The sequence below is a fragment of the Struthio camelus genome, chromosome 2 (genome assembly GCF_040807025.1).
Source record: "Struthio camelus isolate bStrCam1 chromosome 2, bStrCam1.hap1, whole genome shotgun sequence".
NCBI lineage: Eukaryota > Metazoa > Chordata > Aves > Struthioniformes > Struthionidae > Struthio > Struthio camelus.
The window spans coordinates 429,636-555,155 of record NC_090943.1 but is presented as its reverse complement, the minus strand read 5'-3'; the positions used below and the strand labels follow the sequence as shown (position 1 = coordinate 555,155).

Below are 125,520 nucleotides of genomic sequence, written 5' to 3'. Positions count from 1 at the left end.
GAGCCGAAATGAGCTGAGCTGAGCTGTGCCAAGCCGGGCCGAGTCAAGCTGAGCAGAGCCGAGCCGAGCTGCGCTGCGCTGACCTGAGTCGAACTGAGCTGAGCAGATCCAAGTTGAGCCGGGCCAAGCTGAGATGAGTCAAACTGAGCTGAGCCGAGCAGAGCCGGGTCAAGCTGAGCAGAGCCGGACCGAGCCGAGCTGGGCCAAGCCGAGTGGAGCCGAGTCAATCCAGGGCCTGGGTAATGCCAGGACAAGCTGGGCCGTGCTGGCACAGGTTGCTCCCCATGCTGCCCAGTGGGAAGTGGCTGCAGGAGTTGCCAGGAGAAGTCTGTGACGGCGCCGTGGGGTGCACAGGCATGGACAGCGGGTTGGCCAGGCCATGGGGACAGGCAGACTGTGGGGCAGGGAGCTGAGCTGTGGGGCAGGGGGAGGCTTTGGGACCGGGTGGGACAGGCAGGCCCCCTACCCCACATCAACTCCAGGGCCTGGCCAGTCATCTGCCCCCCACCACCCCTGCACTCTGCCCCCCCCCAAACCTGCCCCACACCCCCGGGAAAGGCAGCCAATCAGATGAGCACTCTGCAGTGATGGACAGGCCTGCCCCACCTCGGTGAGCATGAGGGGCAGCTGTGGGGCAAGAAGCAGGCTGTGGCACAGGGGAAACAACCTGAGAGCTGGGGCACTGGACTATTGCATGGGGCAGGGGGGGTACAAGCTATGCCATGGGGCAGGCTGGGCCAAGCGGCATGCAGCACGCCGTGGGACGGGATGTGGGGCTGGGTGGGGAACACGCGCCATGCTGTGGGGCATGGTGGGGGGTGAGGTGGGCGGTGGGATGCGACCTGGGAGCAGGGGAGAGGGGCTACGTGTGGAGAAGCTGAGGGGAGGTGCAGGCCACACCGTGGGGCAGGCCCTGTGCTGTGGGGCAGGCTGTGGGGCAGGGTGACCTCCTTCAGTTCCCTACCTGGCTGGTGGGGCTCTGCAGGGGGTGAAGAAGGCTCTAAGTTCAGAGGGGATGATGTACCCCATAGGGGTCTGGGAGCCCCCAGACCCACCCGCATGGGGCAGACTGCCAAACGCTGCCTGGGGGGAGCCCCCACAACAGGGGGGTGGTGAGGATGCCTGCCCCATGGGTCCAGGCATGCTGGGGAGCCCCCTCAGACACCCAGCCCCCCCAAACCCAGACCCTGGTGCCTCCCAGCTCCCCACTGCATGCCCAGCCCTCGTCTCCAGCCCCAGGACTGCCAGCCCTAGACCCCAGCACCCCCAGTGCTGGCCCCACGGCATCCCACTCCGAAGTGCCAAGTGGGATGGTTTGTGGGGTGCTCCCCAAGGAGCCAGAGCTGAGCCCCACTGCACCTTGCCCCACACCATGCTGCAGCCAGGGGGTGCCAGCAGCCTGGCTGTCACCCCAGCCATCAGGGCTGGTGACACGTCCCCCTGCAGGCAGTCACTACCCCAAACCCACCTGCCCCCACCACAGGGATGCCTGCCCCACACCCAGCCCCACACACCCTCCCTCAGCCACCCCCAGGCCCTGGGACAGGTCGAGGGCTCAGACCAGCCATGGAATCAGGAGTCCTGGTGAGGTAACCGCAGCCCAGGCTGCCTCTCGACACCAGACATCGCCGCCCTGCCAGCAGCGGGGCCACGTGGGACCACCGGGGTGGGCCAAAGCCATGAGGGGCAGCCCAGGGGCCCCACGGCACAACAGAGGGAGGGATCCCAAGACCCGTGCCCCAAGGGATGGGGTGGTCCCGGACCCTATCCGCTGAGGGATGGGGTGACCTGGGGACCTCCTGTGTCAAGGGACAGGGCCATCTCCAGTCCCCACATCCCGAGGGACACAGTGATCCTGGGGCCCCAAGGGAGAGGGCAACCTGGGAACTGCAGACCCGGGGGGAGAGGGCAATCCCTGGACCCCACACTGCAAGGGACAGGGGGACGTGGGGTCCCTATACCCTGAGGGATGGAGAGATACCGGGACCGTGTGGACCAAGGGACAAGGCAACCCGGGGGCCCCATGCCTGAGAGATAGGGCAATCCTGAGTCCCCATGCCCAAGGCGTGGGGCAACCCCAGCACCCCACACTCCTAGAGACAGGGTGATCTGGGGGTCCCATGCCCCAAGGGATGGAGCAATCCCCGGATCCCACACCCCAAGGGAGGGGGGTGATACTGGCACCCCACACCTGGAGGGACAGGACGATCCTGAGGACCCCTTGCCCCAATGGACAAGGTGGTTTGGGGCCCCATACCTGGAGGGACAGAGCAATTCCCAGATCCCACACCCCAAGGGACAGGACAATCCTGGGGACTCCAACCCACAAGGGACAAGGTGATCTGGGGGCCCACACCTGGAGGGACGAAGCAATCCTCAGATCCCACACCCCAAGGGACAGGACGATCTGGGGGACCCAGGCCCAAAGGGATGGGCAATGCTGGGCCCCCCACACCCTGAGGGGTGGGCTGACCCACAGACCCCACACCGCAAGGGATGGGGCAGTCAGGAACTCCACCCCACAAGGGACAGGGCCATCTGGAGCCCTTCCCATGGGCTGGAAAGGGCCGGCAGGCTGGAAAAAATCCCTCATTTCCAGGCTCTCCCTTGTTTGCAGAGCCTCACGTCAGGATGATGGAGTGGGGGGGCTCCTTGAGGGCCCTCCCGGCTGCTCTGCCCCCCCACTGCTCCCGGCCCCGGCCCCGGCCCCTTCGTCTTGCAGGGCTCCCACCCTACCCCAGCCACGGCACCCCCTCGCTGGCCTCCGCTGGGTGCCAGTCACCCCGGCCCCCCCAGATCCTGCTTTCCTCCAAGGCGCAGGAAGGAAACATCTGGGACTGAGCCAGGCGCGGCTTCCCGTCCTCAGCGGGCAGGGGAATAACACTGCCGGGCTGGCCGGCCCCACAGCTGGAGCCGGACCCACAGCCAGAGCCAGACCCACAGCAGGGCCCCACAGCTGGACCTGGACCCAGAGCCAGATGCGGCCCCACAGCTGGACCCGGCCCCACAGCTGGAGCCAGCCCCACAGCAGGACCTGGCCCCACAGCCGGAGCCAGCCCCATAGTAGGACCTGACCCCACAGCAGGACCCAGCCCTAGAGCAGGGCAGAGCCGGACCCAGCCCCACAGCCGGACCCAGCCCCACAGCCGAACTCAGCCCCACCATAGGACCTGGTCCCACAGCCAGACCTGGCCCCACAGCAGGGCGGAGCAGGACTCGACCCTAGAGCAGGACTCGGCCCCAGAGCTGGACCCCCATCCCTGGGGAGAAGCAGTGCAGTCCACTCCCCTGTAACCCCTGGGGCAGGCACCCACCCGCCTGCCCCCAAGCAGGCCCCCACCCCCCTCAGCCCCCCAGGGTCCTTGTCACCGCTTGCACCACCCCCAACCCGCATCGGGGTCTCCGTCTGCCTCCTGGACTCTCCCTTTGTCCCCCCGGGCGTCACCGTGGTGCTCCCAGCCAACATCGCCTGCGACACCCCCACCCTGCCCGCCCCCCACCCACTATGCACCCTGCCGTACCCCATCAACCCTGCCTGTGCAATGGGGCGCAGGACCTCTCCAGGGCCCCAGCTCTGCACCCACGAGTGGGGCAGGGGTGGCTCGCCCCAGCCCCAGGGGAGCAGCCGGACAGGGGGATGTCCAACGCACCCCCGGCGGGGGGGGGGCCCTGGGGACCAGCCAGGCAGTCTCAATGGCAGGAACTGGGTGGGGGCCGAGCCACAGGAGGGCGGCAGGGCCAGCGCCGGGGGGGCCGCGGGGAAGCCGGGTGCTCGGCTCCGGATATGCGCCCCACACCCCACAGCCGGGTGGGGGCAGGAAGGGCCGGAGCGGGGAGTGCAGAGGGCACTGTGGCTGCAGCCCCACGGCCACTCATCGCCTCCTTTCCGCCGCCCTGGTGGAAAAGTGGGACCCACCCCCACCCCCCCGTGCCCACGCCCGGGGTGTAGCCAGGCCCCGGCATCCGGCGAGGCCCAGTGCCGCCAGACGGACAAGGGCGCACAGGGCCCAGGCCGGGGGGGGGGTGCTGGCGGCTGTCCCCCTCCTCTTGCAAAGCCCCCCGGTGCCGCGCGCACCCCGCTGCGCCCTCGCAGTCCCACCCCACGTGCGCGGCCGCGGCCAGGGCGGCGCCCACGCGCGACGGGGCCGGCCGGCCCCCCCCCACCCCCACCCCGCCGGCGGGGGCCCAGGCGTCCTGCGGCTCGCCGCCCATTGTGTGCGAGGCGGAGGTCGTGGGAGTCGCCCGGCGGTGACCGTTTCCCTTGCGTCTGTGCCCCGGCCGGAGGAAGCGGCCGTTCCCGGCTCAGAGGCGGCGCGATGGGGAACCTGCCGGCTGCGCTGCCCGGCGCCTCCCGCGCCTGCGGCCTCGGGCTCTGCTCGCGGCAGCTCAGCGCCGCGCCCGACGACGCCGCCGGCCCCGACAAGGGCAGGTAGGAGCCGCCGCCGCCGCCGCCCAGGACCGGGCGGCCCCCCCCCCCCCCCGCCGCCGGCAGGCGCGTCCCAGCCGGGGCCCGTCCACGCCACGCGTGTCCCCGAGCCCTCGGGGCGCCGCGCCGCCGGTCTCGGACGACGGCGCGCCCGGCAGCCCCGCCGCGGCTTCCTGCCTGCGGGACGGGACGGGACGGGGAGACATGGGATGGGTCGGGAAGGGACGGGACGGGGCGACACGGGACGGGGCTGGACGGGACGGGACGGGACCGGGCGACATGGGACGGGACGGGACGGGACGGAGCCGGCGACATGGGACGGGACAGGACGGGATGGGACCGGGCGACATGGGACGGGACGGGACGGGGAGACATGGGATGGGTCGGGAAGGGACGGGACGGGGCGACACGGGACGGGGCTGGACGGGACGGGACCGGGCGACATGGGACGGGACGGGACGGGATGGGACGGGACGGGGCGACATGGGATGGGTCGGGAAGGGACGAGACGGGGCCGGGCGACATGGGACGGGACGGGATGGGACGGGACGGGGCCACATGGGATGGGACAGGGTGATACGGGGTGGGAGGAGCGACACGGGACGGGACGGGACGGGGCGACATGGGATGGGAGGGGCGACATGGGACAGGGCAGGACGGGACGGGATTGAACGGGACGGGGTGACACGGGACAGGACTGGACGGGATGGGGCGACATGGGATGGGACAGGACAGGAAGTGCCAGGCCTGGCTGGGAGACGAAGGTGTGGGGACACTCAGCCGCAGCGGAGCCGGAGCAGACCCCTTTGGCCGCAGAGCAGGCGTGCACTCAGGGCTGCGTTCACACACACACGCACTCGCGCACACACACTCACTAACTCACACACACACACACTCACACAAACTTGCACACACACTTGCACACACCCACTCAAAAACAGTCACATGCGTACACACACACAAACCCACTCACAAACACACTCATGCACACACAGGCACACACACACGCGCACACACACTCACATGTGCACACACACACGCGTGCATGCACACGCGCACACACACACAGGTGCACGCGCGCGCACACACACGCACACACAGGCGTGCACACATACACTCACACACAGGAGGCCGAGGAGAACCCCAAGCTCGGCAAAGCACTGGCCTCACTTGCCCCATGGGCGTTCAGACCCACGCAGAGGAGGAGGAAGCGCAGGACCACGACTCCAGGACCCTGAGTGCAGGGGCCATGAATGGTCCTCTGCCCCCCCATTCCCCATAGCATAGCCCCTCTGCACCCCATTCCCCATAGCACAGCCACTCTGTCCCCCCATTCCCCATAGCACAGCCCCTCTCCACCCCAATCCCCATAGCACAGACCCTCTCCACCCCACTTCCCATAGCACAGACCCTCTGCCACCTGTTCCCCATAGCACAGCCCCACTGCCCCCCATTCCCTATAGCACAGACCCTCTGCCTCCCCATTCCCCATAGCACAGCCCCTCTCCACCCCATTCCCTGTAGCACAGACCCTCTCCACCCCATTCCTCATAGCACAGACCCTCTGCCTCCCCATTCCCTATAGCACAGCCCCTCTCCACCCCATTCCCCACAGCACAGCTCCACTGCCATCTGTTCCCCATAGCACAGCCACTCTGCCACCCATTCCCCATAGCACAGACCCTCTGCCCTCATTCCCCATAGCACAGCCCTTCTGACCCCCATTTCTCATAGCACAGCCCCTCTGACCCCATTCCCCATAGCATAGCCCCTCTGACCCCCATTCCCCCAGCATAGCACCTCTGACCCCATTCCCCACAGCACAGCCCCACTGCCATCTGTTCCCCATAGCACAGCACCTCTGACCTCCATTCCCCATAGCACAGCCCTTCTGACCCCCCATTCCCCATAACAGAGCACCTCTGACCTCCATTCCCCATAGCACAGACCCTCTGCCTTCATTCCCCATAGCACAGACCCTCTGACCCCATTCCCCACAGCACAGCCCCTCTGCCCCCCGTTCCCCATAGCACAGCCCTCCTGGTCCCCAGTCTGCACTAATGCCCCTGGCTCCCGTCCCAGCACCCCGGCAGCAGGAAGGCATCTGCATCCCTGTCGGAGCCGCTGGAGCGAGCACTCATTGGGGTCCCCCTGGGATGCCCAGCCTGTGCCCCGCTACAGGGAACGCCCTGGGTGCTGCATGAGGCCTCGGGCAGGGCAGGAGCTAGCGCCAGCTGGCAGGACTCAGCGCCTGTGTCTCCGCAGCTCGGCACCCATCCGTCCCGCAGAGCCCACAAGATATGCCCGGCTCAAGAACTGGGAGACGGGGAGCATCGTCTACGACACGCTCTGCGCCCAGGCCGCGCAGGTGGGACTGGGGCAGGGGGCCCGGCAGGGCTGAGCAATGACGGCCGTGGGTCTGGGCTGGGGACGGGGGCCCTGGCTGGGCACGCTGGGTGCGATTCCCCCGGCCCGTCTGCTCCAGGACCTGCCCTGCACGGCGAAGCGGTGCCTCGGCTCCATCATGTTCCCCAAGCAGCTCATTTCCCACGCCGCTGAGGGGTCCCGGCCCCCTGAGGAGCTCCTGGTCCTGGCCCGGGAATTCATCACCCAGTACTACGTGTCCATCCGGCGGTGAGTGCCGGGCTCCCCCTCGTCTCCCTTTGCCCCGAGCCAGGGTAACCTGAGCCCATGTGTGCTGGGGCCCCACAAATCCGCTCGGCCCAGCTGCCCCGGGGACCCCAGCGCTGGCCCGGGGCTGCCGCAGCCCCGCTGCTGGGGCTGGGGCCAGCTGGCATGGGGCCACCCCCGGCCCGGCCAGCGGCGCTGAGGCGCAGGGCGCCCGCAGGGACAACTCGCCGGCGCACGCGCAGCGGCTGCGGGACGTGGAGGCTGCCATCGAGGCCACCGGCACCTACCAGCTCCTGGAGCCGGAGCTGATCTTCGGGGCCAAGCAAGCCTGGCGCAACGCCGCCCGCTGCGTGGGCCGCATCCAGTGGAACAAGCTGCAGGTGGGGGGGCTGCAATCGGGGACAGGGTGGTGCATGGGGTGGCCCCGAAGCCCCCCGGCTGCAGGCGAGGCGGACCAGAGCCGAGCAGCGGCCGCGGTGCCGCAGAGGGGCCCGTGGGGCGCTGACCGCCGTCTGGCAGGTGTTCGACGCCCGGGACTGCGCCAGCGTCGGGGAGATGTTCAGCTTCCTCTGCACCCACATCCAGTACGCCACCAACCGCGGCAACATACGGTGAGAGCCGTGCCCCGGGGACGTGTCCCCGCCGGTGTCCTGGGCAGGACATGCCACGAGAGCAGGGTCTGGAGGCACGCCGTGGCCGCCTCCGGGCGTCAGCGAGACCCGGGGCGGCCGAGCAGCGTCCTCGTGTCCCTCCGCGGGCAGCAGCCCGCCCGCGTGTGACGTCCTCCCTGGCGTGCTCTCCCAGGTCGGCTATCACCATCTTCCCGCAGCGGGTGCCGGGCCGGGGCGACTTCCGCATCTGGAACACGCAGCTGATCCGCTACGCCGGGTACCGCCAGCCCGACGGCTCCGTGGTGGGGGACCCGGCCAACGTGGACATCACCGAGGTGGGCAGCCCGGCCGGGAGCCCTGGGGTGCCTCGAGGCGGCACCGGGGCGCTTCATCCCGGCCCCGGGGGCAGCTGCCCCCTGCCCGTCCCCGTCGCCGTGCCCTGCCCTGACGCTGTCTCGCCCCCAGCTCTGCATCCAGCACGGCTGGACCCCGGGCAACGGCCGCTTCGACGTGCTGCCCCTGCTGCTGCAGGTGCCCGACGAGGCCCCCGAGCTCTTTCCCCTGCCGCCGGAGCTGGTCCTGGAGGTGCCCCTCCAGCACCCCACGTGAGTAGGGCCCCCCGGTTCGGGTCCTGGCGTCGGGCTGCACCCCGGCCCCCGCGGTAGGGCCTGGCCCCGAGACGAGGTGGGAGAGGCTCGTCCCGGGTGCAGCTCCCCGGTGCAACGGGACGGGGCTGGCGGCTGGGGCATGCACAGGGGGGCGCGATGCACCTTGGGGGGCCTGGGGCAGGGGGAGGCCGCGGGCTGGAGCGCTCGTCCCCGCAGGCTGGAGTGGTTCGGCGAGCTGGGGCTGCGCTGGTACGCGCTGCCAGCCGTCTCCAACATGCTGCTGGAGATCGGCGGGCTGGAGTTCCCGGCGGCCCCCTTCAACGGCTGGTACATGAGCAGCGAGATCGGCACGAGGAACCTGTGCGACAGCCAGCGCTACAACCTGCTCCAGGTGAGCGCGGCCCCACTGCGACGGCTCGCCCAGGAGGAGTTTGTGGGGCTGCGCCGGGAAGCGGCTCAGCCGGGAGGTGATGGACGGCGCTGGCGAAGCTCCGGCACGGGGACTGGCCGGCCCCGGCACGGCCCCGCGTCCCCACCGCGACCGTCCGCCCGGCTGCTCTCCCGCCGGCTGGGCGACGCCAGCCCGCGCCTGGCCCTTCGATGCTCCGCGGCGGGGACGGTGCCGCCCGGCCCACGCGCGCCCTCCCGGTCCCCAGCGTTGCTCTCGGGGTGGGAGCAGGGCCAGGGTTGGTCAAGCTGAGCCTGCCCTCCTGCAGGAGGTGGCCCTGCGCATGGGGCTGGACACGCGCAAGACCTCCTCCCTCTGGAAGGACAAGGCCGCCGTGGAGATCAACATCGCCGTGCTGCACAGCTACCAGGTGGGCTGGCACGGCCGGGGACACCCCAGGGCAGGGACCTCCTGCTGGGGTGGCACCTGGGGTGGCAGCCCGGGGGTGACACCGTGGGGTCGCAGCCGGGGAGCTCCTGGCCCGGGCACGCCCCTTGGGGCTGCGTGCTCGGCCATGTGCCAGCCTGCCCCCAGGGCAGGGTGCGGGACAGGCCGTTGCCCGGCTCCGAGCCCCGGCGTGCCGGCAGGTTGCCAAAGTGACGATCGTGGACCACCACGCTGCCACCGAGTCCTTCGTGAAGCACATGGAGAACGAGATGCGGACGCGGGGCGGGTGCCCGGCCGACTGGGTCTGGATCGTGCCCCCCATCTCGGGCAGCCTCACCCCCGTCTTCCACCAGGAGATGGTCAACTACCAGCTCTGCCCCACCTTCCGCTACCAGGTGTGCCCCGCGCCCCGGCCCCGGCCCCGGCGCCCGGCACCGCCTGACCGGCCCCCTGCCTTGCAGCCCGACGCCTGGAAGGTCTACGTCTCCAAGGGCACCACCGTCACCAGGAGGAAAACCTTCAAGGAGGTGGCGAAGTAGGTGCCCATCTCACTGGGGCGGGAGCCGGTGTCCCAGCTGCCCTCGGGGACGGTCCCGGCCGGCCCCCGGACTGCCGGGCAGACGGGCACTGAGACGCTCGGCTCCCCAGCGCCGTGAAGATCTCGGCCAAGCTGATGGGACACATGATGGCCCGGCGCGTGAAGGCCACCATCCTCTACGCCACCGAGACGGGCAAGTCCCGCACCTACGCCTGGAGCCTCTGCCAGCTCTTCCGCCGCGCCTTCGACCCCAAGGTGGGCAGCCAGGGGGGCCGCTCGCCCGACCCAAACCCCCCCGGGGGCTGGGGCAGGGCAGGCGGAGCAGCCCGGTCCCACACCGCCGTGTCGCGCAGGTGCTCTGCATGGACGAGTACGACGTCGTCTCCCTGGAGCACGAGACCCTCGTGCTGGTGGTGACCAGCACCTTCGGCAACGGGGACCCGCCGGAGTGCGGCGAGGTGAGGGGCCGGCGGGGTGCCTGCCCCTCGGCCCCCGTGGCTCTGCCCGCTCCCGCGGGCGCACGGCGGCGGTGCCGCATCCCGGCGGCCCCGGCAGTGCAGGCAGGCGCCGCGGCCGCCCTGACGCGCTGCCCCCCCCCGCAGAGCTTCTCCAAGGCGCTGATGGAGATGTCCTCGCCCTACGCCGGCGCCGCGCAGGCCGAGCCGCCCAAGTGAGTGCTCCGGGGCGGCGGGGAGCCGCCGGCCGCCCGCCCCGGCTGGGCACGGCCACGGGCCCCGCGCCGCCCTCACACCTCTCGCCTCCCTCTCCCAGGAGCTACAAGCTGCGGTTCAACAGCGTCTCGCAGTCGGACCAGCTCGTGGCCTCCTGGAAGAAGAAGCGGCGGCAGCTGAGCAACACGGACAGCGCGGGCACGCTGGGGGCGCTGCGGTGGGCACGGTGCCTGGGACCCCCCCCCGGCGCTGTCTGCCCCACGGCAGCTGGGGGCTGCCCACGGCACCCCCAACCCCCAGCTGCCAGTGTGGCAGCTGCTGCAACCTGCTGCTCTTACACCCCAACCCCAGAGCACCCCCGACCCACAGCCCTGGGCATCCCCCAACCCCAGAGCACCCCCGACCCACAGCCCTGGGCATCCCCCAACCCCAGAGCATCCCCGACCCACAGCCCTGGGCATCCCCCAACCCCAGAGCATCCCCGACCCACAGCCCTGGGCACCCCCTGACCCCAGAGCATCCCCAACCCACTGCTTGGGCATCCCCTGACCCCAGAGCACCCCCGACCCACAGCCCTGGGCATTCTCCAACCCCAGAGCATCCCTGACCCACAGCCTGGTCATCCTCCAACACCAGAGCATCCCCGACCCACAGCCCTGGGCATCTCCTGACCCCAGAGTGTTCCCGACCCACAGCCCCTGGTACCCCAACCCCAGAGCATCCGTGACCCACAGCCTGGGCCCCCCCCCCCACAGCCCCAGCACCCCAGACCTGCAGCCCTGGGCACACTGATCCGCAACTCTGGATGGCCTCCGCCCCATAGCCCTGGGAATCCCCGACCCACATCCTTGGGCATCCCCAGCCCACAGCCCTGGGCACCCCGCTCCCGCAGTTGGGGGGCAGGCACCCGCGAACCCACAGCCCTTCGGTGCCGGGGGGGCCGGGCGGCCGGCTCAGCGCACCTCTCCGGCGCCGCCAGGTTCTCGGTCTTCGGGCTGGGCTCCCGGGCGTACCCCCACTTCTGCGCCTTCGCCCACGCGGTGGACACGCGGCTGGAGGAGCTGGGCGGCGAGCGCATCCTGCCCATGGGTGAGGGGGACGAGCTCTGCGCGCAGGAGGACTCCTTCCGCACCTGGGCCAAGCTGGTCTTCCAGGTGAGCGGGGCCCCGGTGCGGCCGCGGGTGGCGGACCGAGGGGACGAGCCCGCCCACGGCCCCCTCTGCTGCCCTAGGCCGCCTGCGAGACCTTCTGCGTGGGGGACGACGCGGAGGCGGCGGCGGAGGAGATCTTCGCCACCCCGCAGGGCTGGAAGCGCCAGAAGCACCGGCTGGTGGTGCAGGCGGAGGCCAGCGAGACCCTCGCGGGTACCGCAGCGCTGAGCCAGCCCCCGGGTTCCCTGATGCCCCCCGGGACCCTGTCCCAGCCTCTGACACCTGAGACCCCCATATCGACCCCGTCGCAGCCTTGCTGACACCTCCCGGAACCCCATCCCAGCCCCTGACACCCACCGGGACCCCTATCCCAGCCTCGTCCCAGCCCCCCTGACGCCCCCCGGGACCCTGTCCCAACCCCCTTGTCAGCTGAGACCCCCATACCAACCCCATACCAGCCCCCCTGACAGTCCCCAGAACCCCTGTCCCAGCCCCGCTGACATCACCCCCAGGACCCCCAGCCCAGCCCCAGCCCAGCCCCACTGACACCCTCTCCAGACCCCCAGCCCAGCCCCAGCCCAGGCTCATCCCAGCCCCCCTGACAACCCTCAGGACCCCCAGCCCAGCCCCAGCCCAGCCCCCCTGACAACCCCCAGGACCCCCAGCCCAGCCCCAGCCCAGCCCCCCTGACAACCCTCAGGACCCCCAGCCCAGCCCCATCCCAGGCTCATCCCAGCCCCCCTGACAACCCTCAGGACCCCCAGCTCAGCCCCAGCCCAGCCCCCCTGACAACCCCCAGGACCCCCAGCCCAGCCCCAGCCCAGCCCCCCTGACAACCCTCAGGACCCCCAGCCCAGCCCCAGCCCAGCCCCCCTGACAACCCTCAGGACCCCCAGCCCAGCCCCAGCCCAGCCCCCCTGACAACCCTCAGGACCCCCAGCCCAGCCCCAGCCCAGCCCCCCTGACAACCCCCAGGACCCCCAGCCCAGCCCCAGCCCAACCCCCCTGACAACCCCCAGGACCCCCAGCCCAGCCCCAGCCCAGGCTCATCCCAGCCCCCCGACAACCCCCAGGACCCCCAGCCCAGCCCCAGCCGAGCCCCCCTGACAACCCCCAGGACCCCCAGCCCAGCCCTATCCCAGCCCTGCTGACACTCCCTGAGACCCCCATCCCAGCCCTATACCAGTCCTTCTGACACCTCCTGGAACCCCATCCCAGCCCCTCAACATCCCCTGGGACACCATCCCAACCCCCCTGACACTCCCTGACATCCCCATCCCAGCCCCATCCCAGCCCCCCTCATATTGCCCCCAGGACCCCCATCCCAGCTTCATCCCAGCCTCCCTGACACCCACCGGGACCCTATCCCAGTCCCCTTGACATCACTCCTGGGACCCCATCCCAGCCCCACTCCAGCCCTGCTGACAACCCCCCCCAGGACATCTGTCCCAGCCCCCGACACCCCCGGGACCCTATCGCAGCCCCCACGACACCCCCCTGGGACCCCCAGCCCAGCCCGCTGACGCTGCTCCCCATGCAGGACTGGCCCATGTGCACAAGCGCAAGGTGTTCCCGTGCGCGGCGCTCTCCGTGCACAACCTGCAGAGCGAGGCGTCCAGGTGAGCCGGGGCGCGGGGGCTCCCACCGAGCCAAGCTGAGCCGAGCTGAGCTGAGCCGAGCCAAGCCAAGCCGAGCCGAGCCGTGCTGAGCCGGGGCAGTCTGGGTGCGGGGGCTCCCGCTGAGCCGAGCCGAGCCAGGGCAGCCTGGGTGCGGGGGCTGCCGCTGAGCTGAGCGGAGCGGAGCGGAGCTGGGGCTGCCCAGGTGCCGCGGGCTGCACGCTGACCCCTGCCCGCACAGCCGCTCCACCGTGCTGGTGCGCCTCGACGCCGCGGGCCAGCCCGAACTGCAGTACCTGCCCGGCGACCACGTGGGCATCTTCCCCGCCAACCGCCCCGAGCTGGTGCAGCAGCTCCTGGAGCGCGTGGAGGACCCGCCGCCCGCCGACGAGCCCGTGCTGGTGGAGAGCCTGGAGAAGGACTCCAGTGGTAGGGCTGCCCCGCAGCGGGACCCCTCGCCAGCAGTTATGCCCAGGCGGCCTGGGAAGGGGTGATGCCCGACGTCTGAGCCACACTCTGCCCGCAGGCAAGTTCCCGGGCCACAAGGCGAGCTGGGTGCCGCAGAGCCGCCTGCCGCCCTGTACCCTGCGCCAGGCGCTCACCTTCTTCCTGGACATCACGGCCCCGCCGAGCCCCCAGTTGCTGCAGCTCCTGGCCACGCTGGCACAGGAGGCGGCCGACCGCGAGCGGCTGCAGCAGCTCAGCCAGGTGAGGCCGGGGTGCAGCAGCTGGGATGCTGGGTGCTGCTTCTCTGCCAGGATGGGATGCAGGGTGCTGCATCTTTGTCCAGATGGGATGCAGGGTGCTGGTTTGCTGCTGCACTGGAATGCTGCACGGTGGGGTTTCTGCCCTGCTAGGATGCTGGGTGCTGGGTCCCTGCCCAGATGGGATACTGGGTGCTGAGTCCCTGAATGGCTGGGATGCAGGGTGCTGTGTCCTTGCCCAGATGGGATGCTGGGTGCCGAGTCCCTGCCCAGATGGGATGCTGGGTGCTGTGTCCTTGCCCAGATGGGATGCTGGGTGCCGGGTCCCTGCATGGCTGGCATGCTAGGTGCTGTGTCCCTGCCCAGATGGGATACTGGGTGCTGGGTCCCTGCATGGCTAGCATGCAGGGTGCTGTGTCCCTGCCTGGCTGGGATGCTGGGTGCTGGGTCCCTGCCCAGATGGGATGCTGGGTGCTTGGTCCCTGCCCAGCTAGGATGCTGGGTGCTGGGTCCCTGCATGGCTGGCATGCTATGTGCTGGGTCCCTGCCCAGGTGGGACACTGGGTGCTGGGTCCCTGCATGGCTAGCATGCTGGGTGCTGTGTCCCTGCCTGGCTGGGATGCTGGGTGCTGGGTCCCTGCCCAGATGGGGTGCAGGGTGCTGTGTCCCTCCCCAGCTGGCATGCTGGGTGCTGAGTCCCTGCCTGGCTGGGATGCTGGGTCCCTGGCCAGATGGGACATTGGGTGCCGGGTCGCTGCCCGGCTGAGATGCTGGGTGCTGGGGCACTGCTGGCAGCAGCGCTGTGCTCTGTGATCACATCCCAGTTCCCTGACTTGCAGGACGCCCGGCTCTATGAGGATTGGAAGTGGTTTCGGTGCCCCACTCTGCTGGAGGTGCTGGAGGAGTTCCCCTCGGTGGGGCTGCCGGCCTCCCTGCTGCTCACCCAGCTGCCCCTGCTGCAGCCGCGCTACTACTCCATCAGCTCCGCGCCCGGGCGCAGCCCCGGCGAGATCCACCTCACCGTGGCCGTCGTCACCTACCACAGCGAGAGTGAGCTGGGGCCTGCGGCGCGCCGGCCGGGGAGCGGGACCAGGGACCGGCGCTGCGGGTCCCCAGCGCCCCTGCCCTGCGCACCCCGTGCTGCGTGGGCGCTCCCCGCCCCCATCACGGTCCCTCTCCTCGAGTGCTGCCTAGGGGGGCGCAGGCACCGGCCCTCCATGCCCGCTCTCGTCCCCACAGATGGCCAGGGCCCCCTGCACTACGGCGTCTGCTCCACCTGGCTGGCCCGGCTGCAGCCCGGGGACATGGTGCCAGCCTTCATCCGGGGGTAAGGAGGGGCGCCTGCCGTCCCGCACTGCGCTCCCCAGCGCCCCTGCGGTGCACATCCTTCCCAGCACGTGCTGCTGCAGGAGAGCCTCGCGCCCAGGACTGCACCTCCCAGCATGCACCTGCACCCTGCCCCGCCCCCAGGACTGCACCTCCCAGCATGCACCTGCACCCTGCCCCGCCCCCAGGACTGCATCTCCCAACATGCACCTGCACCCTGCCCCGCCCCCAGGACTGCACCTCCCAGCATGCACCTGCACCCTGCCCCGCCCCCAGGACTGCATCTCCCAACATGCACCTGCACCCTGCCCCGCCCCCAGGACTGCACCTCCCAGCATGCACCTGCACCCTGCCCCGCCCCCAGGACTGCATCTCCCAACATGCACCTGCACCCTGCCCCGCCCCGAGGATTGCATCTCCCAGCATGCACCTGCCCCCAGGACTGCATCTCCCAGCATGCACCTGCACCCAGGACTGCATCTCCCAGCATGCACCTGCACCCTGCCCCGCCCTCAGGACTGCATCTCCCAGCATGCGTTTGCTCCCCATCTTCCCCCGCCTACATTTCCCAGCGCACCTAGGTCGGGACCTATTTCCTCACCCTTCCCTGAACTACATTTCCCAGCATGCCTCGGTGCCCCATAGCCCCCCCACTACATCTCCCCCCGTACCCCATCCCCCTCATTGCATCTCCCCCCCATACCCCATCCCCCCACTACATCTCCCCCCGTGCCCCATCTCCCCCACTACATCTCCCCCCCCGTGCCCCATACCCCCCCCCCCGGCGCGGTGCCCGGCACTGCCACCGCCACGAGGCCCCGGTGACGGTCGCTGCCCAGGGCCCCCTCGTTCCGGCTGCCACCCGCCCCCGAGACGCCCTGCATCCTGGTCGGCCCCGGCACCGGCGTCGCCCCCTTCCGCAGCTTCTGGCAGCAGCGTCTGCACCACCTCGACAGCGGAGGTGCCGCTTGAGGGCACCGGGGCACGGGGGGACACGTGGATTTGGGGGGGTGCAACAGGCACAGGGGGACGGGGGGGCACGGGGACATGGGATGCAGGGGGACATGGGGGCACAGGGATGCGGGATGCAGGGAGATGCGGGAGCACGGGGACGTGGGATGCAGGAGGATGGGGAGCACGGGGATGTGGGATGCAGGGGGACAAGGGGGCACAGGGGTGTGGGACTCAAGAGACACGCAGGTATGGGGACAGGGGGATATGAGATGTGGGGACATAGGACACAGGGATGCAGGAGGAAGGGGACATGAGGACACAGAGGGACGTGGGGACATGGGACACAGGGACTTGGGATGTGGGGATGCAGGGGGACAGGGGGCACAGGAATATGGGGCGCAGGGACACAGGGAGGCGAGGGGGCACACGCGGCACCACTGGCTGACCCCTGCCCACAGGCGGCCCCCTGGGCAGCATGGTGCTGGTGTTCGGGTGCCGCTCGTCCGCGCTGGACCACATCTACCGGCAGGAGATGGAGGAGGCGCAGGAGCGCGGGGCCCTCAGCCAGGTGCTCACCGCCTTCTCCCGCGAGCCGGACACCCCCAAGGTGCGACCGCCCCCGCGGTGGGACGGGGTGGGGACGGGCACAGGGATGGGGGCGGGACGGGATGGGATGGGGACAGGGTGGGGATAGGGGTGGGGACAGGGTGGGATGGGATGAGAACAGGGATGGTACAGGATGGGGATAGAGATGGGGACTAGGATGGGGATAGGGATGGGCATAGGATGGGATGAAGACAGGGATGGGGACAGGATGGGGACATGGCAAGGCGACAGGGATGGGGACAGAGTGGGATGAGGACAGGGATGGGGACAGGATGGGGATAGGGATGGGCACAGGGTGGGATGAGGACAGGGATGGGGACAGGATGGGGACAGGATGTGATGAGGACAGGGATGGGGACAGGATGGGGACAGGGATGGGGATAGATGGGCACACAGACAAGGCCAGAGGCTGGTATGGGGAAAGAGAGGAGGAGAGGACAGGGATAGGACGGGGACTGGACCACAGACAAGGATGGGCACAAGAGTAGAGAGGAGGATGGGGATGGGGACATGGCAAGGGGACAGGGTGGAGATGGGGACAGGGACAGAGCTGGGGAGAGGACGGGGACGAGGCTGGGGACGGGGCCCGTGCAGCGTGGCCGCCCGCGACGCCCAGCCGCCCTCCGCAGACCTACGTGCAGGACGTGCTGCGGACGCAGCTGGCGGCGGAGGTGCACCGGGTGCTGTGCCAGTGCGCGGGACACATGTACGTGTGCGGGGACGTCACCATGGCCACCGGCGTGCTGCAGACGGTGCAGCACATCCTGGTGCAGCAGGCCGACATGACGCTGGGGGAGGCGGGGGACTTCATCAGCGAGCTGCGGGTAAGGGGGCAGCGGGGCCGGGGGCCCGGGGGGGGCGCGCAGGGCCCATCCCGCTGACGCCTCTCTGCCCAGGACAAGAACCGGTACCACGAGGACATCTTCGGCCTCACCTTCCGGACGCAGGAGGTGGCCTTCCGCATCCGCAGCCAGTCCTTCTCCATGCAGGAGCGCCGGCAGCTGGGCCCGGGCCCCTGAGGCCGCGGGGGCCAACCCGGCCCCGGCGCCCTGGGGCGGGAGGGGGCCCCTCCGCCCCGCGCTGCTGCTCCCCGGCCCCGCTGCAGGCAGCTCCCGCCGCCCCCAGTAAAGGTTTAGTTTTGATAACCCCCGGCCTCCCGTCTCACGCCACTGGTGGGCATCGCCCCGCGCCACCCTGGCGTCACCCGCACCGCTGCACCGCTGCCTGCGGCATCGCCCCTGCCCCGCGGTGGGCATCACCCCACGCCACCCCAGCATCACCCGCACCGCTGCCCGTGGCATTGCCCCTGCCCCGCGGTGGGCATCGCCCCACGCCGCCCCGGCATCACCCGCACCTCCGCACCGCTGCACCGCTGCCCACGGCATTGCCCCACGCCACCCCAGCATCACCCATGCCGCTGTGCTACTGCCCGCAGCATCGCCCCTGCCCCGCGGTGGGCATCGCCCCGCGCCGCCCCAGCGTCACCCGCGCCGCTGCCCGCAGCATCGCCCCTGCCCCGCGGTGGGCATCGCCCCGCGCCGCCCCAGCGTCACCCGCGCCGCTGCCCGCAGCATCGCCCCTGCCCCGCGGTGGGCATCGCCCCGCGCCGCCCCAGCGTCACCCGCGCCGCTGCCCGCAGCATCGCCCCTGCCCCGCGGTGGGCATCGCCCCGCGCCGCCCCAGCGTCACCCGCGCCGCTGCCCGCAGCATCGCCCCTGCCCCGCGGTGGGCATCGCCCCGCGCCGCCCCAGCGTCACCCGCGCCGCTGCCCGCAGCATCGCCCCTGCCCCGCGGTGGGCATCGCCCCGCGCCGCCCCGGCGTCACCCGCGCCGCTGCACCGCTGCCCGCGGCATCGCCCCGCGCCGCCCTGGCGTCACCCGCACCGCTGCACCGCTGCACTGCTGCACCGCTGCCTGCGGCATCGCCCCTGCCCCGCGGTGGGCATCGCCCCGTGCCACCCCAGCGTCACCCGCACTGCTGCACCGCTGCCCGCGGCATCACCCCACGCCACCCCAGCATCACCCGCACCGCTGCCCGTGGCATTGCCCCTGCCCCGCGGTGGGCATCGCCCTGTGCCGCCCTGGCGTCACCCGCACCGCTGCCTGCGGCATCGCCCCTGCCCTGCGGTGGGCATCACCCCACGCCACCCCGGCATCACCCGTGCCGCTGCCCGTGGCATCGCCCCTGCCCCACGGTGGGCATCGCCCCACGCCGCCCCGGCATCACCCGCACCTCTGCACCGCTGCACCGCTGCCCACGGCATTGCCCCACGCCACCCCGGCATCACCCATGCCGCTGTGCTACTGCCCGCAGCATCGCCCCTGCCCCGCGGTGGGCATCGCCCCGCGCCGCCCCGGCGTCACCCGCGCCGCTGCACCGCTGCCCGCGGCATCACCCCACGCCGCCCTGGTGTCACCCGCACCGCTGCCCACAGCATCACTCCTGCCCCACGGCAGGCATCGCCCCCTGCGCTGCCCCAGCATCGCCGCCCCAGCACGTTTCGCGGTGCGGGAGCTCGTGCACCGGGCGCTGGGGAAGCCGGCTCGCGTCGGCCGCCCATCCGGAGCGGAGGAGGCCGCCCCGCGCCCGGAGCAGGGCTGCCCCCGCGCGAGCTGCCCGCGGACGGCTGCGGCACCGCGCTGCGCAGGGACGGCCAGTCTGTAAACCTTTATTACCCCGCGGTCCGGGGCGGCCCGGCGTCGGGGCAGGGCCCCGCGTCGGCCCCCGCTCCGGCCCCGGCGGCGGGGGGACGCCGGGCGATGGCACCAGCCCCCCGCGTGGGGCTGGGAGCGCCGAGCCCCCAGTATAAATATAGCACCTGGCGGGGCCGAGCCGCCCCCCCGGCCGGGCCCTGGGCCCCCCCGGGACCCGCGGGGCTCCGCCGCCTCCCCGCAGCGGCTCTCCGCCGCGGCGGCACCGCGCTTTCGGCACGCCTGGGACCCTGCGGGGGAGAGGGGAGACGTCAGCGGGGCCCCCGGCACGACGCCCCCCGGCAGCGCCGCGGCCCCCACCGCGGGGGCTCCGCTGTCCCCGAGCCCGGCAGGACCGCCTTGGGAGGGGGCCGCCGCGCTCACCCGCACCGAGGCCGCCTAGCCCGTCTTCTCCTCCTCTTCCTCGTCTTCCTCGTCCTCCTCGGCCCAGCCGCCCAGCGGCAGCTCCCGGTGCTGAGCCTGCGAGGCCCTGGCTGCCGAGCCTGGGGGGGAGAGGGCTCAGAGCCCCGTGCCCCCCGGCTCAGCCCCCCGGCACCGGGGCTGTCCCACGTGCCGCCCGCCCCCCCGCCCCGACACTCACCCGCCGTCACCGTGGGCAGCTTGGGGGCCCCCGTGGCCATGCACACCCCCACGGTGTGGGGCCCGGGACCCTGCTGCTGCTGCTGGTGGAGCTGGGGGGGGGGAGAGGTGGTCAGACCCCCATCGCGGCCCCGGGTTGGTTGGTTTCCACCCACTTCCAGCTCCAGCGCTCCGTGCACGGGGCGAGGAGCGGGATGCGGGGATGCGCGCGGCTGGTGGGGACGGGGCGCAGCGACGGGGCATGGGGACAGCGCGTGGGGACGGGGCGCTGGCAAGAGGCAGAGAGCCAGCCGGCTGCGGGGCACACGTGGCTGGTGGGGACGGGGCGCGGGAACGGGGCAGAGGGATGGGGTGCAGGACCAGGGCGCAGGGGGAGGCAGAGAGCCAGCCGGCTGCGGGGCGCACACGGCTGGTGGGGACGGGGCGCGGGAACGGGGCGCGGGAACAGGATGTGGGACGGGGCGCTGGCGGGGGGCAGGCAGAGAGGCAGCCGGCTGCGGGCGGGCGGGGGGCCCCGGGGCGCCGGGCAAAGGCTTGCCTCGTGCATGTAGATGGCGTGCAGGCTCATCTCCGCCGAGGCCACCTCGGAGAGCAGCGCCGAGCGGCTCAGGCTGAGCAGGCGCGACTCGCTCAGGAGCAGGCTGCGGGCACGGGGGGCACAGTGAGCGCGCAGGGGGCGCGGGGGCCGCCCCCCCCGGGCACCGCGGCCACCTGCCCCCTACGCTGCAGCCCGGTGCAACGCCGGGGTCGGGAGGGCACGCGGCCCCGCGGACGCCCCAGCTCCCCCGCGCCGCCGAGGCAGCACCTCTCCTCCGGGAGCCGGCGGTCGCTGCGGCCGCCGGGGCTGTCGGTGGCGGGGACGCGCGTCCGCCCGGGCGGCGGGGACGCCAGGGACGCCAGGAGGCTGGCCGCGGCGCTGGCCGCGCTGCAGGGCTGCACGAAGCGGCGGTCGCGGGCCACCAGGCCGCTGGCGGAGAGGAGGGGCCGGGCCAGCAGGCTGGCCAGCAGGCCGTCGGGCTGCGGGGAGACGGGCGTCAGGGGCGCCCGGCCCCCCGGCCGCCCCCGCCGCCGCCCCCGGCGCCCCGCTCACCGCCGCGGCCGACTCGTCCGAGAGCAGCGAGGCGCCCAGCGGCCCCTCGGCCAGGATGCGCTGGGCGGGCGGCGCGGCGGCCGCGTCCTGCTGCACCTTCTCCTTGAGGTGGCTGAGGAAGAGCTCGCTCTGCGGCGGCGGCTGCCAGCGCGGGTTGGTGATGGCGAAGTGCATGAGCGACAGCTCCGTCTTCCCGTTCTCGGCCTGCTGGTACAGCGAGGCCTCCGTCTGCCCCGCCGAGAGCCACTGCGGATTGCCGTGGTTGCGGACGTCCAGCTGGGCGAAGGAGCAGATGTCGCCCACCCCCACCACCTCCACCGTGAAGTTGCGGAAGAAGTCGACGATGTCCAGGGCGCGGGCGGGCAGGGCGAAGATGAGGATGAGGGGCGTCAGGATGGGGCTCAGCAGCTCCTCCAGGATGAACACCTGCGGGCGGGCGGGCGTGAGCGGCCCCGGGGCGCAGCGCGGGACCCCGCCGCCCCCGCGCGCCGTCCCGGCCGGGCTCACCGCCTTGTACTGGAAGAGCTGGGCCATCTCGTTGCGCGTCTCCGACTTGCTGGCGTTGCCCTGCCAGTGGTCGGGCATGTAGTGTATGTGCGCGAGGACGCGCTGCAGCAGCTGCTCGGGGCACCACGCCATGTGCTCGTCCGGGATGAAGGACCTGCGGGCCGCGGCCACACGCGTCGTCCCTCCGGCTGCCCCGGCGCCGCGCGCTTCCCCCCGCGCCCGGCCCGGCCCCGCGCGCGGCCCGGCCCGGCCCGCGTCCTGCCCACCTGGCCAGCGTGACGACCAGCCCCAGCAGGGTGATGGCGGTGAGGATGTGCTGCACGGTCAGCACGTCCTCGTCGTAGACGGTGAGGACGATGAGCACGGCCAGGATGGAGCCGGCGAAGAAGCCCACGTTCTTGGCCAGCACGGTGAGCAGCGGGCTGGTGAAGGAGTTCATGTACTTGGTGGCCGGCTTGTAGCCGCGGCTCAGGCGCGCCTGCAGCTCGTGGTTGAGCTCGTTGAAGTGGCGCAGGTAGTGGCGGCCGTAGAGCGACCAGCGCCGGGCGCCCAGGCTGCCCGGCTCCCGCTTGATGATCTCGGTGTAGCTGAAGAAGGCGTAGAGCACCTGCCACACCAGCACGAAGGGGCAGAGCAGCAGGTTGGCCAGCCCCAGCAGCACCATGGTGCGCGCCAGGCGCTGCGCCAGCTCCAGCCGCGAGCCGGCCCGCTTGTACTGCGGCTGCAGGTTCCACTTGTTCTGGAAGAGGGAGCCGGGGCCCCAGAAGAAGAGCAGCTCCAGGTTGTACTTGAGGCCCTGGGTGAGGAAGACGACGTGGCCCAGCAGGGGCAGGCGGAAGCGGACGGGCAGCAGCGACTTGTTGACCATGGCCACCGTGTAGTTCTTGAAGCGCAGGATGCGGTGGTAGATGTCCAGCTCCGTCAGCTCCTTCTTGTGCACGCACATCTGCTGCTCGCGCTGCAGCGAGATCAGCCGCGCCTGCACCTCCTGCCAGCTGTAGTTGCACAGCCCGTCCTGCGCCGACGACAAGCAGCTCGCCACGGGCACGCCGGCACGCCGCCGCCCCAGCAGCCCTCCCCGTCACCGCCACCAGCAGCCTGCCGGGGCCGGCCCCGCTCACCGAGGGGATGTTCAGCGCCTTGATGTAGAAGGTGCGGATCTCCCAGTAGCTCAGCAGGCTGCAGAGCACCTTGACGAGCCGGTACAGCCAAAACACGGCGGCCATCACCAGCAAGAAGATGATCCAGCCGTTGGCCCGGATCCTGGGGGGAAGGAGGTGGTGGGGGGGGGGACATGTGAGTCGGGTGGGATGGCGGCAGGGTGGTGCACCGCCGGGTCGCCCCACTCCTCACCTCTGGGCGCAGCGCGGCGCGGGCAGGATGGCGTCGGGCAGCGTCACCTTGCTCCTGTCCGGGGCCAGCCCGCCGGCGTGGCTGTGGTTGAGGGGCCGGTTGGCGAAGAGCACGTCGTACTCCACGCAGCACAGCAGGAAGGTGGTGAAGGTGACGACGAACAGGAACTGCCTGGGGGACGGCGCGGGGCTCAGCCGGACCCCGCGTCCCCCCCCCCCGCACGCCGCCGCCCCCCGGCACGTGGCGGTCCGCCCGGCGCGCGGACCCTTACACCAGCTCGAAGAGGTCGGAGAGCATCATGCAGGCGAAGCCGTTCTTCTGGTGGAAGTGGTAGATGTTCGGGCACGTTAAGGACAACATCCGCGGCGCCGGCCCAGCCCCCCCCCCCCACCCGCACCCCCCGGCCCGGCTCGCCCCGGCGCCCCACGGCGCCCCACGCGGGGCCGGCCCCGGGGCGGCGCGCGGCCCTGCAAGGATATCTTGGTGAAGAAATTATCCAGGTTCTTGACGTGGTGCCAGGAGTCTGGCGAGGAGAGAGAAAAACAGCCCGGGTGAGCTGGGGCCGCGCGGGCCACCTCCTGCCCCACAGCTGTGCCCCCACCCTGTGCGCGGGGCAGGCCGGGCCCCCAAACCCCCAGCTGTGCCCCAACCCAAGAGCTATGGGGCAGGCTGGGCCCCCAGACCCCCAGATGGGCCCCAATCCAAGAACTACGGGGCAGGCTGGGGCCCCAGCTCCCCTGATGTGCCCCAACCCAACAGCTATGGGGCAGGCTGGGCCCCCAGACCCCCAGATGTGCTCCCACCCAAGAGCTATGGGGCAGGGCAGGCCCTACAACCCCCGAGATATGCCCCAACCCGACAGCTATGGGGCAGGTCACACCCCCAGCCCCCACAGATGTGCCCCAACCCAAGAGTTATGGGTCAGGCCGGGCCCCCAGCCCCTGCAGATATGCCCAACCCGACAGCTATAGGGCAGGCTGGGCCCCCAAATCCCCAGATGTGCCCCCAAACCCGACAGCTATGGGGCAGGGCAGGCCCTACAACCCCCCAGCTGTGCTCCCACCCACGAGCTATGGGGCAGGATGGGCCCCCAGACCCCCAGATGTGCCCCCACCCGAGAGCTATGGGGCAGGGCAGGCCCTACAGCCCCCGAGATATGCCCCAACCCGACAGCTATGGGGCAGGTCACACCCCCAGCCCCCACAGATGTGCCCCAACCCAAGAGCTATGGGGCAGGCTGGGGCCCCCAAACCCCCCCAGATGTGCCCCAACCCGACAGCTATGGGGCAGGCTGGGCCCCCATACCCCTGGATGTGCCCCCACCCGAGAGCTATGGGGCAGGCGGGGCCCCAGCTCCCCCAATGTGCCCCAACCCAAGAGCTATGGGGCAGGCTGGGGCCCACAACGCCCCAGATGTGCACCAACCCAAGAGTTATGGGGCAGGCTGGGCCCCCAGACCCCCAGATGGGCCCCAATCCAAGAACTACGGGGCAGGCTGGGGCCCCAGACCCCCAGATGGGCCCCAACCCAAGAGCTATGGGGCAGGCTGGGCCCCCAAACCCCCCCAGATGTGCCCCAACCCAAGAGCTATGGGACAGGCTGGGCCCCCAAACCCCCCCAGATGTGCCCCAACCCAAGAGCTATGGGGCAGGCCGGGCCACCAGCCCGCACACCATAGGGAAGGGCAGGGTCGTGTCCCCAGCCCCAGGCCACGGGGCAGGCCGGACCCCAAGCGCACGCCGTGACCCCGGGTGCCGCCCCCCCCCCGCGCCCCCCATCACCTCGCAGCCCCTCGGAGACGTGCACCAGGAGCTCCTCCTCGCCGGGCGGCGAGTCCTCCTCGTCCTCCAGCCGCCGGTACTCGCCCTGCGCTGCCATCGCTCCGGCCCGCGCTGCCACCTGCGCCCCACACCGTCACCGCCACCGCCACCCGGGCGCCGCCGCCCGCGAGCCCCGGAGCCACCGGAGCCCCGGGAGCCACCGGGACGGCGGCGGCAGGACCCGCCCGCGCCGCGCTCCGGGGCGGCCCCGGCCCCGGCCCCGGCCCCGGCCGCTCCCCGCCTTCACCCCCGCAGCCCCGGCCCCCCCTCACCGCCGCCGCCGCCGCCGCCGCCGCCGCTCCGCCCGGCCGCGGCGCTGCCTGCGCCCTGACTCACGGCGATGGGCGGCAGCGCCGAGCGGGCCCGCGGCGAGCAGCCGTGATTCAGCGCGCGGCTGCCGGGGCGCGTCGCGTCCGGTCCGGTCCGGCCGGGTCGGGTCGGGTCGGGTCGGGTCGGGTCGGGTCGGGTCGGGTCGGGTCCGGCCGGGTCCGGTCCGGTCCGGTCGGGCCGGGTGTCGCCGCGCGGCCCCGCCGCGGGGCCGATAAAAATACCCGCGGGGCGGCCGGACGGGCCTATAAATAGCACCGGGAGCGTAAACAGCCGGCGGGGCCGCGGGCCACCCCGCCGCAGCCCGACCCGGGGCCGCGGGGACACGGCCGCCCCGGCGGGGACACGGCCGCCCCGACGTCCCTACGGGGACGCGAGCCCTCCAAGGGGACGCACGCACCCCCAAGGGGACACGCGTGCCCCCACGTCCCCACGGGGCATCCGGCAAGGGTGCAGGCATCCCTGTCCCCCCATGGGGGCACGCGCATCTCCATGGCCCTATGGGGACACACGTACCCTCACGGGGACACGCGGGCCCCCATGGGGGGTCCTGCAAGGACACGTGTGCCCCAATGGCCCCAAGGTGACACACACACCCCCAAGGGGACACGTGCGCCCTAATGACCCCACAGTGACACCAACATCCCCACGGGGACCTGTGCACTGCAATTTCCCCGTGGTGACACACACACCCCTGCTGCCTTGTGGTGACACGTACCACAATAGCCATGGGGTGACACAAACACCCCGCAGGGACACAGGCACCTCCATGAGGACACGTGCACCCCTGCGCCCCATGGGACACGCACGCCCTGGCACGGACACGCATACCTCAACGGCCCCACAGCGTCACGCGTGTCCTCATGGGGCCACAACCCAATGACCACAGGGGGACACGCGCACCCCAATGGCCCCATGGGAGCACGCACAGCCCCATGGGGACACACGTGCACCTGGAGGTCCCGTGGGGACACGCACAGCCCCATGGGGACACGCGCACCCCAATGGCCCCATGGGGACACACACAGCCCCATGGGGACACACGTGCACCTGGAGGTCCCGTGGGGACACGCACAGCCCCACGGGGACACGCGCACCCCAATGGCCCCACGGGAACACACACAGCCCCGTGGGGACACACGTGCACCTGGAGGTCCCGTGGGGACACACACAGCCCCGTGGGGACATGCACACCTGGAGGTCCCGTGGGGACACACACAGCCCTGTGGGGACACGCACAGCCCCGTGGGGACATAAGCACTCCGACGGACCCGTGGGCACGCGTTCTCGCCCGTGGGACACAGGCGGGGACATGTTTCCTCCGCGGGGACGCGCGTGACCGTGGTGCCGGGAAACCGGGGCGCTCCGGGTCCCGCTGCCCCCCGCGCGCTCACCTGGCAGTGGAGCGGCCCGGTTCGGCCCGGCCCGGCCCGGCTCGGTTCGGTTCAGCCCGGTTCGGCGCGGCCGGTGTCCCCCGCGCCGGGTGCTCACACGGCCCCGCACCTGCCCCGGGTTCGAGCCTGCGCCCCGCCGCCGCCGCTGGGCATGGCCGCACCGGCACCGGCACCGGCACCGGCAGCGCCGAACCGGGTCAGGGGGTCCCGGGCCAAGCTCCAGGGAGGGTGCGCGGGCCGAGGGGGTCAGCGGTCCCAGAGGAGGATGCGGGGTGCCGGTGCAGGGGCCGGAGGGGGGGGTCCCGGTGCAGGGCCCGGGGGGGGGTTAGCGGTCCCGGTGCGCGGTCCCGGCACAGGGAGCGGAGCCCGGGAAGAGGGTGGGGGTCCCGGCGCAGGGCCCAGGGAGGGATGTGGGGTGCCGGTGCGGATCCCGGGGCAGGGATCGGGGTGGGGAAAGTCCCGGTGCGGGGTCCGGGGGGGGGTCAGCGGTGCCGGTGCGGCCGTCGGGGAGGCGGCGCGGGGTCCCGGTGCGGGGTCCGGGGGGTCCCGGCCCCGGTGCGGCCGTCGGGGAGGCGGCGCGGGGTCCCGGTGCGGGGTCCGGGGGGGTCCCGGCCCCGGTGCGGCCGTCGGGGAGGCGGCGCGGGGTCCCGGTGCGGGGTCCGGGGGGGGTCAGCGGTGCCGGTGCGGCCGTCGGGGAGGCGGCGCGGGGTGCCGGTGCGGGGCTCGGGGGGTCCCGGCCCCGGTCCCGGCCCCGGCCCGGCGCAGGCCCGGCCGCGGTGCGGGGCTCCGCCCGCCGCCCGGTGCCGCCCCTTCCCGGCGCCGCCATGCTGCTGCTGCTGCGGGCGCTGGGTGCCCGGGCCGGGCCGCCCTCGGTGCGCGCTGCGCTGCGGCGGCCCGCGGCCCCGGCGCGCAGGTACCGGCGCCGGACTCCTGGGCCCCTAGGGTGGGAGCAGGGGGAGCCGGGACTCCTGGGCCCCCTGGGGGGAGGGGGTAGATTAGGGAGAGCTGGGACCCCTGGGTGCCCTGAGGGGGGGCAGGGGGAGCCGGGACCCCTGGGGGAGGGGGGGTCAGAGCAAGGGGAGCCGGGACCCCTGGGTGCCCTGGGGGGGGACAGGGGGAGCCGGGACCCCTGGGCCCCCTGAGGGGAGGGAGGCGGGGGAGCCAGGACCCCTGGGTGCCCTGAGGGGGGAGGGGGGTCAGAGCAGGGGGAGCCGGGACCCCTGGGTGCCCTGGGGGGGGACAGGGGGAGCCGGGACCCCTGGGTGCCCTGAGGGGGGAGGGGGGGTCAGAGCAGGGGGAGCCAGGACCCCTGGGTGCCCTGAGGGGGGAGGGGGGGTCAGAGCAGGGGGAGCCGGGACCCCTGGGTGCCCTGGGGGGGGACAGGGGGAGCCGGGACCCCTGGGTGCCCTGAGGGGGGAGGGGGGGTCAGAGCAGGGGGAGCCAGGACCCCTGGGTGCCCTGAGGGGGGAGGGGGGGTCAGAGCAGGGGGAGCCGGGACCCCTGGGTGCCCTGGGGGGGGACAGGGGGAGCCGGGACCCCTGGGTGCCCTGGGGGGGGACAGGGGGAGCCGGGCCCCCTGGGCCCCCTGGGAGGAGGTTGGATAAGGGAGAACCAGGACTCCTGGGCCCCTGGGGGAGGATGGGAGCTGGGCCCCGGGGGGCAGCAGGGTGTAGGGGGGAGCGCAGGGGAGGTGGGGGGGGTCCGAACCCTCCTATCCCTGGGGGGGGGTGGAGCAGAGGGGGCCGGGGGGGGGCAGGGAGCCCCGAGGGGTCGTCACGGGCACCCTGGGCCCCCGGGGCGCAGCAGGGGGGGCGGAGGAGGATCAGGGACCCCGGGGCTGTGCGGGGCCTCGCCGCGGCCGGGCCGGGTGCCGGGCGCTGACCCCCCCCCGGGTCCAGCCCCGGCTGCGGCGAGGGCCGCCGGCCGCCGCTCGATGGCCCCTCTCGCCCTCCCGGCGGCCCGGGGCTGCCGGCGCCGCGCTGCCGGCCCGGCCTGCTGCTCGCCGGCCCGGCCGCGGCCTGCCTGGGCCTGCTGGCCTCGGCCGCCCGCTGCCAGGAGGCCACCGCGGCCATCGTCCCCGCCGTCCCCGCCGTCCCCGCGCCGCCCCGGCCGGAGCCCGAGTTCCCCTGGGCCGAGTTCTGGACCTTCCTGCGCCCGCAGCTGCTGGCGCTGTCGGCGGCCGTGGCGGTGAGCGGCGGGCGGGGGGGGCGCGGGGCGGCCCGGACGCCGGGGCCCCGACGGCCCTGACGGCCCCGGACCCGCCGGCAGCTCGCCCTGGGCGCCGCCTTGCTCAACGTCCGCATCCCGGCGCTGCTGGGCGAGCTGGTGAACGTGGTGGCCCGCTGCGCCCGGGGCCACCTGGCCGGCTACCTGCGGGCGGCGCGGCGGCCGGCCCTGCGCCTGCTCCGGCTCTACGTCCTCCAGGTGAGCCGCCGGCCCCGCTCCGCGCCGCCCCGCTGCACCGCGCCGTGCCGCGCTGAGCCGTCGCGCCTCCGCAGGGGCTGCTGACCTTCGGCTACATCGCGCTGCTGTCGCGGGCCGGGGAGCGGGTGGCCGGCAGCATGCGGAAGGCGCTCTTCACCTCCCTGCTCCGGTAAGGCGCCGGACGGGTGGACGGGCGGGCGGACGGCGGTGGCGGCGGGGCAGCTCCGCAGCTCCCGGCCGCCGCGTCCCCGCAGGCAGGACGTGGCCTTCTTCGACGCCAACAGGACGGGGCAGCTGGTGAACCGGCTGACGGCCGACGTGCAGGAGTTCAAGTCCTCCTTCAAGCTGGTCATCTCGCAGGTGAGGGCGGCGGGCGGGCGGCCCCGGCGGTGCCCCGCGGCCCCCGGCCCGGCCCTGCCCACCCCTGCCCTCCCCAGGGGCTGCGGAGCCTCACCCAGACCGCGGGCTGCTTCGTCTCCCTCTTCCTGCTCTCGCCCAAGCTGACCGGCCTCCTGCTCGTGGTGCTGCCGGCGGTGGTGGGCGCCGGGACCCTCCTCGGCTCCGTCCTCCGCCGCTTCTCCCGCCAGGCGCAGGAGCAGGTAAGGCGCCCGCCCTCCCCGTCCCGCCTCGGGCGAGCCAGCCCGCCCGCCGCCGGCAGCCCCCGGCCCGGCCCCCCGCTCCCGGCGTCGTCCCCCATCTCGGCGCAGGTGGCCAAGGCCACGGGGGTGGCGGACGAGGCGCTGGGCAACGTCCGGACGGTGCGCGCCTTCGCCATGGAGGACAGGCAGGCGGGGTAAGGACCGCGCGGGGGCCGTGCCGCGCCGCGCCGCCCCGCGCCGAGCATCCTCAGCGCCGACCCTGCCCGCAGCGCCTACTGCGCCGAGGTGGACCGCTCGAGCCAGCTGCACGAGCGCCTGGGCCTGGGCATCGCCGCCTTCCAGGGGCTCTCCAACCTGGCGCTCAACGGTGAGCGGGCGCCGGGGGGCGCGGGGGGCCGGGGAGCCGGGTCCCCCCGCGGCGCCCCAACCTCCGCCCTGCGCCCCGCAGGCATCGTGCTGGGCACCATCTTCGTGGGCGGCTCGCTGATGGCCGGGGACGGGCTCTCGCCGGGAGACCTCATGTCCTTCCTGGTGGCCTCGCAGACGATGCAGAGGTGAGGGCAGCGCCCCGGCGCGGCGCCCTCCTCCCCGCCGGCCTCGGCCCCCCCCAGTGCCTCCCTGCCCCCCGAAACTCCCCCCTGAGCCCGGCTTCTCCCCTTGGCAGGTCCATGGCGAACATCTCTGTCCTCTTCGGACAGGTCGGTGGAGCAGGGGCTGCGGCCGGACCCCGGTGTCCGAGCAGGGGCCGGACCCGGCTGCAGCCCGCGCTGTCGCCGCAGGTGGTGCGGGGTCTCAGCGCCGGCGCCCGCGTCTTCGAGTTCCTGACGCTGGAGCCCAGCGTGGCGCTGCGCGGGGGCGCCCGCATCCCCGGCCACTCGCTGCTCGGCCGCATCTGCTTCCACAACGTCTCCTTCAGGTGAGCCGGGACCCCCGCGCCGCTCGCCGCCCGCCCGCCCGGGGCTCTGCCCGCCGCCCCTCAGCCCCCCGCTCCTCTGCCCCGCAGCTACCCCACCCGCCCCGGCTACCAGGTCCTGCGCGACTTCAGCCTCACGCTGCCCCCCTGCAAGACCGTGGCCATCGTGGGACCGTCCGGAGGAGGTACCGGCCCCGGCCCCGGCTCCGGCCCCCTCCCGGGGCGCTGCAGCCCCCGGCCCCGCTCGGCCCCTCGGCGCGTTCTGCCCCCCGCTGCTCCGCGGCGCTGCCCGCCCGGCGGGCGCAGGGGACCGGGAGCCGGCGGCAGACCCTGACGCTCGGCGCCGGCGGGGTTGACGGCTCCCCACCGCCGCCGCAGGGAAGTCGACGGTGGCGGCGCTGCTGGAGCGGTTCTATGAGCCCACGCGGGGCTCCATCACCCTGGACGGCTGCGACATCTCCTCCCTGGACCCCTCGTGGCTGCGCGGGCAGGTCATCGGCTTCATCAGCCAGGTGGGGGCTGCCGGAGAGCGGGGGGCTTCCCCGGCGCCGGGGGGGCAGCGGGGACCGGCCCTCGGGCCGGGCTCGGCGCTCAGGGGCCGGCCCTCTCCCAGGAGCCGGTGCTCTTCGGGACGACCATCATGGAGAACATCCGCTTCGGGAAGCCCGGAGCGTCCGACGCGGAGGTGTACGCCGCGGCCCGGCTCGCCAACGCCGACGCCTTCATCCGCAGCTTCCCCGAGGGCTACGGCACCGTCGTGGGTAAGCGCGGGAGCGCCGGCCTCGGGCTGCGCGCCGTGCCGGAGAGCCGGAGGCGGCCACCGCGGGCGGCCGTCTGCCGGGAGACCAGGCAGGGGGGCTTCCCTTCCCTGATGTGGTTTGGCTTTTGGGGAGGGGGGTCCTCGCCCTGGGGCGGCCCCGGGGCGCCCGGCGGCTCCTCCTCGCTCCCGTCTCCTGCGGAGGGGCCGGGCCGCTCGGGCTCCCCGCGGCGGCGGCTGCCCTGCGCTCTCGCCCAGGCGAGCGCGGCATGGCGCTCTCGGGGGGCCAGAAGCAGCGCATCGCCATCGCCCGGGCCCTCGTCAAGAACCCCACGGTGCTCATCCTGGACGAGGCCACGAGCGCCCTGGACGCCGAGTCGGAGAAGGTGGTGCAGGAGGCGCTGGACCGGGCGGTCTCGGGCCGCACGGTGCTGGTCATCGCCCACCGCCTCAGCACCGTGCAGGGGGCCGACCTCATCGTGGTGCTGGCGCAGGGCCGCGTGGCCGAGGTGAGCGGGGTGCCGGGGCTGGCGCCGGGACCCGGACTGGGACCGGGGCTCGGCACCGCTGACGCCGGCTCCGGGCCGTCCCGCAGGCGGGAACGCACGCCGAGCTGGTGCGCCGGGGCGGCCTCTACGCGGAGCTGATCCGCAGGCAGACGAAGGAGCGGGCCTGAGCGCCGGGCGACGCCAGGCGCGGACCCACCGCCGGACCCGCCGCCCCCTTCCCCCTCGCACCGGCGGGGGCCGGGGCTCGGGGTGGACCCCTCGCTGGTGCTGCCGTGCTGTTCGCGCAATAAACACCAGGCCGGGTGCAGGCTGCAGTGGGGCTGTGCTGCTGCGGGGGGATGGTGCCGTGCCGTGCCGTGCCGTGCTGCAGCATGCACCATCGTGCCATGCTGCACCGTGCAGCGCCGTGCTGTGCTGCAGCATGCAGCACCGCGCCGTGCCATGCTGCACCGTGCCATGCTGCACCGTGCAGCGCCGTGCTGTGCTGCAGCATGCAGCACCGCGCCGTGCCATGCTGCACCGTGCCATGCTGCACCGTGCCATGCCGTGCTGCACCATGCCGTGCTGCACCGTGCCGTGCTGCACCATGCAGCACCATGCTGCACCGTGCAGTACCGTGCCGCAGCACGCAGCACCACGCCATGCCATGCTGCACCATGCAGCGCCGTGCCGTGCCGCAGGACGCAGCACCGCGCCACGCCGTGCTGCACTGTGCAGCGCCAGGCCGTGCCATGCTGCACCGCGCTGCACCATGCCACGCCGCACCGTACCGCGCCATGCAGCGCCGTGCTGTACCGCACCGCACTGTGCCTAACTGCACTGTGCCCTGCCGCGCCGCTCGAGCTGCCGCGGGCACCCGTGCCGGGCCCAGGCTCAGGGGTGCACCGGGAGCGAACCCGCGGCAACGGGTCCCGAGCCAGGAGGGTCGGGCCGGCCCCAGGCTGGGCAGGTCACCCGCGGCCCCCGCTGCCACAAGTGCTGCCTGAGCCAAGGCAGCGCCATGGCAGCCCCTTCCCCCCCCCCCCCCCGCGCCCGTCCCCGTGGCGGCGGTTCTGCTCCCTGGGGCCGGGCGCCGTGCAGCACCGGGACCGGGAGCGGGACCGGCCGCCCCTTCCCGCGGCCTCCTGCCTGACTCGCCGCCCTCGGCCTCGCACGGGGCGGTCTGGGGGCGGGGCCACGCACCGGGGGGCGGGGCTATGGGGGGCGGGGCCTGTGCGCCATGCGGTGCCCGGGGGCGGGGCCAGGCTGGTGGGTGGTGCTGGGGCGGGGCCAGGCGGGGAGGGCAGACTGCGCGGGCGCTGTGGGGATGGAGATGGGGACGGAGATAGGGATGGGATGGAGGTGGGAATGGGGATGGGGATGGGGATGGGGATGGGGACGGGGACGGGGATGGGGACAGATGGGATGGGGATGGGGAGGGGATGCGGGTGGGAATGGGGACGGGGATGGGGACAGATGGGATGGGGATGGGGAGGGGATGCGGATGGGGATGGGGAGGGGATAGAGACGGAGATGGGGATGGGGACGGAGATGGGATGGGGATGGGACAGGGATGGTGATGAGATGGGATAGGGAGGGGGGTGGGATGGGGATGGGATGGGATGGGACTGGGAATGTTGACGGGGATGGGGATGGAGGGGATGGAGATGGGGAGGGGATGGGGATGGGATGGCAGTGGGATGGAGGTGGGAATAGGGACAGAGATGGGATGGGGATGGGAATGGGAATGGGAATGTCGATGGGGATGGGATGAGGGGGGTGGGATGGGGAGGGGATGGTGATGGGGGTGGGATGGGGATGGGATGGGGGATGGGATGGGAATGAGAATGGGAAGGGGTGGGGTGGGGAGAGGATGGGGATGGCAATGGAGATGGGATGGGATGGGACAGGGATGGCAATGGCAACGGGGATGGGGGTGGAATGGCGACGAGGATGGGATTGGGGTTGGGATGGGGATGGGGATGGGATAGCGATGGGGATGGGACGGGGATGGGATAGCGATGGGGATGGGATGGGGAGAAGGATGGGGACGGGAGGGGTCAGGGGAGCTGAGGGGATCTGCCTGTCCCCCGGCAGCGGTGGCCACGGCTTTGTGCCGGGAGGGGAAGGGGAGCCCCGGGCCTGAACGGGGAGGGGATGTGCCGCTCCAGCAGTCCATGCACGCCGCGGTTGCGTTTTCCCCGCTGCACGTCGCCCCTGGTCTGGGGCAGCGGCGTGGCAGCAGGGCTGGGCGGAGAGATGCAGGGCGTCCTGCCCAGCCCCGGCCCCGGCCCCGGCCTCGCGTCGCAGCACCACCCGCGCTGCGGACCCCTCCGGGAAGAGAAGGCGGCTTCTGGTCCGGATGGGCTCCCCGTTGCAGGCGTTGTGACCCCGAGCGCGCTGCTGCGCTGCGCTGGGCTCTGCCGGCCGCCCCTTGGCGGGCGCCGGGTCCGCCGCCTGGCCGAGCGCGGGCTTAGGGGGTTTCTCGCGAATCGACCTCGTTCTCGGGAGCCTGCCGCCTGGGCGCGTGCTCCCCGCCAGTCCGGGCTCACCCCGGCCCGCTGCTCGGGGCCCCCGAGGGGTGCAGAGCGCCCGCGCCGCGGCGAGCGGGCAAGGGCAGGGCCGCTGCGCCTCTGGGGAGTCGGGGCACGGGGCAGAGGAAGAACCGGCTCCGCTCCTGCCTCTGCCCAGACCCCCCGGAAACACCGGGCAGGTCTCACATGCCGAAACCCTCGCCGCGCGCGGGGCCGACCTGCCCCAACACTGCCCTGAAGCGGGGCAGACACCGAAAACCCGGCCCCGAAAGCCTCCACCCGGCGCCGGAAACGCGAGCGCTCTGGACGCTCACGCTGCTCCGCCGTGCCGCTGGGACGGGGCTGCCCGCCCCGGGGCGGCGCTGCTGGCGGGGGGCTCCCCTGCCGGCCCCCAGCCCTCGCGCTGCGGTGGTCCGGGCAAAGCAGGAGCCTGGGCTGTGCCGGGGCAGGGAGAGCCCCGGGCCAGGGGAGCCGTGGCCCGGCCCCCCGCCGCACCTCCGGCGAGGAGGAAGCAGCCGGGGCTCTAGGATGTGCTGCAGCCCCCGCTCCCCTCGGGCCCCCTGCGTGGGGCTGAGCTGGGGCTCCTGCAGGTCCCTGGCCCAGCAGCTCCAGCCTTCGCCCCGGTGCGCTCCCCCATGAGCCCCCTGGCTGGCCGGGGCTGGGCGCAGGCTACGCTGTCGTGCCCAGGGTGGGTGTCTGCAAACGCAGGGGCATGGTGCACGGGTGGGGGGCTGCGTGGGGCAGCCAGAGCGAGCTGTGCCCGGGGTGGGGGGGCGCGCGGGTGTGCAGGGCGGCGTGGCCGGGAGCCTCCCCGCTTCGCAGACCTGCAGAGCGGCTGAGGTTGGCAGGGGCCTCTGGAGGTCTTCTGCTCCCGCACGCTCCCCTACAGCACGTTACCCAGGGTCGTGTGCAGACGGGTTTTGAACATCTCCAGGGAAGGAGGCTCCACAACCTCTCCGGGCAACCTGTGCCGGTGCTCAGGCACCCTCACCGTGATGAAGTTTTCCTCATGTTCAGACGGAGCTTCGGTTTGTGCCCCTTGCCTCTCGTCCTGTCACTGGGCACCGCTGAGAAGAGTTTGGTCCCATCCTCTCTGCACCCTCCTTTTGGGGGCTTATACACACTGATCAGATCCCCTAAGATCCCTCACCTTCCCGTGCACCCAGCCCGTGCCCGGTGCATCTCACCCCACATCTCCCCCCGGCTGCACGGGGACTCCCTGCCCACGATGCCACCGCGGCGGGGAAGCAGCGGGGGGCTCCCCGGCACCCTGGTGGGGGCTGCAGCGGGGCGGGCGGGCACCCGATGGGATGCCGTCCTGCTCCCTGCATGGGGCCGGGGGATCTGGGCAGTCCTGCGCCACTGGGTCTGTGCACTGGGGGCGGCCCCGGGGGCCCACGGTGGGGCGCAGCTCTGCCCCGGGGCTGAAGCAGCCCCTCTGTGCCGGGGGGCTGGGGCACCAGGGCGAGCAGGGGGCAGGGATGGTGGGGAGCAGGGAGTGCAAAGGCAGGGGAACAGCAGGCACCGGGGAAAGCAGGGAGATTGGGGGAGCAGGGGGCTCAGGGGCAGCGGGGGCTCAGTGCACCGGGACATCAGGGGGCTGGGGGCAGCAGGGGGCTCGGGGGCAGCAGGGCGCTTGGTGCACTGGGGCAACAGGGCACTGGGGGGCATCAGGGGCTCAGGGGCATCAGGGGGCTCAGGGGTAGCGGGGGACTCAGTGCACCGGGGCATCAGGGGGCTCAGCTCGGCACCAGGGAGCTCAGGGGCATCAGAGGGCTCAGGGAGAGCGGGGGCTCCGGGGGAGCAGGGGGCTCAGGGGGAGTGGGGGCTCCGGGGGAGGAGGGGGCTTGGGGAGTGGGGGGCTCAGTGAACCGGGGCATCAGGGGGCTCAGGGTCATCAGGGGACTGGGGGACATCAGGGGGCTCAGTGCACCAGGGCATCAGGGGGCTCGGGGGCAGCAGGGTGCTCAGTGCACCGGGGCATCAGGGGGCTCAGGGGCAGCAGGGTGCTCGGGGGCATCAGGGCAGTAGGGGGCTCGGGGGCAGCAGGGGGCTCAGTGCACGGGGACATCAGGGGCTGGGGGGCAGCAGCACGCACGGATCCCAAGCACCGTCCCAGCCCCAGCCCGGGCCCTGGCCCCGGCCCCACGCAGGGTGCTCCCGGACCCCCGGGGCGGCGGCAGTGGGGATTGGGCGGCGCTCGGCTCGGCCCGGTTCGGCCTGGCTCGGTTCGACTCAGCTCGGCCCGGCTCAGCTCGGCTCGGCGGAGCCGCAGAGCGCCAGCAGCCGCCGCCGCCGGCGCGACACGGGCCGGGAGCGGGTGGGCGGCTGCGGGAGCGCGGCGCCGCGGCGGGCAGGGGCCGGGGGGCTCCGAGGGGATCCGAGGGGGGATCCAGGGGGGGATTCGGGGGGGTGTTCGGAGGGGGCTCGGGGGGGGGGTCCAGGAGGGGATCCGGGGGGGGATCCGAGGGGGGCTCCGGGGGGGCTCTGGAGGGGACTCCGGGGGGGCTCTGGAGGGGGCTCGGGGGGGGGTCCAGGAGGGGATCCGGGGGGGGGATCCGAGTGGGGATCGGGGGGGCTCCGGAGGGGGCTCCGGAGGGGGCTCGGGGGGGGTCCAGGAGGGGATCCGGGGGGGCTCCGGAGGGGGCTCGGGGGGGGCTCGGGGGGGGGGGTCCAGGAGGGGATCCGTGGAGGGATCCGAGGGGGGGATCGGGGGGGCTCCGGGGGGCCGGGCGGGCGCATCCCGACGCGCATCGGCCGCAGGAGCCGAGCGCCCGCCCCGTCCCGCCCCGTCCCGCCCCGCGCCGTCCCGCCCCGCTCCGCGCCGCTCCGCGCCGCTCCGCTCCGCCCGAGCGCGGCGGGGCGATGGGCCGCCGGCCGGGGCGGCCCCGGGCCGCGGGCAGCCGGTGCCGTCGCCGCGGGGGCTGAGGGCGGCGGGGGCGCCCGGAGCCGGCGGCGCCATGAGGGCCGGCTCGGAGGGCAGCGCGGAGGCCGAGCCGCTCTCCAGCCTGCAGGCGTTCGCCAACAGCTCCTCGCTGCACGGCATCAGCCACATCTTCGCCTACGGCTCGGTGTCGCTGCGCCGCGTGCTCTGGAGCGTGTTCTTCCTGGGCTCGCTGGGGCTGCTGCTGCTGGTGTGCGCCGAGCGCGTCGCCTACTTCCTCACCTACCCGCACGTCACCAAGCTGGACGAGGTGGCCGTGCCCAACCTCACCTTCCCGGCCATCACCATCTGCAACCTCAACGAGTTTCGCTTCTCCAAGATCACCCGCAACGACATGTACCACGTGGGCGAGCTGCTGGCGCTGCTCAACGACCGCTACGAGATCAGCAACCCGCAGCTGGCCGAGCCCGACGTCCTGGCCGCCCTGCGCGACAAGGCCAACTTCAAGAACTTCAAGGCGAAGCCCTTCAGCATGGCCGAGTTTTACAACCGCACGGGCCACGACCTGGCCGACATGCTGCTGCAGTGCTCCTTCCGCGGCGCCAACTGCACCGCCCGCAACTTCACCGTGGTGAGTGCCGGGGCGCGGGCGCCGCCGCGCCGGGGGGCTCCGGGCGGCCGCGGCGGCTGCCGGCTCCCGCGGACCTCGCGCGGCCGCCCGCGTCCCGCAAGGGCCGGAGCCCGAGCACGCGGGGGCACGCAGGGACCGCGGCGCGCCCCGCCAGCCCCCCAGCAGCTTGGGCTCCGTCCCCTCCCCGAGCCCCGTGCCCGTCCCTGCCGCGGGCCGCCAGCGGGCCCTGGGGCTGGGGACCGAGGCGGGAGCCGGGCCGGGGGAGCGGGGTGGGGGCAGCCTCCCGGGCGCACGCCGGCACCGCGGGACGGACCCCGGCGCCGCGGCCCCCGCAGCCCCCGCTCCCCCCGAGCACCCGAGCAGCCCCTTCGCGGGCGCCGCTTGCGCAGGGGGCTGCCGGAGCCAGGGCACGGCTGCGCGCGGCTCCGTGGCAGCCCCGGGCCGGCAGCTCCGCTCGGCCCACGCCGCGGCCCGGCGAGGGCGCGGGGCGGCGAGGGGCGTTTTGGGGCGACGTCGCGGTCGCCGGGGAACGGGCAGCCCGCGCTCTGCCGCGCGCAGCTCTGCCCTTGAATCCCCAGCACAATTAGCGCCAGCTCAAACGCGCTGTTTAAGCGGCAGTTATGATCGGCTTAACACATTTCCGTACGAGAAATTAATTCTGACGTGCGGCTCGGTTTAACAGGATCTCTGCCTAGCAGCTCTCTGCAGTCCGTCCCCGTCCTTTGCATGAGGAAATACCCTCCCTGCCGCTGCCTTCGAGGCAGGACGAGGCATCGGCACCAGCAGCCCTCAAGTTTCCAGACCCGCTAAGAGCTGGCGTGTGCGGAGGGAGGTTTGTCTCCCGGCGCAGCACCGCGCCTGGGGCAGGCACACGCGCTGCTCGGCGCCCCGCGCACGGCCCAGCCTGGCCAGGCGCCGGCGGCGCTCCCGGCTCCCCGAAACGCCGGGACTGGGCCAGCCGAGGGCGAGGGCATCCGAAAGTGTCGTCCGGCGCGGGGGGCGCGGGCGCCTTCCTCCGTGCGCCGGCAGCGCTCGCTCGGGGAGCCCGCGCGCGCCGCTCGCCGTTTTCCGCGGTTTCACCGATCGTGGTAACGCTGGCGGCGTGCGGCGTTTTGTTCACGTGAGCCGGGTCTGCCCTGCTGCCCTCTCGCGCCCGACAGGCCGCCGGGAGCGAGCGAGGGACCCCTGCCCGAGGCCGGCAGCGGCAGCGGCGCCCGCGTGCTGCGCCGAGCTGAGCCGTGCCGCGCCGCGCGCCCCACTCGCCCCGCGCACGCGGGCTCCTGCCCGCCGGGGCCGGCCCTGCCCCTGCCCCACGCTGCCCAGGGCGCAGCTTGGCCGGCTAAAAATACCCAGCTAATACGTGGATTCAGTCGTAGACCATGATCCCGCTGAGCCGGCGGCTCCTGACGCCGTGCCCTGCGCAGCGGCGCTAAGCCCTGGAGCGCGCCGGGGCTCGCGTCCCGCGCCTCGGCCCGCAGGCTGAGCGCGCAGCCCGTCGCCGCAGCCCTGTGCCCGGCCGGGGCCGCCACAGCCGGGGCTGGCCCTGCCCAAGAGGAGCCGAGACCGGGGCTGGGCCCGGCCCCCCGGCCCGTCGCCGCTGCCCCATGCGGGCCTGGAGGGCTGGGGCAGCACACGGCCCCCTGCTAGTGCTGCCGCCTTGCTCAGGGCTGGGGGGCTCCGGGGGCCAGGGCACCCCAAACTGGGGATGCAGAGCCAAGAGGTGCTCTGGGTCAGGAAGCCCTAGGGTGCAGGGCCGGGAGGTCCCTGGGGCGCGGGATTGGGAGGTCCCCAGGGTGCAGGGCTTGGAGGTCCCCGGGGTGCAGAGCTTGGAGGTCCTGGAGTGCAGGATTGGAAGGTTTATGGGGTGCAAGAATTTGAGGTCCTGGGATGCAGGGCTTGGAGGTCCCTGGAGTGCCGGGCTGGCAGGTCCCTGGGGTGCCGGGCTGGGAGGTCCCTGGGGTGCAGGACCAGGAGGTCCAGGGTGCACCACCCGCACTGGCCCTGTGAGCGGCAGCCCTGGGGTGTGGGGAGCCGGCGACGCTCGGAGCCTGTGGCCACGGGCCCGTCCGCCCCCCCACCGCACATCCCTGCACTGGGCAGCCGGTTGCCATGGCATCCTCCCCCCCTCTCCTTTCTTTCTGGGCAGCGGGTTGCCATGGCAATGGCTCCCCTATTTGGGAGCAGCCCGTTGCCACAGCAGCGCTCCCCCCCCCTCGCCCTGGCGCAGCGGGACGGGCCGAGTCCCCCCCACCCCGGGTGGGGGCCACCCCACAGCCGGGGGGCTCCGAGGCACCGGCCCCAGCTGCTCCCACCCCACGGGAGCAGTCACGGCCCCCTCCGTGTCCCCCCCCCATGTCGCCCTCTCCCCGGGGATGGGGATGCTCCGAGCCGCCCCAGCGCCCTGCGTGGGACTGGGGATGCCCCTGCGAGGGATGGGGTGCGCCGGGGGGTCCGGGGGCGGGGGGGGGCGTGCTGGGGCGCCTTGGGGGGGGCAGCCAGGCACTTTGGCTATGGGGGGTGCTGCATTGCTGGTGGGGAATCGGGCGCCTGGGGCGAGCGCTGCCCGGGGGGCGTCCAGCGCGGGGACGCTGGCCCCGGCCCGTGCACAGGGAAGGGGCTGGTGCCTTCAGCCCTTTTCTGCTTCGGCGCTGGCCCGGGGCTGCTCGCGGGGCTGCGGGGGGCGTTGGGGTCTGGTGCCGGGCCCTGGGGTCTGCGGCGGTGGGTCTCTGCCCCGTGGCTGCGCCGAGCCCCAGGTCGCCGTCGCCCTCCCTCCCTCCCTGCCCGCGCGCCCCGCAGCCCCGGCGCTGGCGCTGGCCGGCGCTGAAACCCAATCTGCCTGCAGAGCGGCGGCGCGGGGCTCGGCGGGACGGCGCGCCATGGCCGCGGAGCTGCCGGCGCGGGCCCCCGGCCCCCGGCGGGCCGCCGACCTGGCCGCCTTCGCCAGCTCCTGCACCCTGCACGGGCTGGGGCACGTCTTCGCGCCGGGGGCCCCCGCGCCGCGCCGCCTGCTCTGGGCCGGCGCCTGCCTGGCCTCGCTGGGCGCCTTCCTGCTGCAGGCCGGGCAGCGGGTTCGGCTCTACGCCGCCTACCCCCATGTCACCGCGCTGGACGAGGCGGAGAGCCGCCGCCTCGTCTTCCCTGCCGTCACCCTCTGCAACTACAACCGCATCCGGCGCTCCCAGCTCACCCCCAACGACCTGTTCTGGATGGGCAAGGAGCTGCTGGCCGTGGACCGGGACGACTTCCCCCGCTACCTGCAGGCGCTGGGGCAGCCCGCCGACCTCGCCGGCTTCTTCCCCAGCAAGAGCTACGACCTGGGCGCCTTCCTCCAGCGCGCCGGGCACCCCATCCGTGACATGCTGCTGCGCTGCCGCTTCCGCGGCCAGGACTGCGGCCCCGAAAACTTCACCGCCGTGAGTGCCGGCCGCCCGGCAGCCCCGTCCCGGGAGGCTGCGCCCCGTGAGGGCTCTGCCCGGGCAGGGCCCGCTGCACCCCCGTCCCCGTCCCCATCCCCGTTGGGTGTTGGTGCCCCGCGAGGGCTCTGCCCGGGCAGGACCCGCTGCGTCCACGTCCCCGTCCCCGTTGGGTGTCAGTGCCCCGCGAGGGCTCTGCCCGGGCAGGGCTCAGGACTCAGGGCTACGGCAGGACCCGTGGGGCTGAGCAGGCTGCAGGTCTCAGGGCTCAGAGTAGGCACAGCCCCTGCCCGCCCTGCTTGGTCCCTGAGCCCCGACCAGCTCAGTGCATGCTCCTGGGTGGCTCTTCCCGTTGGCTCAGCTCCCGCAGGGGCTGCCGGGCGGCCCGGGGCTGCAGCTGCGCAGGGGGTGGGCAGGGGTCCGGGGCTGGGCAGGCAGGGCGCCCAGCCTGCCTCTCTGCACAGGGTGGCCGTGGGACGGGGTGGGATGGCATGTGGGGGCGGAGGGCACCCGCGAGCTCCTCGGGACGGGTGGGCAGGCAGGCGGGCGCAGGTCTCCGCGGGGTGCAAGGGGCAGGTGGCCCGTGCGCGTTGCAAGGGGGTGCTGATGCCGGCCAGGGTCTGCTCGTGCTGGGGGCTGTGGGCGGTGAGGTGGGTCACCCCAGCATTGCCTCGGGGCGGGGAAGGCTGTGGGGTCTTCCTGGGTTCGGGGGTCCAGCATCCCCGCCTGGCCTGGGGGGAGGCAGGCAGGTGCCCCGCTGGGGAAGGACACCGGGCCGGGCGGTCCGGCAGAGCCGTCGGGACACTGGAGCTGCACTGGGATCCGGCAGAGCCGGGGACGCCACACCGGCCCTCGGGCAGCTGCGGGCTGCAGCCCCACGGCCCCGAAAACAGCCCTGGGCCTGGCCCAAAGTGGGAGATGGCTGAATGCACCAGCCCCTTCCCTGTACATGGGAGAGCCTGCTGTGTAGGGCTCTGGGATCCCTCACTGGGGCTGTGTGCACTGGGAAGGGCACTGTGTAGGGCACTGGGAACCTGCATTTCTGCTGTGTGGGGCACTGGGGACTTGCACTGGAGCCGTATGGGGCACTGGGATCCTGCACTGAGGCCATATGGGGCACTGGGGACTTGCACTGAGGCTGTGTGAAGCACTGGGATCCTGCATTGCTGTTGTGTGGGGCACTGGGATCGTGCACTGGGGCCATGTGGGGCACTGGGATCTTGCACCAAGGCTGTGTGTGGCACTGGAATCCTGCTTTGGAGCTGTGTGGGGCACTGGGATTGTGCACTGAAGCTGTGTGGAGCACTGGGATCCTGCACTGGGGTCATGTGGGGCACTGGGATCCTGTACTGGAGCTGTGTGGGGCACTGGGATTGTGCATTGCTGTTGTGTGGGGCACTGGGATTGTGCACTGAAGCTGTGTGGGGCACTGGGATCCCGCACTGGGGCTGTGTGGGGCACTGGGATCCTGCACTGGGGTCATGTGGGGCACTGGGATCCTGTACTGGAGCTGTGTGGGGCACTGGGACTGTGCATTGGGGCCGTGTGGGGTACTGGGATCCCGCACTGGAGCCATGTGGGACACTGGGATCATGCACTGGAGCCGTGTGGGGCAGTGTGCTGAGGGTGCGGGGGTCCCGCACTGGGGCCATGTGGGGTACTAGAATCATGCACTGGGGCCATGTGGAGCACTGGGATCCTGTACTGGAGCTGTGTGGGGCACTGGGACTGTGCACTGGGGCCGTGTGGGGCACTGGGATCATGCACTGGAGCCGTGTGGGGCACTGGGACTGTGCACTGGGGCCGTGTGGGACACTGGGATCCTGCACTGGAGCCGTGTGGGGCACTGGGATCCCATACTGGGGCCATGTGGGGTACTGGGATTCTGCACTGGGGCTGTGTAGGGCACTGGGACCGTGCACTGGAGCCGTGTGGGGCACTGGGACCCTGCCCTGGAGCTGTGTGGGGCACTGGGACTGTGCACTGGGGCCGTGTGGGACACTGGGATCCTGCACTGGAGCCGTGTGGGGCACTGGGATCCCATACTGGGGCCATGTGGGGTACTGGGATTCTGCACTGGGGCTGTGTAGGGCACTGGGACCCTGCCCTGGAGCCGTGTGGGGCAGCGTGCTGGGGGCGCGGGGGTCCCGCACTGGGGCCGCTGGGGTCGGCACCCTGCAGCCCGGCTCCGCCCCCCCGTGGCCCCGCGGCCCCCCCGCTCCGCCCCCCCATCGCCCCCGGGCCGGCGGCGGGGGCTGAGGCCGCGCTGCCCCGCAGATCTTCACGCGCCTGGGCAAGTGCTACACCTTCAACTCGGGGGAGCCGGGCACGGAGCTGCTGACCACGCTGCAGGGCGGCGCGGGGAACGGCCTGGAGCTCATGCTCAACATCCAGCAGGAGGAATACCTGCCCGTGTGGGGCGACACCGGTGGGTGAGGCGGCCCCGCGCCCGGCCCCGGCCCCGGCCCCGGCTCCCCGTGACCCCCGCGCCTGCCTTGCAGACGAGACGTCCTACGAGGCCGGCGTGAAGGTGCAGATCCACAGCCAGGAGGAGCCGCCCTTCATCGACCAGCTGGGCTTCGGCGTGGCGCCCGGCTTCCAGACCTTCGTGTCCTGCCAGCAGCAGCGGGTATCCGGCCGCCCCCGGGCAGGGGCGGCGAGGCGCTCGCGCGGCCGCCCGCCTAAATTTAGGCGCCTCGAGTAGGTGTCTGCACGCGTGCCGGGGCCGGCGGTGCAGCCGGCGCCTGGCGTGGGCGCGATGCTGAGCCGCGCCGCCGGGAGCCCGTCCCCGCGTCCCGGCTGCCCCCCGCCACCCCCCGTGGCGGCGTCCCCCTGCCCCGCGGGCGCCCCCGCGGCTCCCGTCCTCACCGCGGGCCGTGCCGGCGCTGCCGAGTTTTCCTTAGCCAGCGGCGCGGCAGCTGGTGTACCTCCCGCCGCCCTGGGGCGACTGCAAGGCCACCCCCATCGAGTCGGACTTCTTCGCCAACTACAGCATCACCGCCTGCCGCCTCGACTGCGAGACCCGCTACCTGGCCGAGAACTGCAACTGCCGCATGGTGCACATGCCGGGTGAGCGCCGGGGCCGGGCCGGGGGCGGCCGCGGGGGGGCCCGGACCCCGACCGCCCCGTGCGACTCGGGGGCCTCTCTCCCGCAGGCAACGCCAACGTCTGCACCCCGGAGCAGTACAAGGAGTGTGCCGACCCGGCGCTGGGTACGTACCCGGGGGGCGGCCCCCTGCCCGGGGCTCGCTCCAGCCCTGGGGACCCCCCCTGGCCGGAGACCCCCCGGCTCTGCCCCCCGCCGGCCCTGCGCTGCCGGCGCGGCGGGGAGCTCCCGGCCGCCCCTCCTGCCCGGCCCCCCGGCGCGGGGCGAGCGGCAGCGCGGGGGGCTCCCCGTCCCACCGCGGCCGCCCCCCTCCCCAGACTTCCTGGTGAAGAAGGACAGCGAGTACTGCGCCTGCCGCACGCCCTGCGACATGGTGCGCTACGGCAAAGAGCTCTCCATGGTGAAGATCCCCAGCAAGGCCTCGGCCAAGTACCTGGCCAAGAAGTTCAACAAGACGGAGCAGTACATCGCGTGAGTGCGGGCACGGCGCGCCGCTCGCCATGGCACGGTGCCGACTGAGCAGCCGCTCCCAGCGCATGGCACGGCACCGCACCGCATGGCACGGCACGGCACGGCGCAGCCTCCTGCAGCGCACAGCACAGCACAGCACGGCTCAGCGCAGCCTTTTGCAGTGCACAGCATGGCATGGCGCAGCATGGCATGGCACAGCGTGGCTTGGCACAGCCTCCTGCCATGCACAGCATGGCACGGCATGGCTCTGACTGAGCAGCTGCTCCCACCACACAGCATGGCACGGCACGGCATGGCATGGCACGGCTCAGCGCAGCCTTCTGCAGGACACAGCATGGCACACCGTGGCACAGTGCAGCCTCCTACAGTGCATGGCACGGTGTGGCACAGCATGGCACAGCACAGCCTCCTGCAGTGCATGGCGCAACGACACAGTGTGGCACAGCACAGCACAGTGCAGCTTCCTGCAGTGCACAGCATGGCACAGCGTGGCACGGCACAGCGCAGCCTCCTGCAGTGCATGGTGCGATGGCACAGCGCGGCACGGCATGGCACAGCGCAGCCTCCTGCAGTGCACGGCGCGACGGCGCAGCGCGGCACGGCACGGCACAGCGCAGCCTCCTGCAGTGCACGCCACAGCATGGCACAGCGCAGCATGGCACAGCTTCCTGCAGCGCACGGCGCGACAGCGCAGCGCGTCCTCCCTCCCCCTTTCTCGACACTCGTGGATCCCTCCGGCCCCGTCCCAGCCTGGCGCAGCGCGGCACGGAGCGGGTAGCCTGTGCTCGGGGTGCTGCCCGCAGCAAGCTCTCTTGCACCTCCGCCCGTGGGGCAGCCCCGGGGACGGCGCACGGCCCTCTCCGGAGGGTGCAGCCCCTCCATGGGCAACACCGCCTCACGTGTCCGTTCGTCCCGTATCTCCCTGTGCCCTCCAGGGAGAACGTGCTGGTCCTGGACATTTTCTTCGAAGCCCTGAACTATGAGACGATCGAGCAGAAGAAGGCGTACGAGGTGGCGGGGCTGCTGGGTGAGTGCCCGGGGGGCTGGGGGGCCGGGGCCGGCGGGGAGAGCTGCTCCTTGACGCTGCCATCCTGCCCCAGGCGACATCGGCGGGCAGATGGGGCTCTTCATCGGCGCCAGCCTCCTCACCATCCTGGAGATCTTCGACTACCTGTACGAGGTGAGGGCAGGCAGCGTGCAACCAGGGCCCGGGCACCAGCCCTGGTGCCTTCCCGCGGCTCCCAGCACAGCGGGTTCCCACGGCTCCCAGCACAGCGCCTTCCCGTGGCTCCCGGCTCGGGGGGTTCCTGTGGCTCCTGGCACAGCGGGTTCCTGTGGCTCCCAGCTCGGGGGGTTCCCGCGGTTCCCAGCACAGCGCCTTCCCGTGGCTCCCGGCTCGGGGGGTTCCCGCGGTTCCCAGCACAGCGCCTTCCCGTGGCTCCCAGCTCGGGGGGTTCCCGCGGCTCCCGGCAGGGCTGTGCGCCCTGGGGTTGACAGCTCCCAGCCATGTTCCTGCAGCACCAGCCCTGTTGCTCCGAGCGTGGCCCCCGGTGCCCCCCCCAGCCCCATCCCAGAGCTGAGCACGCTGCACCCAGGGCGGGGGGCTGCGTCGGGGCTCTGACCGCATCTCTCCCCCAGGTGTTTCGGGACAAACTCCTCAGCCTCTACAAGGACAAGAGAAGGACCCAGCGCAGCGACAGCAGCACCCTGGTAATCGCCTCCCCCCAGCCCCGCTGTGCCCCAGGGCCAGGCGCCCTGTGAGCCCCGTCCCAGGCACGGCCCTGCCTGCCCCCGCACCCCTCCATGGCCCGCGTCGCAGCTGGCCCTGCCTGGGGGGCTGCCCCGGCCCAGGTGCACCAGCCCCCTACGCCCCCCTGCACCCGCTGTGGGCTCCGGCGCACCGGACCGCCCGTCCCCTGCCGACCCCCGCCGGCGCGGGGAGCCTCGCACCTCATCCCACCCCATCTGCTGCTCGGCCTCATGCTGCCCCGGGCCCCAGCACCCATCACCGCTTCGACCCCGCGCGCCTCATTGTCTCCTCTCTGTCTGTCTGTCCGTCTGCCTGCGTTGCCCTCCCCTGCGGCCTGCCAGGAGCATCCAGCCGTCCCGGGCAGCCCTGCTCTCTCGCTCCCTCCGGGGCCCAGGTAGAGATCCTGTCTCAGCCCCGGCCCCCCGGGGTGGGGGGACCACTGTGGGGCAGCTCCTCCCCGCGGAGCCCCCCCCGTGTGCCGGGCAGCCCGGCCCCGCACATCCCTGCTGCGGCCGGCACAGGGACTCGGTGGCACCCATGCAGCTGGGGGGGACGCAAGGCTGGACCCCCGCAGCCGGGACCGGGGCCGGCCCCCTTGGCCAGGACACGGGCACAGCGATGGGGGAGGAGGACATGGCCACGCTCCCTGCACACGGACCCCTACGGGTCCAGGCCCCGGCACGGCTCCCCAACCCCCCTCTTCCTCCATCTCAGGCTTTTCTTGGCATCATCGCCGGAGCCGGTGGTGTGGGGGCTGCCCGGCCTCCCCCGCCGGCTCTGCTCCCATCCTCATGCATCGCTCCCCAGCGCCCCGTCCCGCCGCGGGAGACGGGCATCGCTCCGAGGTCGGCGCGCGGCACCAGCTCGCTCTGCTCCACGTTGGCCCTGCGTGGAGCGAGGGGGCTCTCAGCGTGGCCCCAGGCAGAGCCGGGGGCTCAGAGCAGCCCGAGGGCCTGGGGAGGGTGTGCAGGGGGGCACGGGGCAGACCCCACTGGGGGCAAGGCCGGGGAGAGCCGGGGGGCTGCGGACGGTGGCTCCGGTCCCGCACGTCCCAGCAGCGCGGCCCTGGGGCGGGAGCGGCCGCGCGGAGCCAGCGGCTGCCCCCGACCGACCGCCGTCCCCATCCCGTCCCCAGAGCGCCTGCCACAGCCTGCGCAGCCACTCGGACAGTCTCGGCTTCGCCCCGAACATGCTACCTCGTCACCCGGCTCTAGGCAACTTTGAGGAGTTCGCCTGCTGAGGGGCCAGCCCGGCGCCCTCGGCCGGCCGGCGGCCACAGCAGCGTGGGACGGCTCGGAGCGGGCCCGGCTGCCCCGCTGCGGGGGACTGTGCTCTGCCCCGCGGGGCCCGGGGCCGGGGCAGCGCCCCGCACGGCTGGTACCGGGGGCCTGGCCAGGCTGGGCCTGCCTCCGTCCCCACGGCTCCGGCCTGCCGCTCTGGGCCCCCCAGGCTCCTGCCGGGGACAGCGGGGGCTCGTCCTGGCTCCGCGCGGGGCCCAGCCCCAGCAGGCTGCGTGTCCCCACTGTCTGTGTATCTGCATGTGCCGCTTGCGCCCCGCGTGCCCCCTCCCTGCTGCACTGTAGATGCGTCACAGCTCCAGCTCGCCCGGTCAGGGCGCCTGTGCATCATTAAAGATCTGTCCTGACGCCGTGACTCCTGCTGTGCTGCTCTCTGGGGTGGAGGGAGGCGGGCAGGGGGGTCTGCACCCTCCCCGCGGCGGGCAGGACGGCAGGCAGCCGAGGACGGCTGGGCGAGGATGCAGCGCTGGGGCAGGGCAGGCAGCGCTGAGCCGGCCCCGCTCGCAGCGCTGACAGAAGGGCAGGGCAGCGCCAGGACCTGGCCGAGAACCCCCTTCGCTCCCCCCAGCAGCGCTGGCCAGCCACACCCCGGGACACCGTGCCGGTGGCCCAGAGGTGCACAGCTCTCACCCGTCGGGTCCACCAGCCCCTCCTGCGCACCGGGGAGGGCCTCGGAGGGACGCAGCCGCAGGGCGCCCCTTTAGCCCAAAGCAGAGTCCCGGCTTGACACTCCCCCCCCCTCCCCAAAACGAGGAACGACGCAGGCTCTGGGGAGAGGGAAGCTCTTTATGAAGTTAACAAATATGCACATCCACCCACGTACAGGAGCACAGTACAAAAGAAAGGGGACACCTTCCCCCATCCCAGGGAGCTGACCCCAAGGACCCCATCTGCTGCCAGGGTTGGGGGAAAGCGGCTGGGGGAAAGCAGGGAGAAGGGAGAGAGGAAACGGGAACAGCAGCCACCCCACCCGAGGGCGGCAGGAGATCCACCCACCCGGAACCCCTCCGCCAGCACTGTGGATCCCAGGTGTCCGGGCCCGGGGGGAAGGGAGGTGTCAGCAGCTCCTCCTCCAGGCTCTGAGCCTCACGCGGCTCTGCAGCAGGCCTCGGAGAGCCTCCTCCTCACAGCCAGACCAGAGAGCCGGGAGCAGTCCCAATCCTGCTGCCAGGGCGTGGGAGGTGGGAGGCAGGGAAGGCAGAGCTAAGCCCCCAGCAACTGGGGCAGAACCGGGAATTGCATTTGGTTAAAAACCTAATAAATACTAGGAAGGGGCTATGGTTCTGGGGTGCTGGCACCCTGCGCCTCACCTCGCGTCCCCCGTCCCACCCACCGGCATGGCAGGCTGCCCCCTCCCCAGCGCTCCCAGGAGCGTGCCAGGAGCCCGGGGGGCTGCCCCACAGCTCAGCGCGGGCAGCGGGCCAGCGCTCAGGCAGTCTCTAGGGAGGGCAGAAGTCTGTGAAGTAGGGGTGCTGTAGAGCCTCCTCTGCTGATATTCGCTGCACGGGGTTGCACTTGAGCAGGTTCTGAGGGCAGCAAAAGAAGGGAAGTGAGGTCAAGGAGGGGACGAGCCCCGGGCTCTCCCTGCCCCGCAACCTCACGGCGGACAGCCCAGAAACAGGCCTGGAGCCTAAAGGAGCCTGTGGGTTGGAGAGACACGGCAACCTTTCCCTCCGTGGGCACTGGGGTTCCCAGAGCGGCCTGGCCTCACAGCTCCCCCATCCACGTCAGCAGGGAGAAGGGAGGATCGGCTGCTCGTACCCTACAAACGGCACAGCAGCGACGCTGGATACGAGGCAGTCTAGAGACCACGGGGAGAGACGTCAACCACTTTAAGAAGTCAAGAATCCTTCTCCCTCCTCTGAAATCGTTGCCCAGCCACCTGCACAGAGAGCAGTGACGGACAAGAGAGAACGCTCACCTGCAGCAGGTCCCGGCCAGTCGCGTTCAGCTTAGGTACCACGTTCACCAGAGACGTCGTGGCAGGGTACATGGGGTACGGCTGGGGAGAGACAGACATGAGCCCTGGGTGCTGGGCCTGCCACGCTGTCCCCTCCTTCCACCGCCACCTGCGGCTCACCTTGTAGTCTGGCAGCTTGGCCATCGCTGGCCACTGCTCCTCTGTGGGGGTTCCCAGCAGCGTAGGGACAGAAGCAGTCAAGGGCCACCTCTCTAGCCTGCTCCTTGGAGCCTCTTCAGCCAAAGGAAGCAACCTCTGCTCCAGCCACGAGAGCAGAACGCCCAGTTCCCACACCTGCAGGAGTCCTTCTAGCCCCAGCCAGAGAGACCTGCGCTCCCGGGCGAGCACACGTAATCCTATCAGTTCTCCTCCTGCAGCCATGCGCAGGAGAATTAGGCGGCCCCTTTCTCCCACTACAACCCCAACCGCAGCACCAAAAGGATATCGGAAAATCCTTTTCAGCTGGTCGTCTACGTCATTCCCCGGGAACAGCGGCCGCCCAGCATTAGCCAGCTCTAGGAAAGGAGAGAGACAGGATAAGCCCTGGAGGCCCTACAGCCCTATTCCCCTTGCGGGACAGAACCCCCCGCAACAGGAAAAGCCTGGCCCAGCTACCTGCAAAGATGCAGCCAGCTGACCACATGTCTATGGAAGTGGAGTAGAGCTTGGCGCCGAAGAGCACATCTGGCGGCCGATACCACAGAGTGACGACCTACACAGAGGCACAGAGACGAGGACTGCGTTTCCCCATTGATCTGCGGGTGCTTCCACACGCGCCAGCCCTATCAGCCCTCGAGTCCAGCAAAAGCTAGACGGCAAAGAAAGCAGAAAGCTTTCTGTAACAGAAAGCAAGTCCCTTCAGCAGCCGGTACGTGAAAGCCTGTAAATGAGAGCGCAGACCTGAGCGCGATGCCTCAGCCTGTGCAACGCCACAGTTTGGTTCTTGTAATGAGCTCCTGATAGTCCTAGGTGTAGTAGCTAGCGCAGGAAAAACACTACCCAAGCTGCCCAGGCACGTAGCCCAACAGCTAGCGCAAGAAGAGCAAGTCTCCTAGAGCTTGGACTACCAGAGAAAGGCAGAGCAGGCCCAAGGACAGCACGAGGAGCACCACACTGCGAGGAAGAGGGGAAGTTGCACTAGAGGAGCAGCGAAGCAGTGTTGACCATTCAGCCAACACAGCCCCAAGGATGACGCTGCGCTGCAAGCAACAGGGGAGCTGCTCAGAGAGGTGGGGGCTATGAAATGCTCCTGGAGGTAAAAGCCTACAATGAAAATCCCACAGAGCTCCCAACTCACCTCTGCTGAGTAACAGCGCACAGGGATGCCAAAGGCCCGGGCCAAGCCAAAGTCCGCCAGTTTGAGTTCCCCATTCTGCAGTGAAAAGACAGCATCAGCAGGGCTTCATAGGAGACGCTCAGTCCCTGCTGCATGCCTTGGAGTCTGCAGCAGCTACTGTTCCAGACCCCTCTTCCTTTTTCACTGACCAAAAAGATAACACAGAACAAGACAGAAGTGCAATCTCCCGAGAGCCACATGCTCCCCCGGTGAAACGTCCTCCTCGGTTCAGCCAGGACGTCTCGTGCCCAAGCGTGCAGCCCGTACTGTGATTCGCTCCCCTTACCCCCACCCCTGACCCAGTCACTCACTCTGTTAATGAGAAGGTTCTGGGGCTTGAGGTCTCTGTGCAAGACGTTGCGGCTGTGGCAGAAAGCAAGCCCCTTCAAGAGCTGGTACATGAAAGACTGCAGAAGAGACCACAGACCGGAGCAGGACTCGTCAGCCCGTGCAACGCCCCAGTCTGACTTGCGTAAAGAGCTCGATAGTCCTAAATGTGGCAGCTAGCACAGGGAAAGCATCATTCTCTCCCAAGGGCTTCCCAGAGCCTCCCGCCGAAACACACCTTGACGATCTCTGGATCCAAGTCCCCGTTGCAGCTATCGAAGTACTTCTTCAGGTCCTAGGAAGGCGAAAGCAACGTCCGCGTGAGAGCTCAGCGGAGAGGCGGCGCTGCGGGCCGCGCTGGCAGGCGCTGGCCTCGGCGCTCCCGGCCGGCTCACCTGGTCACAGAACTCGAACACCAGCGTCAGCTTCTTGTCGCTGTGCAAGACGTCGTGGAGCCTGGAAGAGGGAGGGGAGCCCTGTGACCCGGCGCCCGCCGCCGCCAGCCGGCCGGGAGCGCGCTGCCAGGGGAAGGGGGGCCGCGGTGCCGGCGCCGTCCTTGCCTGACGATGTTCTTGTGCTTGAGCTCCTTGAGGAGGCAGATCTCGCGCAGCGCCGAGCTGGGCACGCCCTGGGCAGAGGAGAGCAGAGCCGAGCCGAGGGGGGCCGGGGGCGCCGCTCAGCCCCCGCCGCCGCCGCGCCCCCGCCCCCGCCCCTCACCTCGTCGTCGTCGTCCAGCCGCACCCGCTTCAGCGCCACGATCTCGTGCGTCTCCCGGTTCTTGGCCTTGAACACCGTCCCGTAGGTGCCTGCGGGCAGCCGGGTCACTGGCGTGGCGCCGCCCCGAGCCCCCGCCGCCCCGGGCCCGGGCCGAGCCCCCGCCGCCCGCCCGCTCCCCCGGCCCCGCACCTTCCCCGATCTTCTCCAGCTTCTCGTATTTCTGCATGGCGCCGCGCTCCGCACCGGGCCCGCCGGACTGCGCCTCCCCGCCGCGGGCCGCCCCTCCCGGCAGCCGCCGCGCCGTCTCCCGGCGGCCCCCGCGCGCACCGCGGCTCCCGACAGGCCCTGCGCGCACTACGGATCCCGACAGCCCCCAGCGCGGACTACGGCTCCCGACAGGCCCCGCGCTCACTACGGCTCCCGACAGGCCCCGCGCTCACTACGGCTCCCGACAGGCTCCGCGCGCACTACGGCTCCCGACAGGCCCCGCGCGCACGATGGATCCCGGCGGCCCCCGGCGCGAACTACGGCTCCCGGCCGCCCCCGCGCGCACCGCGGCTCCCGACAGGCCCCGCGCGCACTACGGCTCCCGACAGGCCCCGCGCGCACTACGGCTCCCGACAGGCCCCGCGCGCACTACGGCTCCCGACAGGCCCCGCGCGCACTGCGGCTCCCGGCGGCCCCGGCGCGCACCGCGGCTCCCGACAGGCCCCGCGCGCACTACGGATCCCGACAGGCCCCGCGCGCACTACGGATCCCGACAGGCCCCGCGCGCACTACGGCTCCCGACAGGCCCCGCGCTCACTACGGCTCCCGACAGGCTCCGCGCGCACTACGGCTCCCGACAGGCCCCGGCGCGAACTACGGCTCCCGGCCGCCCCCGCGCGCACCGCGGCTCCCGACAGGCTCCGCGCGCACTACGGCTCCCGACAGGCCCCGCGCGGACTACGGCTCCCGACAGGCCCCGCGCGGACTACGGCTCCCGACAGGCCCCGCGCGGACTACGGCTCCCGGCGGCCCCGGCGCGCACCGCGGCTCCCGACAGGCCCCGCGCGCACTACGGATCCCGACAGGCCCCGCGCGCACTGCGGCTCCCGGCGGCCCCCGCACCTCCCGGTGTGCCGCGGGTTCGAGTCCCGCCGCCGGCCGCGGGGCAGCCCGAGGCGGGGTCGGGCCCGTCCGCTCTGGGGAGGAGCGGTGCCCGGGCAGCCCGGGCCGGGGCCGGGGGCGGTGTCGGTGTCGGTGTCGGTTCCCGCCCGGCTCCGCAGCGATGACGGCGGGCGGGGCGGGGTGGGGCGGGGCGGGGGCCGGTGGCCGCCCGGTGCCGCCCGGTGCCGCCCCCGCGCGTCGCGCGCACACCCGCGGGCGCGGCGGGGCTCTCCGGTGAGCGGCGGCGGCGGCGCCCGGCGCGGGGGGTGGGGGGGAGCGACCCCGCATCCCGCTGCGGCCGCGGCGCGGGCACCCGGCCCGGCCCGGCCCGGCCCGGCCCGGTGGCGCGGGGTGCCGGCAGCGCGGGTGCCCCTCGCCCGCTGCTGCCCCGGGACCCTCCGCTCTGCCCGCCCAGGCGCGGCCCTGCCCTGCCGGCTCGGGCGGGCGGGGGGAGCGAGGGACACCGCGGGGACGGCGTGGGGGTCCCGGGGGGGGGGGCTCGGAGCCTCGAGGGGGGGAGCGAGGGGCGTCCCGGGCGGGGGCTTGGGGCTGGGGGGGAGCAGCGAGGGGGCCCTGGGGGTGGGAGAGTGAGGAGCCCCTGGGGGGAGCGAGGGAGGGGTCCCGGGGGGGGAGCAGCGAGGGGGCCCTGGGGAGGAGCGAGGGAGGGGTCCCCGGGGGAGGAGCAGCGAGGGGGCCCTGGGGGGGGCTCGGGATTCGGAGGCAGCAGCGAGGGGGACCGAGGCCGGCCGGTGACGGGTGTCTGCGGCTCTTCACGGCGTCGCGCACCCCGTCGCCGCACGGTGCCCCTGCCAGGAGAGGCGAGCTGCCGGGGAAAGACCCCCGTGCGTCTGCGCCGCCCCGCAGCGTTTCCTCGCTGGGGTTTGCCTCCTCTTCAGGGGTGGAGGGGTTTCCCGAGATCTCCGCCGGAGGCAGAAGAGCAGAGATCTCTCCGCTGCAGCAGTTAAACCCTTGTTGTTGCCGTGTTTTCCAGTGACTGTGGCATGGCCCGAGGCAGCTCGACGCCCTCCCTTTGCCACGTCTGAGCCCGACCGGAGTCCCTGGACAGGTGAGAGCGTGGGGCGAGGCTGGGACAGGCCCCCTGTGCGTGGGGCGAGGCCGGGACAGGACCCCCGCGCGGGCCACCCCGAGCACCTGGCGGGACACAGCCGTCCGGCAGCGCGGCCGGCTCTCGGCTTCACAGCCGCCCGGGGCTCTGCGGAGCGTCCCGCGGCTCTGCCAGTCCCTGCCCCCCTGCAGCCTCCCGGCTTCCCCCCCGGGCTGTCTCGGATCACAGTGTGGAGACGGTTGCGAGGGGTAGCACCAGGCCGAGCGAGGTGCTCGCCCGAGAGCCGCGATGCCCCGTCCTGGGTGGTGAGCGGTGCTGCCCGTGTGCGTAATGCTGCAAGGGTTGAGCAATGCCGGGCGCGGGTCCAGCCCAATTACGCCTTCTCATTAAGGCGCTGATGTGGGTTCCCGCTGTCTTGGACGCTGATCCCAGGGCACATACTGTGTGGTTACATCGGCGAGGTGGGAAGTGGGAGGCTCCCGGTGGTGACCATCTCCGTGGGACTGTTGTGTCCTGCTGGGCTGTTTGGCACGGGGCCGTCAGCGGCGCTGGGGATGCGGGCAGGGAGGGTTGGGCCCTGTTTTAGTTTCCACTCTGATGCGAGAGCAGGACTGCTCCGGCGGGCTCGTGACGGACGCTTGGTGGTGGCAGGGGCCCCGTCTGGTGCCCGGGCTGTGGGGGGTCTGTGCTGCCCCACAGGCCGGTTCCCCCTTGCAGCCCCTGGGCTGTCGGCGGCCGCGGTGCGCACCGGCCGCGGGGTTCCTGCGCCTGTCAGGACAATCAGCCCCGTGCCCGTCAGGCGGCAGGGTGCCCAGCCCTGCTCGCATGCCCTTCAGGGTCGCTGCACCACTTCAAGCGGCTGCCACGAGCACGGGGATTTCATTGCCCTAACAACCCTCCTGGCAGCCGGCGGCCTCCCTGCAGGTGGCTCTTCCGGCCCCTCGGTGCCGATGGGGCCGCTCCTGCTCCCCGCAGCACGCCGTGGGGGCGGCTCCCCGTCCTGACACCCAGCGCACTGCCCAGCCCTGGTGGGCTGTGCGGCCCGTCCGGCTGTTCTGGCCAGCAGGAGCTGGGCCGTTCTGCTGGCTGCCGTGGGGGCGAAGGCAGAGCAGGGGCCAGGGCTGGCTCTGAACCCCTCGGCCAGGCTGACCCGGGTTGTCGGCAGCGTGGGGCTCTGTCCTGCGCTCCCCAGCGCCGCAGGTTGGTGCCGGACGCCGAGTTCCTCCTGCGGGCTCCGCTGCGCACGTGAGAGCGGCGTGTTGATCCCATTAAGGAGACAGAGTCACCTGCGGGCAGGGCCGGGGGCAGACAGACCGCCACGTTGGGTCGTGCCTGGTGAGGGCAGCGGTGCTGGGCGGTCCGGAGCAGTGGCGCATGGCCGTGCTGCGCTGGGGTGGGCAGCCCCCCGCTCCTTGCCCTCTCTGCCTGGGTGCTGTCAGTGCCTCTTGCCCTGGGCGCTGGGGCAGGACCTGCAAGCAGAGCTCTGCGTGTCCCCGACAGGAGCTACGCAGGTCCTTCGCGTCAGAGCCGGGTCGGGAGGCGCAGGCGGTGTCAGGGGCCAGCGCTGCTGCCAGCAGTGCTGCCCTGCGGTGCCTGTCCCCCCGCAGGGTCTGCTCACGGTGTGCGGCTGGAGCCGGGAGCGATGCAGGGGGCTCCCGGCAGAGGGGTGCCCCCAGGCTCCGCAGCACTGGGCTGGCAGCGCGGGCAGGGACATTAGTGCTCAGAGGGCTCCAGCGGCTCCGTGAGAGCTGTGTGGTGCTGGAGGCGCAAGTCGGGTTTCGAGGGAGGAGGTTTCAAACCGCCCAGGCCCTTTCTCTCTGCTGCGTGTTGCTCTCCTGCCTGTACCTGACAGGTCCTGTCCCGCCGCGCGCTCTCTGACTGTTGTGCTGAGGGATGCTATTCCGAGTGTGCCACGTTGGTGGGAGCGTCCCGACCGAAGCTGCGTCCCGGTCTCCGTGCGCAGCCCCGAGCGGAGGCAGCAGCTCCTCTCAGCACTGTGTGCACAGCACAGCTCACCACCGTGGGGTGATGCTGCGCCGGCCACGTGAATCCCGGACCAGGGCAGGGAGAAGGGACTGAGCCTCGTGCGCCTGCTGACCAGCACTGTGAGGGAGTGAGCCGTGTCTGCCGTCCCGTGCCGTCCCGTGCGGAGAAGGGACAGGGAGAGGCTGTACGCGTCCCTGGAGCCAGTCCAGGGCAGGCTGGTGGCCGTCCCCAACGCTCCACAGCGAGCCTGGGTTCGAGCGCAGACGGTGGGTCCAGCCCTGCGCGTGGGTGCCGGGCCCAGCTATCCCCCCGGGGGACGCTGCCGGCCAGCGGAAGGGAGGGGACCCTGGGAGCCGCGTCCTGGCCGGGATTCCCAGGCTGAGCCGCGGGGATAATGAGCCTGGCCGTGGCCCCGGCGCAGCCCCGCGGGGCTCTGGGACGCAGCCCTGTCATTAGAGGGGAGCCGATCGCCGCATGGGCCAGGCGCGCTGCCCGACTGCGTGGCGCTGGAGCCCGTCGTGGGGCGCCGAGGCCGGCGGGGGGAAGAGCAGGCTCCCCCCCAGCTGGCAGCCGCGCCGTGCCCCCACCCCGGCTGTGGGACAGACGACTCCCCCGCAGCCGCGAGCGTGGGACCCGTGCCGGGGTCTGCTCCCCTGCAGGGTCCCTGGGGCCCGGGCAGCCCGGCCAGGGCTGGTGCGCATCCTTCCCCTCCCCACGTTCGCCTGGTACTGTGTGGCGAGCGAGCGCTTTGCATGCTTTTGTGCAGCTGCGGGTTAGGTTTCCTCCTCGGATGCCCTTCTGTCTGCCCGGCCGGCTGCTCCCCTGGCAGGAGCAGGCGCAGGGCCTCTTCTGCGGCGGAGCCAGGCTCGCAGCCCCGGCCGGCGCTCGCCTCTCGCTGGCCCCTGTGCCCAGCAGGAGCCTTGCCGCTGCGTGAGCTGCGCGCAGAGGTGTGGCTGCCTAAGTAACAGTTACTGGGACTTGGCACTCGGAGCTTTGTTTGGATAAAGTGGCCTGTTACAGACTTGCCGAAACAAAGAGTCTCGCTGCTGCTGCTGCTGCTTTTTTTCTTTCACACCAGTATAAAAGCTCCCAGCATCGGCCCGGCGGTCACAGCTCGGAGCCGCAGCTGGGCAGAGAGCAGGCAGCTCCGCTGCCCAGCCCCTGCCTCGTGCCGGCCCCGCTCGCCCCCAGCCCCACGGTGGGCGGCAGCAGGCAGAGCCCGCGGGGGTTGGGGCGCTGCCAGCCGAGGGGCCCCCTGACCGCGCTTCGCACCCTGCCACGGGCAGGCTCCCCTTCCCGGGAAGACGTCTGCAGCCCGGGCCGGCACCCGGCAGCCTCTGCGGGAGCGAGGCCTGCGCGGCCGGAGCCGCAGCCCTGTGGGATCACCGTGCTATGGGGTGAGTGGAGGGGTCCGCGGCAGCTCGGGGATGGGGGCAGCCGCGCGGGGCTGGGCGCTGGGCACCAAGGGGCTGGTGGCGGTGCGTGTCCCTGGGGCAGCCTGCCCTGCCCAGCTCCGTGCCGCGGGGAGCGGTGGGTCTGCAGGAGGGGCAGCTCTGCCTCTCCTTCCCCAGGCGCCCCAGGGCAGGGGATGGCCAGGCAGGAGAAGCAGCAGGAGCTTCCCGCAGGGTCTGGGTGCCTCTGTGAGCTGCAGAGGTACCACCGGTGTGGGCTGCAGCGGGGACAGTCCCCGCTCCGCCGCTTCCCCAGCCGGTGCACGGCGCAGAGGAGCTGCGGGCTGTGGGGCCAGGGCACGGCGGTGGCGTAGAGAGCTGGTGGGAGCCCGTCCGCGGGGAGCAAACAGCCCAGCAGGGTCCTTCTGGCTGAGGCTCTCCCAGCTTGCCGCGGCCGTCTCCGGCAGCCGAGCGCGGCCCGGCCAAGCCCCCCCGCGCTGGTCCCCGGGGCCGTGGCGGTGGCACCGCGTGTGGGCGTGCGCGCAGAGCAGCCGCCGTGATTCATCCCCCAGATCCGGTTGTTTTGAGGTCACAAAGTGGGGGAAGGAGGATATTTTTGGTGGCAGCTTCCAAAGTTGCAGCGTCTAGAAAATCTCCGCTGGCGCGGGAGCCTGGGGCAGCGGTGCGGCCAGCGCCGCAGCCCTGCTCCGTCTGAGGTGCCTGCGGTAGCTGCAGCGGCGATGGGAGGCGGCAGGGGCTCCCTGGCCCCCCTGTGATGGAGGGGGGGGTGCGTCGGCGGCGCGGGGGCCCGGCGGGGCTGCACCCCGCAGCACCGCGGAGCAGCCAGGTGAGCTGGGGCAGGAGTGAGCCGGACCCCGGGCAGCGCCGGGGCTGCTGCAGCATCGCTGGGGCTGGGGGCACACTGGCACCCGTCTGGACGTGCCTGGAGCGTGCCGAGGGTGGGGAGCGGAGCTGCCGGTCTGCGTTGTGCGTGTCGGCTGGGGGCTGTGCAGAGGGGTCCGGGAGCTGCCGTGCCGTGGGACAGCTGTGCCGCCTGCCAGCGAGCTGGCACCGGGGCAGCACCAGCCCTTCGGCCACGGGACGGGGCGCTTGCCAGCCTGTGGGACATGGAGCCGGGGATGTTGGAGGGCTCTGGGCGGTTTCCTTCCATCGGGGCCTCGCGGTGGGAAGGGAGACCTGGAGAGGGGATGCTGTGGCTCCTGCCTGCCCCTTGGCATCGCTCTCGGGCGTCAGGGCAGCAGGGCACGGAGGGGGCTGCAGCCTCCCCGTGCAGCTGGGAGTTTTGTGCACGGCCCCCAGGAGCACTGGCAGCGGGCGCTGCAGCTGCTGGCGGCACCGGGAGGGCAGGCAGCGCCCTGGCCCGTCGGGAGGCAGATGGGGCTTTGCCGCGGCCCCCGGCGCTGCCGCGGGGCAGAGCAGGTGCTGTGCTGGCCGCCACCACCGTCGCGCGGGCTGCTGGGGGCCCGTCCTGCCCGGGCCGGCTCCTCTTGGCTCCTGCACCTGGAACATTAGAGCCCCTGAGGAATGTCCTGGATGAGGAGCAGCCGTGCGGATTAGCGCTCGCTCCAACCAAATTCCTCCTCTTCCTCCTGCTGGAGCGGGCCAAGGGGGCGGGAGCCGCAGACCCAGGGCCAGGTGGTGTCCAAGTGCAGTGCGGTGACCCCGCTCGCCCTGGCACTGCTCCTGGTGCCCGGTGCGAGCCGTGTCTCCGTGGCTGTGCTCAGCCGGCCCGGCGGGCTCCTGCAGGCAGCTGTCCCCCGCCGTCGCGCCGGCCCGCGGCCCTGCCCAGCGCAGGCAGCGCTTCCTGCCGGGCTCGTTGCGAAAGGGCCGAGAGCAGGCCGCGACGAGCTTCCGGCGTCCTGCTCATCCGTTTCTGCCTGCGTCCCCAGCGGAGGTCCCGTCTGCCCGTGGCCTGTCCCCAGCGGAGGGCGCATGCAGCGCGGCTGTCCCCAGGGCTGCCGGCTCCGCAGCTCCGTGCTGCAGCCCCTCGCGCTGCCGCGGCTCCCTCCAGTGCTAAGCTGCGCTGGTGCCCGGCACCCTGGGGGGCTGTGCTGCTTGGGGCGCTGTCGGGGGGCTTTGCCGCACCTGCTGGGGCTGCAGAGGAGGCTGCAGCGCCCGGGAGCCGCGTGCGCGCAGGCGGCTGTGGCGGGAGCGCGGCGGCTCCCGCCAGGCGTGGCGTAGGGGCACGGCACGGCATGGTGTCCGGCTCGCGCCTGGGCAGCGGGAAGCATTGCCGCGGCCGGCTCTGCTGCGGCCCTTGGCTGCAGGGTGCTACAGTCCCACGCAAGCAGCAACCACCACCATGGGAGCAGCCCTTCCCTGGCGGGCGTCCCGGGGCTCTGGGCAGTCCCTGCTTCGGTGACAGTTTGTGGCAGCAGGTGGAGAAAACAGCCCCGTGCTCCGGCTCCCTGCGGATGGGAGCCAGCTCTGCTGCGGCGAGCGTGCCTGGAGAGACGGGCCGTGGCGGAGGAGCAGCGGCTGGCGCTGGCCGCGGGCGAGGAGGGCAGTGGCGGAGGACGCGCCGTGGCGTGCGGGGTGAGCGTGCCGGTTGTCCGCGCGCGTTGGGCCAGGCCGCGGCTGGGAGCAGCTCCCAGCTCCTCGCTGGTGCTGGGGCCCGGGCAGCGTTTGCAGGCCGTGCTCGCGGCGGCGGGGAGAACCTGCCCTGCCGAGTTGCGGGCAGCACGTGTCACCGTGCCGTGGCTGTGCTCCAGGGCCACGGATGTGCAGCTTCCCGGCTCGGAGGCCGTCTCGGACGTGGCGCTGCAGCAGCGCAGGCTCCGGCACGCTCCTGCTGCCAGCCCGGGGCAGGGCAGGATGGCCCGAGCGGACCTCACCAGCCCTGGGTGCAGAGCCCAGAGCCCCCTCGACAGCCCGGGGGAGAGGCCAGCTGGCAGCAGCCCTGCTCCCGGGTGCAGCCGAGCTCTGGGTGTTTGCATGTGTGGCCGGCCGGGCACCTGGGGCGAGCCCTGGGCTACTGCTGCCTCGCTCAGACCTGCCCCTCCGAAAGCAGCCGTAGGTCCCTGCGGGACTCCCCGCTTGGCGCAGGGATGCTCCGGGGCTGTCAGCGACGGGGAAGGTGCAGCACTGCTCCCGGTGGTCCCCAGGGCTTAGAGGTGGCAGCAGGGCGTCAGCAGGGAGAACCGGGTCAGCAGCTCCCATCCCGCTGCTGCACCGCACCTCCCTCCGGCCCCCGCGTGGGAGCTGGGCTCCTCGCGGCACGCCTGGCGCGGTTCGCGGCACCCAGCGCCTTTCCCGGGCAGGAGCCTGCGGCCGGCGTCACAGCAGAGCCGAGCCTGCGGCGTCCTCGCGGCGTGGGCAGGCGCGCTGGGACGGAGGGGTCTGCTTGTGAAAAGGGGCTGCGTAAAGGGGTGTTTCTCGCTCGCGGCAGCGCTCCTCCGGCGGAGGCTGAGCGGTTTGCACATGCACGCGCGGCACCCGCAGGGAGCGTGCGCGTGGGGCGAGCGCACGCACCGCTGGAGCACGCAAACAGTGGGGTGGGGGGCGCGTGGGGGGCGCAGCGTGCTTACGGGGAGGCAGGGAGCGGACAGCAGTGCCGGCCGGGCTGGGAGCAGCGCTGGAGGGTGGTCGGCGGCCGCAGTGCGCACACGTGCTCGGCTGCAGCCCCTCGGGGAGGCACAGGGCACACGTTGCACCGAGCCAGTGCTCAGGGGTCGGCTCCCCAGCGCTGCCGCCTGTTCCCGGCTGGGTGGTGCGGGGCAGGGCACAGGGGGCAGCCGGGAGCCCCCCAGGGCCGCTGTGCCCTCACGGCATCGACGCAGGGCGGCAGCTCTGCCCTCGCCAGCCCCCGGCTCCGGCGGGCGCTGCCTCCCGCTCGCAGGCAGGGTGGCCAGTTCTGCGCCGCGGCTGGGGACGCCCTGAGCCCGGCCGGCGCGAGGCTGGGAGAGGGGCTGCCGGCTGCCCTTGCAGCCCGGCCGCGGCAGAGCCGCGGGGCGAACCTGGCGCAACCCGCCGGCCTTTCCTCACTTCCTGGCCTTGCCCAACGCGGCCGCTGCGGGCCACGGGTCCCTGCCTGCACCGGGGCTGGGTGCGGGTCCCTGCCCGCGCCGGGGCTGCAGGTCCCTGCCTGTGCCAGGGCTGCGGGTGCGGGGCTGCAGGCGGAGCGGCCCCTCCAGAGCAGCGGCCCCGGGGCGCCCGCGGCCGGCTCCCAGGCCGTGCCGGGTGTGGTGCTGGCCGGCCGCGCAGGCGATGCGATGCCCTGTAATCGTCTTAGGCGGGATCAGGCCGGCAGGTCGGGGCTAGTCCCTGGAATGCGACTGCAGCACCGAGGTGGGAGCAGCCGAGCCGGCTCACGCACAGGCACTAATCGGAGCCAGCCAGTAATTAATGGAGCAGAGCGGTGTTGGCAGCCCTATCTCCATATCTGCAGACCTGCCCTGCTTATCTGAGCTGGATTGTTCCCTCCAAACAAGAGCCCATTGTGCTGCACTTAAAAGCCCTGGGAAAAGGAGCACATGGCGCGCTGCGGGACCGGCTCCTGCGCAGGGTGTTGCTGCCGGCCCTGTCCCACCTGCCAGCCCGGCCCCGGCGGGCCGCAGCGGGGGCCCGTGGCCTCGAGGCGGGCTCCTGCCCGAGGGCAGCCCCAGCTGCTGGGGGCCGGGGGAGCCGGCAGGCGACGGCAGAGCCCCGTCCTCGTGGCCCCAGGGCTGGCGCAGCTCACCCCTTGCCCCCGCGGCGGGAAGGGGACCCAGGCGTCCTGCCCGCATCCCGGAGCCCTCGGGGAGCCGGGGACGCAGCGTGGGCCGTTGGGCCGTGCTGGAGGCGCCTGGGGGCGGCTGGGTGGCAGGTTCTCCGGCGGGATGCGGATGGCCGGAGCAGCACGTTCCTGAGCTGCTGCAGGCGTGGGGACGGCGCAGGCGGAGCTGCAGCAGGGCAGCCCCATGCCGGCAAGGCGCTAATCGTCCCGGCTTATCAGGATCAGTTACTCAAACATCCTCCTGTCCCCGAGGGAGGCTCCCATGGGCTGGGGGCTCCGGGAGCCCCCCGGGGAGGAGCCGTCCCAGGCCGGAGCGAGGTTGCCGTGGGCTGGGGGCTCCGGGAGCCCCCCGGGGAGGAGCCGTCCCAGCTCCTGCACGAGCAGGCTCTGGAGCCGCTCGGGCAGTGCCGGGGCTGGTGCAGGCGAGGACACTCCTGACTCAGGCCTGGCTCGTGGGCTCCTTTTCCGGGACAGGCACAAGCTGCTGAGTAGTTTCCACCCGGGCTGCTCAGCCGTCCTTGGCGGGTGACTCAGCTGCCGGCACGGAAAGCAGAAGTGCCCCGTCGCCAGCTGTGCGTCACCGTTTCCAGGGGGGTCAGGCCAAGGGCTCCCGGGCGCTGCAAGTCCCCAGCGGAGCCGGGTCTGGCGGCACCAGCTCGGCCATCCGCGTGGCACTGGGGACGGCAGAAGGGCTGGTGGGCCGCGCGGGGCAGGGTGCGGAGCCCCTCCGGGGACGGGCGCTCACGGCTGGCGCCCAGCGGTGCGGGGCTGGGACCGCGCGCGGCACCTGACTCCCCGGCACCGGCAGCCCGTGAGAACGCAGCTCGGGGCCGCTTCCCAGCTCCGCTTTCCTGAAGAACAATCCCAAATGTGTTTACGAGGCTCTAATCCCTGCAAGCTGCAGCCGGGATTAAATGCAGGGAGCTGCTTAGAGCCGGGGAGCAGCAAGCGCCCGCCCGCACGGACCCCGGCACATGCTGGTCGCAGCAGGGCCCAGCACTGCGTTCCCGTCAGCACCGACCCGCGGGCTCGGCCCCCCGAGCGGGGTGACGCCGTCGCGGCCCCGCAGCGAGGCCGGGCGGCAGAAAGGCTCTGCCCCGCCGATCTCGCCTCGCTCCGCAGCACCTCCGGCCGTGCCCACGAGCCGAGCGCGCGCACCACTCTCGCCGCGCCGGAGCCCGCGCGCCCCGCTTGCAGGGAGGCGCAGGGCTGCAGGGACCGGGCTGCGCCGAGCGCGGGCTGCCGAGCGCTGGCAGAGCCTGGGCACGGCTGTCCCGTGGGCGCGGGGTCCAGGGTGTGCCCCGCTGCGCCACCCCGGGGTCCTGCCAGACTGGGGGTGGGATTTGAGGGACCCCGCTCTGTCGGGGCCGGGAGGGAGCCTGCGCTGCCGGCTCGTCCCCCCCAGGCCCTGCGGTGCAGCTCCTGGGGCGCCGCGTTCCCGGGATGGGGCTGCTGTGGGCTGCGCCAGGTGGGGAGGTGGCTCATGGCCACGGCCGTCCCAGCTCGGCATGGGGTGCCCGGGGCCGGCTCGGCTCGGCATGGGGTGCCCGGGGCCGGCTTGGCTTTGCATGGGGTGCCTGGGGCCGGCTCGGCTCGGCATGGGGTGCCCGGGGCCGGCTCGGCTTTGCATGGGGTGCCTGGGGCCGGCTCAGCTCGGCACATGGTGCCTGGGGCCGGCTCGGCTCGGCACATGGTGCCCGGGACCGGCTCGGCTCGGCACACGGTGCCCGGGGCCGTCCCAGCTCGGCACGCGGTGCCCGGGGCCAGCTCGGCTCAGCACGCGGTGCCTGGGGCTGGCTCAGATCGGCACGCGGTGCCCGGGGCCAGCTCGGCTCAGCACGCGGTGCCTGGGGCTGGCTCAGATCGGCACACCCGGGGCCGCGGTGGGTCAGGGCTGCCCGTCCGTCCCGTCCCGTCCCGTCCCGTCCCGTCCCGTCCCGTCCCGTCCGTGCCGCCGCGCGCCTGCGCCCGGCCGGCGGGCCAGCGCGGGGGAGTGGCAGCCGCGGGCTGCGGCTTGGCGGGCGCCCCGGGAGAGCGGCGCGGCGGGTCGGCTAATCCGCGCTCGCTCCGCTGGAATGTGGCAGTTCTGGCTCCGGCCCCGGCCGGGGCGCGGGGATTAGGGAGCAGCCGGAGCCGGGCAGAGCGGAGCGGAGCAGCCCGCTGCGGAGGGAGCGCCGTGCCGGCCGCGGCCTCGTGCGCGCCCAAGGTACCGTCCTCAGCCGCGGCGCGGCCGGGCCTCCGCCGGGGCGGCTCCGGGAGAGGGGCAGCCCCCCGGGCGCCGCCGGGGTCCCCGGGGCAGGGCCCAGCTGCGGGGCGTCCGCGGGGGCTGCTGCCGGGGCCGGCCGCGGGACGCCCCGGTGCCGGCGGGCGCTGCCTCGCGCGTGGCCCCGTGCCAGCAGCCGGGGGAGCCGGTGCCGGCGCTCCGGGCTCTGCCTCCCTGCGGCCCGCGGAGCCGCCGAGACCTTGGCGCGTGCGGGCGCGCGGCACCGCCAGGCGCCGCCACCCGGTGCCCTCCCGTGCCGCGGGGAGGCGAGGCGGGACGTGCCCTCGTGCGCCGGCCCGGGGGGGGCCGCGTGCAAACACCGGCCTTATCTGCATGGCGCCTGCCCCGGCCGTGCCGCGCCGCGCCGGGCCGGGCTGCCGGGGGATGAGCCCCGAGCTGGCAAGGGCGGCGGTGCGGGGCCGGCCCGGAGCTCGCCGCTGCTCCCAGCCGCTGGAAAACCCCCGGCCGGCCGCGGAAACGGCGGCTCACGGCTGGCAGTTTCCACCCGGCGGGGAGGAGCCGGGGCTGGGGCCGCCGGGAGCCCCGCAGGGAGAGCGGGAGCCCGGCTGCCGAGCCGGCAGGTTTCCCGCGCAGCTGCCCGGCACCGGCAGCCCGGGCAGGGGCAGGGGGCTGCTCCGGAGCGTGCCGGCCCCCGGCGGGGCGGCGGCGGGCGGCTGCCCGTGACGGGCCGGGTGAGTAACCGCGTGAGGCGCAGTCATCCAGCCCCGCCGCGCTGCCCGGGCCCCTCCGTCACGTGGGGCCCCCTCCGGAGACGATAAATCCGGGGCGGCCGGGGCACCGGCGGCCGGGTCCGGCCGAGGGCAAGTGTGGGCGCAGGCGGAGGGCGGGATGGGAGCGGGCCGGGGCCGGGCCGCGGGGTCAGGCGCGGGGCGCCGGGGGCGGCCCGGGCGCTGCTCTCGCCGCGCTCCTCTTGGCCCTGCTCCCCAGCTCCGGCCCGGCAGCCAAGACAAACCGCGCTGGAGCCAGTCCCGGAGCGCAGCCCGCTCCTCTGTTGTCTTTCCTCCGGCCCCGGGTCAGCGGCGGGGAGCGGCGGCCCCCGGCCCGGCTCCGTGATCCGCCCGCCGCCACGGCCTCGCGCTCCCCGCGGGGCGACCCTGGCTCGGGGGGAGCCCGCCAGCTGCCCACCCTCAGCCCCTCTGCTCCGCTCCCCAGGTTATGCTGCCCCAACACCGTCCTCTGAGTCCCCGCGAGAAGGAGAAGGGCTAAGCGGGCTGGCACCCGCCGCTGCGCCATGAGTCGCTCCCAGGTGTCCTCCGAGATCCACCACATCGTCTCGTCGGCCTTCGAGAGCGTAAGTGCCTCCGCGGGCGGCGCCGGCTCGGCCCCGCCGTCCTGGGGCTGCAGCCCTGGCGGGGCCCTGGGGCCCCAGGGATGCAGCCGGCGGGGCGGGAGCCGCGGTGGGATCTGGCCCGCGGCCACCCCGGGGGCACGGCACAGCCCTCCCAGGCATGCGGGACCAGAGGGATGCCGTGGGGCTGCCTGGCCCCGCTGCCCGGCCGTGGGGCAGGGCTGCCTGGCTCCAGCCCCATTGCCTGGTCGTGGGGCAGGGTTGCATAGCTCCGGCCCCATTGCACGGCTGTGGGGCAGGGCTGCCTAGCTCCAGCCCCATGGCATGGCCGTGGGGCAGGGCTGCCTGGCTCCAGCCCCATTGCCTGGTCATGGGGCAGGGTTGCCTGGCTCCAGCCCCATTACCTGGCCGTGGGGCAGGGTTGCATAGCTCCGGCCCCATTGCACGGCTGTGGGGCAGGGCTGCCTAGCTCCAGCCCCATGGCATGGCCGTGGGGCAGGGCTGCCTGGCTCCAGCCCCATTGCGTGGCCGTGGGGCAGGGCTGCCAGGCTCTAGCCCCATTGCCTGGCTCTGGCCCCACTGCACGGCCATGGGGCAGAGTTGCATAGCTCTGGCCCCGTTGCCTGATCATGGGGTAGGGTTGCATAGCTCCAGCCCCATTGCGTGGCCGTGGGGCAGGGCTGCCTGGCTCCAGCCCCATTGCACAGCCATGGGACAGGGCTGCCTGGCTCCAGCCCCATTACCTGGCCGTGGGGCAGGGCTGCTTGGCTCCGGCCCCATTGCCTGATCATGGGGCAGAGTTGCATAGCTCCGGCCCCATTGCCTGGCTGTGGGGCAGGGGTGCCTGTCTCCAGCCCCATTGCGTGGCCGTGGGGCAGGGCCGTGCAGAACAGCCGCCAGCCCCTCTTGGCGCCCTCGAGGGAAGGGGGCTGCGGGGCCTGAGCTGAGCAGCAGGCGCTCGTCCCTCCGTCCGTCCTGCCGGCCGCAGGAGCGCCCCGCGCCGGGGCCGCCCGCGCTGCCTGCGCCGTTGCGGGTTGAGGGCTCTGCCGGCGGCTCGACGCGGTTAATGATTACCCCTTCGCCGTGCGCTCCCGGCTGCCCCGCGCCGTCGGGCCGCTCTCCGCCGCGGCGCACGTGATCGGGGCCGGGACCTGCCGCTCCCCCCAGCCCCTTCCTCGCTCCTCCATGGATTTCCTCCTGGACTCCCGGGTAAGCCGTGGCCTGGCACCCGCCCGGCCGGGCTCCCCGCGCCCGCCGGGTCCCCCTGGGGACCGCCGTCCCCGTCTGTCCGGGGCCAGGCGCGCCCGGGGGCGTCGCGGCAGCCGGGGCCGCTCCTGGGCGCCGGGTGCCCCGCTGGGCTGGGGGGCGAGAGCTCGGCCCGGCGTCCCACCGAGGGGGCGCCCGGGGACGCGGCGCTGGGTCGCGGCCGGCTGGGGACGGCGGCGGCGGTGGCCGGGGTGGCGGAGGACGCGGGGCGGCTGGATGAAGCGTCGCGGCGCTGGTGGGTGGGAGACCAGACGGGCTGCAGGAGGGGGCTGCGGAGCGCCGTGGGGTCCTCGGAGGTGCCCGGATCCCCGGCGCCCCCCCGGCCCCGTGCCGGAGGTGGGGGGCGTCACGCTGCACCCGCCCCCTCCCTGCGGACCCCGTCCCCACGACCTGGGGGCTGCGGCCGGCCTCGTCCCGCCCGGGTCGGGGGGGCAGGGAGCGCGGGGGGGCCAGCGCCAGACGGGCACCTGGGGGCGGCCGGGGGGAGCGGGGGCTGCGGGGGGGTTGGAGCCGCTGCCCGGGCGGGGGCCGTGCTGTGATGGAGCCAGGCAGTGATGGGGGGCGAGGGGAGCTGTGCAGTGATGGGGGGCAGGGGAAGGGGTGCAGTGTGTGTGGGGAAAGGGGTGCAGTGATGGGGGGGCAGGGGAAGGGGTGCAGCGATGGGGGGGCAGGGGAAGGGGTGCAGTGTCGGGGGGGCAGAGGAAGGGGTGCAGTGATGGGGGGAAGGGGTGCAGTGATGGGGGGGCAGGGGAAGGGGTGCAGTGCCGGGGGGAGAGGGAAAGGGGTGCAGTGTGGGGGGGGGAAGGGGTGCAGCGATGGGGGGGCAGGGGAAGGGGTGCAGTGATGGGGACAGGGGAAGGGGTGCAGTGCCGGGGGGGCAGGGGAAGGGGTGCAGTGATGAGGATGGGGAAGGGGTGCAGTGATGGGGGGCAGGGGAAGGGGTGCAGTGCCGGGGGGGCAGGGGAAGGGGTGCAGTGATGAGGATGGGGAAGGGGTGCAGTGATGAGGACGGGGAAGGGGTGCAGTGCTGGGGGGCAGGGGAAGGGGTGCAGTGCTGGGGGGACAGGGGAAGGGCTGCAGTGCCGGGGGGGACAGGGCCAGCCGTGCAGTGCCGGGCGAGCTGGCAGTGCAGCCCCGCGGGTGACCGTGCAGCGCAGCGGTCCGAGCAGCAGCGGGCGACGCGCAGCCCGACCCGCTCCGTGCAGCGCCGGGGGGAGCGGCAGCTCGTCCCGGGGGCGAGGCGGTGCGTAGCGGGGTGGGGGCGGGCAGACCGGGGGGGGGGGCTGTGTGGATCGGGGGGGGCTGTGCAGACCAGAGGTGGCCGTGCATTAGCTGGGGGGGGGCCGTGCAGACCGAGGTGGACATGCATTAGTGGTGGGGGGGGCTGTGCATCCCAGAGGTGTCTGTGCATTAGCAGGGGGGCCGTGCAGACTGAGGTGGCCGTGCAATAGCGGGGGGGCACCGTGCCGACCGGAGGTGGCTGTGCAATAGCGGGGGGGGGGGGGGGCGCCGTGCAGACCGAGGTGGTCATGCAGTGGCAGGACGGGGGGGCGTGCAGACCAAGGTGGCCGTGCATTAGCCGGGGCGGGGGGGCCGTGCAGACCAGAGATGGCCATGCATTAGTGGGGGGGGGGGGGCGTGCAGACCCAAGTGGCTGTGCAATAGCAGGACGGGGGAGCGTGCAGACCGAGGTGGCTGTGCATTCGCCGGGGGGGGGCTGTGCAGACCGGAGGTGGCCGTGCATTAGCTGGGGGGGGGCCGTGCAGACCTGGTGGCCATGCATTAGTGGTGGGGGGGGCTGTGCATTCCAGAGGTGTCCATGCATTAGCAGGGGGGCCGTGCAGACTGAGGTGGCCATGCAATAGTGGGGGGGCACCGTGCCGACCGGAGGTGGCTGTGCAATAGCGGGGGGGGGGGGGGGGGGGCGCCGTGCAGACCGAGGTGGTCATGCAATGGCAGGACGGGGGGGGCGTGCAGACCAAGGTGGCCGTGCATTAGCCGGGGGGGGGGGGGCCGTGCAGACCAGAGATGGCCATGCATTAACTGGGGCGGGGGGAGGCTGTGCCGACCGGAGATGGCCGTGCATTAGTGGGGGCGGGGGGGGAACCGAAGTGGCTGTGCAATAGCGGGACGGGGGGGCGTGCAGACCGAGGTGGCTGTGCATTCACGGGGGGGGGCTGTGCAGACCGGAGGTGGCCGTGCATTAGCTGGGGGGGGGGGCCGTGCAGACCGAGGTGGCCATGCATTAGTGGTGGGGGGGGCCGTGCAGACTGAGGTGGCCGTGCAATAGCGGGGGGGCACCGTGCAGACCGGGGAGGGCCATGCATTAGCGGGGGGGGCAGTGCAGACCGGAGGGGGGGGCCGTGCAGTAGTGGAGGGGCACCGTGCAGACCGAGGTGGCTGTGCATTCACGGGGGGGGGCCGTGCAGACCGGAGTGGGGGGGCGTGCACATCACGGGGGACCGCGCAGCCCGCCCGCTCCATGCATTCGCGGGGGGTGGCGGCAGCGCAGGCTGCGGCGTCCCGGCGGGGGGCTCCGGCTCCCCGGTGCAGCCCCGGGATGCTGCCAGCGCAGCCCGGTGCCCTCTGCGAGCCGCTGTCACCTTGAGCGGGGCGCGCCGGGCGGCTCCGTCAATATTTGGCGAGCGCGGGGGACGGAGCCGCCGCCGCCGTGACCTTCCCGGCCGGGCCGCGCTGCCCGGATAAAGCGCTGCAAAAGCCGCAGCGGGAGCGGGAGCGGGAGCGCGGCTCCGCCATGACTCAGGTAGGACCAGCTGGCGCGGGGCCCGCACCCAGCACCCTGCACCCCTCACCCTGCACCCTACATCCTGCACCCCCGACCCTGCACTCAACACCCTGCACCCCCCGCACCCTCCGCACTGCCTGCGGTAGCCCCCGTGGCCCGCATGCACCCAGAGGGAGCGGCAGCGCCGGCTCAACACCCGGGACACCGGGGTGCCAGGTCTGGATTGTGCCAGGCGTGCACGGCACGGGGAAATTGGGGTGCTACATTGGGGTGCGCCAGGAGTGCACGGCACCGGGGGCAATGGAGTGCCAGGTCTGGGGTGCGCCAGGGGTGCCTGGTGCACCGGGGACATTGGGATGCCAGGTCTGGGGTGCGTCGGGCTGCGCAGTACCAAGGACACCAGGGTGCCAGGTCTGGGGTGTACCAGGTGTGCACGGCACCGGGGACACCAGGGTGCTACGTCTGGGGTGCGCCAGGGGTGCACGGCACCAGGGACAATGGAGTGCCAGGTCTGGGGTGCGCCAGGGGTGCATGGTGCACCGGGGACATTGGGGTGCCAGGTGTGGGGTGCATCGGGGGTGCACGGTACCAGGGACATTGGGGTGCCAGGTCTGGGGTGCATCGGGGGTGCACAGTACTGAGGACACTGGGGTGCCAGGTCAGGGGTGCATAGCACCAATGACACTGGGGTGCCAGGTCTGGGGTGCATCAGGGGTGCATGGCACTGGGGACATTGGGATGCTATGTCCGGGGTGCATCAGGGGTGCATGGCACCGCGGCATCAGGGTGCCAGGTCTGGGGTGTGCCAGGGATGCACGGCACCGGGGGCACCGGGGTGCCAGGTCTGGGGTGCGCCAGGGTGCACGGCACCGGGGGCACCGAGGTGCCATGTCTGGGGTGCGCCAGGGATGCACGGCACCGGGGGCACCGAGGTGCCATGTCTGGGGTGTGCCAGGGATGCACGGCACTGGGGGCACCGGGGTGCCAGGTCTGGGGTGCGCCGGGGTGCACGGCACCGGGGGCACCAAGGTGCCAGGTCTGGGGTGCGCCAGGGGTGCACGGCACCGGGGGACACTGGGGTGCCAGGTCTGGGGTGCGCCAGGGGTGCATGGCACCGGGGTGCCAGGTCTGGGGTGTGCCAGGGATGCACGGCACCGGGGGCACCGAGGTGCCAGGTCTGGGGTGTGCCGGGGATGCACGGCACCGGGGGCACCGAGGTGCCAGGTCTGGGGTGCGCCAGGGGTGCACGGTGCAAAGGGCGCGTGGCACCGGAGGTGCATGGTCCTGGGCGCGCTGGGTGCGGGTGTTGCGAAGGGCGGCAGTGAAGGGGGCACCGGGCCCCCGGCAGCGGCGGTGCCCACTGCCCACTCAGCCCCAGTCCTGGCCCACAGCCTGAGCAGGATGCCCTGGGCCCCGGCTCACCCAAGTTTGGGGAGGAGGAGGAGAAGGACCTGAACAAGGCTCTGGGCGTGGAGCGCTTCGAGGAGATCCTGTGCGACTCCTACCCCCGCAACGTGGAGGAGGCTGGCCGCAGCTACAGCGAGGAGGACTTTGAGTGTGAGTGGGGTCCGGGGCGCCGGAGCACAGCCGCTGTCAGGGCCAGCTGTGCCCTGTGGCTGCGCAAGCCCGGGGGCCTGGGCAGCGCCTGGTGCTGCTGGCACCGGGCAGGGTCCCGGGGACGGGTGGCACCAGGCCAACGCCTGGCCGTGTCCTCTCCAGATCACCGCCAGTCGTCCCACCACATCCACCACCCGCTCTCCACCCACCTGCCCCCCGACACCCGCCGGAAGAAGGGGGTGCAGAAGAAGGGCAAGAAGAAGCACCACCGGGCATCTGCCCCTGGCGAGACCCCCACCATTGAGGAGGCTGAAGAGGATGAGGACGAGGCGTGCGACACTGAGACGGAGCGGTCGGCAGAGGAGCTCCTGCAGGGCGGCCCCTCGGAGGCGGTGCAGGTGCGGCCGGGTCTGGGCGCTGCGTGCGGGGCAGGGCTGGCTGCCGTGGCCCAGCCGTGCTCCAGGACGCTGGGTTTGCAGGGCGGGCGCCAGGCGGGTCGGAGAGGGGCCGGAGCTGGTGGTGTCCGTGGGGCTGGTGGGCAGGCAGGCGGCTGCACCGCGGTGGGTTTCTTCATGCCCCTTTTCTCAGTTCTTCCTCCAGGAGGATGAGGTCCCCGACCGGCGGGCAGAGGAGTCGGCAGCCCCCACGGCGGTGCCGGGCTCCCCCGCAGAGTCCTGCGGGTCCGTGTCGCCCAAGGAAGCCAAGGGAGCCAGGTGAGCCAGGGTGGGGGCTGGCCGGCGCGGCCGCGGGCTCGCTCTGAGCTCGGCCGGGGCTCTCGAGGGACGGGGGAAGCCGGGCGGCCCCAGCCACGGGCGTCCGTGTTGCAGCCCCGATGTCGAGGAGGGGCGTCCCGCCGAGGGGCCGGCCGCCGACGAGGCCGGCTCCCCCGGGCGCCCGGTTCCCAAGTCGCAGCCGGGGCACCGCAGCTACAACCTGCACGAGAGGCGGCGGATCGGCAGCATGACGGGCGCGGAGCAGGCGCAGTACCAGAAGATGCCCACGGACGAGTCGGAGGCCCAGACGCTGGCCTCGGCCGACTTGGACTACATGAAGAGTGAGTGTGTCTCGCCCCGGCCCTGGGGAGCGCGGGCGCTGGCGGTGGGGCAGGACGCCGCAGCCTGGGAGCTGGCGCTGGAGCTGCACGGGCAGCGCTGCCCGTCTCTGCAAGGCACAAGGACCAGCGGTGCACGGGGCGGCAGGTCGGTGGGCACCCAGGGCCCCCCAGGGCTGCGGCCGGGCACTGGCTCTGCTGCCCGCTCGGCGCTGGGCAGCGCCACGGGGGCCTGCCAGCACCTCCTGCCCCAGGCGGCAGGAACGGGCCAGGCCGGCATCTGGCCATGGCCGGCTGCCAGGCGCTGCTGCCTGGGGCGGCGATGATGCCTCTCCAGAGTGCTCTCCAGCCGCTGCTCATTTGCAGCTCAGGGATTTCCTGAGCCAGGGGCAGCGCTTTTGCGTTCAACAGCTCCCTATGGACCTCTCTGCCCTGATCGTGTCTCCTCTTGAGCCCACGTAAATGCTAGGCATCCACAGTGCCCGTTGGCAAGGGTTTTCACAGGTGACCACATGTGGTGTGGGGGTCCACCTGCTTTTGTCTGTTCTGGGCTTGGCTCCTACTTGCTTGGCCGCTGGTGCCAGTTCTGCTGGCAAAGCAGTGAGCAGGCGATCCCCTCCACCACTGCAGGCCTCGCGAGTTGGCAGACCCCTGTTGGGTCCCCCCACCCTGCTGCTCGAGGTGCTCCAGACCTGTGATGGTCTTTGTCCTTCTCCAGCTCTGCTCTGTGTGCTCTGAGCGTCCCCCTGGGGATTCGCACCCCCTGGTTGCCATCAGGGAGGAGCTCCTGAGGTCTGCCAGGTGCCAAGCACACCGGGTGCCAGGGCTCGGGGCATCCCCAGCACCACGGCTCGGTGTGCAGGGCTGCCGCTGCATTAGCCGTGACCTCTGCCCGTTGTCCGTCCGTCACCATCAGTGTCCTCCCCTGTCTCTGACAGGTCACCGCTTTGAGGACGTGCCTGGGGTGCGCCGGCACCTGGTCCGGAAGAGCGCCAAGGCCCAAGTGGTGCACGTCAGCAAGGACCACAAGGAGCCGAGCACGCGGCACAGGAAGCAGGACCGGCAGCCCCACGAGGTGCGGGGTCCTGTGCACCCTGTGGGGACAGGCGATGCACCGGCGGGCACACGTGGAGCGGGACCCTCGTGCATGGGTGTCCTGGTGCCGCGTGCGGGGCCGTGCATGGGGCCGTGGGCATGGAGCCCAGCATGGGGACCAGCTCCCACGGGAACCAGCTGGATGGGGCCATCTCACCAGCTGCCCTGTGAAGGACGGGGCTGCCTGCACATGGATGCCATGGGCCCTTGTGGGGTCTCCCCACTGCCCCTGTGCTCACCCCGCTGTGCCTGGCAGGTCTTCGTGGAGCTGAATGAGCTGGTGGTGGACAAGAACCAGGAGCTGCAGTGGAAGGAGACAGCTCGCTGGATCAAGTTTGAGGAGGACGTGGAGGAGGAGACGGACCGCTGGGGCAAGCCACATGTGGCCTCGCTGTCCTTCCGCAGCCTCCTGGAGCTGCGCAAGACCCTGTCCCACGGTAGGGAGGCAGAGCTGGCGTCACGAGGGCACGCCGCATGGTGCCAGGTGCCGGGGCTGCAGGGCCGGGCTGACCGAGGGCCCTGCTCGCCTCAGCCCCGTCTCCCTCGCCCCAGGGGCTGTGCTCCTCGACCTGGACCAGAAGACGCTGCCGGGGGTGGCTCACCAGGTGGTGGAGCAGATGGTCATCACGGACCAGATCCGGGCGGAGGACCGTGCCAACGTGCTGCGGGCGCTGCTGCTCAAGCACAGGTGAGCTGTGCTCGCAGGGGCTGCGACCCGCATCCCCCTCCACAGCCACGGGGATGGCAGCGTCCCCAGGCCCCTTGGTGTCCAGTGCACCGGCTGGGCTGCCTGTGCCAGGTCCTGGCCGCAGTCACTCTCCCAGGAAGTCCCTGGGGCACGTGGAGCTGTTGGGCACCATGAACGGTTCTCGGGGTTTGTCCTGCAGCCACCCGAGCGACGAGAAGGACTTCTCCTTCCCACGCAACATCTCAGCTGGCAGCCTGGGCTCGCTGCTCGTGCACCACCACAGCACCAACCACGTGGGCGAGGGCAGCGAGCCGGCTGTCACTGAGCCCCTCATCGCCGGCCAGGCCGTGGAGCATGACACGCGGGTTGACGTGGAGCGAGAGGTGAGCAGGGTCCCCCACACTGCGGCTCTGTCCCCACCCGAAGCCTCTCCATCCCGCTCCCTGTGCCCTCCTCCCCATCCTGCCACCGCTCCTGGTCCTCGGCATGTGCTCCAGCCCCACGGCTTTTCCGCATGCGGTCACCGTGCCGCTCTGTCCCCACAGAGAGAGGTCCTGACCCCCACACCCCCTGCCGGCATCACTCGCTCCAAGTCCAAGCATGAGCTGAAGCTGCTGGAGAAGATCCCAGACAACGCAGAGGCCACAGTGGTGCTTGTGGGTACGGAGGGGTGGTGTGGGGCGGCATGGGGTCGGTGTGCGCACCCGCAGTGACCGCTGCAGCCACGCTGACCCGCTCACGGTGACCTGCTGCGCCCCGCAGGCTGCGTGGAGTTCCTGGACCAGCCCACCATGGCCTTCGTGCGGCTGCAGGAGGCCGTGGAGCTGGACGCAGTGCTGGAGGTGCCTGTACCCGTGCGGTTCCTCTTTGTGCTCCTGGGGCCCAGCAGCACCCACATGGACTACCACGAGATCGGGCGCTCCATCTCCACCCTCATGTCTGACAAGGTGAGTACCGCATCCCAGGCCCTGATGGAGCCACGTCCCGCGGGGAAATGTCCCAGCTGCCTCCTCTGCCTGGGCTGAGGCCCCATGGCCAGCCCTGGCGGGTGGTGGTCCCCATGGAGCCATGTCGCAGCTGTGTCCCCAACCAGGTTGCGTCCCCCTGGCTCACCAAGTGGGGCGATGGCACCACGTCCCCTTACCCAGGCTGTGGCTGTGGCTGGCTGTGGAGGGTGGAGGGTCCTGGGGCCTCATCCCCTGCCTGGGCTGCGGCTGTGGCTGGCCATGGGGGTCCCTGCAGCCGGGACGCCCAGGCCGGGCGCTCTGACACGGCGTCCCCGTCCAGCAATTCCACGAGGCCGCGTACCTGGCCGACGACCGCCACGACCTCCTCAACGCCATCAACGAGTTCCTGGACTGCAGCGTGGTGCTGCCGCCCTCCGAGGTGCAGGGCGAGGAGCTGCTGCGCAGCGTCGCCCACTTCCAGCGCGAGATGCTCAAGAAGCGCGAAGAGCAGGAGCGGCGGCTGCTGCTGGAGCCCAAGTCGCCGGAGGAGAAAGGTGCCGGGGTGGGGCTGGGAGCGGGGCAGGGCCAGGGGTGCGCGCCCAGGCTGGCCGGCGCTCACGATCCGTCTGTCGGCACGGCGCAGCGCTGCTGAAGCTGAAGGTGGTGGAGGACGAGGGCGAGGAGGAGGATGACCCGCTGCGGCGCACGGGCCGGCCCTTTGGGGGGCTGATCCGTGACGTGCGGCGGCGGTACCCCCACTACCTGAGCGACTTCCGGGATGCGCTGAACCCCCAGTGCATCGCCGCCGTCATCTTCATCTACTTTGCCGCACTGTCTCCTGCCATCACCTTCGGAGGGCTGCTGGGTGAGTGTGGGGGCACATGGCGCAGGACGGGCTGGGCTGGAGCAGTGCAAGGCATGGGGGGGCTGGAGCAGTGGGGCATGGGGGAGCTGGAGCAGGGCACTGCATGGGGGGGCTGGAGCAGTGGGGCATGGGGGAGCTGGAGCAGGGCACTGCATGGGGGGCTAGAGCAGTGGGGCATGGGGGGGCTAGAGCAGTGCAAGGCATGGGGGGCTGGAGCAGTGGGGCATGGGGCTGGAGCAGTGCAAGGCATGGGGGGGCTGGAGCAGTGGGGCATGGGGGGGCTGGAGCAGTGCAAGGCATGGGGGGGCTGGAGCAGTGGGGCATGGGGGGGCTGGAGCAGGGCACTGCATGGGGGGCTAGAGCAGTGGGGCATGGGGGGGCTAGAGCAGTGCAAGGCATGGGGGGCTGGAGCAGTGGGGCATGGGGGGGCTGGAGCAGTGCAAGGCATGGGGGGGCTGGAGCAGTGGGGCATGGGGGGGCTGGAGCAGTGCAAGGCATGGGGGGGCTGGAGCAGTGGGGCATGGGGGGGCTGGAGCAGTGGGGCTTGGGCTGGAGCAGTGGGGCATGGGGGAGCTGGAGCAGGGTGCAGTGTATGGGGGCACTGTACGTGGGGGCACTTCAGGAGCAGGGGCTCCATGCACTGCTCCGTGCACCTGCCCTACGCGAGGAAGGCGGGTAGGAGCTGCCAGGGCTGTGGCTGGGGCCGGAGCGAGCAGCAGTGACGCGGGGTGAGGAGGAAGGGCCCTGTCCCGCCTGTCTGTGCCTGAGCCTGTGCTGCCCGCAGGGGAGAAGACGCAGGACCTGATCGGGGTGTCCGAGCTGATCATTTCCACGTCACTGCAGGGCGTCCTCTTCTGCCTGCTGGGGGCCCAGCCCCTGCTCGTCATCGGCTTCTCAGGGCCCCTGCTCGTCTTCGAGGAGGCTTTCTTCACGGTGAGAGCAGGGCGACCTGTTCCTGCCCCGGCGGTTGCGCAGGGGCCGGGCTGGTACCGGGGGCAGGAGCAGTGGGGGCTGCGTCCTGGCTGCTCTCCCTGCCCCACTGCCCAGGGCTCGGCCCCTGGCCCTGCACTGCCCCTCCTGCTGACACCTGCCCGTCTGTCTGCCTCTCTGTCCGTCCGTCCGTGCGGCACCGGCAGTTCTGCACGTCCAACGAGCTGGAGTACCTCGTGGGGCGCGTCTGGATCGGCTTCTGGCTCATCCTTATCGTGCTGGTCATGGTGGCCTTTGAGGGCAGCTTCCTGGTGCGCTTCGTGTCCCGCTTCACCCAGGAGATCTTCGCCTTCCTCATCTCCCTCATCTTCATCTATGAGACCTTCTCCAAGCTGGCCAAGGTGAGCCGCAGCAGGGTTGGCCGGGCGTCCGCGGGCTGGCAGGGCGGTGGGGCATCCCAGGGGACGGCAGCAGGGCCGGGCTGAGCGTCGCACTCTCGGCAGATCTTCCAGGAGCACCCGCTGCACGGGTGCCTGAAGGTGAACGCCACGGATGGGGAGGCCGAGACGGCGAGGAACGCGAGCGCAGCCGCAAGGAATGGCACGTGGGGCCGCGTTGTGCCTAAGGTGACGGGACAGCCCAACACAGCGTTGCTCTCGCTGGTGCTCATGGCCGGCACCTTCTTCATCGCCTTCTTCCTGCGCAAGTTCAAGAACAGCCGGTTCTTCCCTGGACGGGTGCGTGGAGCGGCGGCGCGGGTGGCAGTGGGGTGGTGGCGTGGGGCTTCGCCCAGCACGGGGAGGCAGGGACAAGCCCCCGCTGGGAGCACGGTGGGCTGGGGCCAGGCTGATGATGCTCTTTCTGCAGATCCGACGGCTCATTGGGGACTTTGGGGTGCCCATTGCAATCCTGGTCATGGTGCTGGTGGACTATAGCATCCAGGACACCTACACACAGGTCAGCCCTCGCCCAGTGCCGGACAGCGATGCCCAGCCAAACCTGTGCCCTCCTGCCCCGCAGCGCCCTGGGTGCTCATGAGCTTTGTGCCGCGCTGGAGAGGCGGCTCTGCCCCTGGGCAGCAACCAGGACAGCCAGCTTTCCTGACTGCTGGTGTAAAGAGCATGGGCCTGGCCCCGTCCTGCTTGCCTGGACTCAGCAGCGTCCATCCTCACCACGGCTGCCTCAGTGCTCAGGCACCTCCAGCTCTCGGCACCCTGGTCTCTCCCTGCACGTCCCCGCTGGCCTGGTTTGTTGGCGCCGGTTGCAGCTGGCTGTGCAGGGCTCCTCGAGCCACTGCTGCTGGCAGCCTCTCCAGCAGCGCTCGGATTACGGCACCGACAAATCCCAGAGCCTGACCTGGGAGCGGGGAGCTGCACGCTGTGGGGTAGCCGCTCTCGCAGCCGGGTGGGAGGAGCAGGGCCGGCAGCACTGTGCCAGCGTTGCCCCTCTCCCTGCAGAAGCTGAGCGTGCCCAGCGGGTTCTCGGTGACGGCCCCGGAGAAGCGGGGCTGGGTGATCAACCCCCTGGGCGAGAAGAGCGTCTTCCCCGTGTGGATGATGGTGGCCAGTGGCCTCCCTGCCGTCCTTGTCTTCATCCTCATCTTCATGGAGACCCAGATCACCACGTGAGCATGGAGGCTCAGGGGGGCTCAGCAGGGCTGTGCGGAGCACGAGTGTAGCAGACCGTGCCATACCATGCTATGTGGTGCTGTGCTGTGCATCGTGCCTTGCCATGCTGTGTTGTGCCGTGCCATGCCATGTGTCATGCCATGCTGTGCTGTGTTGTGCCATGCGGTGCCATGCTGTGTTGTGTGATGCCGTGCCATGCCATGCATCATGCCATGCCTTGTCATGCCATGCTGTGACATGCCGTACCGTGTTGTGTTGTGCCAACACTCTGCCCGTGTGCCCCAGGCTGATCATCAGCAAGAAGGAGCGGATGCTGCAGAAGGGCTCTGGGTTCCACCTTGACCTCCTGCTCATCGTGGCCATGGGCGGCTTCTTTGCGCTCTTTGGGCTGCCCTGGCTGGCGGCAGCCACGGTGCGCTCCGTCACGCACGCCAACGCCCTCACCGTCATGAGCAAGGCCGTGGCGCCCGGCGACAAACCTAAGATCCAGGAGGTGAAGGAGCAGCGGGTCACCGGGCTGCTGGTGGCCGTGCTCGTGGGTAGGTCCAGCCGGTTCCCTCACCATGTCCCGCTCCTGTGCTGACCCTGGCCACGGGGTCGGGCAGCACCGTGTAGGGAACAGTGCCAGGTGTCCTGGGCGCCGGCAGTGCAGGGCCTTCCCCGGGGTGCCAGGGCAGCAGTGGAGCAGGGCAGTCGGCCCCGGCCTCGGCACCAGCCGAGGGCCCCCAGTGACCTCTCCCTGGGGCTCCGTGGCTGACGCTGCTCTTCCCAGGCCTGTCCATCGTCATTGGGGACCTGCTGCGGCAGATCCCGCTGGCCGTGCTCTTCGGGATCTTCCTCTACATGGGCGTCACCTCCCTCAACGGCATCCAGTTCTACGAGCGCCTGCAGCTGCTGCTGATGCCTCCCAAGCACCACCCCGACGTCACCTACGTCAAGAAGGTCGGGGTCCCAGGGGTGGGTGGGCGCAGGCCGTGCCTGGCCTGGCAGGGTGCAGGACGCGGGCTCGGGGCAGCTGCAGGCCGGGGCCACCCTTGGCTACGCCAACGCCGGGGCCGATGGGTGCTGGGGCGGGCGCCTGCGGGACAGGCTGGGTAAAGCCTTGTTGTGGGGGGCAGCTCCTCGGGCAGGGCTGGGGGAGCCGCGGCCGGGCCGGGGCGCCGCTGGGTGCGGGTGTGCCGGGGCTGGCGCTGCGCGTGCCCCGGGCTGCGGCGCGGGTGCTGACTGCTGTCCCCGCGCAGGTGCGCACGCTGCGCATGCACCTCTTCACCAGCCTGCAGCTGGCCTGCCTGGCCGTGCTCTGGGCCGTCATGTCCACGGTGGCCTCCCTGGCCTTCCCCTTCATCCTCATCCTCACCGTGCCACTCCGCATGTGCCTGCTCAGCCGCATCTTCACTGACCGGGAGATGAAGTGTGTAAGTACCCGCTCCGCGCCCTGCGCAGCCCGCGGGCAGGGCTCCCGCGGGGCAGCGCCCCACATGGGCCCGGGAGATGGCGTCTGCCGCGATGGCAGCGCACGGGCTGGGGCACGCCGCCACCTTGCCCACCTCCGCCGTGCTGCGGGCGGCCAGGCTGGCGCCGAGGGAGCGCGCCCTCGCCGCCCCTCACCGCCGTCTCCCCCAGCTCGACGCGGACGAGGCCGAGCCCATCTTCGACGAGCGGGAAGGTGTGGACGAGTACAACGAAATGCCGATGCCGGTGTGAGCCGCGTGCCAGCCAGCGAGCCGCCCGCGGGCTGCGGGCAGGGCACGGCCAGGCCCTGGCGCTGTCGCCCTGCGCGGGGACCAGGGCTGCGGCTGCACGAGCCGTGTCCGGCTGGGGAAGGGCACCCCGTGTGCCCCGTGCCTTCGCCACGTACGGCAGGGCCTGCTGCTGGGGGCAACGCTCCTTCCAGGCTGGGGGAGCCTGCCAAAGAGAAGCCACCCGCAGCCTTGCCCCGCTGGGGACTCCCCGGGCAGGGAGGGGGCCCGCCACGCGCCCCGCACCGTGGCACCGGGCACGGGGCCTCGCCTTCTGTCCCGTCGGACACATCGTGACCCTGCCGCGGGGCCGATCCGGCCCCGGAGCACGCCGCGCGCCGCTGCGCCCGCTGCCGCCCTGCAGGTCCGTGCCCTCGCCCCAGCCCCGCCGCAGGCCCCAGCCCGGCCAGGCCTGGGCCCCAACCAGACAATCAGGTGTTTTATTTAAGACAGTAATTTAAATGGCAATAAACAGCTTTATAACGAGCGCACAGGGCTGAGGGGCGTTTGCAACGCTGGCCGGGACCAAGGCCGGGGTGGCAGCGGCGGGCCCCGAGCACCCCGCGCGCCTGGGGCAGGGCTGCAGGCGGCACCCAGGGCACCCGCGGGGCGAGGGTGCTCTGCTCCCACGGCCTGCACGCCGCCGGGGCCCGGCGTCCTGGCCCTGCTGCTGGAGCGGCCGGGGGCCTCGCGCCTGCTCCCCGTGGCCGGGTCGGGCTGGCTACACCCCCAGACGCTGGGGCAGGGGGTCGGGGGCGCTCTCATGCCAGGCCCGGCCCGGGCTGCAGGCAGGCTGCTGCCTTGTACTAATAAACAGAATGGACTTTGCACGTTTTTCACCAGTTTTATTGTAAATTTAACCCCCACTTCCCAAGCACCCCCCCACCCCGGGCTCAGGGCCCCGCGTAACCAGCCCGGGCCGGGTCGGCCCCGTGCGCAGCGGCTGCAGCCCTGCCCCGCTCCCTGCCCCAGCCCCGCGCGGCAGCACTGGGCGCAGCCCTGCTCCCTCCCTCCCAGCGGAGGGTCCGGGGGCGCCGGGGCCACCCTGCCAGCGCGGCCGCGAGCCCAGGCAGGGCCTGGCCCCGCTGCAGCCCAGCTGGTGACCCCTAAGGGCAGAGCTGGGGGCAGCGGGACCGTCCCACCCCCAGGCAGTATATACCCAAACACTCCCACTACGCACCAGTCAAATCACGCCCCTTCCCCACGCTAACGGCAATAAATATCTCACACTACCCCTGGCCCCACATCAAGCAGCAGGTGCCCAAGGCCAAACCCCACAACCCCCCCCCACGTCCCCAGGGAAGGGGGCAGCTCCGTCCCCCCCACCCACGGGAAAGGGCTGGCGCACACGCGTGCCCCCAGCCCGCTCTCTGCCCCCTCCCTGCCCTGGGGCAAGGGACTCTGTGCGTCCGTCTCCAGCGCCCACCGAGACGAGGGCAGAGTGACCCTCAGAAGCGCAGCTCCCTCAGCTTCTGCCGCAGATAGTGCTTGGCCTCTTCGATGCCGCTCACCTTCTCCAGCTCTGTGTATGGCAGCTGAAACGGGACAGCAAGAACCCGTCAGTGGAGCACCACAACCAGAGCCGTTGCCCCTGCCCTCCAGAGCCTGCCGTGGCCACGGAGGCTGGGGCAGGGACAGGACCCTGCCCCTAGCTGGAGGCAGCAGCAGGGCATTGGCTTTTGGGGAAAGGGCGAGAGAAATGGGAGTCAAGACCTTTTTCTTCTCAAGGGAAAGGAAGTGCTTATCTGTCCCCAGAGCTCAGGAAGCACAGAGAAGCCACAGCGCCATGCGCTCGGGGCATCGCTGTGTCCCACCCCCATCCCTGACTGCCCAGTGCTAGAGCAGAAGACCTTCACCCCACTCCAGCATTTCAGCCCTGGACCAGCAGGGCAAAGCATAGTGAAGGGGCAGCCTCCCCGGTGCAGGCAAGAGCCCAAGAGCAACTTGCCCGTGCTGCCGCTGCCCTCTAAATGCTTTGCCCCTGAAGCTCGCCCCCCCCACCTGCTGCGGACAGGTACCTGCTCCGGCATGGTACCCCCACTGCAGACGGTCACAGGAGACACTGCAGCCCCAGGCTGTGATCTCCCACCACAGCCTGGCTGGGGTCCAGCGAACACGAGGTGTGCATACAGGGAGACCAAATTGTGCTGCAGGGGTCTAGCACTAGGGAGTCTCTTCAGCTTTAACACAACCTCGAACCCAGGTCAACAACCACTCGATGAGGAATCAAGAGCAACATCCAGCCCCCTACTCCTGTGGTAGAGAGTGGGGGGGGGGGGGTCTGGGTCTTGTTTGCCTTTTGGCTGCAAGGGGAGACTAGGGGAAGGCGCTTTTTAGCAAAAGGGACAGGGACAACCTACTGGTAGAGGGAACGAGCAAGGCTTGGCATACTGCTGCCTGAGGATCAGACCAGGGTGGGCAGCATGCATTAGGCCTGTCCAGCAAGGAACAGCAAGATGTGCTGACCATCAGCAGCAGGACAGGCAGGCGGCTGAAGAAGTGGAGTAATGCCCAAGAGGGGCGAACTGAATCAGGAGCTGGAGGGGCAGCATCACTCGCAGCAGCTGGCAGAAGGCTGAGTTACTGCTTCAGTGTAACCCTAACCCGTCACACAGGCAGCTGTCTCTGCAGCTAGGAAAGAGCAGAGTGATGAGCCACACAAAAGAGGTGCCCACCTGCAGCGCAGGATCAGCAGCAGCATCCTTCTGCAGCTAGTTCTGATTGCCTCTGTCATGCCTCCCTGCCTGCTCCTGCAAGGGGAAGGGGGGACAGCACCTTCTATGTGGAACAGGCACTTTCTGCTTTGGCCAACGGACAGGCGGCTTGTCCCACTGCACAGGGCTCCTCCAAGGAGCAGCAAAAAGCCAGTATGGCCAGCTGCAACGGTGGAGAGCAGCATCAAAACACCCCACGGACTACATAGCTCTGCAGAGGTTTGACTGCACCCTCAGCCTCCCATGGAGACACCTATAAAAGGTGCCTGCATGAGAGACCAAGGTGCAGGACATTAGGACATTCACTTCCTTTTCCCCTTTTGCAAACCATGCAAGGCAGCTGGGACAGGAAGGAATAGCCATTAGGTCCTTTGCTCAGTAGACTGGAGAGAGACAGCAGAGGAGTACAGCCCAGCACTTTGGCTCAGCTGCTGCAGGCTCTCTCCAGCAGATGGGATGGTCTGACACCGTTCCTGTGAACGGGCAGTGCATGGAGCCAGCCACAGCACCAGTCAGCCTCCCACTCTGCTGTCTCCCACAGAAGAAAGGGCTACAGCTGTGAGCTGAGACCAGGTAACCATTTCTTCCCTCACACTTTATTTTAAGTGGTCTGCAAAAGGAGAGCAGTAGGACTCACAAAAAGGGACGCACATTCCTTTCTGCCCCCTGCCTCCCAGAGAATTGGTTCTGGGGCTTCCACCTCCTCTCAGTAGCCCTTTGGACTTAGGCCTACAGAGCCAAGTTTGATCTGTGTATCTAGAAGAGCAAGTACAACATGATGCTGAACATATCCACTTGCCTCCTGCTGCCCAATGTGCTCTTGCCAGCACTAGTGAAGGCCTGTGAGCCTTTAGCCATCCAGACCCTAAGAACAGACACAGCCACATAGGGTCAGGCCAGAGGTCCGCCTTGGCCCCTATCTTGTCTCTTCCTTAATTACCCAGCCACCGTCTGTGGACAAGACTAGGGCAGACACTTCCCTAAAAACACCTGCTCTCTCTGTTGGCAGTTCAGGGACTTTCTGACCTAGGGGTTGTGAACTTGTAGCAACAGGCCTTGCTCTGCTCTACACATGCAGTTGTGCAGAAGTGTACTCATCCCAGAACTAGGCTGGGCTGAGAGCAGCAACAAAGATCTGGGGAACCAAGTGAATCTTTACTCCAGTAGTCCTCTGGGAATGGCTCCAGAAGGACAAGAACAAGAGGCTCTAGCTCCCACCAGTGTTATCTCCACGTCAGCATCAGGCACAGTTCAATACTCCAGAAGGTGCCACCATTGCTCATGAAGCAGGAGAGGGGGTAACCCATGCTTCAGTCCTATCTGGCAGCACACGAAACGTCTAATCACACTGCAGTAACATGATCTGTGCTTTCACCCTGACCGCAGTCCAACCATTTGTGCTTCTTGCCAGTCAGACACAAGAGAGGAGTCCTCCTTCTTCCCTCTGGGAATAAGGAAAGGCAAGATAGCCTCTCAGGCTTGGAGATCCTGCTGCTGAGAGAAGCAGCAACACAGCATAAGAGCTGGATCCACACAGACAAGTTCTTGGCTGTCAACTTCAGCTCCCATTTCCAGCTCCCATGGCAGAGAGGACCAGCTCTCAACTACTGGAACATACTTAGCACACGGTCCTCAAGCTGGTCTGAGAGATGGTGCCCGGGATGCTGCAGGGAAAGCAGGGCCCTTCTGTAAGGAAGTGACACACAACTCAGCAATGCAGCAAGGGAAGCTCTGTGCTTCCAGTGCAGCCCTCTACCATTCATGGATACCAGAAGATTTGAGCAGGCCCTGGAGTGCTGTGTTTCTGAGGACAACTCCTCAAAGCAGGACTGGAGCCTGGCCTTCTGGAGGGGTCTGAAAGGAGCCAGAACTTCTGCAGGAGAGCTGTTAGCCAGGAAGTGCTCCATGCATGGCAAGGGATCAGTCTACTATATCAGAAGCATCTAAAGCTGCTTGGAGAGGCCACTGCCATCCCTCAGGAGCTGCAGATCATGACACACAGGAGTTTGCCTTCAAAGGAGGAAGCCTGTTCTCACCACCTCTTTGAGGAACAGACCTAACAGTAGGTGTCGTGAAGGGATGGGGCGGGGAAACTCGATACAGATGCAAAGACAAAGAACACAAACTTTTGGCCCAGCAGAACAAACTGGGCATTTTCATCCTTCAGGCTGGTTCCCAACAGTTCCAGTAGTTGTGCAGATTGTATGGAGGAACACAAAGGAGAATGGGCAGAAGTAGAAACACTCCCTGGTGGGACCTCTCGGTAAGGCTGGATCCTGACATGGGTACTATACAGGGTCCAGGACTTGTTTGCTGCTATCACAGATCTGCAGGTGGGATGAGAAACACAGACAAACCGCACACTGCCTCCGCACGCAGCAAACATGCTGCAGATATGAGCTGTTCTCTTTGGCAGTCCCACACAGGCCAAGGGTAAAGGTGGCTGCTAACTTCACCTGGGGAGAAGGAACCAAGTCCTCTGGCTGCAATGGGTCTGAATCAAAGGTTTTGGGAGTTGTTGTAAGGAGCCATCTTCTTTCATTGCTTCATACTCTCTTCCTCACTGCCTCGCTCCACGGGTTCTGCCTCCCCAGCTGGCCTAGTCTTCTGATACCACAAAAGAATTAACAAAACAGAAAGCTCCTTCAACCAGAGAGCGTGGAACTGAGGAGCGCCAGAGACAGAATAGGGTTTGTGGGACTATCACATCCGGCTGTTGTTCAGGACAGCATTCTGGGAGGGAAGAAATGGGTCCTTACCTAGAAATCTCCAAGGGGAAAAGGGCTGTCCACAAAAGGTCAGGATCACCAGGAAAAGGAAGCAGCAGCCTGCCTTGGAGAAGGTTAAGAGCCAGAATATCTGTGGGCAGTTTCTCTCCCTGCAAAGCAGAGTGTCTGTGCCAGGTGATCCTGTAACGGCACTCCCACCTCCTGCCACAAAGACAGTAGTAACAAAAGGGTCTAACCAACAGAATCCAACTGGAGAAAGACGACGAGAAGGGTTTGAGTAGATCAAGACCTGTCAATGTACTTCACAGTTATCATAGGCAGCCCCTACTCACTACAGCATGGAAAGAATAGGATCTCTTGGAAGGAAATCTTGCTTAGAGTCAGTAACAAATCCACAGGTGCTGCTGCTACCAGATCAACAGCATCCAAGGGGAGGCAGGGACCTGGCACACAGTCACACGGACATACTCAGCCAGCTTAGCAATGGGCCAGGCACAACAGACAGTCCAGCGCTGATCAAGCGGACATAAGGCAATGCACCAGCCAACAAGAGAAGGTCTTAAATAAAAGGAGGGCCGAACTCCTGGGCTCAAAGCGTTGTGACCAGTGGCACGATGTCCAGCTAGAAGCAAGTCACTACTGATGTACCCTGGAGTCAATGCTGGGGCCAATATTTAATGTCTTCAGGAATGACCTGGATGATGGGACTGAGTGCACCCTCAGCAAGTTTGCAGATGGTACAAAATTGGGAAGAACATCAGATGTTTGTGCTGTCATTCAGAAGGACCTCAACAGGCTGGAGAAATGGGCCCACAGGCAGGAAAATGCCAAGGCCTGTACACCTAGGGAGGAATAACCCCACGCAGCAGAACAGGCTGGGAGTCGACTGGCTGGAAATCAGCTCTGCAAGAAAGGTGAACTTCTGTTGAACGCAAGCCAGCAATGAGCCCTCACGGCAAAGGTGGCCAACAGCATCCTTGGCTGCATTAGGAAGAGGTTGAGGGAGGTGATCCTTCGCCTCTACTCAGCAGCGGTGAGGCCATATTTGGAGTGCTGTGTCCACTGCTGGGCTTCCCAGTACAAGACAGACACGGATTTACTGGAGCGAGTCCAGCGCAGGGCCACAAAGATGATTAAGGGCTTGTTGCATCTGTCATATGAGAAGAGGTTGAGAGATCTGGGACTGTTCAGCCTGGAGAAGAGAAGGCTCGTGCGGGGTGGGAGAGGGAAAGGAATCTTATTTACGTGTATAAACGCCCAATGGGAGGGAGTAAAGAAAACAGCCAGACTCTTAGTGGTACCCAGTGACAGGACATGAGGCAACAGAGACAAACCTGAAATACAGGAAATCTCATTTAAACAGAAGAAAAAAAGTTTTTAATATAAGAAAAATCTTTTTTATTGTGAGGGTAGTCAAACACTGGAACAGGCTGTCCAGAGAGCAACCTATTTCCATCCTTGGAGATATTCAGAATTTGACTGGGCCTGGTCCTGAGCAACCTGCTCTAGTTGACCCTGCTTTGAGCAAGGGGGTTGGACTAGATGATCTTCAGGAGTCCCCTCCAACCTCAACTGTTTTGTGGTTTTCTAAGGGTGTTAGAAGTAGAGGAAGCGAACCTCAAACTAGCAAAGCAAGAAGAACAACCAAGCTGTGAAGCAGCCTCAACTCAGGAAGGAACAAAACTGTTTAGGATTCTTTGTCTGAAAGATGACCACAGAACTGTAGTTCACTCCCTTATAATACAAGACTTGGGAGTACCACATCAAACGACCAGACAGCACGTCCAAAAACAAAAAGAACTTGTTGCATACAGTACTGTATGGAGCTTCTTGGCACAGGACTCTGCAGAGGTGGAAGAATGAACGGGTTCAAAAAGCAATAAAATGCTCACGAGGAAGTGGTCCATCAGTGGCTGTTACGCACAACTCTCCAGACAAGCTCTGGCGCAGCAGTTCTTGAACTATTCATGCCATCTACGATTTACTTCCTACTCATTTTCTAAGAATCTGCCACTGGCTATTGTTGGAAACAGGACACATGGGATGGGACCACAGCGGCTGTTCTTACACACTGCAAGCAAGTTAACCCAACTCACAGCTGCATACCAGTGTGTGAACACTCAGGAACAGCAGCTCTGGCACACTGAGTGGTGAAAATTGCTCCTGTTGCCTCTGTCACGTGGGGACCCAGAAGCCTAATCACTTATTGCCAGATAGAGTGCCCGATCCCGCGCACACTGGGAGCAAGAGCACGTTCTTGCTTGCCTACACCCTTCAGTCATTGCCCGTTCCATCTTTCTCCTCAAAGCCTCCATTACGCTATCTTCTACCAGTCAGTAGCCTCAGCCTCACACAGCAGCACTAACCCACGCTAGGTGTGCGGACATGAGCAGTAATGGTTACCAGAGCCAGCTCAAGAGAGAAAGGGGCACAACCATATCCAGCTGGCGGGCCTGATGGGGGACCAGTGTATTTCCTGGCTGATGCATGTATGTACTGGGAACAGGGCGAGAAAACAAGGGCAGCTCAAGATAGCGCCACGCAGAGCAATCCTTACCCTCCACTCTTAGAGGAAGCAGCATTAAGGGCGGGAATGCAGACAGCTCTCTCAAGTGTCCCACTCAGCTCAGGGCATTCCTAACACACAGACATATAACTACAGCCTATAAACACTGGCCTTGAATCTGACTGCAGGTACTGGACAACCCTCCTCCACGTAACAGAACTGGTCATCCCCACTGCTCTCTGGAGACAGGGTATGCCTGTGGTAGCCCCATCCTAAAATCTAACATAAGGGCAAACCAGGATACACTTAGTAAGAGAGCTGATCCTCTTCCATTACTCTGTAATTCAGAATCTCCAAGGAAATACCACAATAGCATTCAAGTCACGGGACTGCCAAAAGCTAGGTATAAACAAGGACTTCCGAACTATGCAAGCTGCAAATTATTATGAAATTAGGAGGACGTTCGTGTTGGCACACAGTACCATCTGCAACAGGGGAGGTAAGAAGCCTTAAGGCATGTGGTTTATGGGACTACTTGGTAGATCTCTGACTGTAATTCAAGTGACCTCTTAAGAGGTCACTTAACAGGGATAAAAGGCCTGCATTTCTGAGTTCTGTTTTCTTCAGGAAGATCTATCCTCAAGCTAAAAGTCATCTCATGAATAGCACTGCAGAAGCTGAACACTTTGAAGTAAAATCTGAAGTTTCTGAGGACATCTGAAAACAATTGTGAAGGTAACAGTGAAAGTCTTGAGGATTCTCCATCCTACAGCTGTTGCCACAGAACAGCCAGAGGCTGTAACCAAAGAGGCCAGGACTCCCAAACAGACTTCAAAAAGGAGGTTCAACTCAGGTCTACCCACAGCACCAGAAGCTGTGAAAAACCAGAGAAAGACTCCAGAACCAACAGCTAGGCCTACAGCTCAAGAGAGACAAGCAATGACTTCATTTGATTTCCACCCTGAGGTCCTGTAGCTAACACTACAATTGTTATCATTTTGTTATGGACAAGGATAAGCTAGATTAACCTTCTTTTAACCCTGTCCAGCATATGGCTGAGGCCTCAACTTCAAGTGACAGACCGGTAGGACAGGATTCTTGCAGGAACAGGGGACAGTGACAGGATGGGCTGTCCCTCTGAATAGAAGAGGCTAAGGCACATGCTTTCCACCATGTCACCAGGGCTGGTACTGCCATCAGAGCCACAGGACAAATCTTGCAGTGGGGGAGGGCAAAAAGGAGCAGGGAGAATGAGTCACTAATTCTCTTAACAAGAAGCAAGTGTGGAAAGACAGTTCCTGATTCAGAGAGTGTTTACAGCTGGGATTCCAGCTCTCCAGTCTGTAAACAATCTTGCTTGGCCCAGCCTCATGCTTCTAGGCACTCAGGGCAACTCACACTCAAGGAAAGGAGAGGAACGGAGCAGCCCAGCCACTTACCTGAACCAGACAGTAGCCCAGCAGTCGCAAGTGTCTGTCCCTCATGGCTCGTGAGCCCACCAGTATGTCGGAGTTCTGGCAGTAATGCCATTTGTCATTGACTGACAGCACCACCCTGCAGAGGACAGAGCAGGGGGAGGAGGGCAGCATTACCCCACGTTAGACACTCTGCAGACAAAAGAGGACCGGCAGCAACTTTACCCACGCCTGGCTCCCCAGAATCACAAATGGACAGAAGCAGATGAAGGGCAGCACTACCCCTGCCTGCCTCCCCACCCCCAGTGGGTAGCAGGGGCAGCAATATCCTGTCTGGGACATGCTGCACCACCACAGTGCCTGAGGGTTGGTCAAGGAAAGGGGTCTCCACAGCACAGACAGTGCTGTCTCTGGGTACCTGACAGCCGTAGGGCACGAGGGGGCTGGGGCCGACTGTCAGTGAGGGCAGGAGCTGAAGCCAGCGCTGGTGTGGGTCTGGGGTGGCTGTCCTGCTGGAAGGGAGTGGGGACACAGATCTGTTCTGCTCAGTACCTCTGAATCTCTTCAGCTCCCTGCGGCCCATCTCCTGGCCCTCTCTTGGGGCTGGGCCGGCACGGAGAGGGTGGAGGGCAGGTTTCCTCGGTGGGGGGCGGACTCCTTTCCTCTGGTTCCTCCTGGGCTTGCTCCCCCTGGAAGCAGTTATGATCATGCCCAGGGCAGCCAGTTGTAGCCTCTTCCTCCTCCAGAATCTTGCTGATGGGGAACTGGAAGAGGGTGGCTGTGGAAGTGCCCCTTGGGGAGCAGTCAGGGGTGCCAGCAGGCTGTGTAGAGAGGCACTCGGAAGGGCTGCTTAACGTAGAGCTGCCCTGGCTCTCCAGGGAAGACTCTTTGCTCAGACTGCAGTAATAGTCCGAGGGGGGCTGGTAGCAGGGACCCCCCGGGGCAGGGCAAAGTGTAGGCAGGAAGCGCCCAGCAAGATTGTTCTCCCGGGAGCCTGAGGGGCTGCTTGGTGTCTCTGGAGCAAATGGGGCAAAGTCCTGCAAGTCCGAGGTGAGGGCCAGGACGCTAGAACGCAAGGAAATAGCAGCAGGGGATGTTGTAGTGTGGGCAGAGGGAGCCTTGGAAGCTGCAGGGACACGGGAGAGAGGCAGCACAGTGCCTGAGCGGTTAATCCACAGCAGGAAGTCTGCAGAGAGAGAACATGGATCAGCACAGGGCCCCAGGACCCCCCACTGACGAGACACTGCTGCCAGGCTGAAGAGAGCATGGATTTGGGGACAGGACATGCCCTGGAGCAGGAAACGCTGTGCCAGCCAAGCCAGCAGATGACAAGTGCCAAGGAGGAAATCCCCACACTGCGCATGCCAAGCTGAGCCTCTCCTGCAGTTGAGGGGCTGACTCAGGGAACTTGGTCTCCAGTGCCGGGGAAAGGCATTGCAAAGGCAGTGACAGAGCAGCCAAACCTAGTCCTGCCATGAAAAGCCTCCCATCCACAGGCCTCCCCCAAGCTGCCAGGCAGTAGCGGCCCTTCCTTCCTTTTCTCCCCAGAGCTCCCTCACTAACCCAAACTGGCAGCCCCCTCCCCCGGGGCCAAGGCCCTGTCCCAAAACTGGGTGCCCAGCCAGGCTACCTGTGCAGTATCCTGGGGGCAGCACCTCATCCTGCCGATAGCATTCTTCTCCCACCAGCTGCCGCAGGGCCTCAGCCACGAGCCCCTTGTAACTGAGAAGAAAAAGAAGAATCAGAAGACGTACTAGGAAGGACTTCCAATCTGTCCCCTCAAGCACTGCCAACCTGCATTCTCCCACTGAGCACATCTGCGCAGAGACATGAAGGCTTCTAGGAGTTAGAAATGAGAAGGCCCTTTAGCTTTGAGATCTGTTGTACCGGGGCAAGGAAGGGGACACGCCTCAGCTTATTCAGCAGGAAAGGTACTGCCAACAACTCTACACCTACAGCATATTGCTCCACCGAGGGCTTTGGACCTCATGTACGGACCTTTACCCCGGCACCATCCTCCTTTGGGATCATCCCCTCCCCAAAGCACCGCTCTGTCCCACCTCTGACCTGTACTTCCTGTTGGCCTCATCGGCTGTCAGGGCGTGCTCGAACATGAGGACACGGTAGCGCGGGTCAAGGCGTGGACCACTGTAATCACAGAACTCTAGCTCCACCGCCGCGTCCAGCAGGGAGAGGTAGCGGCGCACGATCAGTGCGTAGGGACTACCTGCAGGGACAGGACAGCTAGCTAGCTACTGCCTGGTAGCTCAGCCACAGTCTTGCTCTCTCTCAGGTGGAACTAACCACCAGCAAGGTGGTCCCACATTCCCAGGAAGAGCCTGTTCTGCCCAGTGCTTTCAATATCCACCGCCCCCTCCCCCTCCCCCCCCATGCTTTAATGGATGGGTTTACCCTGGAACAGGCCCGACGTACTCATAACATTGGTGATGAAGGCTGGGGAGAAGACTTGGTGCAGGACAGTCTGGGGGAAGTGGCTAAGCTGAAACATGGACATGAGGATGTTGACAGTCGCCAGGGGTGAGCTGCCAGCTTTCTGCTCCAGGATGGCCTCCAGCTTGGGGAAGAGCTCGCTGTGGTTGGATGGGCGATAATTCATGCGGCTGAAGGGAAACACCAGCTTCTGGATCACCTGCAGCCAGAAGGAGAGGTAGTCAGGCCAGGCCATGGCAGGCAGCAGGCAAATGACAGCTCAGGCATGAGCCCACACCAGAGCTAGCCCTTGGCCTCTGAGTACCACAGTGTGCCCCAGCTGGAGCACAGCAGCTGGACAGAAACAGGCCCTCGCTCACCCTGGAAGGATCAAGACACATGCCAGTCCCTGGTGACAGCACTGAGATACCCCTGCCTGATGACTCCCAAGGGATGCCCTTTCCCCTGACACTGGGGCAGCCCCAAATGTCCACCAGCAGACTGCGGCAAGACACTGACCTTGCTGTCGAGCTGCTCCCCACGTTTCAGTAGGAAGTTCGCAATGGTATCGAGCAGCCGTGGCTCACGCAGCCTGTGCCGGGCCACATACTTGGCAATGAGGGCCATGGTGTAGGGAGTAAGGTTCTCTGCCTTCCTGGGGAGCCACTCTGCACAGAGCAAATCACAGCACAATATCAGCCAGAAAGGCCTGGCTCTGGCCAGACGGCAGATTTCCAGAAGCAACTGCAGTCTGGCCAGAAAAGGCAACACAGGCAGGAAGAAGGTAGCGAGACCTGGGCAACGGAACCATCTCCCCCCAAACCCAGAAAGTTTCCCAAAAAACTGTCAAGCTGTGAGGCTTCTGATAGACAGATTCCTTTCATATGAACCCAGAAAGCGCAGCTGAAGAGCAGCTGGAAGAAGTGCACCAAGTGTCCCATGAGCAGTCATGGGACCACTCTGCAGCAACACCCACTGAAACCAACCTGCTCCTAGTCTCGAGGCAAGGTAGGCTCACAGCACCTGGAAGGGGTAAGCTCGAAAGTCAGTGATAGGGTGGCCCCAATGCTGAAACATCTTCTGCTCTAGCTTCTAGAACTGCAGGCCCTGGTGCTCAGCAAGGCCTCAGCTGCTGCTGTCACATACCCAGATGTCCTTTGGGGCCTAAAAAGGAGGCTCAAAGGCTGTAAAGTGCATGGACAGAACCCAAAGCACCACCCAGCAATGGGGAAAAGGCTTACACTCGTTGGCAAGGCTGGACCGCTGCCCAGGCAGACCCTGCCCTCACCTGCCATACTGCGGATGAATCGCTCCTGACGGTTCTCGTAGAAGAGCTGAGAGCTGAAGATGGCCTCCAGGGCCTTGTTGTTAGCTTCCTGGGCACACAGAGCCAGCATCTCATCCAGCAGGGCCAGCTCATGCTCACGCATGGCACTCACTTGCCCCAGGGTGTGCCTGACGAGGCGCAGGATCTTGCGGTTGTTGATCAGTTGCTGGTCAGAGGCCGGGTGCCCCTGCAGCGCCTGCGCACGGAGTCGATAGTAGGAGAGGAGCAGAAAGAGGGTCTGGGGATGGCGTTCCTTTTCCAGGTGCCGCTCCAAACTGCTGAGGCAAGACTCAACCAGGGGGTGCGGGCTGGATGGGTGAAGCCTCATCACGCTGCTGAACACCATGGAGACGTCCTTCTGGTTGAAGCGGCCTAGACGGCTCCGCGACTCGTCCTCCAGCACTCGCACCAGCGGTGACTCCCCAGGCAGGCCTGCAAAAGGAGATGAGATTAGGGATGCCTGTGTCTAGTCTTCACTAGGCACAACCACGCTTCAAAGCTCAGACACAAGACAGAGATTTGTCATGCTGGTGATCAAACCAAAAAAAAAAAGGGAAAGAGTACAGATTTGGCAAAGCCAGAACAGAAAGTCAGTGTAACAACACAATGGTAAGAATCATTTGGAGCCATGCAAAGAGATCATTCCCCCACCCCCCCAACCACAGATGAAGCATTTTACTTTGTTGACAACAATAAGGTTTATTTTTTAGTCTAAGACTTCTCAAAGATGAACAATATGTCTCAAAATGTACTTTAAAAAAGTTTTGCTTGTAAAACAACCAAATAAGATGTTGGCGTATTTCTGAAACAAAAAAGCATTTGTGTATCACAGCAATTTATCTTTCCAAAACCTTCTCTTTTCCCATTTTCAAATTCAACTTTGGGGGAAAATTCTTTCCTCTAAGTCTGGATGCATTATTCAGTCACTGAAAGACGAGCAGCCACGTGCACAATGCAGTTATGAAAAAAGGCAAAGGCCATCCTTCGGATGTCAGGAGAGATATTTTCAGAAGACACATGAAGCATTCTGTACACTGTATGAGGCCCTGATAGCCTACTGGTCTACTAATCCAGCTGACAAGATTTCAATTTCCAAAAGGTCTTTAAAGAAACTAAGGCAGCATGGGGTAAGATGCCTTGTTTTATCATTAATCAAAAATCAGTCAGAAGGTAGAAAGTGAAGAATTGGTCTGAGCAGCTGCTTTGTTCCTTACAAAGACCTCAAAAAGGCTGGTTAGATTTTTATTAATGAGCTGGTAAGCATGGAGAGCAGGGAAGGGTGACTCACAGAGAACAAAGTGTAGGTCAAACCAGAGCAGGCTGGGGAGCACCCGGCTCAGGGGAGAGGTGCCTTGACAGTCAGCAGAGTTCAGTGACAATAAACACAAAATAGTGTGAGACAGAGGGGAAAAATATAAACTTATTTCCTCCCCCGCTTTAGCAGGATCTAGAATTACTGCATCAACCCAAGAAAGGGACTGGGTGTCTCTGTACACGGCTCAGTGGAGACCTCGGCCCAGTGTGCAGCTGCAGTTTTAAAAAAAAAAAAAAAAAAAAAAAAAAAAAGCAAACACAATGGCAGGAAATGTTAGCAGTGGAACATAAGAACACAGGCCTGGAAGAAAGTGCTCAGGTCAGAGAGGCCAGTCACCTGCTGTCACAGGCAACCAAGGAACATAATCCCCTTCAAAACAGAAAGGAAAAAAAATGCAGAGAGCCTTCTGAAACCCTTAGCCAAATTAATGAGGGAGCCTCAACACAACACTGCGCCTGCACTCCCAGCCCTGCTCATGCTGGAGGCTACAGAACTAGAAAGGCTCTGTAATGAGCAGACGCTGTTGCTGTGGACAAGAGTCCAGATCGGCTTGCACGTTTTTTTCTGAATATTGGATGTCCAAGAACAGCACTCGCTGCTTATAAAGAACTTAATAGAGACCTCACATCTCAGTGTTTAAATCTGCTAATTTTCAGGGATTAGAACAGACTTTAAGAAGACACTTTAACCTGCATTCTACCATATAGAGCTGGCAGTACTTCCCCAGCCGTTCAGGCAGACATCCTGTGCCTTCCAGTCAGCTGGGCCTTTATCAGAGCAGTTCACTTAATTTGCTTTCTACTACATAACCCAAACAGAGCCGTTGTCTTCAAAGGGCACAACTTAGTGCCGTCAGGTCAGCACTAACATGCAAACTCGCACACAGAACCAGATACCAGCTCCTGCTCCAGCACATCCTTCCCTCTCCATTTGCATTCGGGCTGGCAAGCTTCCCTTTCACTCATAAAACCCAAGCACCTGCCTGTATCCTACTGCTCTGCCCGACTCCCCAGCCGCTACAGACAACCCCCTGAGCACGCAGATGCCGTGAGCCCGGCACACTCACCCAGAGCCGCAGCAGCATACAGACAGTTGACAATGCTGAAGTTATCGAACTTGGAGCAGCCGCTGATGATAGCCTGACAGAGCGTCTGGAACTCGGGCTGCTCCAGCATCTGGCTGGGCCCACGGCTTTCCCCGTTCACGATGGCCTGGCCCTGCTGCTGCTGTAAGAGCTGGCCCAGCTTGTGCAGGGCAATGGGGTAGTGGCTGGCAGACACTTTGCTGGGGTTCTGGGTGACCCACCGCAACACCTCCCCCACGCTGCGCGAGCGCTCTATCAGGCGCTTCATGGTGAAGAAGGTGTCATAACTCATCTTCTCGTGGATGAAGTTCCAGCTCTTCCTCTTGCCATGGCCTCGAGTCCTGTAGACGTCTGGGGGGAAAGCGTGCAACAGCCCATGGCTGTAGGGATCCAGGGGGAGCAGCACAGCCCGCTGCTTAGCTTTGCCTGCACAGTAGCAGGTGGGATACATCCCGGCCCCACTCCTGTCACCAGCAGCCAGGCCCTGCAGGACTCCAGGCCGCACGCACTCTCGGGTCAGGGCACGGAGCCATGGCAGCAGGCGCAGCATGGCGAGGGCAGGGCGGCTCGAGAGGCTCCGGAGAACAGGGAGACCCTGCGGAAGGGAGAACAGGGTGAGCGGGGGCTGCTGCAGGGCAGGAGCCAGCAAGGGACACAGTGCCTTGGCAGAACCCCTGCCAGCACAGACTCCCCAGGGCCCAGGTCCTCCAGCTCCCACAGATCCCCCAGCTCCAGGGGCCCACAGATGCCCCCATTGGGGGGATTCCCAGCCCCCACAGATGCCCCCCCACTGTGGGGTCCCCTGGCTTGCACAGATTCCCCCAGCATGGGACCCCCCCAGCCCCCATGGGCTCCCCAGCTGCAGGATCCCCAGCCCCACCAATCCTCCAGCCCTGGGACCCCCGGACCCCACAGATGCCCCCCACTGTGGGGTCCCCTGGCTTGCACAGATTCCCCCAGCCCCAGGACCCCCGGCCCCCACAGACCCCACAGCCCGAGACCCCCGGCCCCCACAGGCCCCTCAGCCCGGGCCCCCACAGGCCCCTCAGCCCGAGACCCCCGGCCCCCAGGCGCCCCTCAGCCCAGGCCCCCACAGATCACCCAGCCTGGGACCCCCAGCCCCCACGGGCCCCTCAGCCCGGGCCCCCACAGACCACACAGCCCGAGACCCCCGGCCCCCACGGGCCCCTCAGCCCGGGCCCCCACAGACCACACATCCCGAGACCCCCAGCCCCCACGGGCCCCTCAGCCCGGGCCCTCATAGACCCCCCCAGCCCGGGACCCCCGGCCCCCCACAGACCACCCAGCCCAGGACCCCCGGCCCCCTCGGACCTCCACCCACGGGACCCCCGGCCCGGCCCTACATGGCGCTCGCGGCCGCGCTGGGACCCGCCGCCGCCCCGGCCGCTCAGCACCGCCCGGACACCGAGTCCGCCATCTTCCCGACAGCCCCCGCGCGGCCGAGGCAGACTGCGGCCCCGCCCCCGGCAAAGCCCACCCTTCCGGGGGCGGGGCCGGGCGCGCGGGCCCCGCCGCCGGGCTCATTAGCATATGTAAATAGCTGCCGCGCGTCCTTCCAATGAGCGAGCGCCCCGCGAAAGGGCGGGGCAGCTCGCCCGGCGCAGGCGCACTGCGACCCTGCGGAACGCGTGGCCGGACCAGGAGGCCCCGCCCCCACCAGCGGCGCGGGGGCGGGAGCGCGCGGGGCGGGGGCGCGGGAGAGGGCGCGCGCGGGAGAGGGCAGGAGCGCGGGAGAGGGCGCGCGCGGGAGAGGGCGCGCGCGGGAGAGGGCGCGCGCGGGAGAGGGCAGGAGCGCGGGAGAGGGCGCGCGCGGGAGAGGGCAGGAGCGCGGGAGAGGGCGCGCGCGGGAGAGGGCAGGAGCGCGGGAGCGCGCCCTGCCGCGGGAGCGCGCCCTGCCGCCTCCGCTGGCCGGTGCCCCGCGCGGCGCGGCCCCCAGCAGCTGCCCAAGCGCCACCTCCCGCTCCGGCCTGGCAGCGCGCCGCCGCGGGGGTCCGGCCCGGCCCGGCCCCGGGCAGCAGCCCGAGCCCCCTCCCGCCGGCATGCACACCTTCCCCCTCCTGCTTTCCACCACCCTGCGGGTGACCTTCCCTCGCACAGTAACACACCGCGGAGTATTTTAAGCATTCACAGTTGGGTTTTTTTTATTATTATTTTAAAAGAAGCATTAGTGAGCAACACGCTCCAGTGCTCCGAGCCTCGCCACTCGCCCTGCCCAAGGCAGCCTGCTGGCCCAGAACCGCCTCTCCCTGCAGGAGCGGGGCACACAATGTTTGCACTCACGGAGACAACAGGCTGCGCTACACCCACACGCCATACCCACCTGCCCCTCCAGCATCCTTACAGCAACAGCCACGAGACCAAAGCACGGGCAGCCTCCGGGCTGCCAACAGGACTCGCTCCCTTTCGTGGTACAGTTGCTTGTAGCACAGCTTCAGTCTCAGGGGAAGCAGTTAACCAGGCACCAACACACAGTACAGGGCCTGGGTCTGCGTGCAGACAGGCAAGCACTAAAGCGTGCAGGGGAAAGATGTGCACACGCGGCTCCCAAGAGCGCTTACACCATACACAAGTTTGTGGATGAGCAAGCATGTGAAGAGGAGCACCCAGCCTGCGCACAAAACACGTGCAAACAGCAGATGGGGGCAGGTGAGCTTGGACGGGCTCCATTTGCACAGCAGGATTCCTCTTAGCAGGGGCCAACAGGACCACTTCAAGACACCTCAACCCCTCCTGTTAGAGAGGAACTTGCTCCTTGCAATATAGTAGTTCCCCTCCCCAGAGGTAGCACAACACTTTGCACTTGCAACAGTTAAGGCTCCGGCAGTAGCACAGAACTAGCACTGCCAGGCTCCAGGTAGGGACTCCCTTACAGCAGCACCCCTTCTCCCTCTGCCATAAAGAGAAAGGAGCCAAAGGACTACAGAACACGGGCCACAGACTGCCAACCTCCTAGGCTAGACGTCAGGGCTCAAGCCCTGATCGGACTCCCTCAGATCCGGCGAGTCTGTTACACAGTCCCCCTAGAAAAACCAGGAGACGTAGTCAATAGCCCAGACTCCCCCTCGTGTTCAGGTGCAGTGGGCAAACTGCACCCAGTACAAAGTTTATTCCCAGGTAGGAGGGCTTGTAGGATCCTTTCAGGGGTGCAGGGATAATGCTATCTGCGGTACATGGTGAAGGCCATGAAACTGAACAGCAAGGTGAGGCCAGCCAAGAAGGTGGTTGCAGTGGCAGTGAAGACATGTCGATACTGCAGCTGGAAGTACCAGAGCACAGCCAGCATGAGCACAAAGAGCGGCAGCATGAGGCTGCCCACGTTGAGGGCTGTGTGCACGGGGTCAGCAGAAGTGTGGGGGCCGGTGGGCGCAGGGGCCGGGCTGTGCTGGGAGATGTGGCAGTGCAGGACGCTGTTGTGGGTGAGGTGCAGGGCAGCCAGGCTCTGAGCGTCATCTCGCAGCAGTTGGCCCTGGTAGATCAGCCGCACCTGCTGCTCCTGGCCTGGGAAATAGGCCCTGGGTTGGAGAAGACAAGGAGAGAAACGTCATGCTTCCACCAATACGCAGTCCCTCCCATCTACCTTCTGCCTTAGTATTTCCCCCCCAACCCCAGACCAGGCTGCAAACATGCTCGCCATCTGCCCTGAGTGCGGGAAGCCTGGCTGCACCCCCCTCCTCCAGGCTTTGCCCTCAGCCGTGTCAGACATGCTGCTAGGATCAAAGGTGCCCGCTAGAACATGCTGTCCGAGTATCCCGAGACGGGCAGGATCGAGCCCAAACGGCAGCAGCTCCGAGCTCACAGCGACTTCAAGGAAGGGCAGGAAAGAGAAACCAGGGCTGGGGGCGGGCAAACCGGACAGCCGCCAGCAGGGAACGAGCGGGGCGGCTGCCGCCTGCCCGGCTCCTCACCTCTTCAGGGCCCCCACGGTGTCGCCGGGGCGGACCCGGGCCAGGCGCTCCGTGTCGTTGAGGAACTTCAGCCGCAGCACCATGGTGGGGTCGGCGGGGTCGCCCGCCTCGCCGGGGGCGTCCTGCGCGGGCCCGGGGCCGGCCCGGGGCCGCAGCCCCGCCGCCAGCCCGCCGGGCCCATCGGGGGCCGCCGCCGCCGCCGCTGCCGCCGCCTTGGGCTGGCCGCCGGGCGGGCCGGCGCTGGGGCCCTGCTCGGGCAGCGGCGGGGCGGCGCGGGGCGGCGCGGGGCCGCGCGGCGGCTCGGCGGGCTCGGGGGCGCGGGTGGAGGCCCAGGCCAGCCCCAGCACCACGGCGGCCAGCAGCAGCGCGAAGAGCACGGTCACCTCGTCGCCCACGCCCTCGATCAGCGCCATGGCGGCGGCGGCGGCTACCGACCTGCGGGCACACAGCAGCGCCGTGAGGCGGCGGCGGAAGGCGCCGAGGGGCGCCGCCGCACTCCCGCTGCTCCCGGGCGCGCCGCCCTGCGGCAGCCCGCGCCGCCGCCGCCCCCCGGCCCCGGCCCCGGCCCCGGCCCCGGCCCCGGCCCCTCACCTGCCGCCATCCCGGCGCGCTCCACTTCCGCCCCGCGCGCGGACTCCCGGGCCGGGGGAACCGGCCCCCGCCGCAAGGCACGACGGGATGGCTCCGCCCCGCCCCGCGGCATGCCGGGAGCGGTAGTCCTGGCCGCGCCCCGCGCACGGGCTCTCGGGGCGGGTAGTTCCCGCCCGCTCGCAAGGCGGGCCGGGAGGCGCGGCGACCTCCGCGGCGCATGCGCGAGGGGGAGGGTTTGCGCGGGGCGCGCGGGGCATGCCGGGAGGTGTAGTTCTGTGAGCGGGGCGGCGGGGGGCCGCGCCGAGGCCCCGTGCCCCGGGGGGCCGAGCCGGCTCTGGGGTCCCGGCATCGGCCGGGCCGGGCCGGGCCGAGGGGTCCAGCACGGGGGGTGCCCGGGCCTCGGCCCAGACCGGCAGGCAGGGACACGGGGCTGCAGAGTGCGGCGCTCTGTCCTTCCCCGGGGCGCTCTGTCCTTCCCCCCGGGGTGCTCTGTCCTTCCCCCCCCGGGCGCTCTGTCCTTCCCCCCCCGGGCGCTCTGTCCTTCCCCCCGGGGTGCTCTGTCCTTCCCCGGGGCGCTCTGTCCTTCCCCCCCCGGGCGCTCTGTCCTTCCCCCCCCGGGCGCTCTGTCCTTCCCCCCCCGGGCGCTCTGTCCTTCCCCCGGGCGCTCTGTCCTTCCCCCCCGGGTGCTCTGTCCTTCCCCCCCGGGTGCTCTGTCCTTCCCCCGGGCGCTCTGTCCTTCCCCCCCGGGTGCTCTGTCCTTCCCCCCCCGGGCGCTCTGTCCTTCCCCCCCCGGGCGCTCTGTCCTTCCCCCGGGCGCTCTGTCCTTCCCCCCCGGGTGCTCTGTCCTTCCCCCCCGGGTGCTCTGTCCTTCCCCCCCCGGGCGCTCTGTCCTTCCCCCGGGCGCTCTGTCCTTCCCCCCCGGGCGCTCTGTCCTTCCCCCGGGGCGCTCTGTCCTTCCCCCCCGGGGTGCTCTGTCCTTCCCCCCCGGGGTGCTCTGTCCTTCCCCCCCCCGGGCGCTCTGTCCTTCCCCCCCGGGGCGCTCTGTCCTTCCCCCCCCCAGGGCGCTCTGTCCTTCCCCCCCCGGGGCGCTCTGTCCTTCCCCCCCCGGGGCGCTCTGTCCTTCCCCCAGGGCGCTCTGTCCTTCCCCCCGGGGTGCTCTGTCCTTCCCCCCCCAGGGCGCTCTGTCCTTCCCCCCGGGGTGCTCTGTCCTTCCCCCCCCAGGGCGCTCTGTCCTTCCCCCCGGGGTGCTCTGTCCTTCCCCCCCCAGGGCGCTCTGTCCTTCCCCCAGGGTGCTCTGTCCTTCCCCCCCGGGGTGCTCTGTCCTTCCCCTGGGCGCTCTGTCCTTCCCCCCCCGGGGCGCTCTGTCCTCCTTCCCCCGGGGCGCTCTGTCCTTCCCCCCCCGGGCGCTCTGTCCTTCCCCCCCCGGGGCGCTCTGTCCTCCTTCCCCCGGGGCGCTCTGTCCTTCCTCGCTCTCCCTGGCCAGCCCTCAGGGCTTGCTGTGCTTCAAGCCCCCTGGGACGCCCTGACCGCAGTGGGTTCCTTGGCCCACCGCCGGGAGAGGCGTACTGCGGCTGCCTGCTGTTGTCACGAGTGAAAGCTCTGCTAGGAAGCCCCATGTGGACCTGGCAGGTCCACAGCCAGGAAAAGGCACTGCTACCGTGATGGTTCTAGCTATGCTCCTCGTCTCTCTTCCTATGTATGTGCCTTCTTCTGGTCTCCCAGGCAGCTAGGTGCTTTCACTGCAGAAATCAGAAGCTGGGCGAGACACGTTTTTCCCACAGTGGCCTGCGGAAGGCGAGCATGGTGAGAAGAAACACGGCAGAAGGTCATCATGCACCATCGCAGGACTCTTCTCTTTTCAGCCATCATCTATTGAAAGTTCTCAGCGTTACTGAGCCCAACCAAAGGGGATATCATGCTCCAGGGCACCTCAAAGGAGGTGCTACAAGCAACAGCCGCGGCAGCTGGGTCTGGGCTCAAAGGGAAGAACGTTTAAGTTCACGTGTCAGCATAAACACTGGCGACGCAGTGGCGCTACCAAGGCGGTGGCGCTTTGGGAGGCCTGGAAGACCAGGATTGCTCCTAGGGACAATGATGTTCTTGGAAACTCTCTAGATTAAATTTCTCATGCAACTGAAATATCATGAAGTCATCAGCTCTGCTTAAAAGCTAAACTATTTTTGTTTATCATTGAACTGATATTCTGTTCTTTAATTTGTATATAGAAAACAAGATTGGCAATTAGCCAAGGACAGCAAATTCCACAGGCAGAGTCCGTCTTTGGCAAGAGTCACGCTTTAGCGAAGAAATGGTGTCTGGCAGAGAGTAAATGGATTATACGGTGCAGAGATACAAGAGGGAGGTGAACGGAAGAGGCTTCAGACTAAAACTGACAAAGTTACAAGGATCCTTGGAGGGACTCTGTGGTTCCCCTTACATACTATTATCGTAGCTGCGAGATTCATTAAGATGGAAAGCTTGAGAGACAGATTAAGAGTTAGTTGGAGTAGTTTTTGTCTCCAGCTTAGTTTTTATAAACAAAGATATTTCAAAAAGTTTGTCTTAAAATCTCTCTGGACTGAGCTAGTATCTGGTATTAAACCTGAAGAAGAACTTTCAGACTATGCTAGGAACTCAAATTTTCTGTCCTTGAAAAACATTCAAATAATTTTAAATGCAGAACAAAGGATTTGATCAAAATTTCCAGACTTTGAAGTTGAAAGGACTTGTCCCCTCAAAATCAGATAATGGAGGAGACTTGTGGAAGAAAAAAATCCATAGCATGCATAAAAGAACAAAGCCGAAAGGAGATCATTGGGTGACAATATCCGCTTTCTCCAGTGCATCACCTCCAAGGATCTATCACTTTTTCCACAGTGGCATAAGTACATTTTTATAATAAAATCAGAAGGAAACTGTTAAAGTAGATCAAGCTTTGGAAACACTCCTGTGCGGCAGCGTGCAAACTCCAGCATCCGTTCTGCTGCGGTAGATCTGAGCGTGGCAGCGACTGCAGGGCACAAGGGGCTCAGAGGAATTCATTAGTTTCTCACTTCTAGGCTCCCGTTTCCCAACTGCTTCCAGATCAGAAGGACCAGTTGGTTTATGGGATTGGGTACGGGCTGGGCCTCCTGACCCTGGCCCTGCTTGAAATCCAGATTCAGGTGGGGAACCAGGGGTGGCAGAACTGGGCACCGAGGTTCCCACCTCCTCCCCTGCCTCCTTCAGGCCTGATCTGCACTCTTCAGCACTGCTTTCAGCTTATCACCAAAGCGCAGCAATGCAGATTGATGAGGTGTAGGATAGGAGGTCTTAAAGCTCCAGGAAATGTAATTGTAGTGTTAGCATTAGCAGTTGTATAATGTTTTAATCCCGTTTTGTGTGCAGAAGTAGAGACAGGAGGTGTTGCAAACATAACATTTATTTTCAGGGTACAGCTGTCTACAAAACTCAAGAGCAGGGCTCGTCCTGCTGTGATCACAAGGAGTGAAGTCTTTAATGACCTGCAAATAGCACTGGGAGAGCTAAAAAGCGGGGCTGCCAAAGCAGAGTTCTAGCGCGCACAGCAGAATTAAAAATAGGCTGCTGCGGCGTTGTTGCTTATCCTCAGTTCCTGGAAGCCTACGGGGAGAACGGCGCTCTCCGGCAGAGGAAGGATGCAGCCTCCTGACATAACTTGCCTTGGAGCCTGCACCGCACAATGGGAAGTTGTAGGTTCAGTCGTTTTACGCTGGAGCATCCCTGGTCTGGTCTGTATCTGCACCTTTTCCAGCTCCAGCTTCATGACCGGTGCTGGTCCCTCTCCTCCTCGCTCCCTGGGCGGTGGCAGGGGGCAGATGCCCCTGGCGCCACGATCGCGGCGGGACGGAGGACTCTCCTTAGCATCCTCAGTGCCTCCAGCGATGCTCGGGGTGTGTGGGAGCAGAGACGTGAGCGAGCTGAACGCCTCTGCAGATGAAACTGCTCTTCAAAACCTCCTACCAACAGAGAGAGAGGTGTCAGCCCCGGTCAAAGACGTGGCAGCGTCTTGTGGGGAAGGGAGCTGGGCCAGAAACGAGAGCGCGGGGGGAGGACGGGCGGCTCGGCGGAGCGAGGCTGGGGCCGGGCGGCTGCGGAGGGGACCGCGGTGCTGCCGAGCTGCAGGGGGGAGAGCAGCGTGCTGGCGGGGCACGGCGAGGGGCAGAGGGAGCGCGGGCTGGTATCGCCCACCCACCAATTACAAAGCTGTGCCCCGATTTTTCCGGAGGGGCTGCTGAGGGCGACCGCCACGCGGGTGACCAGCACGCGGAGGAAGCAGCGCTGGACACTTGCCTGTTCAGGGCCGCGGCGGTCATCGAGGGGCCGGGCCATGCCCTCTCTGCGGGCAGCAGCCAGCAACTGGTGTCACCGGTTCAGGGGACAGAGAGAGGCTAGCACAGACACAGGAGGACATGCACTTGCACTAGGGGTAAGTGGGAGCTGAATAAATGAGTAAAGAAAAGACAAAGCTTTGAGGGCAGCAGAGCATTAGTGGAGGAAGACGAGAAAAAACACGGTGAAGAATCAAAATGTATTATTTGCTGCTACTAAATGATTTAAATAAGCTATAATTAACAGAGAGAAGATGACCACAGGTTGTCCTCTGGGACACAAAAGCCTTGGACGGTCGGGCTTGCGGAAGCGTTTCTGACAAAACCTCCTGGGGAAATGCAGAGCCCTCAAACCGAACGTGGCAGTTTGGACAAGCCCGCGGAGGGAGCAGGTCTCCGAGGAGCCCTTCTCGCTTTCCCACTGGCGTGGGGCAAGCTGCGGAGACGCAGAGCTGCCTGGGCTGGAGCAGGGCCGCGGCGCTCCCGGGCTCCCAGCGACCGGGGCCCCCATGTCCTCCTGGGGAAGGGTGTACCTGGAGGGGTGGAGGAGGAATGAATCCCTTCTGCAAATTGTCCTGTCCTGCAGGACAAACGGTCCTGCAGCTCGCTGTGTGAAGGTGGACTACCCACACAAGCAGTTTCCAGTGTCAAGGCTTAAATGTAGGCATGCAACAAAGGACAAAGCCTATAAATGGTGTGACGGGAAAAGGAGTAGCAAATCCTGATTAAAATCTCATAATCTTGATAGCTCCATTTAACATTTTGAAAGGTGAAGCCTATTTCTTAGAGATTCTTTGGCAGAAAGTTTGTAGGACAAGGTAGTTTTTAGGCAGAAGGAGGGCTGGTGAGGCGTTCACCGAGCACCCGTGTATGTGGGTCACCCAGGAGGAGATGAAGTGCTGAGCAGGAGCCGCTGGAGAAGGGGACCTGAAGAGAGGGCGAGATGCGAAATGGGTCAAGCCCCAGTACATGATGTTTGCAAGAGACTTTGGGGCCTGGGAGATGGGAAGAAATAGCTTAAGCTTTGTGCACACATCAGGGGGAGTAAATGGAAGGATTTTAGCAACAATGATTCAGCTAAGATTGCAAGTAAAGGCTGTAGGTCTTGGTAGCTGCATTTTAGACTGGAGGAAAGGCAAAGCCAGTGTCCAAGACTGGAGAAGAGGATGCTACAAAAATGAAAGAGAAGATAACAAGGATGTAAGAGAGCTGGATGTTAGGATGCAAAAGAAGAGGCAGATTTAAAAAACACATATATATCGTGTAGGAAGCAGAAACAGGATTTACAACTTCCAGGATGTAGAGAATAAGCCATGTCTGAACAAAGTCATTTGAGTGGTTATGACTGCTCAAATTTCATGCGTTTTATACAGTGGTTAATCACCCTCACTGATAAAAATTTGTGTCTAATTTTCAATGTGGATTTGTCTGGCTTCAGCTTCCAGCAATTGAAGCTTTTTATATCTTTCCTGGCTCGATTAAAGAGCCATTTAATATTTCCCTATGAAAGTACTTCTACAGTGTAATCAAGTCACCCCTCAATCTTCTTTTGGATAAGCTGAACAGATTGTGCTCTTTAAATCTTCTGCTGTAAGGCGCTCGCTCTAGCCCTCCAATTATTTTGCGTGGGTCTTTTCAGAATCTCTTTGATTTTTCAATATTCCTTAAAAAATCATTAGTGTAGGGCTATGCCTCTGCAGACCCCAGACCCCTGCCATAGTCCCCAGCAGCACCCTCGGCGGGTCACCCATCGCTTCTGGGCATCGTCCCACCGGGGACCCTCGAGCCATGTTCACAGCCCTTGTCTGGGATTTGTCACGTGAGTCCCTCCTCTCTCCTGGCTGCTCTTGTGTCTCCCGTGACCCTGGAGCTGCTTTTCCTCACCTGCATCTCATGACTTGCTCTCCCACCACTCTGCCCTCTTCCAGGAGCTCGGGAAGGTGCTGAAGAGCCCGGAGCCGTGCTGGACAGCATTGGTGACCCCCTGCACGGCAAGAGCTGACATCTGCAGTTGCCTTACGTGTCCTGTCTTCAGCTACTGAGCAGCCCAGGGCTGGGCCGTCCTGCTTGTCCCACGGCTGCCTGGTTTCCTCAAAGCCCTCTGGAAATCAATGGAGACTTCACCCACGGCCACCTTCCCCATGTATCTGTCACCTCCTCAGGGCTCCCTGCAAGGCAGGATTTCTCTTCACAGCAGCCATCCCCATCATCCTCAAGCAGATCACATTTGTCCAGCTTTTAGTAGTTTTGCCCACTGAAGCTCCTATGTGTTGCTCATTGCAGCTGCCAGGCTTGCTGGCCTCGTGTTCCCAAGAGCTCCCTCGAGCCCTGTATAAAAGGCGTCGCATTTACAACCTGCACTGGCCAGGAATTGAGGCAGTTGCAAGTAAAAGATCTCAGTAATTCAGCTCCCACATCCTGCGGTTCCTGTTCTCCTGGGTGAACGCTGTCTCATCCCTCTGAATCAGCTTCGTTCCTCTAATCTCCTCTGCACTTACTGCATCTCCAGATGAACCTCTGCTGTGCCCCGGCAAAGAGGGGTGCTCGCAGGGCAACTCCCTCCACTTCCTGCCCAGCAAACGCCAGTGCTGCCAGCAGCCCTGTCCTCCGGGTGCACCTTTCACGCCTGGGCACCCGTTGGCCCCGCAGATCTGGAAGACGGCCCGCTCCGGACGTGCTGAAGAGGGACATAGCCTTAGCTGTCATACCTTTGTTAGTTGTTTCTCAGACCGTGGTCTCGCTGCCTTGCTACCTTTCTGCATTTAATCTGCCAAGATGTATGGTCTCTTCTATTTCCTTTGTTTGCTCACAATTTCGCTTTTTGAAGGATGCCTCTGTTTCTGACCATGTCCCTCACCCTGCGGTTGGGCCGTGCTGCCTTCCTCCCTCCTCGCAAGCCGTTCTTAACGGGGGCGCACTGGTACCTCCACTTTGCCTGAAAGGACTCAATTCCCTCCGCAGCTGTTTTTAGCTTCTTTTTAACAGCAGCGCTTGCGTTTGCAGCGTTTGCCTCCTGCGAGCGGAGGTGCCTGGCAGCAGAGCGGTCGGTCAGTCGCGGCGGCTCCCCGGGGAGGGCGGCGCGTGGCCGCGGTGTCGGGCGCCGCTGGAGCCGGGCTCTGCCCGCGGCCGACCGTGCGCCGCTGGGCGTCCCCGCGGCCCCGACCGAGGCTGACAGCCGCCCCGCGGCGCAGCGGGGGCATGCGCCGGAGCAATGCATGTCTGGGAGGAAACAGTCGTGCACCTCCAGTGCAGTGATCACACGCCTGCAAGAACAGGACTTTCGCTGGCTGGTTAGCTGATATAAGCCGCTTATCTTGAAATGGCTGACAGCTTAAAGGTAGGTCAAATTAAAAGTAAACAAAAGCTTTTATTTGCAGAATCTGAAATCAATACCAGATACAGAGACTTATATAAAATGCAGACAACAAGAAGAGAAAAAACCCTTGCTTCACTACTTATCCAAAATAAGATGCACTCTCTGCATCTGCTAATGTGCCATAAGTGCTTACTTAGCCCACGAGCTCGAGTTTTGCTTTAGCGCAACCCCACGCGGCGAGCTGCGGCCGCCAGCGAGTGCGGCACGTTGCGGGAACACGCTGCAGCTCCCGCGCCTGCCCGCCCTCGGCCTGCGCAGGGATCCCTGCCCTCCGCATCCCCCCAGGCTCCGCTTGTCACTGCTGCAGGGTGTCTTCACCCCCTGGAAATGCCAGTATCGCCTTGCCAGGCCGGCGGCTGGCTCCTGCGCTCAGACAAACTATTAGCAAAACATTAACACAGCCAAGGGTAAATGCTTGCTTTTTCTCACCTCGTAAGGCAATATGCTAATCTCGGTGTGAAATAGTTTCGTACGCTGAACTACGTATTTTGCATTTGCCTGCTGCCTGACAGCCATACTTTGCACAGATATAGATGGGATTAATATACTCCTAGCACCGAGGAGGAAGGAGGAGCTGCAGCCGTTCTAGGTAGAAAGCTGATCCCCAGCCCTGGAGAGGAAAATTACCGTGGGTTTAAGTTGTCATTTTCTTTATTAACCCTCAGCTCAACCTAGCATCACTAACTGCCTGTTCTGTAGGAGCAGTAGCTCGGAGCAGAGCTGGGACCCCGCGGGACTGCGCCCCTCGCCCGAGCTCACCCGCCTGCCCGGAGCCGCCAGCCCGGGCTGCTCGCGGGCGAAGCGCGGGGAGGAGAGACCGAGAGCAGCAGGGGCTTTGCCATCGCTTCGTGGTTTCAGATCAAAATTGGACACCGTCCTGGCAGTGATGTTTTGCCAAAGTCCCATTTGCTTTAGCCGAGCACGAAGTTTGAGCGCTCACAGTGCTATGGGAAAACTGGGGGAACCCAATGGCCGGTGTTCACCACGCTGGGCAGGCGGGTTTGCTACCCCTTCTGCCTGCAAAGCAAGCGACCGTGTCCAGCTTCGCCTCCCCTGGGCTTCCAGGGCCTCCTTCTCCTGTGCGAGGGTGAAACCAGTGACTTCTCGCAGTCTCGTGCTGCCAGCAGGCTCAGGAAGGAGCTGTGAATCCCACTGCTCCATTTGACCTTGTCGTGCCTTGAGGTGCTCCAAGGCCGGCAGTGACCTCGGTGGTGTCCATGCATGGTCATGCATGGGGGGGCACGTAGCGCCTGCGGCAGCGGCGCTGCCCCCTGCTCCCGGGGCGTTGGGAGCAAACAAATCCAACACTGACCAAGATGAAAATCGCCATTTCCTCCTGCCGGGCCGGTTTCCCCCTCCAACTGCGTCCACACCACCGGAGCCGGAGCCGGAGCCGGAGCGGGAGCGAGCGGCTGGTCTGGGGGCGGGAGCGGGGGGAGAGGAGGCGCCGCTCCTCTTGGCAGCGGCGGGCTCGAAGCGCTCGCTAGCGACGCGTCAGATGGAAGCGCCGCAGAGCTCAGCTGCAGATGGAAAGCGCTTCTTAACTGGAAGGGTAAGAAAGTTGTTTTTCTGGAAGATGAAATTTCCCCAAACTAGATTTTCCCTCTGCTGGTGACCGCTGTCCCCAGGAGTCCCTTTTTATCCAGGACCCACAGGGCTCGTCTCCCTCGCAAGCGCCCGCTTTCCTCCTGCGCTTCCCCTGCTTTGGAGTCGTGCGGCCTTTGAAGTTCTCTCGGGGTTTTTCCTTCCCTGTCTGTGATGAGCACCAGCTCCATCTGTTTGCCTGCAATTAACGTAGGTTCCTTCTCTCACTGACTTTGCTCTGCTTTTGCAATAACTTTGGGCTCTGTGACTTTCCAGCGCCCGTGGTCATGCCGGAGCCTCCTCTGCTGTTGCCCCTCGGTGCATTGCGCCCCGGCGCGGCGGCAGGACGGCCCGGGCAGCGCCAGCACACGGTGCCGGCTCGCGAGGGCTGCCCGGCGATGGGGAACCGCTCCATCCATCCCCGAGCCCATGCGCAGCTCGGCCCAGCAGATGCTCCGGTTGCCTGTCCGTGCCTCGTCCCCTCTCCATCACTTGCCCCTTCCCGCACCCGAGCCCGGCGGGGAAGAGGGCGGCGACCTCTGCGGAGCCCCCAGCCCCTGTGGTCCAGGCACACAGCGGCCACGGCAGCCCGTTTCCCATTCCCTTCCCCGGCTTGCGAAGCTTTCTGAAATGCTCGGCTTCGGGGTGAAGTCGACCAGCTGACAGAAGGTGTCAGAAGTGCCGCGGACTGCCGAGACCGGCCAGAGTGACCTTGGACCTGCCCGTGTCTGTCTCTGAACGCTCACGAAGAGTGTGTGTGGGCACAGAGTCCCGGAGGCAGAAAACGGCCCCGCTCTGCAAAACCGGGGGAGATGAGCTGGAATTGTATAGACAAACCTAACCTCATTTCCAGAAACTCATTTAAATAAATAACCAAAGAAACTGTCTGTGAGCCCATAGAAAGCGACAAAGTGGTGAGTAACAGTTAATGCGGGTGTGATGAATGCGCTCTCGTCGGGAGAAAATCACATCAAACGACCTGACCTGGTTGCTTTGCCAGGTTACGAGGTCAGGAGATGAGGGACAAATGGAATCACAGACTCACAGAAGGGTTGAGGTCAGCAGGGACCTCTGGAGATCATCTGGTCCAACTCCCTGCTCCAGCAGGGTCACCTAGAGCACGCTGCCCAGGACCGTGTCCAGATGGCTTTGTAACATCTCCAAGGATGGAGACTCCACAGCCCCTCTGAGCACATGTAAAGATGCCCTGTGGCTCCCCCAGGGCAAATCTCAGTGCCGTCCCTCGTGGCAGTCTTGGCGCTGCTTGTCCGTGCTAGCCAAGCTGCAAGGGTGCAAGGAGAGCCTGAGCACTATATGCGTCAAAGGTGCCCAGAGCCTCACCACCAGCTGGGGTGCATGCACCGAGCTGGCCGTGCTCGGCAGGGCCGGACTGGCATGGCTGCAGGGCTGCCTGGTGCCTCGGACGATACGATCAGAAATACGGTTATTCCCTCTGAAGATCAAACCAAGGAGGAACACCACAAGCACTTTAGTTGTTTGTAAATTAGGAAAGGATCTGAAACAGCTACAATTTTTATATTTGTTTATAGACAAATGCATGGCGGGATGTTACCGGAGTTCAGCATCAGGACACGTGGGGCTATAGCTAACCCTGCACGCAAGTCAATATCATATTGTTGAGCAAGAGCAACAAAACCCAAGGGAATCTCGTTCCTGCGAGTTCAACTTGATATGAGGTAGACTTCAGCTGCAGAACGGTACCATGGTGAGGACCCTACATGGCAAGGAAGATGTGGGCAAACAGAAGAGCAGGAAGACCGGTCAGAGGTGGAGAGCTCGTGATTTGTGAGAAAAGCTTGAAAATATGGGCTTGTTTCAGCTGAGAAAGGAGACGATCGTGATGACTTTGCAATATCTTGAAATATGTAGGAAACTAATTAAAAGGAGGAGGGAATAATTTAGAAAGGGAAAGAAATCATGTACTGAATTTCCAGAAAGGGAGCTTGAAGTTTGATAACTCTCTAAGTATAACCGAGCCCTGGAATGAAGCAAAGGCTGTCGGATCTCCATCACTGGGGGTTTTTAAGGGCGTGCTAAATATTTCTCAGGAACGCGGTCAGACAACTAAGCCTGACTTGGGACAATGGGATGAACAAAAATACCTCTTGCAGCCTCTTCCAGCACTATTGTCTAGTGCCTTGTTCTTTTTCATTCTTTTACAAAAAGGAAAAGCATTTTGTTAGTTTATTTTTAAAACTAATGTATGCGGCTCTGTTCATCTTGGCCAAGGCAGGATAAAGAAGGTAGGGAACAAGCTGGGATGAGCTCAGTGATAGCCACGAGCTGAGATGTTAGTGTTGCACAATTCTTATACCTTTTAATATATGCTTTTTGGATCAGCCCCAGGCAAAGCTGCTGAGGGATCGTGTATGGTGAAAAGTTATGTTTTCACAAAAGCTCTTGATTACAGTCCTAATACTAGTACTTTTTGTTTTCTTCCTTTTAGAGGTCATGGATAGAGGCTGGGATCCTGCGAGATGGGACTGTGCCCTTGGCCTTGTCCTGGGATGCCACCACTGATGGCAACTGGATATGGAGAGGAGAGGACAGATGTGGTGAGCCGAGGCCAGGCAATACCAGCAGGGCGAAGAGTATCACAGCAAGGTGGAGCTTTGTGGCCCCAAGGAGGTGGTGAAACATTTCACTTGCAGATGTTGCTGTTAGGGAGATTACCATTATATTTAAAAGCTGGAGGATCATGGAGTCAGGCCCTGGATAGCACAGGCAACATTATTTCTCACAGAGAAATGAGATTTTTTAAAAAATTTGTTGTTCAGCTAAATCCTGCCTTCCAGAAAACACTCCCCATTTGGATTTATATGCATGGAGAGATGGAGAGGTGTTCTGATAGCAAGCCTTCTTCACTACTAAAAATACACCTTACTGCTTATTTATGTTTGTATCGTTTCCACAGCAGCCGATAGTTCTTGTTATTCTTCTAGAATGAGGAACCTTTAGATCTCAGTATTTTCTCTCCGAATGTGCTTATTTGCCGTAATTGCCACTTCTTGAACCTTTCTGACAAGCTAAACAGACTCAGGTTTTTTCCAATCACTAACTGAAAATCATTTTCAAGCCCTGTGATGTAGCTTTTTTTTTTTTTTTTTTTTTACCTCTGCAGCCTCCCTGTCTCTTAGAAAGTGGGGCTGCGAGGGTCAGAGGCGTTGTGTCAGTGCAGATCTCGCTTGGTGCCATGGCTGGAGGTACCTTTCTCCACCTTCTGCTCTTCTACCTCCTTATCACGTCCTCGTTCAACCGTTCAGCGACTGCGCTGGCCGCTGTCAGGACAGTTTTCCCCCGATGCTCCATTTCAGTTACTGAGCAACCCCTAAATCCTTCTCAGATGTTTTGCTTCCCAGAACATAGACCTTCATCCCACAGCTGTGGCCTCCAGTTTGCATTACCAGGGAGATGAATGTTTTTGACTATTTAAATATATGTTGTTTGAATGGGACCAGCTTGCTAAGCTATCTGGATCTTTCTGTGCGTCTGCTCTATAATCGCTGCTTATCATTCCACCCCTTTTTTGTGAAATCCACTAATTTTATCAGCAGTGATTTTATAATCACTCCCAGATAATGCCTTACCAGGCAAGATTAAAAAGATGAATAAGAATCAGCTCTAGTCTCTTGCAGTATGGGTAAAACACAAACTGCAGTCACGGAAACAGAAGAGCAGTAGGCAGGAAAGCGCAGTTCTGGGTAAGCTTCGATACCTGAGCTCTCCCGGGCGCTGCATCGCTGCCACCAGCACCACGGTGCTGGAGTGTCCCGCGCCATGGCGCTCCTGCTCGCACTCCCGCTCCACACAGCAGACCCCTCCGGACACCGCTGCTGCTCCGGTTGGCCTGGGAGCCCCCACGTGGCATGTACCTGGTCCCCTACAATCTCGCATGGTGCCCGAGCTGGGGCCTCCAGCCCCATGCAGGGAGCCTGTCACTGCCGGCTTCTGCCCCACGCTCCTCCTGGGTGTCCCTCCTGGCTCAGGCTTTACTCTTGTTTTGTTCCACTTGCTATAGATCAAAATCCTGAGAAGTGCTGTACATACGTCCTTATCAACAGATTTAAATCCTCTGCTTTGTTACACACTTTGCAGAGAATCCCCCTACGGAGCATGGAATAGCTCAGGTGACAGACTTGTTCCTCAGAGCGCTTAAAACACCAGGTCCCTCAGTGTCTCCCTCGTCAATGTTTGGAGCGGTTCTGCTGTTGCATCTCCCCCCTCATGTCAGAGCAAGGAGACTTAGCAGGTGGTTTTCTTGAATGTCCCATTTAAAGTTCTGCAGATGTCAGTCCTATGTAGTGTTCACGCTGTATGAGACATTATGCTTTGGTGGTTACCTGCTTGTTTAGGAAAGCAATGGGGCTCTTCCTACCTCCCTTCCTCTCCTGCTCATGCTGGGCTGGTTGATTGATGGCTTGCGCAGTAGCGTGACACGGCCAGGCACCTCCTCCCCCGCCCTCAATGGGGCGGCTGCAGCAGTTTGCTAAAGGCTGGCCTCTCTTGGATAACTTTTCTGGTGGGGGTCATTTTTACATTGCTCTGAGCTCTCAGAGCAGGTTCCTTCTCAATCTTCGCTGCCTTGACTTGGTTTTCCTTCGTGTACGTTGCCTGACTCTTTCTAACTTCTTCTTTGGGGCTCTCACACTTAGGGTGAGGTCCACTGGATCACAGTCTGCTCTGGTCATATTGACTAGCTTCCTACCAACGGTAGAGGGGACATCACCAGCGTAGACATCTTCTCTGCAGACACACCAACCTGGGTGGAGTGAGTCCAATTCATCCTCCACTTGAGTCCTTGCCTTAACATCCTCCCATTTTGGGTTTCTGGTGTCCTGGTCTTTGGCTCTGGCTTCAGCAGTCAAGGTCTTTTGGTTTGGTGTCACCTCTTGCTGCAAAGCTCGGCCATGGCAGTGCTGGTTAGATTTGCTTTCCTCTGTTGGCTTTACAGGCAAGGAGGAAAGCAAATCCCTTTCCTCCCTTAGCAGTCTTCCTCGCTACTCCAGTAAATGCACCTCTGCAAACAGCTGCCATTTGTGCCAGGTCTTGTGCTTGACTGTTCGGTGTCCTCTGCTACTTTATTCAAAATAAGCAGAAAACACCAAAAGAAAGTTTAACTGGTTTCCTAAGTAACAGTCACATTCTCAAAATAGCAATGACACCTTTGCCCTGTTAAGAATAAAGGGTGACTCAGGCTCCCTGACACACTGGGCACTATTTCTGCTCAGTGTCACAGTGACGAGTGTGAACAGTCGCAAGCTCATACAGCATCTCCACAGCTTGTTGCTTTTGCAGTGGGGTGCTGGCTAACACCCACTGAATAGCTCTGTCTGCAGTCATTAAAATCACCTTTTCAGCTTGTCGGGAAGCACACGCCTGACTCCTCTGAAGTGCACTATGTACCAGAGGGGCAGGTGCTGCACAACGTTCCCAGTCACCCATCCCAGGAGAGCATGCGTGGCGGTTTCGCACTGAGATCACCCTTGTAGCTGGGCACAGCTGGAAGAAGAGTTATGAATCTAGTTTGCAGTGCTAAGCTTAGAAAGAAGGAAATACGCATTTTGCTCACATCCACATGCACTGAGAGCTCCCCGCAGGCCCCACAGGGTCTCCCCTGGGGCTGCTGCCCAGCAACTCAAGCTGAAGATGAATGCAGCACGAGGCTGTGGGAGCCACGTCTTGCTCTGTCCCAGCTACCCTCGACTGTCCCACGTCGTGGGATGATCCCTGAACCCAAGTTCGATAGCAAAGGTTCTCTGGACTGTCATGAGAGAAGACCCTTGTGCCGTTAATTAATGCTGTGACTAAGCTTTCGGCGTTTGGGGTCTGTGACGCTACCAGTGGAAACTCTTCAGTCCATTTCAGAAGACAGATGTTTGGATTAAGTTTGGTTGTGTGATAAAACGCTCATCTCTGCATGCACAAAGGAGCGCAGCGGGACCGTATCAGGTGGGAACCCGAGCAATAGCCTGCCTAGCTGCTCCCAGGCCCAGCACAGGAGAGCCCTTGACCCATCCGGGCTCGTCACCGCACACAGGAGCACAGAGACATGGGGGGGACCCCAGCAGCCCAGGCAGAGACACGAGCCCCTGGCTGGCCGCAGGAGAGCATCAGCCTGGGGACGGGGACTCTCATCACCGTGAACCACGAGAGAGGATCCTTGGGCACCTGCTGACTGGGGTCATTGCTGGGGATGGGACACGTGGTGGGATGCAGGCAAAGAGCGTTTGGGGATTGCACAAGACATGTTATGGGGTGTTCAAGGAGGAACCAAAGGCAGGGAAAGAGAGAGATCAAAGTGCTTTCAGGGGAAAATAGAGGGATAAGCGGATGAAAAGGGCTGGTCGTGTGTAAACACGGCTGGTCAGTACGCTTGTCTGGCCATGTCCTGCACCTGATCAGTGCAGTCTGTCCGGTCGTCTCATTAAAATCCATTTCTGACCACTTTGCTGGACGAGGGGCCTCCGGCCAGTCCTTGCTCCGCACTCACCTCCTCTGCGATGGTCACGCGTTGGGTCAGCGCCTGCCTGCACCACAATGCCACCGTGATCTCATGTCGCAGTTTGTCCTTCGCCTAGATGCTGATGGGTTATTTATAACGCGTCCTTGTCAGCTGCATTTTTTATAACGTAGAGCTTTCCGTCAGTCATACCTGTAACAAATCAAAGTTCCTCTCTCCCTCTTCACTGAAGCTGGGCACAATATACTAATGCCCCACATGGACTCTTTTTCCACTTTTAGACTTCTCTGAATTTACAATCTCATTTAGTTGAACAATGCTCGTCTTCACTCAACATATTCCTTCTTGTTTCAATGATCTGTTTTGCCATTCGCATTATTTTCAAGGTTGTTGTAGACATAAGCAAAAGAGCTTAAATACTAATGACAAACAATGTTTCTTGATACCATGTGAGTCAGCTTTGTGCTAGCAGCATAAGGAGGTGGAAAACACTGTAAAGTATAAACAAAAATGGGTTTGGAAGTGCAGTGCTGGTATCTACCATGGTAGCTGTTTTGGCACACTCTGTCAGTCTTGCATTACCCATTGGCTGTGATAATCTCAGAATGGCTTAAAATCATTTTACAGCATTTCCCTGGATTTGAACTTTTTTTTTGAACACTACTGTGAATTATCCGACAAAAAGCACTGACCGCTGGGGAGAGCAGCGCAGCAGCACGGGTGCCTGCCTGCCACTGCTCACCGCTGCTCAGACGTCACAAGTGCTGGTGCTGCTGCTCCTCTCCCACCTCCCAGCACCAGACGTTGGGTCCAGGGCTGCAAGTTCGGGTAGGTAGGCGGCTGGAGGCTAATTCAATATCCAGCTGCAAGTCAATCAAGCAGCATATGAACCAGGCACTGAGGCTGCAAATAGAAATACGTGCTTCGAACACAGCAAAAAAGGTGAGAAGCAAGTCTTCAGCTGCTTGTGTGTCAGTGCTCGAGATCGAGCACGTAGGAACTCCCGTCTTCGAAAAGGGCAAGAAGGAGGAGCCAGGAAACTCCAGGCCTGTCAGCCTCACCTCCATCCCGGGAAAGGTGATGGAACATCCTGGAGGTCATCACTAAGCATCTGGAGGACAAGAAGGTGATCAGGAGTAGTCAGCATGGATTCACCAAAGGGAAATCATGCTTGACCAACCTGATAGCCTTCTATGATGGAGTGACTGGCTAGGGAGATGAGGGGAGAGCAGTGGATGTGGTCTCCCTGGACTTCAGCAAGGCTTTGGACACTGTCTCCCATCACATCCTCCTAGGTAAACTCAGGAAGTGAGGGTTGGATGAGTGGAGGGTGAGGTGGATTGAGAACTGGCTGGATGGCCGAGCTCAGAGGGTTGTGGTCAGTGCAACAGAGTCTAGTTGGAGGCCTGTAGCTAGCAGTGTCCGCCAGGGGTCACCACTGGGACTAGTCTTGTTCAATGTATCAATGACCTGGAGGAAGGCACAGAGTGCACCCTCAGCAAGTTGGCTGATGATACTAAGCTGGGAGGAGTGGCTGACACACCAGAAGACTGCGCTGCCATTCAGAGGGACCTGAACAGGCTGGAGAGTTGGGTGGAGAGGAACCTCCTGAAGTTCAACCAAGGCAAGTGCAGGGTCCTGCCCCTGGGGAGGAAGAACGCCAGGCAGCAGGACAGGCTGGGGGTTGACCTGCTGGAAAGCAGCTCTGCAGAGAAGGACCTGGGAGCCCTGGTGGACAAGTTGACCATGAGCCAGCAGTGTGTCCTTGTGGCCAAGAAGGCCAATGGTCTCCTGGGGTGCATGAGGCAGAGTGTTGCCAGCAGGTGGAGGGAGGTGATCCTGCCCCTCTCCTCAGCCCTGGGGAGGCCTCCCCTGGAGTACTGTGTCCAGTTCTGGGCTCCCCAGGACAAGAGAGACGTGGCCCTGCTGGAGAGAGTCCAGCGGAGGGCTACAAAGATGATGAGGGGACTGGAGCATCTCTCCTCTGAAGAAAGGCTGAGGGCGCTGGGCCTGTTCAGCCCGGAGAAGAGAAGATTGAGAGGCGATCTCATCAATGTGTATAAATATCTGAAGGGAGGGTGTTGAGAGGATGGGGCCAGACTCTTCTCCGTGGTGCCCAGCAACAGGACAAGAGGCAACGGGCACAAACTGAACCACAGGAATTTCTGTCTGAACATGAAGAAAAACTTCTTGACTGTGAGGGTGACCGAGCCCTGGCCCAGGTTGCCCAGAGAGGTAGTGGAGTCTCCTTCGCTGGAGATATTCAAAACCTGCCTGGACACGATCCTGGGCAAAGTGCTCTAGAGGACCCTGCTGGAGCAGGGAGGTTGGACTAGATGATCTCCAGAGGTGCCTTCCAACCTCAGCTGTTCTGTGATTCTGTGATTCTGTGAATTAGGGGTTCCCAGACACAGTTAAGAAACATGATACAACTGATGTCACTGAAACTGAGATAGTTTTTACAGCTAGAAAGATAAAAATGACTGGTTATGACCTATTAAAAAAGGCTCTGTCAGGTAAAAATGGCGTGATGTAGGCATCTGTGCTAAAAATATTACTGCTTCTTTTAAGGGTGTTGACAACGTGAGTTACAAGGTCTGGAAAGTGCACAAAGGAGCTGTCGCATGAGATAGGGCAGTTGCTACCGGCTGTCTCAGCCGTGGTGGCGGGTGGGAGCCAGGCCCAGGGCCCTGCTCGGCTTGGCTCGGCTCAGCTTGCAGCAAGGGTCTTCCGAGAGCCACTGCCGTGCAGGCTCCCACCGCAGGTGCAGCCCCGCGCCGCTCCCACGCGTGGGGCAAGCAGGAGTCCCGCGGGGCAGGACAGGCTCTGCCTTCTCTCTCCTTCCTCCCGCTGCCGGGATGGCGTGATCTGCTTCTCACTAGCTCTGAAACCAGCGTGTCGGGGAAGTCCTTGCGGGACACTTGACCGATCCTCACGACCCTGTGGCTGGTGGTGGTCGGTGCCCTTTTGCTCTGACCAAGGTGATCGGGAGGATTTTCCCGGCTGCACGTTCCTCCGTAGCCCCCGCAGGCGCACTCCCCTCTCTTGGTTTAACACGTGAGAAGGGGAATCCCAGCAGCCCGCTCTGGTCTGGCCAAGCCTGCGTGGCAGCACAGGTCCCACAGCTGCGGGGTCACCAAAAGCACCTGTCTCTCCTGAGGGGAATCTCCTTGCAGAGCTATCCTTGGGGTCGGGGTGGCCTCATGGGTATTTTACAGCATCCTGCAGATGCAGCCTCATAGGCCCTGCACGCCTGGCACGGTGGGACCTCCCCGGTGGTGCCAGCACGTGTTACAGTCCCACAAGGAAATAATGCTGTTGCCATGCCTGAAGCCCTCTCGCTGGGAGCCTTGGTGTTACAGGAGGAAGAAAATAACCTGGACTGTCTTCTCAATGGAGAACTCAGTCATGATGTTGCCAAGAAAACATTTTCCTCACTTAGGTTCTGAGTTTGAACATCAAACAGTACACAAAATGCTCAGACAGCTACAGATTTTTGGAGGGCATTCCTGCCCCAGGAGTTCAGGAAAGGCTCAGATACCTCACCATCAGGAAATCAGCTGGTACCACAAAGTGCTTTTCAGGTTTCCTGGAGCTCCAGAGCTGGCTGTCCAGCCAATCACCAGAGATTATGGTGATCAGAGATGTTCACAGAAACTCCTGCCTGCACTCCTTAGGCTTCTCTTCTGAACCACAACCTATTGTTAAGGATGATTTTGGTATTTTATAGATGAAATGCTTCCTTTGATGATAAAATCCTAGAAGTTTTGAGGCATCTTAAATTCTGTTTCTAAGAGAATCTTTGCCTAGCACCCATATTCAGTTTTCTCTCATTCCCAGTCTTCTTGTAGACCCATAGTCAGTACAAGTGACAGGGAAATGCAGCTCCGTTCTCTCCTAGTTACTCCCCACCTCAGCGTTTTCTCTGGGGCAGACTATCAAATGGTCACTTGGCTTTACTGTCAGTAACTGCTGAGAAATGGGTTGTACCCGTCATAGTCACGGCTTCCCCAATCTCTTCTCAGGAACCTGCCTCATGAGAATTTGTCTATGGAAGACAAGTGAGTGTCACTGAACAGGGGAGTGATACAACTGGTTTCAAGACACATCAAAAGGAAGTGAAATTTGAGTCCTTATTTTCTGTTTGCACAAGTAACTGGGAGCTGCTGACCCATTTTAAACTAAGTCTAAATTCCTGTGTCTGAAAACTCAGATTTAGAACAGTGACATTGGCGTCAGTGATCTGGTTGCTTCACAAGGCAAACTGGCTTACATCTTTCGACCTGAAAGGCATAAAACATTGGAAGAGCAGTACTAGGTCAGACGTGCATTGCCCAGCATCACATCTCCAGCAGAGAGGCCTATCACTGCCTATGGGAACGTGGCACAAGTGCAGCGTGACACAAGTTCAGCGATACGTCTTTCAAAGGCCCAGGAGCCTGCTGAGCACCAGGTGGTATCACTGTATTTAATAGTCCTCTAGGGATGTCTCATCCATGAATTTGTCCTTTTACTTCTTGAACCTATGTAAACTTTTAGCATCCCCAATGTCCTGAGGCAGTATACAACATCCTGACCCTAACATCCGTGCCCCCCAGGGCCGTGGTGTCTGAGGCCTTTGCATTTTGCAGTGGGGCAGAATTACTGCCAGGCCAGAGTCCTTCCTCTGGGAATTTCCAAGGCTGAGAGTTTTGGCAAAAACTGTCTCCAGTCATCACGCACCACAGTGGTCCCCATCCACATGTTTGGCTACAGAAGCATGCATCACCTCGGAAGCTCTCAGAACTGATCTATCTCATCCCATGGCACAAGGGGACTCTGATCTGATTCCTGGTGGCAGGGGGAATCTGCTGAGCCCCTCAGGAACTGACGTCCTTGCTTCACAGGATCATTCCTATGCTACAAAGAGCCTCATAGCTCACTTACGGGACCGGTCAGTGACTCCATGAGGACCTGTCTTGCCGTCTCGGGGCTCGAGACCACAGACGCTGCTGTCGCATCACACATAAGATGGCCGCTACATGGCTAGCAACGCTAGCTGCTGTTGGCTTTCGTTGCTCTCTCCACGAAACCAAGTAACGCCTGTCCCCAGTCAAGGCGGGAGACTCCTCCGCAGTGGAGATGCAGAGCGAGGCATCTGCAGAAATTGGTCTCTGTGGCACAGAGCCATCTGCACAGGCAGGTGCCTGCTCCACCAGGCTGCACCAGGTCCACGGGGCAGCATGGCCCTGCCAGTGCGAGGGGCACGGCCGGCGTCTGCAGCGTGCTCCCACCACTGTCTACGCCCACCGCGGGGAGCATGGGGTGCCCTTGGCTGCACCGGCTGGGAGCTGACCTCGCATGCAGGTGCAGCGGAGCAGGTCACTTCCCACAGACTGCGGGTGATCTCAGGCTCTTCCAATCGCTGAATCACGACTAGGATGCTACCGTCCTCCTCTCTGGGTTTTGAATCTGGGGAGCCCAGAAGTCAGTCTCTTTCCTTCAGAGGTCCACCCAAATGCAAGCGTTACTCCTTCTGAGCTAGTTTTTCCTAACATTGCTTTTAATTTCATAGTCGGGAAAGAATATTTATACGTTTTCTCTGAATCATCTTTTGCCCAAAATGATTTCCAGCCAGGATGAGGCATGTTGATTCTGCTGGCCCAAACACAGTCCAGCACTGACAGCAGGCTTTCCTGTGGTTCTTAATTAGAAGATCCAAACTCTTGCTGGATTTTCTTTCAATGACTTTGCATAAAATCTGTCACCCCGGTATCAGCTGCTTGTACCTCATATGCTGCAGGCTGCGTCAATTTTGAAACTATAATACAGCTGCTTTCTATTTAGGGATGTCTGACAGTATCAGAAAGCAATCTACTAGAAGGACTTTCAAAGTTTTGAGCAGATGTTTGGACTAGAGACCTCCAAATGTCCCTTCCAACTCAACTGATTCTGTGATTCCAGGGAAGTGATTGAGAGCTGTGCCTTGGTATTCATCCAGGTGATAGCATCTTCTATGCGCTTCTTTGGTGTAAGCATCATATTTTTTTCCTGCAATAAAAGAAAACAACAGCAAAAAAATCCAGGTTTCTCTTTTAAGTTGCTAAAAGTCCATTTGTCGGGTATTTTGGATTTACATCTTAGAGAAGGACTTCTGTTTTTCCCATCATGTTATAGGAGGGTTTCTAAAATAATTCAATGTTTTCACCCTTTGTAGGACCTTGTTCTTCAGTGGAACTTAAATTTTGCATTAATAGATCTAAGGAATATATTTTTGATGTGCTACCTTCTCCACAGTCTCAGAAAACAGTCTTTTGGATGGCAATTATTCCTATGGGAAGAGTAGGAGAGATTCTGACCCTTCTGGATGATTTGCTTTGCGCTGTTCCTCAAAAAACAAAGTCGTGCTAAGAACTCACCCTGTATTCTTACTGAAGGTGTATCACAGCTTCTTGTGAATCACCCACTTGAATAATCTCCCACTGCAATATCTCTAACTTGTTTCCTTAGGATACAAAGTGATATATAATGAATTGAGATAGTAAGAAACAGAAATCACAGTTAATTAGAATTTACGGTAAGCGGAAGAATGATAAGGGAAGCTAAAGACATCAAGAAGAAGTGAGTGTCAAGTCCTGTCAAGGACAATGAAAAGATGATTTAAAAATATATTAGGAACAAAGAAATGTCAACAGTAGTATATTTGCCTATTGCTGTACGGAGGTGGTAATATAATAGTGTAAATGACGGTGTGAAAATGAAAGAGTTTGATATTTCTGTTCTGTGCTAGAGAAGAAACAGCATGATGAACTTATTTTTCGTACAGCTGATGACGTACTTGCTGACGCTGCAGTTCCTAAGGGGAGCGCGAGGCAGTGTCTGCGCACACGGCATTACTCAGGATCCGCGGTGGGTAACCGCACTCTTATCCACACACTGAGCTTCCTCGAGAACGACCGCCTTGCGAGCAGACGGGTGCTGTGAGCTGCATCAGCATCTGTGAGCCTGATTGCTTTCACCCATGAACCCTGCAACAGCCCTCTCGCCTGCTCACGGCATCTCTTATTGTGATGATGCAAATAGCTAACACTTGTCAAAAGGTGAGGAAAGAAGGGTGCTCAGAAAAAGCAACATAAATGCCCAGGCTGTTATCTCTGTTATTAATAAGTTGCAGTTTCCAAGAAAAGCTGGGAGCTGTTCAAGTAATGGAGCTGTGCAATTAATATCATTTTTGATTTATTGCAGCAGACTTGAAAACATTGTGGCCAGCGGGAAAGCCTTTTAAGCCAGAAGAAATGTAATGGTTAAATAAAAAATTAGGTCTGCAAAAGGAGAGGTGCATCTGGGAAGGGGAAGAGTCCCACATGCTGCTTTGCATTGAATTACTGTGAACTGGTTTAAGGATAAAAGTGCAGAAGAGTGGGGGGGGGGCATTCTCCCTGGGCAGAGGGGGAAGAGGTTGCTCAGCAAGTCACTGCTCTGAACAGCCTCGGAGAGGGTGCGAGCCAAAATCTCAGCCTACCCTTTTCCCTCTAACGTACTAAATTTGTGTTTAGAAGTAGCATCCAGCCACTTCTGAGTCATTTCCTGTGACTACATGATGCCTCAGATAGTCTGAGTTGGGACTAGGAAAGAACTTTGGTGTCCAAGACACTCAATGATTGCATTTTATTGCTTTGTTTTCCTCTTTTGGTAAATCCATTTACAGTTTTGTAATCAACAGCTTAACGTTTTGTTTTGCAGGAACAATAATGTATGCTTTCCTCTGAAAGTTCAGCTGATGCAGAGCAGAAGCTCACTTGATGCAGAGCAGTCTTTTCAAACAATCCTGGCTTCTCTTTTTGAAGACAGTGTTGAAAAGGTAAGTGTGAGGATGTAACACACTCCAGTTTGGTAAGGTAATTGACTTAGCACCATGGGACACTTGGAATTACAAACTTAGTGTACAGTGCTAATAAAGAACCATTAGCTGGCTCTAAAAGGCTGATGAATTTAAAAAGTGTTCATCAATAGGAAATTATTTTTTGCCTGAATGTGTTCCTAGAAAGGTTCCTAAAGGATTGCTACTGGTATTGATAGCATTCAACATTTTAATCAGTGGTCTAAAAGTCAGTATAAAAACATGGGTGTTGAAAATATGTGGATGATTTATGGCTAAAATCACAGGCTGGGGACCACAGATGAGCAAGTAACTCCACGCGAATATGGGTTGCAAGAGTGTGGTGCAGGCACTGCGGGAACAGAACAGTAGTAGCTAGAGGTAGTGAGACTGTATTACTGCATTTGGCAGAGGTGAGACCAGTGCTGGAAAATGGCATCCAGAATTCTACATTTAAAAAAGTTATTAAGACACCTGAGAGGATTCAAAAAAGAAACATGGAAATTATTTGACGTTTGGAGAAAATGCCTCACTTTGATCTTTTAAGTCTTACAATCTTGTCAGAACAGAAGTTGAGTGGTGATTTGATTACAATGCCCAAATACTTTTCTAGGGAGAAAATGAGGCTTAGATATAAACACTATAAAGGAGGTGCAAAGCTGGCTGATGAACTGTTTTCAGAGATAATTTACCACTATCTCACCACCAAAGAGCACGAAGCTCCCCTCATGTGAAGTCTCAGAGGAGCCGGGAAACTAGTTCTACTCGATATTTTAACTAGTGACAAGCACAAAATCTGCATGCAAGAAATTCACAAATACACATCAGGGAGTAACAATATGGGAATACAGACAACATCACTACAGCAGAGGATCTGGGTGGACAGCAACAGGGCACAAATATATATAGCTAATTATTTAATTTTTTGCAAAAAGTACAAATCCCAATTTGGAAATACATTCACATCTAAGAATGTAAAATCAACTAAAAATCTTTATTAGATTTAGCATACTTCCATTTGATCAGCTGAGTTCACTAGTCAATTTATCAAGGTCCTTTTCTAGTATCAATATTTATGATTCTATGAAAATACCGACAAGACTCAATGGAGGGTAGCTGAGCTGCACAAATTAAAGGAGAAACTAAGGGCGACACATTTTGTAGGCAGAGAATTTATCTTTTATTAGGCCAGCCAATACAGTTGGAAAAAGATTGACAAGATTTCAGGCACTGTTTTTTTCATTGCTTTAATAAAGACACAGCAAGCTGCATGATAAGTGCAAGTAAAGCACACATATTTACTGTCAGAGTGGTAATCAATTCTCTGTCTACTAAGGTCTATCTGGGCTAGCTACCG

The 125,520-nt window shown here is 66.0% G+C and overlaps 9 protein-coding genes across 19 annotated transcripts; 5 read left to right on the top strand and 4 right to left on the bottom strand.

Moving 5' to 3' along the window:
• The first annotated feature begins 4,273 nt into the window (after nt 1-4,273).
• On the top strand, nt 4,274-17,814 carry NOS3 (nitric oxide synthase 3). The gene is made up of 26 exons (XM_068933880.1): nt 4,274-4,429; nt 6,692-6,794; nt 6,912-7,060; nt 7,275-7,437; nt 7,577-7,668; nt 7,862-8,003; nt 8,134-8,273; nt 8,493-8,667; nt 8,993-9,094; nt 9,312-9,506; nt 9,573-9,646; nt 9,760-9,904; nt 10,003-10,107; nt 10,252-10,319; nt 10,421-10,537; nt 11,300-11,474; nt 11,552-11,684; nt 13,012-13,090; nt 13,329-13,516; nt 13,614-13,795; nt 14,631-14,841; nt 15,031-15,118; nt 15,957-16,078; nt 16,530-16,678; nt 17,307-17,501; nt 17,574-17,814. Exons 1-26 carry the CDS (start codon nt 4,317-4,319, stop codon nt 17,694-17,696), a joined length of 3,528 nt encoding a protein of 1,175 aa, XP_068789981.1. The 5' UTR covers nt 4,274-4,316; the 3' UTR covers nt 17,697-17,814.
• A 1,673-nt stretch (nt 17,815-19,487) lies between these two features.
• ATG9B (autophagy related 9B) lies at nt 19,488-26,954 on the bottom strand. 2 transcript variants are annotated; one of them, XM_068933882.1, is made up of 14 exons: nt 26,460-26,954; nt 24,700-24,817; nt 23,398-23,441; nt 23,190-23,254; nt 22,919-23,089; nt 22,687-22,828; nt 21,832-22,580; nt 21,566-21,719; nt 21,059-21,484; nt 20,774-20,985; nt 20,507-20,609; nt 19,970-20,060; nt 19,753-19,871; nt 19,488-19,619 (listed from the first exon to the last, which is right to left on the bottom strand). In XM_068933882.1, exons 2-13 carry the CDS (start codon nt 24,794-24,796, stop codon nt 19,768-19,770), a joined length of 2,358 nt encoding a protein of 785 aa, XP_068789983.1. In that variant the 5' UTR covers nt 24,797-24,817; nt 26,460-26,954; the 3' UTR covers nt 19,488-19,619; nt 19,753-19,767. The 2 variants fall into 2 exon arrangements, with proteins under 2 accessions (XP_068789983.1, XP_068789982.1); XM_068933881.1 differs by lacking the exon at nt 26,460-26,954 and adding an exon at nt 25,075-25,169.
• Nucleotides 26,955-27,283: 329 nt separating this feature from the next.
• On the top strand, nt 27,284-31,990 carry ABCB8 (ATP binding cassette subfamily B member 8). Its single transcript, XM_068933856.1, has 16 exons — nt 27,284-27,372; nt 28,358-28,646; nt 28,728-28,883; nt 28,958-29,052; nt 29,138-29,243; nt 29,321-29,482; nt 29,591-29,676; nt 29,752-29,849; nt 29,931-30,036; nt 30,147-30,180; nt 30,262-30,398; nt 30,486-30,580; nt 30,774-30,907; nt 31,009-31,156; nt 31,411-31,661; nt 31,748-31,990. The coding sequence occupies exons 1-16, from the start codon at nt 27,284-27,286 to the stop codon at nt 31,826-31,828; spliced, it is 2,067 nt and encodes a 688-aa protein (XP_068789957.1). The 3' UTR covers nt 31,829-31,990.
• A 5,101-nt stretch (nt 31,991-37,091) lies between these two features.
• On the top strand, nt 37,092-48,082 carry LOC138066235 (acid-sensing ion channel 1C-like). Of its 5 annotated transcripts, XM_068933883.1 has the most exons (13): nt 37,092-37,689; nt 40,950-41,102; nt 43,380-43,530; nt 43,604-43,731; nt 44,021-44,171; nt 44,258-44,314; nt 44,526-44,679; nt 45,615-45,706; nt 45,780-45,859; nt 46,318-46,389; nt 46,771-46,823; nt 47,144-47,274; nt 47,565-48,082. In XM_068933883.1, exons 1-13 carry the CDS (start codon nt 37,135-37,137, stop codon nt 47,651-47,653), a joined length of 1,866 nt encoding a protein of 621 aa, XP_068789984.1. In that variant the 5' UTR covers nt 37,092-37,134; the 3' UTR covers nt 47,654-48,082. The 5 variants fall into 5 exon arrangements, with proteins under 5 accessions (XP_068789984.1, XP_068789986.1, XP_068789985.1 ...); XM_068933885.1 differs by lacking the exon at nt 40,950-41,102; XM_068933884.1 differs by lacking the exon at nt 47,144-47,274.
• LOC138066150 (acid-sensing ion channel 3-like) lies at nt 40,566-40,943 on the top strand (the record flags this gene model as incomplete). The annotated part of the gene is made up of 1 exon (XM_068933795.1): nt 40,566-40,943. A coding segment is annotated over exon 1 (378 nt), but the record flags the coding sequence as incomplete, so codon positions are not given.
• A 411-nt stretch (nt 48,083-48,493) lies between the features above and the next one.
• Nucleotides 48,494-52,377, bottom strand: CDK5 (cyclin dependent kinase 5). 3 transcript variants are annotated; one of them, XR_011139464.1, is made up of 13 exons: nt 52,257-52,376; nt 52,068-52,156; nt 51,911-51,978; nt 51,746-51,806; nt 51,589-51,645; nt 51,335-51,430; nt 50,985-51,059; nt 50,303-50,399; nt 50,133-50,202; nt 49,808-49,868; nt 49,649-49,729; nt 49,393-49,528; nt 48,494-49,253 (listed from the first exon to the last, which is right to left on the bottom strand). XR_011139464.1 is itself a non-coding variant. In XM_068933888.1 (12 exons), the coding sequence occupies exons 1-12, from the start codon at nt 52,291-52,293 to the stop codon at nt 49,167-49,169; spliced, it is 879 nt and encodes a 292-aa protein (XP_068789989.1). In that variant the 5' UTR covers nt 52,294-52,376; the 3' UTR covers nt 48,494-49,166. The 3 variants fall into 3 exon arrangements, 2 of the variants coding, with proteins under 2 accessions (XP_068789989.1, XP_068789990.1); XM_068933888.1 differs by lacking the exon at nt 49,393-49,528; XM_068933889.1 differs by lacking the exons at nt 49,393-49,528; nt 51,335-51,430 and having other exon boundaries at nt 52,257-52,377.
• A 999-nt stretch (nt 52,378-53,376) lies between these two features.
• Nucleotides 53,377-81,312, top strand: SLC4A2 (solute carrier family 4 member 2). 4 transcript variants are annotated; one of them, XM_068933878.1, is made up of 24 exons: nt 53,377-53,450; nt 54,208-54,282; nt 65,831-65,969; nt 71,370-71,535; nt 71,698-71,933; nt 72,136-72,248; nt 72,363-72,589; nt 73,525-73,661; nt 73,938-74,118; nt 74,234-74,369; nt 74,569-74,752; nt 74,915-75,029; nt 75,132-75,316; nt 75,657-75,870; nt 75,960-76,181; nt 76,966-77,114; nt 77,318-77,512; nt 77,615-77,848; nt 77,979-78,068; nt 78,569-78,735; nt 79,025-79,278; nt 79,512-79,681; nt 79,981-80,154; nt 80,363-81,312. In XM_068933878.1, the coding sequence occupies exons 3-24, from the start codon at nt 65,910-65,912 to the stop codon at nt 80,441-80,443; spliced, it is 3,690 nt and encodes a 1,229-aa protein (XP_068789979.1). In that variant the 5' UTR covers nt 53,377-53,450; nt 54,208-54,282; nt 65,831-65,909; the 3' UTR covers nt 80,444-81,312. The 4 variants fall into 4 exon arrangements, with proteins under 4 accessions (XP_068789979.1, XP_068789976.1, XP_068789977.1 ...); XM_068933875.1 differs by having other exon boundaries at nt 72,124-72,248; XM_068933876.1 differs by lacking the exon at nt 53,377-53,450 and having other exon boundaries at nt 54,145-54,282; nt 72,124-72,248.
• FASTK (Fas activated serine/threonine kinase) lies at nt 81,307-97,490 on the bottom strand. The gene is made up of 10 exons (XM_068933879.1): nt 97,363-97,490; nt 95,981-96,593; nt 93,561-94,031; nt 92,792-92,940; nt 92,276-92,492; nt 91,910-92,069; nt 91,473-91,564; nt 90,395-91,028; nt 89,867-89,981; nt 81,307-82,013 (listed from the first exon to the last, which is right to left on the bottom strand). The coding sequence occupies exons 2-10, from the start codon at nt 96,546-96,548 to the stop codon at nt 81,927-81,929; spliced, it is 2,493 nt and encodes an 830-aa protein (XP_068789980.1). The 5' UTR covers nt 96,549-96,593; nt 97,363-97,490; the 3' UTR covers nt 81,307-81,926.
• A 1,591-nt stretch (nt 97,491-99,081) lies between these two features.
• On the bottom strand, nt 99,082-100,583 carry TMUB1 (transmembrane and ubiquitin like domain containing 1). The gene is made up of 3 exons (XM_068933873.1): nt 100,516-100,583; nt 99,925-100,359; nt 99,082-99,531 (listed from the first exon to the last, which is right to left on the bottom strand). The coding sequence occupies exons 2-3, from the start codon at nt 100,335-100,337 to the stop codon at nt 99,177-99,179; spliced, it is 768 nt and encodes a 255-aa protein (XP_068789974.1). The 5' UTR covers nt 100,338-100,359; nt 100,516-100,583; the 3' UTR covers nt 99,082-99,176.
• Between the last annotated feature and the right edge of the window lie 24,937 nt (nt 100,584-125,520).

What these genes read in the sequence shown, in the direction of transcription:
- ABCB8 (XM_068933856.1), top strand. Translation starts at nt 27,284, where the DNA reads ATGCTGCTGCTGCTGCGGGCGCTGGGTGCCCGGGCCGGGCCGCCCTCG. An exon ending in ATGGAGGACAGGCAGGCGGG is followed by an intron (nt 29,677 to 29,751) that starts GTAAGGACCGCG and finishes CCCTGCCCGCAG; the next exon opens with CGCCTACTGCGCCGAGGTGG. An exon ending in TTCCACAACGTCTCCTTCAG is followed by an intron (nt 30,399 to 30,485) that starts GTGAGCCGGGAC and finishes TCTGCCCCGCAG; the next exon opens with CTACCCCACCCGCCCCGGCT.
- NOS3 (XM_068933880.1), top strand. Translation starts at nt 4,317, where the DNA reads ATGGGGAACCTGCCGGCTGCGCTGCCCGGCGCCTCCCGCGCCTGCGGC. An exon ending in GTGCCCCTCCAGCACCCCAC is followed by an intron (nt 8,274 to 8,492) that starts GTGAGTAGGGCC and finishes TCGTCCCCGCAG; the next exon opens with GCTGGAGTGGTTCGGCGAGC. An exon ending in GCCGCGCCTTCGACCCCAAG is followed by an intron (nt 9,905 to 10,002) that starts GTGGGCAGCCAG and finishes CGTGTCGCGCAG; the next exon opens with GTGCTCTGCATGGACGAGTA.
- ATG9B (XM_068933882.1), bottom strand. Translation starts at nt 24,796, where the DNA reads ATGGCAGCGCAGGGCGAGTACCGGCGGCTGGAGGACGAGGAGGACTCG. An exon ending in GCGCCGCGCTGCGCCCAGAG is followed by an intron (nt 22,829 to 22,918) that starts GTGAGGAGTGGG and finishes CCTTCCCCCCAG; the next exon opens with GATCCGGGCCAACGGCTGGA. An exon ending in GCTGCCCACGGTGACGGCGG is followed by an intron (nt 19,872 to 19,969) that starts GTGAGTGTCGGG and finishes TCTCCCCCCCAG; the next exon opens with GCTCGGCAGCCAGGGCCTCG.
- TMUB1 (XM_068933873.1), bottom strand. Translation starts at nt 100,337, where the DNA reads ATGGCGCTGATCGAGGGCGTGGGCGACGAGGTGACCGTGCTCTTCGCG. An exon ending in ACCGTGGGGGCCCTGAAGAG is followed by an intron (nt 99,532 to 99,924) that starts GTGAGGAGCCGG and finishes TCTCCAACCCAG; the next exon opens with GGCCTATTTCCCAGGCCAGG.
- FASTK (XM_068933879.1), bottom strand. Translation starts at nt 96,548, where the DNA reads ATGCTGCGCCTGCTGCCATGGCTCCGTGCCCTGACCCGAGAGTGCGTG. An exon ending in ATTCATCCGCAGTATGGCAG is followed by an intron (nt 92,941 to 93,560) that starts GTGAGGGCAGGG and finishes TGCTCTGTGCAG; the next exon opens with AGTGGCTCCCCAGGAAGGCA. An exon ending in GGAGCTGAAGAGATTCAGAG is followed by an intron (nt 89,982 to 90,394) that starts GTACTGAGCAGA and finishes TGTCCTCTGCAG; the next exon opens with GGTGGTGCTGTCAGTCAATG.
- LOC138066235 (XM_068933883.1), top strand. Translation starts at nt 37,135, where the DNA reads ATGAGGGCCGGCTCGGAGGGCAGCGCGGAGGCCGAGCCGCTCTCCAGC. An exon ending in GCCCCGAAAACTTCACCGCC is followed by an intron (nt 41,103 to 43,379) that starts GTGAGTGCCGGC and finishes GCTGCCCCGCAG; the next exon opens with ATCTTCACGCGCCTGGGCAA. An exon ending in GAGACGGGCATCGCTCCGAG is followed by an intron (nt 47,275 to 47,564) that starts GTCGGCGCGCGG and finishes TCCCGTCCCCAG; the next exon opens with AGCGCCTGCCACAGCCTGCG.
- CDK5 (XM_068933888.1), bottom strand. Translation starts at nt 52,293, where the DNA reads ATGCAGAAATACGAGAAGCTGGAGAAGATCGGGGAAG. An exon ending in GCTGGAGAAGATCGGGGAAG is followed by an intron (nt 52,157 to 52,256) that starts GTGCGGGGCCGG and finishes GGCTGCCCGCAG; the next exon opens with GCACCTACGGGACGGTGTTC. An exon ending in AGCTGGCTGCATCTTTGCAG is followed by an intron (nt 50,203 to 50,302) that starts GTAGCTGGGCCA and finishes CTCCTTTCCTAG; the next exon opens with AGCTGGCTAATGCTGGGCGG.
- SLC4A2 (XM_068933875.1), top strand. Translation starts at nt 65,910, where the DNA reads ATGAGTCGCTCCCAGGTGTCCTCCGAGATCCACCACATCGTCTCGTCG. An exon ending in GCGCTGCTGCTCAAGCACAG is followed by an intron (nt 74,370 to 74,568) that starts GTGAGCTGTGCT and finishes TTTGTCCTGCAG; the next exon opens with CCACCCGAGCGACGAGAAGG. An exon ending in CTGACCGGGAGATGAAGTGT is followed by an intron (nt 80,155 to 80,362) that starts GTAAGTACCCGC and finishes CGTCTCCCCCAG; the next exon opens with CTCGACGCGGACGAGGCCGA.